Source organism: Peromyscus eremicus, chromosome 8a (genome assembly GCF_949786415.1).
Source record: "Peromyscus eremicus chromosome 8a, PerEre_H2_v1, whole genome shotgun sequence".
Taxonomy (NCBI): domain Eukaryota; kingdom Metazoa; phylum Chordata; class Mammalia; order Rodentia; family Cricetidae; genus Peromyscus; species Peromyscus eremicus.
The window spans coordinates 70,561,264-70,685,766 of NC_081423.1; the positions used below are offsets into that span (position 1 = coordinate 70,561,264).

Here is a 124,503-nt window from a genome sequence, read left to right on the forward strand (position 1 = left end):
TGAAGGACTGGGAAGGGACATGAAACGAAATCTAGTCCTTCCCCTTTCCTAGCCGGCATGCTTTCCTCCCGTTCTTGCATTACTGGAGCGAAACAGAAACACGACTGAACTAAAACGCGGGGCCACCGGGAAGTCATTTGAGAACCACCTCTAGGGCTCCGTCGTCACCGGAAGTGACTGCAAAACCTGCCCTGCTTTGTCCCGCCCTCCAGTTGCGCTACCAGTAGGCGACGGGGCCGCCGTACTTCCGGTCCCCGGAGCCGTAGTCTGCAACCCCTCTTACTCCTCTCCTATTGGCTGCCATAGGGACGCGCTGTGATTTCCTATTGGCCGCGCCTGTCCTCTGGCGCCAAGCCTCCTCCCTCCGGGTACTGTCTGGTCTCTGGGTGCCGGATAGGTTACAGGCTGAGAGGGCGTCTGCCCACCGGACCAGTGAGCGGCGTGCAGAGTGAGGGCGGCGGCTGCGTGGTAAGGCCGGGCGGAACTTCGGGTGGCCATTGGCCAGGGCGGGCAGAGGCTAGAGATACGATTGGTTGGGGAGAAGGGACCGTGGTGGGGTTCGAGCTGCGCGGCCTCAGCAGCTGCGGGAGACGGAAGTGGTGAGAGCGCGGCTTTGGAGGGTCGGGCGGACGCCGCCTGGGTGAGTCACTGTACCCCGTGCACTGCCAGCCTGGGAACCACAACGACCAAGTGCTGCCCGGCCCTCACCGGCTCTCCGGAGTCCCGCCTTCTGTCATTTGGGGCTCCGCCTCCGAGCCTCTAGCCCCGCCCCTGGAACCTGGGCACCTGGGCTCTCCTGCCAGCCTGGCCCGTCCCCCTGGTCCCCCAAGACCAGATTCCCTAACTGAGGGAACCCGGGGCCTCCTAGGCCTGGTCCTTGTCGCTCCCTTCCTCTCTCCGTCTCTCAGGCTGCGTGCCAGTGAGCCGTGAGGCAGCACCTCCGGCTGGCCGCTTGCGGGCTCCCCCGTGAGGGAGGGAAGGTTGGTAGGATCACAATGGAGGCTTTAATCGCTGTAGCCTCCTGTGGGACTCTGCTGCACACCCCCCCCCCCCCCGAGCATATCAAACATGAAGGAGTGTCAGTGAAGCTCGGGCCTGGCTCCCCAAGGGGAGCCAGGAGGCCTTAACTTGAAATACTTGTTAATTCGACCCATTTGACAGATGTTGACTCCCTGGCGGGGCTGGCCCGATTCTGCTCCCATTGTGCGGTCTCCTCCCTATAACCTTCATCTACTTGGTCTCAAGTATGCTCAGCAGGACCGGGCGAACCCTGCTGCTCTTTTATCACTGGTTGTGGTCCTCTCTTGTCCTCTGCTCTGGACTCTGTCCCCAATAACAGGTCAGGTGGGTGCTACTCCTAGACTCAGAGACTGGCCGGACAGCCCTGTGGATTCATGCCCCTACCAGGGCCAAAAGTGAGTCCCAGTTGCGCAGTCTTTGTCTCTTCGGAGTTGGCATTTCTTCTCTTTTGTAAAGAACAGGGTTTGGAGTACCCTGCTTCTGGGTGTGGAGTCAGAACGATTGAGTTCCGCTGAGTAAACGGGGATGCTTCTTATTCCTGCTCCCGAACTTTAGTGGTGGACTTCACAGCGCGGGATCAACTTGTTGCTTCTCGCTTTGCCCGATTGGTGTGGCGGCTTGTTGAGAGTCTGGGTCCTCTGTGACAGAGGAAGATGAGTGGTAGAGAAGTCCAGGGGTAAACCTGTGACATTTGGTGATTCCACGGTGATGTTAATGGTGCCCTTCACTCTTGTGTTCTGTCTCTTTAGTGACAAGCAGGCAGCCAGGACCCTCGCCAAGGTAGAATGGTGAGTACTCCTATTTCCTCATACCAATGTGTATAATCTTGAGTCTGTCCCTGGGAAGCTGCCCCACCTCTCTGGATCCTAGTGTTCCAGGGTACTCGGTTCACTTCCTGAGCAGGTTCATCTGACCTGATAAATTGTTTCTTTTTCTTTTTTTTTTTCCCTCTTTCTTTCTGTTTTCTTTTGGTGGTGGGTGTTGTTTTGAGACAGATTCTTGCTATAAAGCCTTGGCTAGCCTGGTACTAGAAATGTAGCCCGTGCTGGCTTTGTGGCAACCCTTCTGCCTCTGTCTCCCAAAGTGTTAGGATTACCAGTGAATGCAGTGTTGGGCCTTGCACATGGTAGGCAAGTACTCTAATACTGAGCTGTGTATCTAGTTTATGGTTTCCTAGGATTGAAAAAAAAAAAATCAGGCAGTATACAGCACTGGCCTAGCAGCTTACAGTTTCTCTGTATGTGTTAGGTCATGGCTTCCCTGTGCTCACAGACTACTCCATCTCGCTGTGCTTTTCCCCAGTCCTGGTTAAAACTCTCCATATTGCTGTCTAAAAACAAAACAAAACAGCCGGGCGGTGGTGGCGCACGCCTTTAATCCCAGCACTCGGGAGGCAGAGCCAGGCGGATCTCTGTGAGTTCGAGGCCAGCCTGGACTACCAAGTGAGTTCCAGGAATGGCGCAAAGCTACACAGAGAAACCCTGTCTCGAAAAACCAAAAAAAAAAAAAAAAAACAAAAAAAAAACAAAAAAAAAACAAAACAAAACAAAACAAACCCAAGTTTTTCTTATCTTAAGATTCCTGAACTTCAGGGCGTGGTGGCACAGGCTTTTAGTCTCAGCACTTGGAGGCAGAGGCGGGTGAATCCGCGTGAATTCAAGGTCAGCCAGGTCTATGTAGTGAGTTCCAGGACTATGTAGAAAGACCCCCATGTCTTTAAAAAAAAAAAAAATCAGATCCCTGGTGAGTCTCATGAATACATTGTTGGCTCTGTGCTAGAGTGTGACTCCACCCAGATTGTAGGCCTTACCCAGGTCCCAGGTGTTGCTGTCTACTAAGCTCCTACAGATGACAGCTTGCTGAATATCTCCTAGGACAGCATTCTGAAGGCATCCAGAATATCATGGGGGTGGTGCATCACAACCCTGAGAAATTCTCAAGTTGAGGAAATTCCTTAATTCCCCCCTCTCCCCAGAGCTAGGACTCCACCATTAAGAAGAGGAAGAGGTGTGGGCAGCCTTTTCCAGGAAAGACTCGCCCTTCGACTGCATCTCTTCAGTTTCTTTCAAGGGTCACAGTTAGCCCAGGTGCTTTTCAGAAGGCCTCTACCGCTGACCCTGCTCCCACCAACTGATAGCTCACCTTCTTTTCCATTTGGTGGTACACCCAAGAGTATGCGCTTCAGGGTTGGCCTCGTCGACTTAATCTAGCACCACCACTTAATACCTTGAGCGAAGTTCACTCTTTCCCTTAAGACTCACATCCCAGTGAAACGGGATGGAGGTTTATTTCTTGGATAGAGTTAGGGTAATGCTTGATACTGCTGGGCATTATTGTAAGTACTTAATAAAAATGTCAGGTTTTTGTATTCATCCCGGTCCCCCCAAACAAAGACCTGGTTTCTGAAAGTTACCAGGTACGGGAAGTTGGGAAGTTGAGGAGTTTTAGCGAGCTCCTCCTGTTCCCTTTGGAAACATTCAGCCCTTATCACTCACTCCTTATTCTTTGGCTCACTACCCAACTCCATTCATTCTCCCTACTCCTGGGTTTTGAGTTTTGTTGTCCTTCTAGTTTCAGTGGTCCATAATCCCAGTTCTTTTCTCAGATTAAGAAGTTCTTCCAGAAGGATTTTCTTTTCCGTTGCCCAGGGCATGGGAATCGAAGGAGAGAGAGAACTAAAGGGGACGGGCTGGGGAGGGCCGTGAAATAAAAAAGCGTTTCCCTTACAGAAATGTGGAATGACCACTGAGATAACACCAGACCAACATTCCTTTTAGAGGACAAGAGTTTAGTGTAAGCAGGGTAGTGGAGGAGGCCAGTGAACCGAGCATAGGTGGGTGGTGGTTTCGGAGGGAGAGAAGGCAGGCTTGGGCTGTCAAGAACATGGGGTGAGCTGCATCTTGGGATCCGCAGCAAGCCAAGAGGGAGCTGGAAGAGGGAGCTCCGGGAGAAGAGAAGAGGGTGGGAAATGTATGACAAGAAGGGTTTGGGTAGCACACCTGGAAAAATGGGAAATGAGAAGGTGTGGGCGGACTCGCTTCCCCTTTCTGAGCAGTCCCCGGGCGGTCCCTCGGCCCATTCTAGAATGTCCCTAGAAGTCCGGGAGTGGGGGGTTGTCGCCCCCGCCGCCCCCCCCCCCGGGCAGCGGGGCGGGAGGAGCCAGGGCGGCGGGCGGGGCCCCGAGAGCCGCTCCGCCTCCGCCTCCACCTCCCGGCGGCGTCCTGGGCGCTCCTGTCGCCGGGCTCCCCTCCCTTCCGCGCTCCTGCCGGAGGGCGGAGCCGGGCCCGCTCCATTGTGGAGAGGAGGGGAGAGGCGCGCGGGAGCAGAGGCTGGGTCCCGGCGCCAGGGCGCTCGCTTCTGGCCGCGGCTGCATCAGGCGGGCCCCGCAGCCGGGATGCAGCGGGCGCCCAGGGCTGGCGGGCAGCGCAGTGGCTCCGGGGACATGTGCGCTGGCCCAGACAGCCCGCGACCATGAGCCTGACCGCCCGTGTCTCCTGCTCCATGCTTAGCTGCTTCGTAAGTGCCAGGCCTGTCCTGCCAGGGCCTGGGGCGGGGGTTGGGAGGGGGGGGGTGCTCAATGCATGCTGTACCCACAGCCCCGCCCAAGGACCCCGGCACGACCTCAGACCTTAGGGGCAGGGGAGACGGCTTAGCTCTTTTCTCTCTCAGACTTGCTTCAAGAAAGCGGGTGGGTACTGGGGATTGTAGAAGGCCAGGGATGACAAGTCTGTGATTCCTTCTGGCTCTGCAGCCACTGCCCTTGACTGCAGATTTTCAGGCCCCGCCCTGCAGGGGTACATCCCATTACCTCCTCCTCTCCATCTTGGTCCCACCCGCTACATCCTTGCTTGGGGATGTAGGATGTGTCTAGTAGGCTGTGTGGGATGTTAGGGGGCTGAACGAGGAGCTTAGATGTTTGTGAGCCGTCTCTAGGTCTCCAGTCCCCTCCCCCTCACACACTCCATCGTTCACCTGACATACCAGTCTTTTCTCCTTGACTGTCCCCCAGACAGCCTCCCTCTCCATCTTCCCTGCCTCTGCAGGGTTCTGTATCTCTGAATCATTCCCAGTCATCCCCTCATCCCCTCTGGCTAATGCTCCTTCCCAGCTTCCCCCATCTGTCCTCTCAGATGTCGTGTCCCCCCCCCAACACCCCCCCTCGGAGGTGTCTGCCAGGCCTCCTCTCTCCCCTGGCTGTCCTTGGGTCTCCTGCTTCCTCTCTGAGCGTGGATTCCCTGTTTCCTCTCCCTTGGTAGTTGGGAGCAGAGTGACTTCTCCGCGCTGTGGGTATTCCTTAGGAATTCCCCTCGGATCAGCAGGGCGGGCCGGTTGCTTGGCACTTGGCGGGTAGTGGGGGCTTGTCAGGAGCGTGAGCCCAATGGGAAGATAAGCTCAGCTCCAAAACACATCTTCCCTTTTGAAGGCATTCACAAAGGCCCTCTAGAGGCATGGGACTGAATCCCCCCCAACCTCCTCCTCTTTGTCTCCACCCACCAGGTTGATGCTTGAATGGCTGGAGGGGCCTGATTTCCTTTCTCTCTCTTAGCCAGCTACGCACCTGGCTCCTGTTCCTCAGGTGTCCTTCCGGGTCCTGTTCCTGTCTTATTCTGACACGAGTCTTCTTTGATCCCCCCCTCCCTCACAGTTTTTGCAGTGTTGGTTCTAAGAAGTCTAACCAGTACAGATCCCCAGCTCCTCCTTGGCTCCCCTTCTGTTTCCCTGAGCACCCCGCTTTGTCACCCTGCCTCTAGCCAAGCCGGCTCCTTCCCTCCTCTGGGAACCAGAGCCTTTCAGTGTGCGGTGAGGAGCGTGTCTCTGGGCTGGTAGAGGAAGACAGTGAATGAGGCTCCGGAGCCACGTGGGGTCTGGCAACTCAAGGTTATGGTTTCCCTGCAGGGTGAGGAGGGCCCCCCCAGCCTGGAGTACATCCAAGCCAAGGATCTGTTCCCCCCCAAGGAACTCGTGAAGGAGGAGGAGAATCTTCAGGTAAGGAGGAACAGGAGGCTCAGGGCGGGAGGGGTCTCCTGCCCCGTTAGGGCTCTCGACTCCCCAATCTTTAGAGGATCTCCAGAGCTCCGGCCTCCTCTCCTAGGCCTCGGAGAGGAGTGGGGCTGTGTGTTTGTCAGCCTGTGCGTTAGTGGGGCCTTTGTCCTCAGGGAAGGAGAGGCAGCTTCCCTGGACAGCTGATGGCCTGACTTCTGACTCTCCTTCGTTGTCCACCTTTTTCTGAGGGCAGAGACAGGGAGAGACTGGCTTCTGGCTGAGGCTTTCTCTGACCTTTGACAGGTACCCTTCACAGTGCTCCAGGGTGAGGGAGTGGAATTCCTGGGCCGGGCGGCTGACGCCCTCATTGCCATCTCCAACTACCGGCTGCATATCAAGTTCAAAGACTCTGTCATCAACGTGAGTTCTTGTCTTGTCTTCCTAACCCCAGTGTGCTTCCAAGTGGTATTGTTCCAATTCCCTACCTGATTGTGTCTCTAAAAACAGTTGGGATTCCCTTCTCGTTGGCTTTGGTATTTCTTGCTTCATTCCTCTGTGTACAAGTTTGTGTGTCTCTCTTCCTCCCTTTCTTTCTTGTATCCTGTTGGGCCCCACCTCCTTTAAAGATTTATTTTATCTTACGTTGATTTGTGAGTGCCTGCATGCATGTATGTATACGCACCATGTGCGTGCCTAGCGCCTTAGGACACCAGATGAGGGCATCGAACTGGAGTTCCAGGAGGTTGTGAGCCACCATATGGGTGCTGGGAACTGAACCCAGGTCCTCTGCAAGAGCGGCAAGTACTGCTAACCATTGGATTACCTCTCCAGCTCCCTGTGCAGGCTTTTCCAGGAGTGTTGTAACTGGCATTATTAGAAGAGCAGAGACTTTGGAACCAGGCAGATTTGGCCTTATCTGGCATTTCCACTTCCGTGTCACCTTGGACAGTGATGATGTCCTCCTTATTGAATCAAATCACCCGCCTTCCGTGTTATTTGGTATTGACTGGTTCCATGTGTGAAGCACCTGGCATCGTTACCAGGCCCCCTCAGCAGCTGCTGACTCCCTTCTCTCCATTGGTGCGTCACCTTCCAGGCCAGGGTGTATCTGAGCCTCCTCGGTCTGCTCCCCCACTGCAGGTGCCTCTCCGGATGATTGACAGTGTGGAGAGTCGGGATATGTTCCAGTTGCACATTGCCTGCAAGGACTCCAAAGTGGTGAGGTGAGCACGATGGGGCCTCGTTCATGTTCTCTGACCCTGGTCTTGTGCAGACCTCTCTCCTGCACGTACCTTTGGAGCAAGAGAGGAAAGATACACCATTCCCTTTGCCCACTGAAGGAAAAAGTAACAATTCCGTCCCCTGTTCTTAGTTGGAAGGTCAACTTGCTAACCCATTCTGTCTTGACCTGAAATAAAATGGGGGTGTTATTTAGCCGATGGAGCCATCGTGAGGATTCCTTGAGGTAATGCGTGTGGGCGCCTGGGTCGGCGTCTGCACAGAGCTGTCGTTGAAGTAACCTAAGTTTGTTGAGCAGTCTGTGCCACACAGTTTAGGTGCTGCAGATACATCAGAGCACTCACAGATATTCTGCCCTAAAGATCTTATACTCTAGGGGGAGGCACTGACAATAAATAGTGAAATACTTTAAATAATGAGGAGTGTAAAATTAAAAAACAAAATCAAGGAGGACTTTAGCAGGTTATAGCTTTAAACAAGTGACCGAAGAAAGTTGCATAGAAAATGTGTGTTTGCGTCAGGACCTGAGGAAAGTGACCGAGCAGGTATTTGAGGGAAAGGTGTGCCAAAGGGCAAGTTGAGTGCAAAGGTTCTGAAGTGGGTGTGTACCTGTGCCTGCACATCGGAAGAATGGCGTGGTGCTAGTGTGGCTGGACGGAGTACACGTGGGGGAGGGAAGCGGGATCTAAGGCACCAGAGCAACGGGCAGGGGTTGCGGTGACTGGTGTCGGCTTTGACTTTGAGGACACTGAGAAATCCTTGGAGGCTGTTGAGCAAAGGAGCCATGAGATTTATGGGCTCGCCCTGCCTGTTACGTTGAAGCCTAGTGGAAGAAAATGGGGACAAAGCCAAGGCTGCGGCTGCGGGCCTAGTTAGGAAGCTGTTACAGCTGATGAGGTGAGAGGCGATGGTGCCCTGCCGAGGGTGGAGAGTGGTCAGGTGCTGGCTGTGCTCTGAAGGCTGAGATGACAGGACTTGCCCTAAGTTGGCTATGAGAGGAAGGGGCTGGTCCAGTATTGAGAAGGAAGCCCAGGTGAGGGCCTGCCGTGTACTGAGGCCTCTGGCAGGCTCGTGGGAATCCATCCTGTTCTTTCCCTTTATGAAAACCAGAGTTGCTTACGGCAAACTTACCATGAAGGTGTGCTGCTTGGAACCTGTACTCCATCCTCCAGGCACATGGGGAGTCAAGAGAGGAGACCGTGTGGCGGGGAGTAGGCTGGGGAGGCTTCCAGGAGGCTGTGGCTAGGCAGAGGAGGCGTTATGAAGCCAAGGGGAAGGAACAAGGAGATAAGAATGCTGACAGCGGGACTCGTGCCTCCTGGGGAGGTGACTGGCTGGTGTGGTGGCCATAAGCTTTGCTAGGAGACCTGGTGAGGCCTCATCAGAGGGAACGAGTGTGTCTAAAGAGACGCTTGTAGGTGGCCTGTGTCTACCCCAGGGTCAGGTCTCCTCCCCTCCTGCTGCCGCGCACCCTCCTTTCCTCACAGTCGTTGTGGCCGTGTTTCTGACTCTCGGCCCCATGGCGGATCTACCCCTTGCCTCATCCGAGCCTGTGGCTTCTTGCCTGGCAGGTGCCACTTCTCCACCTTCAAGCAGTGCCAAGAGTGGCTCTCAAGGCTAAGCCGGGCCACAGCAAGACCTGCCAAGCCCGAGGATCTCTTTGCCTTTGCCTACCATGCCTGGTGCCTGGGGCTGACTGAGGAGGATCAGCACACCCACCTGTGCCAGCCAGGTGAGGCCAGGCCGTTTGCTCGGGGAATCTGCTGCTCAGCCCACATCCTCATCCCTCCTCCACCCCTGGACATTGGTGCTCTGGGAAGCTGACAGGCTGGGGGATGTGTTGCAGGAGAGCACATCCGATGTCGGCAGGAGGCAGAGCTCGCCAGGATGGGTTTTGACCTGCAGAACGTCTGGAGAGTCTCACATATCAACAGCAATTACAAGTGAGGATGCAGGGCTTGGGTCTAAAACACAGTCCATACCCGAACTTTCTCTGTGTTTAGATTAAATGTGGTGGGTATAGCTTCTGGGTCCATGAGGGAGGAGGGCTTAAATTGTCCCTGTTGTCTCAAAGCCATCCCCTGGGATCGTTATCCCGTATTTAGATCAAGACACCCTCCCCCCATCTTTTCTCAGGCTGTGCCCTAGTTACCCCCAGAAGCTGCTGGTTCCTGTGTGGATCACTGATAAAGAGCTGGAGAATGTGGCTTCTTTCCGATCTTGGAAACGCATCCCTGTTGTCGTGTACAGGTGAGGCTGTGTGGAGTATGTATGTATGGAGGAAGTATGACCACTTTTTATGCAGCTAGAAATCAAAACCTGTGGTTTGCCAGGTGTGGCAGCGCACTCCTTTAATCCCAGCACTCAAGAGGGTGATCTCTGAGTTTGAGGCCAGCCTGCCTGACTGGTCTACAAATCGAGTTTCAGTACAGACAGGGCTGTTAAACAGAGAAATCCTGCCTTAAAAAGCCAAAGGGGGAAAAAAAAAGATAGGTTTGGGGCAGTGAGTGGAGAGGAATTGCCCCCTTGTAGGGAAATGACTGAAGTTATTTTAAAATAAGAGCCTTCAGGGCCAGAGAGGTGGCTCAGTGGTTAAGAGCACTTGCTTTTGCAGAGGACCTGGGTTCAGTTCTCAGCACCCACGGCAGGTTACAACCGTCAGTAGCTCCAGGGGATGTGACACCCTCTTCTGGCTTCCACAGGCACACACATGGTACATATACGTATGTTCCTGCAAAACACTGATACACATAAAAACAAACAAAAATAGCCGGGTGGTGGTGGTGCACACCTTTGATCCCAGCACTCAGGAGGCAGAGGCAGGCAGATCTCTGTGAGTTCGAGTCCAGCCTGGTCTACAGAGCAAGTTCCAGGACAGCCAGGGCTGTTACAGAGAAACCCTGTCTTGGAAAGCAAGAAAAACAAACAAACAAGCCAGAAAATCTTTTTAAAAGAAGAACCTTAGGTACAATCTCAGATTTTTTTTTCCCCACCCAAAGATGAAGCTTTAGGGAAATTGTTTTTTGTTTGTTGGTTTGGGGATTTTTCTTTTCCCTTAGTGTATATGTAAACTACTGTATTTACTAAGAGGTTGGCAAGCTGGCCTGAAGACCAAATCAAGCCTGTACCTTATTTCATGAGGGTAGGGTTTTTCTTTTTTTAAAGACCCAAGTACCCTTCTGCCAGCCATTCTCTTGCCTCTCCAGAGTGCTGGAGTTACAGGCATGTGTCAGCATATCCTGTTTTGGGGTTATTTATTAATACATGGCAGAGGTTGGTTATGACTTACAAAGTCAGAAATCTTGGCTGGTTCTTTAGTGGAAAGTTGGCCAATTTCTATGTCAGAATGTAAGTAAATAAGCTTTGTATGGTGACATAAATTTTTAATCCCAGCACTCTGGAGGCAGAGGCAGGTGGATCACTGTGAATTTGAAGCTAGCCTGGTCTACCCAGTGTGCTTTGGGCCAGCCAGGGCCACATAATGAGATCCTGTCTCAACAAATTTAAATAGACTGAGATAGGTAGTAACCATGAGGTTTAGAGGTTTATGCTCTTAACTCAGGCTTGTTCTCTTGGTGCATATTTGAACCTGGAGCAGGTGCTGTGCAGATTTGATGAGTCAAGGTCACAATGGGAATACGGGAGCCAGTTCAGAAAAATGTGCTCAAGAGATATCAAGGCTTTTGGTTGCTATTTTCATGACCTGGATATGCTGGTAGCCGGTGCTGGCTCTGGAGACCTTGGTCTGGCCCCATGAGGTCTCTGCGGTAAGCTTCTGGAGGCTTGGAATACCAAGGGCATTATGGTTTCTTCTCTTTTGTCAGACACCTGCGCAATGGGGCTGCCATTGCCCGCTGCAGCCAGCCTGAGATCAGCTGGTGGGGCTGGCGCAATGCTGATGATGAATACCTGGTCACGTCCATTGCCAAAGCCTGCGCCTTAGACCCAGGGACAAGGGCCAGTGGGGCCTCCCTCAGCACGGGGACTAATGATGCCAGTGAGGCATGTGACACTGATTTCGGTAAGGCATGGGTGGTACTAGTCCCCCCAGTAACAGCCCCCCTACTAGCCTCTGGCTCCCAGAAAGTCCCCAGTGAAACCATGGGAGAAGGATGCCAAAACAGAGTGCCTGGCTCCCTGCCTTTTGGGGGGTGGAGGTCTGAGGGGTCTGAAAAGGCTGTTCCTTTCTTCTGGACTGGAGTGCCCCAAGGCTAGGGTGACACTGAGTGGCTGGCTGAGCCTGAGTCTTCCTCCTGCTGTGTACTTAGATTCTTCTCTGACTGCATGCTCTGGGGTGGAGAGCACAGCTGCTCCTCAGAAACTTCTGATCCTGGATGCACGGTCCTACACAGCAGCCGTGGCTAACCGGGCCAAGGGTGGAGGCTGTGAATGTGAAGGTATTGTGATCACTTAGTGTCTGCAGTCACTGTTCTCGGGCAGCTTTGGTGAGGAGGGGGTTGAGGGCAACTTGCGTATTTGAAAGAATGAAATAGATCTGCTTGGATCCAGGGCCCTGCCTGCCACTTACTAGCCATGACTGTAAAGTGTAAGTTACCTCCTAAGTTTTATTTTCTCATCTGTAAAATCAGGGTGATTCACACCTTGAAATCATCACACTTTGAAAGGTTGTCAGAATGATTAGCACTTAGAGAAGATTGTTGGCTCAGAGTAGCTTCCATTTGTTGAGAATTTATATTGTTATCCCTAGTGCTGCTGCTGCTGTCAACATCACAGTTACTGTTTGAGTAGTGGCTCTTGAGTATCCAGAGGTAAAAGGGCAATTCAGAGTGGAAGAGTATGTTTACTATGTTGCCATTCTGGAGTGTTCTGTCCTGCCAGGGGAGCTCTGTGCACTGGGACTGCTCTTGTCTTGAGTAGCTGTTTCCAGGACAGATTTGTATGCTCCACTTTCCTCTCCTGTCTGCAGAGTACTACCCTAACTGTGAGGTCGTGTTTATGGGAATGGCCAACATCCATGCCATCCGGAACAGCTTCCAGTACCTTCGGGCTGTGTGTAGCCAAATGCCAGATCCCAGCAAGTAGGTGTTCCCTTTGAGATTCCATCACCCCTCCAGCCTCATGCCTTGGCCAGTACTGCACATCCTTAGGGATCTGATGGGGAGATGGGAAGTGGGAAGTTACATAGACTTCAGTGTCTGAGCAGGGCTGGGTCAGTGCACCACTTCCAAGAACACTTCTTCCACTGCTTGAGTGATGCTTTGCTTGGTCATAGGCCATTGGATTCTTTTTTCCTACATCATTGTCCTACCAAACAAAATAGAGAACTGGGAGAAACATGTCTAAGTGTACATGTGACAGTTTGCAATTCCTCTTTTGAGTCTAAGAAGCTCTTACCTCTGCGTGTCTCATTTCCTTATCTTTCTGCCAAATATCTCTTGGCAGAAAGGTCACGAGTTAGACTTCTTGGTTTCAGCCCTCGATGGGGCTTTTGTTGGGTAGAGCTGGCTGAGGTGGCAGAGACATTGTGGAGGCCCCCAACCCTTAGTGATTCCATTTTTCTCTGCTCTTGCACAGCTGGTTGTCGGCACTGGAGAGTACCAAATGGCTGCAGCACTTGTCAGTGATGCTAAAAGCAGCTGTGCTGGTAGCTAATACGGTCGATCGGGAAGGCCGGCCTGTGCTGGTGCACTGCTCTGACGGCTGGGACCGTACGCCACAGATTGTAGCCCTGGCCAAAATATTACTGGACCCATATTACAGGACCCTGGAGGTACTGAGAAGGGGTTGGGAAGAACAAAGGAAGTGAGGGAAGAGGGATGGGGTCAGGCTTTCTGGACGTGTGTTGGGAATGTTTCAGTAGAGGATGCTGGTGCCTCTGAGTCCTCTTCCAGGGTTGGACTTGTTTGTGGCTGCCAGCCCCCAGCTCCCAGCTTTGGACAGTCTCCCGGAAAGCTGGACCCTAGCCCTTCCAGAGTTGCCTTGTGCTGAGACTGGCCATTTTACAGGGCTTCCAAGTGTTAGTGGAGTCTGATTGGCTGGATTTTGGGCACAAGTTTGGAGATCGCTGTGGCCATCAGGAAAATGCAGAGGACCAAAATGAACAATGTCCTGTGTTCCTCCAGTGGCTTGATTCTGTTCATCAGCTGCTCAAGCAGTTCCCTTGCCTGTTTGAATTCAATGAAGCATTTCTGGTAAGTCCTAGAGCCTGTGGCCAGGGTTGGGAGTGGTGTCCTGAGGCCCTCAGGTTCACGTGGTCTGGGTTTCCTAGGTAAAACTGGTGCAGCACACATACTCCTGTCTCTACGGCACATTCCTGGCCAACAACCCCTGTGAGCGCGAGAAGCGCAACATCTATAAGCGGACATGCTCTGTGTGGGCACTCCTGCGAGCTGGCAACAAGAACTTTCACAACTTCCTCTACACACCTGGTTCGGACATGGTAAGGCTGAGCCCTTTTCCTGCTGAAGTCCTGGAGGGAGAGGAGAGGAGGCGGAGTCAGTGAAAAGAAATGCAGAGCCAGATGTTCAGGGAAGGAAAACACAAGGGCTCTTACGCTAACATTGGGCTGCTTCCCTAGGTCCTTCATCCTGTGTGCCATGTCCGGGCCCTGCACCTCTGGACAGCTGTTTATCTACCTGCATCATCTCCATGCACACTTGGAGAGGAAAATATGGATCTTTACCTTTCCCCAGTGTCTCAGAGCCAGGAATTTTCTGGTCGGTCTCTAGACAGGTAAGAAATTCTTCTTGGTTTCCCCTCTCTTCACAAGGAAAGCAATAATTGCTTCCTATTCCATTTCTTTTTCTTTCTTTTTTTTTTTTTTTTTTTTTTTTCCTAGACAGGGTTTCTTTGTGTAGACTTGGCTGTTCTAGAACTTAGCTCTATAGGCTAGCCTCTAACTCGAAGATCCACCTGCCTGCCTGCCTCTGCCTCCTGAGTGCTGGGATTAAAGACGTGTACCACTGCCACTTGGCCACCTCAGAGTTTCTTATTTGTTTGTTTACGTTTGTGTATTAGTGTGTGTATGCTTGCACATGTCACAGCATGCATGTGGAGGTCAGAGGACAACTTCCAGGAGTTGGTTCTCTCTTTCCACTCATTGCTTGTGAGGCTCGATGACAAACACCTTTTCCCACTGAGCCACCTCACTGGCCCATGGTCTTTTTTAAGGAGTTATCTATAAACCACTTCCTGAGTCACTTAAGGGAGAAGCTGCCCCGGACTTGAGGCTAGCCTGGAGTAGACCGTTTCCAAGGTCTTCCCTACGTTGTTTGCCTTCTTTTTTGGTGCCACTGTCACCTGGTGTGACACAGCCGAGCAAGGGAGAGGAGAATTAAAGAGAAAGGACTAGTCACAAGGGCTTGTGGGAATGCTGCTGATTTTTGCTTGCTGATACGAAGTCTAGGGAAATTGTTCTCAGAAGCAACCTTGGCTATATCCAGTATTAACTTGGAGAAGCATTTCACTCAGAGAAAGAAACTGCCCAGCAGCGGATAGACTTATCTCCCTTAGCAAAAGGCCAGATTTAAAGCAGGCCACTAAAGTTCTCTTCTTGCTGAATATTTGGGGGTAAGAGACTTGGGGACTTCTTGAATTACACTCATAATCCATGTTACTCTTTTTTTTTTTTTTTTAAATATCAAACATTTAAAGAAAATGAAGTCTCCATCCTGCTTCTTTTCCTCACAGGTGCTAACACTTGTAGGTGTATATCCAGATGTTTATTTCTTTAGAAACATCACACACACCTCAGGCCCTCAGGTGCAAGCTCTCCTGACTCTCTAGGAACAGACTGAAGCAGCCACTCCTGCCTGGGGAGCACATTTGTTTTTAAAAACAACTCCTCGGTTCTTTTGTATACTGTTTTACAAGTTGTTCTCATTTTGTGTCAGGCTGTCATTCCGTGACAGCACATATAAAGCTGCTTTGTTGTTTTTATTTCCTTCTTAATATTATTTTTTGTAATGCTGGAAATCAAGCCTTGTACACACTAGGCAGATGTTCCACACTTAGTTACATCCCTAGCCCGACTTGATTGTTTCTCGTGGCTTCACAGTGGCCCAAAGTTAGGAGTTATTTGTGTGCCCTCTCCACCTCTTTTTGATCATTTCAAGATCCTTACAGGGAATATTTTAGTGAGCATCTGCATGTGTGTAAGTTATGGTAAAACATACATACTATTTGTCATCTAAGCCAATTTGAAGTTCTAGGGGCTGTAGAGAGTGTGTTCCTGTTTCTTCCAGAAATTTTAATTTCTAGAAACAAAAGTTGAAAGGATATGTATATTTCATTTGAGATGGTCTCACTATGTCTTTATATAGTAGAGGCTGGCCTTAAACTCATGGGCCTCCTGCATCAGTCTCCTAAATGCTAGGATTACAGGTATGCTTCAAAGTTTATATAGTACAAATTTTGATATTTGACTATTAGCTGAAGCCTTTTGAAGTTAAAAATCTATTGGCTGAATATTATAAACTATAACGAAGAACTTAGCCATCTTAAATTTTTTATTTTAGAGTCTTTTGAGCTAAGTCCATTGTCATGGGATAGATTTCAGTGGTTTTCCTTTTCCTCAAACTATGAAGAATATTTTGAAGGGTCCTTTGGGGCTGTTTCACATAGGAAGTTTTTATGAAGGACCAGGCAAGCACCATGGCTGTTTCTGTTCCCTAGATGTGTTTGTTTAGATGGGGTTTTCTGTGTACTGACACTGGCCCCGGACCCTTGATGCTTTTGCTTTAGTCCCCCCAGTGCTAGGATTACAGGTGTGTGTGCGCCACTTTGCTGGGCCATAGTAAGCATTTGAACAGATTTTTAAGTGGACAAATATATGCTTGGGATAAAGGGAATTATGAGTATAGTAAATGTATTATGGTAGAAAGGACCAGAGGAACAGATATGAGAGATAGTTTTGAAGAAAACAAAAGAAACTAAACTAACTCTGGAGCTGGTGGAGGGTGAGAAGGACATTAGTTTTATTGTTTTGAGACAAGGCCTCACTGTGTAGCCCTAGCCGGCCTGGGACTCACAAATCTTCCTGCCTCTGCCTCCTGAGGGCTAGGATTGAAGTCAAAGAAATAGAAACATAAGTTATTGTAGGCTGTACAGTAGTACAATTGTAGGCATTACAGTGCAGAGTTTATTTTATACATTAAAAAATTATTTTATGTGTATGGATGGTTTGACTGCATGCATGTGTGTGTGCCGTGTGCACCCTGGTGCCTGAGGAAGTCAGAAGAGGGCATCAAATCCCCTAGAAATGAAGTTACAGGAGGCAGTGAGCTACAATGTAGGTGCTGGGAACCAAACCCAGGTCTTCCACAAGAGCAGCAAGCGCTCTAACCACTGAATCATGTCTCCAACTGCATTTTTACTCATTTGTCCGTGGTGAGATAGCATAGGCAGTGACTATGACCTACTGGCAATGGTGTATCTGGAGAATTTACCCCTGAGCTGGGCAGAGGCACGAGGACTAGCCAGCTCTGCTATAGTGTAATTCATTTATAGAAAGTCCCTGGAAAAGAGAAATACATTCAGAAAGACAATAGAGATATTTTCAGTAGACTGTGGAAATGGTTGAAAGTTGGAGAATAAACGTCTAGAGTGCAGAGGATCCAAAGTCTCTTCAGAGTCAATGACAGGTTTACAAGTCTTAAAGTATAAAGATGAGGAGATTGTTCATACCACCACTTGCAAGGAAAAGCAGAGAAGACACGCCAGTTTGCAGAGAGAGAAGAGATACAGGGAGGATGGGCTTGAAGTATCAGGTTGATAGCAGAGGAGGTGGACTACCAGGCAGCCCAAGACGGAAAGAGCTGGATTTAGAGGACTAACTGATGTAAAGAGTTTAGAGGAAATGTTTCTGTAACAGCTGTCCTGACTTCCTTTGCTTGTACCTTTTCCCAGACCAACAGTCTCTTCCCCCTGTCTTTCTTCTTCTATTAAAGTCCAACAAGTGGTTTTGTACCTAGTTCAAGTTCTGTGCTTTCTGTGTAGTCGTCCTTGGCTCTGTGGGCTGGCTTAGCCTTCTCCTTCTAAAGTCCTCAGCATTGTTGTCTGTACCAGTGGTTCTCAACCTTCCTAATGCCACGACCTTTGAATACAGTTCCTCATGTTGTGGTGACCCCCAACCATAAACTTATTTTCCTTGCTACTTCATAACTATAATTGTTGTTACTGTTGTAATGTAAATACCTGTGTCTTCCAATGATCTTAGATAACCACTTCGAAAGGGTCCTTCAATCTACACACACACACACACACACACACACACACACACACACACACACCCCGCCCCAAAGGGATTGAGACTCACAGGTTGAGAACTGCTGGTCTGTACCATCATTATTGGTTAAACCTTTGGGGCAATCAGCTATGAAGGTTGACATTGTTAATATTTGAATTTCAAAGGGTGCATGGGAGTCACACTCTTGTATATAGTTGAAAGTTTCTGTATAAAAAAGCAAGAGGGGCTGGAGAGATGGTTCAGAGGTTAAGAGCACTGACTGCTCTTCCAGAGCATCTGGGTTCAATTCCAAGCACCCACATGGCAGCTCACAAAAAATAAAGCAAGAAAAGACAAAGTCAGTTGTAACTTTTTAAAAGTACAGTATTCTGGGTTGGGCTGTAGCTCAGTGGTAGAACATATACACATAAAGCTATGGGTTTAATCCCCAGCTCCACCAATTTAAAAAAAAAGTGTGGCCGGGTAGTGGTGGCGCACGTCTTTAATCCCAGCACTCGGGAGGCAGAGGCAGGCAGATCTCTGTGAGTTCAAGGCCAGCCTGGTCTACGGAGTGAGTTCCAGGAAAGGTGCAAAGCTACACAGAGAAACCCTGTCTCGAAAAAGCAAAAAAAAAAAAAAAAGTGTGTGTGTGTATGTGGGGGGTGGCACTACAGTTATTTAGGCCTTACTCTTAGCCATTTTCAATTAGTAGGTTTTGGGTAGACCTTGGAAGCAAGATCTGATGTATGCTGTAATGTACATACAATTATTGACCCCTGCTGACCTCATCTATTCAGTTGGCATCCTGCTAGTGGAAACCTGGTGTGGACTTAAAGTTTATTTGTTCATTTATTTTTTCTTTTCTTTTTTTGAGAGGGTGGGGGTGGTTTCCAGACAGGGTTTCTTTGTGTAGCCTTGGCTGTCCTGCAACTAGCTCTGTAGACCAGGCAGGCCTTGAACTCTGCCTCCTGAGTGCCAGGATTAAAAGTGTGTGCTACCACCACCTAGCTTGTTCATTTCTTAATTTGCCTGGTACTGTGCTAGGTGTTGGGTATTCAAGTGAGACCCAGGCCTGACCTCCAGGCACTTTGGTAGAAGGACATAAACAAGAGACTAGCCAGTGAATGCTGTGCTTTAGAGAGCACCAAGCAGCATGCTTTGATAGGGATTATTTGCTCACATCTCACTATGGCTCTCAGATGTAGGCACTTTAATCTTGCTTCACAAATAGGGAACTGGGGCTCAGAGAAGTGAAGTTAAAGTTCCAAAGCTGGGAGTTGAGCCCTGGCTCCGAGCTCGTACGTATCTCCAATACGATGTAAAAATGCCAAGAGCAGAGGTTTGGGCCTTGTGCTTGCAATCCTGGCTCTGGGGACACAAAGACAGGAGGATCCTTGAGGCTTGCTGGTCAGCCAGTCTGGCCAAATTGGCAGGCTTCAGGTTCAGTGAGAGACCTTGTCTCAAAATAAGTTGGAAAATGCTTGAGGAAGACTCCCAGTGTTGACACGTGCACACATGCATACATGGGCATGCTCACCTGCCACACACAAAATTGACCACAAAAATAAAATCAAATATAAAAACAGTCTTTTATTATAATAAATATCAAAACTAAGTACTTAAAATAAGCTATATTGTGACTTGGCTTTTGGAGGTTTTTTGATGTGAGCTGATTATGGCATCTGAGAAGAGCCCAGTGAAGTGTCTGTTTCTTGGACAATTTCCCTAAATTTTTATTGCTCAAAAGATTTTGCAGTAAAAATCAGGACAACCAGCCAGGCGGTGGTGAGGCATGCCTTTAATCCCAACCTAGCACTCGGGAGGCAGAGGCAGGCGAATCTCTATGAGTTTGAGGCCAGCCTGGTCTACAGAGTGAGTTCCAGGACAGGCACCAAAGCTAAACCAAAAAACAAAACAAAACAAAACAAAAAAAAAACACACCCTCAAGACAACCACTCTTGAAAATGCCTGTCACTCATTTGGTGAATAGGAGTGTTTCTTTAGTTCTTTGAGTGCCATCTACAAGAAGTTTCTGTGGGGTTTGGAGAATTGGAGGGACACACTGCTAAGTGTCTGCAAACATTTGTGTTGAGAAGTCATGCCTTCTTGATAAGTTTGTGACTAATAATTGTGGTTGGTTGCCTAAATTCTGAAGCCTTCTGGTGTCTCTAAGGAATAACGTTAATGTCCTGTGGAGGTGATAACCAAGTGCCTGAGAGGTTGAACAATGCACTTTCTGGCAGTTAATCAGTTGTCTGACTGATGGAGACAGTGAGATGCTGCCTTGACAGTTAGGTGTGGTACTGGCTACAGTTGTGGACTTAGAGTCATCAGTAGGCTTTGGGGTGTGGCTTAGTGATAGAGCATGTGTTTTGCAAACACAAAGCCCTAAATTTAGTGTCCAGCACAGACTTTATATAGGGGAGTGGGGTGCATCAGCATCACAGGCAGTTGAAACCATCAAAGTGTTTGAGATGGCCCTGGAAGATTATGTCGGGTGAGAACTTACAAGAGCTGGGGACAGATAAGCATTCTTGAAGATGAGTGTGTCTTACGCTTTGTGCAGAGAAGACCCCCAGAGAACTTCGGTTATTTGTAATATTAAATGTTTTGTCAAATTGGTTCTGGTACTGCTCTGATGACCTGATTGGCAGTGTTTCCTATTTCTGACCTGGTGGGTCTACGTTTGTCGTTCCAGGTTACCTAAAACCAGGTCCATGGATGACCTTCTTTCTGCCTGTGACACGAGCAGCCCTCTCACTCGTACCTCCAGTGACCCTAACCTGAATAACCACTGTCAGGAGGTCAGAGGCAGCCTGGAGCCCTGGCACGGCGGTTCTGAAGGCACGGAGACAGTAGACTCGGGGGCAGGAGGCCCACAGCCGGCTGTGGGGGAAGTGGGCCTTCCTCCTCCTCTGCCCAGCAGCCAGAAAGACTACTTGAGCAGTAAACCTTTCAAGGGCCACAAAAGCTGTTCTCTCAGTTACAAATTACTTAGTACTTCTGTGCCCTGGGAAATGAAGAACACCACCTCAGAGATCAAAGTCCTGGAAGAGACTAAGGCACTGGCTGCAGTCTCTCCAGCCCAAGAGGAGCAGAGGACTTCTGATGGCTTAGGGAAGCCACCTGAACAGTGTCCAGAAAAGGAAGTTGTCAGTGCACTCTCTAATTTTTCCAGCAAGGGTGGTGGAGCCTGTGATTTTCCTGAGCCTTCCCAGGATTCCCTGACAGGTGCTCCCCAGCAGGCCCATCTAGACTCCATGCAGGCTGTGCCCACACGGTGTACTCTAGATCACAGTCCGGGTAGCCTCTGCAACCCACCAAGTGCTGCCAGCCAAACTCCTCAAGAGCCAAATACTGACCTCCTCAGCCAAGATCCCCCTGGGTCTACGGCGAGTATCTCCCGCCAGGAACAGCCTAGTTCGGTGCCAGATCTGATCTACAAGAAGGAAGACGCCGGCAAGAGGGGAAGTAAGAATGGACAGATAGTAGAAAATCCTCGCTTTGGAAAGATGCCGTTGGAGTTGGCCCGAAAGCCAATTTCTCAGAGCCAGATAAGTGAGTTCTCCTTTTTGGGGTCGAACTGGGACAGCTTCCAAGGGATGATGACGTCATTCCCGAGTGGGGAGACCACCCCCCGGCGACGGCTTGCTTACGGCTGTTGCAGCAAGAGGCCGAGCAATAAGCATATTCAAGCTGCAGGGCCCTGCTTTGGGGGCCAGTGGGCTCAGAGAGAAGGGGTGAAGTCACCCGTCTGTTCTAGTCATGCCAGTGGACATTGTACAGGCCCAGGAGGAAAGAACAACCGGATGTGGTTGTCTAGTCATCCAAAGCAAGTCTCCAGCACAAAGCCTTCTCTCCTGAGCTGCCCTTCTCCTGTGCCTCCTCTCTACCTGGATGACGATGGACTCCCCTTTCCCACGGATGTGATCCAGCATAGGCTACGGCAGATCGAAGCAGGGTACAAGCAAGAGGTAGAACAGCTACGTCGACAGGTTCGAGAGCTTCAGATGAGGCTAGACATCCGTCACTGCTGTGCCCCTCCAGCGGAGCCGCCCATGGACTATGAGGACGACTTTGTGAGTATTCACCAGCTGCCACCTGTCCATCCATTTATTCTCTCCATTCAGTGTCACTTGTTGAATACTGTCTGTGTGCCCTTCAGGATGAAAGACAAGGAAACACAGCGATGTTCCGAGTGTTAGGATTGGGCAGGCATCGGGTATTATGGAGGTAGAGTGGAGTAAAAAGGTCAAGGAAGGCTCTCCTGTAGCTAAAGTTTTCCTGCCTGGCCCACAGTCAGGACAAATCTCTCTCACCCACCAGTCCCACAGCCGCTCAGACACGACCAAGTAAACACAGAGACTTATATTGGTTACAAACTGTATGGCTGTGGCAGGCTTCTTGCTAACTGTTCTTACAGCTTAAATTAATCCATTTCTATTAATCTATACCTTGCCACGTGGCTCGTGGCTTACCGGCATCTTCACAAGCTGTTTCTCATCATGGCGGCTGGCAGTGTCTCTCTGACTCAGCCTTCCACTTCCCAGCTTTATTCTCCTCCTTGTCCCGCCTATACTTCCTGCCTGGCCACTGGCCAATCAGTGATTTATTTATTGACCAATCAGCAACATATTTAACATACAGACCATCCCACAGCACTCTCCTGAGAAGATACTGAGCTGAGTGCGAAGAATGTGTGATATTTAGCTATGTAGATGTGAAAGGGAGAGCGTATGTTCAGAAGCATGGAGGCATTAGGTGTTCCAGCTAGTATGGCTTAACAAAGGGCTGGGGTGTGGGGGGCATATCTGTGTATAGTTGCATACACTTAACAAAGGGCTGAGGTGTGGGGGGCATATCTGTGTATAGTTGCATACACTTAACAAAGGGCTGGGGTGTGGGGGGCATATCTGTGTATAGTTGCATACACTTAACAAAGGGCTGGGGTGTGGGGGGCATATCTGTGTATAGTTGCATACACTTAACAAAGGGCTGGGGTGTGGGGGGCATATCTGTGTATAGTTGCATACACTTAACAAAGGGCTGGGGTGTGGGGGGCATATCTGTGTATAGTTGCATACACTTAACAAAGGGCTGGGGTGTGGGGGGCATATCTGTGTATAGTTGCATACACTTAACAAAGGGCTGGGGTGTGGGGGGCATATCTGTGTATAGTTGCATACACTTAACAAAGGGCTGGGGTGTGGGGGGCATATCTGTGTATAGTTGCATACACTTAACAAAGGGCTGGGGTGTGGGGGGCATATCTGTGTATAGTTGTATACACTTAACAAAGGGCTGGGGTGTGGGGGGCATATCTGTGTATAGTTGTATACACTTAACAAAGGGCTGGGGTGTGGGGGGCATATCTGTGTATAGTTGCATACACTTAACAAAGGGCTGGGGTGTGGGGGGCATATCTGTGTATAGTTGTATACACTTTTGTCCTGGGACTGAGAGACAGGTAGTGTAAATGAGTTGCTAACAACGGAGAATTGAGGATCAGCTTGAGTACCTTTTGATGAGGCAAGTGCAACCCAGAGTAGGAGGCTGGTTAGAACATTTTGTTGTATTTTTATTTGTTTATTTGAGACATAGGTTCCTCTATGTAGCTCTGGCTGTCCTGAAACTCGCTTTATAGGCCAGGCTGGTCTCGATCTCACTGAGATCCGCCTGCCTCTGCCTCCCAAGTGCTGGGATTAAAGGCGTGTGCTACTATTCCTGGCATGGTTGGGACATTTTAAAACAACCCAGGTGAGGGATAAGGAGGACTACCCAGGCTTTACTGTCCTAGCTGTCTTAAATTCTGACATTGCAGTCCTCAGAGAGCTTCTAGGAACCATCTTGCCCCTTGCTGTCTCCATGGATAGTCCCCTTCCATCACTTAAAGTGTTCCCGGTTGTCTGCTGATAGAATAGACAGGACTAGCCAGGCGGTGGTGGCACATGCTTTTAATCCCAGCACTCGGGAGGCAGAGCCAGGCGGATCTCTGTGAGTTTGGGATCTCTGTGAGTTCGAGGCCAGCCTGGGCTACAGAGCGAGATCCAAGACAGGCACCAAAACTACACAGAGAAACTCTGTCTCGAAAAACCAAAAAAGAATAGACAAGACTAACAGTTTCTTACTGTTCAGGGTAATGTTTTAAATACTCAACCAACTTCTATTTGTAAAGGCCAGATGGTAAGTATTTTTAGGTTGTGTGGGCCAAATAGTCTACAAGACAACTATTGTGTGGCTGCAGTAACACAAAAGCAGCCATACAGAATATGTAATTGAGTGAATATGGCTATGTTCCAGTAAAACTTGATTTATGATAACAGGATAGATTTGGCTTCTGATGTGGTAACACTTAGCTCAGGGTATAACAAGAAATATGGTCTTTCTATGCTGTGCTCTCACACACTGGTTAACATGATGGTTCTGAGCCAGAATGCTAAGTCAAATGTCCGCTTCACCACTTACCAGCCCTAGTTCTCTGTGACTCACTGTCTTTGGACGGTGAGGACAGTACTAATAAAATTCATGACTGTTGTGAGGCACCACATCAGTTTCTGCATGGTAACACACGTAGGACAGTAGGACACTGGCGAGTGCTGGTGCTGAAGGAGTGATGCTGCTGTCTCTGCTGCAGACATGTTTGAAGGAGTCAGACAGCAGTGACACCGAAGACTTCGGCTCTGATCACAGTGAGGACTGCCTTTCAGAAGCCAGCTGGGAGCCTGTGGATAAGAAGGAAACCGAGGTACGTGTGGGCACATGTGCAGCAGGTACTTAACGCAAGCCAGTGAGTTACGTTTCCCAGAGATGAGGATGCACTGTGACCTGGGAACCCCGCTCCCCCCACCCATAAATACCATCCTTGTAGGCGAGTATGGCCAGTCGTAAAGACCGTCCTGGCTGTTTTCTCCCGGGCTACTTTCCTAATTGCAATGTTGTTCTTCTCCATTTTGGACATGGACCTGGAATTTTCCCTTGTGCCTTCTGGTAGGTGACTCGCTGGGTTCCAGACCATATGGCCTCACACTGCTATAACTGTGACTGTGAATTCTGGTTGGCCAAACGAAGACATCATTGCAGGTAAGTTGGTTTTTGTTTTGTTTTGTTTTGGTTTTGCATTTCATTGTTACTCATAATGTAGGGTACTATGTGTAGAATGAAACTAAATTAATAGAAAATGGAGATATCTTAATATTTTTGTCTACTCCCAGCCTTTTTATTTATTCATGGAAACCTTTTTAGACCATCATTCATTCTCAGGACACTGATACTTCTGATTAGTTCCTCCCTCTTTGTACCTTGGCAGAAATTGTGGGAACGTATTTTGTGCTGGATGCTGCCACCTTAAGCTGCCCATTCCTGATCAGCAGCTCTATGACCCAGTTCTCGTCTGTAACTCATGTTACGAACACATTCAAGTATCTCGTGCCAGGGAGCTCATGAGCCAACATCTGAAGAAACCCATCGCTACGGCTTCCAGCTGAATGCCAGAGGAGACGATCTGTCCATTTTTAGCAGGTTTGAAGGGAGGATCTGCTTCAGGTGTAGTCTGGAAGGTTCCTTGGTATGGCTCATGAACACAGAGCTCAAAGATACCGTCTTGAGAAATCCTCCTTGGTACCATGTGACTGGAGCAGAGGAATTTGAATTTGGCAGGAGATTTTCTACTGGAGAGACCCTCACTTTGGGGTAATGGTCCTGATCCAGACCCAGAGTCTGGAAGCTTCACACTGAGTTGGTGACTCCAGGTTCTCTCCTGGAGGTCACAAGATGATGATTTCATAAATACTGCCTGGTGCAAAGTGCCCAAACAGCAATAGAAAGGCATAATTACAACCAAACTCCAAGTGATGATGAGACCCATCTCTCCTCCACCTTGAAAAGAGCAGATCATAGTATACAAGATAGGACTTCCCATCCTATTGGAGAAGAACTCCACTCTGTACCTCTGTGCTCTGTGTCTGTGCATGAAGGCTCAGTCTTTGGAGGCACTCCCTCTAGTTGCATTAGTACTGTCTTCCTCTGTGGAGTTTGGTTCAAAGACTGGTTTGGCAAACGGAGGTTTGGATGTATTTTTCACCTGGCTCACTGGCCAGCATCAGCAAATATTCAGTTGTCAGAGGGACAGTTCTAAGGATTGAGACGTTTTTTGGAAACAGAGGCAAACTCTGGTGATGTTTAGTTATTTTGAGCTGTGAAGGCAGTTATCACTCTGTTCCGCAGTGGCTGCTCTTGAGGTGCGTGCGCACTGTGAAGAATGAGAAGGGAAAAGCAAAACTATCCTTGTGAAACTCTGCTGAGTGTGCCCTACCCTTTGCACCTGACTTTTCCTAGTTGTCCTGGTGCTAACATGGGAGCTACACCTTGATCCTCCCCTGGCATGAAAATAAAGCAAAGGATTTGTTGTTCCACTGCCCACCTCCCCCGTCGTCTTTCCCTTGGCTGCTGCCTCCTCTGGGTCACACTGCTTCTTATCCTGAACACTTGACACCTTGAGGGTAGAATATAGCATTTGGTTTTTACCTCCTAGCATATGCTATTTGGTATGTGAGGGTTTCAGTACAAATGCTGCTGTCTATTTCTGTGCACTTAACAATGGAACCCAAACAGAAAGAAGAAAGCCTTGATACCAAAATTGGGAGTGATGATGTGTCCATTTGGACCAAACATTTTGTTTTGTTTAATTTTGATTTTGTTTTTCATCTTACTATGTACCAGTGGCACTTAACCAAAAGATACAGTAATATAGCCATGTCCTGTGGTTGGGACAGATACAGTCTCCTTGGCTTACAGTGAAAGCGCTAGGACTTCTATCTCTGTTTTCCTTCATTCATTCATGTAGAAAAGATCGATTGCTTACTGTTAAAACCACAGCAGTTGTCTTTCTCACTGCTACCTACCTTCATGCTGCTTTCTAGAAAACATTGTTTTCATTCCAAACTAACCAGAAGCTACATTTAGAATGGGAATTACTGTCCTGACTTTTTCTTCAGTTCTGCAGCAAAGCATCTGTGCTCCGTGTGTACGTGCCATGGATGTATTCTAAAAAGTTTTGGCATATGTAGGTCAGCCTAGCAGATTTTTTTTTTTTTTTTTTTTTTGGTTTTTTGAGACAGGGTTTCTCTGTGTAGCTTTGCGCCTTTCCTGGAACTCACTTGGTAGCTTAGGCTGGCCTCGAACTCACAGAGATCCGCCTGGCTCTGCCTCCCAAGTGCTAGGATTAAAGGCGTGCGCCACCACCGCCCGGCTTGATTTTTTTTTTTTTTTTTTTTTTTTTCATTTAAATGGAGCCTGAATAATGGAGATTTTGTGTCTGGGAAATTCCTAAGATCAATGAAAGAGTGACAAACTATTTGTCTCTGATACATAAAAATATTTGAAGCATTTTCTCAATCATTAAAATTGACTGCCAGTCAGGAATGGCTTTTTAATTACCGATTTTCATTGCACTTCACTCTGTTTTCAGGGGGATCGGTAACATTCTGGGAGACTGTATCTGTCTACTTTGTGTGACTGTTTTGAGAGACTGTCCCATCAGTGAACAAACTGCATGGCCTTGGAGAGAGATTCTGGGCTTCTGGCTCAGATGCGTTCATCCTTTCAGAGCTGTTGTGGGTGTAAGTGACATGATGTGGCCAAAAACCCAAACTGTGCAGTTGCGTTGTGACAAACATGCAGTGTGCTGTAAAAACTCGATACAGTTTAAATAAAATCTCTATATTAGTGCTGCTGTGTTGGGTCCTTCTGTTATTTAGTTTATTGGCACTGTGATTGAACCTGTGGCCTCATGGGTAAAGCACTCCACCACTGGACTAGATTCCTAGCCCTTCATTCTAATTCCTGAGAAAATGTCGTACTCTGAGCTACGTATGACTGTTGTGTGCTGAGAACTTGGTGCTGAAGGCCCAAGGATGAAGGCAAGTTTGAGGCTAGACTGGGCTATATAGCAAAAACAAACTGCTGTACTCATCCGAGTCCCTCTTGTTTTTGTGTTTGTTGACTGCATAAGGGATTTATTCTGTAGGATTCTATCCCCTTTCAAGTGAGGTTCATTTCTCTTTCTTGTCTGGGAGATCGCAGCTGGTCAGCAAGCACATAGAATTGTTCTAGGGTCTCTTTATTCCCTTCCGCCAGGTACCATGGGTCTCCTCTAATTTGAAGTCAAGTTTTCTGGAGCAAACTTTTTTTTTGAAAACATAGAACAATGCTAGTATATGACAAAATGAATTCATGTACTCTGGTTTCTGTACCTAAACCCCTCCCCATCGTTTTTATTTGGAGAGAGCATCAGTTCGACTGTTAGGAAAGACTATGGAGAGCGCCCCTGTTCTCAGGAACCACTTGGCTGTCTATCACCCAGGCGCACTCTGCGTTCTGAATCCCCCCGGGCCGCCCTGCCCCTGCCGAAGCCCCTCCAATCTCGTTGAGGTAACCGGTCCTCTTTCTCCTCAGGAACCACAGTTCCCTGATGCGCTGCCTTCCGGGGGAGGGGAGAGCCCGACAGGCCCCCCGAGGGTGGCCCCAGTGTCCCCAGTGTCGTGCCGTCACCCTGGCAGGCGTGCGCCCCGCCGAGGGGGAGGGCGGGCTCGCGCCCCGTGGGCCACCACGCGGCGGGAACTCGAGGCCCCATTGGCCGCACCGGCGGGCGTGCGGGGACTCGTGCGCCAACGGTCCGGGCCTCGGCGGCCGGGCGCTGGCAGGAGGGGGCAGGGCGCAGCGAAGGCCCGGGGGATCGAGAACGGTGGGAGAGCCAGGCTCGGCGGGGCGCGGCCCAGGGCCCAGGCGGGCGATGGAGGAGGCGCTGCTGTCCACCCCCATCAACCCCAACAACTTCCCCGCCAAGCTGTGGCGGCTGGTGAACAGCCCCCGGTACCGCTCCATCCGCTGGGACGGCCGGGGCGAGGGGCTGCTCATCGACCAGCCGCTCTTCGAGGCCGAGCTGCTTAGCCCGCCGGGCCCGGGGGCCGGGGGCGCGGGGGGCGCCGGGAGCAGCGGCGGGGGCGGCGGCAGCGGCGTCGGGGCGGCCGGGGCCGAGCCCGAGCTCTTCAAAACCACCAACTTCACCAGCTTCATCCGCCAGCTCAACCTCTACGGCTTCCGCAAGGTGGTGCTGGGTGGGCCGGGGGCGGCGGGGCCCGGGTCAGGGCCTGGGGCTGGCGGGCCGGCGGGCGACGGGCCACTCCACCACTTCCACAGCCCGCACTTCCGTCGCGACCAGCCTCAGCTGCTCGTTCACCTCAAGAGGCTCACCAGCGCCAACAAGGCCAAGCTGGCGGCCGGACTGGAGGTGCCCTGTCGCCCGCCCAACCGCTTCCAGCGGCTCCTCATCACGTCAGCCTCCGCCTCCGCCTCCGCCTCCACCTCCCCGCTGCAGCATCAGGACCCGCCGCCCCAGCCCGCCGGGCCCCGGCCCGAGCAGCACGGTGAGTGTGTGCCACCTGGATCCTGGCTCTCCATCATTCATGCGCGTGGGCGGCGGGAGCATGCACCACTTCTGCATCACATCACCTGCGTCATCCTCACCTAGCACCTGCCTTTTCTCTGGCAAGAGTCCATAAGCATTCCCAGGTCTGTGTGTCTAGCTGCAAAAAGGACGTAGGCTTTAGGCATGCTCTCTACTCTTCTCCAAGAGACTGATCCCCAAGAGTTAACCTGCTTCCAAACCTCTTAGCCATTTACCTCTGCCTAGTCTCTCCACTGTGATCATCCAGAATAAGCAGTCCTTCATTGAAGCATCAGGTGGGAAGGGCCTCTATTGTCCGGTCGTCAGAACGGGCAATCTACAGGTTCCAGTACGAAGGAACAAAGTCACTGCCCAGAAAACTTAAGGAATTAACCCAACCCAGGGAAAGGGGAAGAGGTCCTTCGAGTGGAAATGTATTCTTGAAGGGACATGCCACTTTTCACCAATGAACACATCTAAGAAATCATTGAAATATTATCTATCTAAGGGGCAAGCTTTGCTCCTGTGTAGAATCAATTCACTAATACTTCCATCACAGCTAATTAGAGCTTAATGCCTGACTTGAGATGGTACTGGTGGGCAAACATAAAGCAAAATAGCTAAAGACTAAACAAAACAAAAACTAGAGGTCAAGACTTAGTTTAACAGAATTTTAGAAAGCACCCGTTTATACTTTATTGATATTTCCCTCTTCCTGGTCATTCAGGATGGGGGAGGCTGTGTGAATATTTAGTGAAAAATTCAGAAACCTTTGGTCACGGTTATTTCATGGACGTGATTTGAGGTGCCTCTCTGCACTCCTACACACAGGTGAGGGTGGCCATGTTCCCTTGCTCCGTTTGGAGGCCACACTAGACAGCTGTGCCAAGGAAGCATGGGCGCTAATCGGGATTTGGAATTCTTTTTTATTTATTTTTTCCACCTTCAGATAGAAGAGAAATAGAAACATCTTCAGACTGTTAGCATGGTTAAGCATAAAGAAGTCTGGGTTATTTTTGAGGCATGGAAAAAATTTAAATGTGTAAATAACACTATGGCCCCTTTAATCTAGCCCCAGTACTGAAGCAATACTGCATTTGGAATTTGGAAGATAAGAGCCTAGGTTTTCTGTCTGTGGAGTTTAGAAGATAAGGAACTAGGTTAGAGTTCTAGTGACCTGCTGAGAAAATAACAGTGGCGTAGGAATGTTCTAAAGGAGTTCTAAAGGAAAAGGGAGCTGCCCCCATGTGGTCCTTGATTTAGCTGAGGATTTGTGTGGAGAAAGAAGTGGAGACAGTCCTGTGGAATATGTTTTGAGGAAACGCTAGGTCGGGTTGTTTGGTTTTCACGGCTCACTGCTAGAGGACACAAGGAGAAAAGACAAGGAAATAGCGTTCTTAGGGCGAGCTCTTTTCATCTTTTCCCTCACCGATCTTAAACCATTGTGTTCTTTTTGTTGTGTTTAAAATGACACGTATTTACTTACTGGTGTATACTTGCACACGCATGCACTTGACGTATGGCGTGTGTGTGGGGGTCAAAGGACAACTTGTCATGAGTCTGTTCTCTTCTACTGGGGTTTAGACTCAAGCCATCAGGCTTGGTGGCAGGCACCTTTACCGAGTGAGCCCTTTTTTTGTTATTTTATTATATTTTCCCAGTTGGATTCATAAGTGTCCAACTTATTTAAGCATTTTAAAGATTACTTGTTGAAAAAAAATGATGCTTTTTCAGTGTGTGGGATGTGTGAGTGTGTTTTCAGGCGTCTCCTATTCTCTCCCTGGTGTACAGAAGGGTGGCAGCCATTGCCTGTATTTCGTGTAAGAGACAGTGGTGTGGCTGTCTTAGGTGTGATGTAGTTCTTTTGCAGTACCAGGAATACTGTTGCAGTCTGTCTCCTTCTAGGCACTTCTGTTGTTCCCCACCCTCTTTTTTCTTTGACATTTTAATTTTAGGGTACAAGGTCTTGGTGTGTAGTCCAGGTTGACTTTGCAGTCTTCTCGACTCAACCTCCCCAAAGCTGGGGTTATAGGCATGTGCCACCCTGCCGGGCTTCCCGGGCTTCCCACACCTGGTGGTTATTCCATTTGAACTTGCCTTGGTTATATGACTGCGGCTTCCTGCCTTCCGAATCCTCCTTAGTTGTAGAATGGTCTATTTTAGGACCTAGTCTTCTATTTAGATCCACTAAGTCAAGAATATACTTGATAAAAGTGTGAAGATTCTGTGTTTTTTTTTTTTTCCCTTTTTGGTTAAGCCCATTTATGTATTTTGTTTTCATTGGCAATATAATATTTGTTATGCTGGTCAAAATGAAGTTGAAAGTCTGGGGAGTTGATACTCTAGTGTGGAAACACAGCAAGTTTTCAATAAGCAAATTTTGGGATTCTTGGATGGAAATGGTTAGTTTGGTTTCATTTCCATAAAAGGAATAGAATCTTGGCTGGGCAGTGGTGGCACACGCCTTTAATCTCAGCACTCAGGAGGCAGAGCCAGGTGGATCTCTGTGAGTTCGAGACCAGCCTGGTCTACAAAGTAAGTTCCAAGAGAAACCCTGTCTCAAAAAAACCAAACCAAAAAAAAGAATCTTTTAAAAAAAAAATCCATCATGCTCCACATTTCCATAATTCTGAATTCAAATATTGCCAAATATACCTTAAAGATGTTCTGAAGAAATGAACATGACCTAATCATGTCTTCATTCTTTAAGAAACAAGTTGAAGTATGACCTTTCCCCACCCCACCCCCAACTGATTTGGGGGCTATTTTTATGAAGACTTTGAAATTTTCATCATTTTGTATTTTGATCATATTCATCCCTCGCTCCTCCCCCTCCTTCCAGATCCACTCCCGCCAACCTCATGTCCTCACCTAGATCCGAGTCTAGTTTGTACTGCCATGGACTCGTGGGTGTGGGGTCAGCCACTGGAGCATGGCTGACCCATTAGGGGCCACACCCTTCAAGAAAACTGACTCTCCTTTCCCCAGAAGCCATCAACTGTCAATAGTGAGGAATGACCTTCTAATCCTGGCAATATTTTTATATTATCAGCATCTAAAATAGGTAATGGCCCATCACTCAGAGTTTATCACCAGAGAAGCAGAATTTATTTATTTATTTATTTATTTATTTATTTATTTATTGGTTTTTTTCCAGACAGGGTTTCTCTGTGTAGCCCTGGCTGTTCTGGAACTCGCTCTGCTGGCCTCGAACTCACAGAGATCCACCTGCCTCTGTCTCTTGAGTTCTGGGATTAAAGGTGTCTGTCACCACCACCTGGCTAGAATTTATTTTTTAATTCAGATTTAAACTACATTTTTGGAACCCAATTAGAGATTTTAGCAGCCAGCCCTGAAGGTTTAGTGAGCTCAGGTAACATGCAGTTTTGGCATGTGAAACGTGTCAGGAGAAATCAAGTAAGGGGTGGGGGTAGGTGAGATGCTCAGAAACACCTGTTATGAAAAGTACCAGTTTCTTTAGGAAAACCAGAATCATTAGTGATGGGTTCAAGGCATGCGAATATAAGAAACTGGTAGGCAAGCAACATCATAAAAGCTGCTCAGAGGAAAACTTGGGGTGTTTTGTTTTGACAGTGCTGGGGATCAAACCCAGAGCTTCACTCATTCCAGGCAAGTTCTCTGTCACTGGGCCATACCCCCAGCCAAGAAAATTGTTTAAAAGGTCTGTCATTTGAATACTTTCAGTCTTCTAAAGTAGGATTTTTTTCCTTCATTAGATAGAGTGCTTGATTTCCTAGGCTCCAGAATTTGTGTTGTTAGTATTCATGCATGTATTTGTTTATTCTTGGTGTTAATCTTTATTTGCTAAGGAAATTAATTGCCATGGAAATAGAACGGGAGATGTGTAATGTGTTGAGTGGTTTATAATTTGATTATTTGAATGGGTAGATATATGAGTGACATCTTTCAACATGTAGCTTAGCACTGAAGTCACACATAAATTAAGTTTTGCCTCTGTTTAATAAAGGTTAGCTCAATAAAGTAAATTGCTTAATAAGATTAGTTTAAGAAAGCATGTTGAAAGGAAATTGTGGGCCGGGCTGTGGTGGCACATGCCTTTAATCCCAGCACTTGGGAGGCAGAGCCAGGTGGATCTCTTGTGAGTTCGAGGCCAGCCTGGTCTACAGAGCAAGATCCAGGACAGGCACCAAAATAACATGGGAAAACCCTGTCTCAAAAAAACAAAAACAAAAACAAAAAAGAAAAAAAAAAGAAAGGAAATTGTGAGCCACATATATAATCAATAGGTAATATTCTCCTTCTGAATAAATTAGTTTAGTTTTTTTATATTCAAGAATTACAATCTATAAAGTAAATCCAGGCTATAATGTTTATAGCTATCATTTGCTCATTACATACTTTTGTCCTTTTCCTCTCATTTTTTATCTGGTTAGATAAGGAAAAATAAATGCTTGTGTCAGAATCTCTGAGATTAGCCATCTGAAATTTCAATCAGTGTTCCTGTGGTGCATGTGGGAGTCCAGTGTTTGAAGGCCACTAATATCTGGGAAAGGTCTCTGTTAGAGACTAAAGAAAAGGAAAATGCAGGGCTTACACTATAGCCCAGTGGGTCAAGTGCTTTCCTAGCATATGCAAGTCATATGCAAAGGGTTTGATCCCCAGACCTGAAATGAGAGAAAAACTCAGCAAAGATGCTTGCTTGTTTGCTTGCTTGATTACTTGAGAAAATGAAGAAAACTAGATGAAAGACTTCGAGCCTGACTTTCCTGCAAGGATTTGTTGTTAGGCAGAGTGAGGTGGCACTTTGGTGCCTTTGATCTTGGCACTCAGTTGGCTGAGGCAAGAGAATGCTTCAACACTTCGGGCTGTGTAGTGAGTAATCAGGCCAGGTCAGGGCAATATAGCAAGACTGTCTCCAGAAATGAACTACATAAATAAATATAAAGTAAACAAAACAAGGGACCATTGAGGCAGCTCGGTGAGTCAAGGTGCTTGCTGGATTTGATCTCCCATAACCCACTTGGTGGAGGGGAGAACTAACTCCTGGAAATTGTCCCGACAGCCACACACATGCTGTGGCAGGCATGCTCAAACAATAAGTAAATAATTAATCATTGCAATAAAGAAATAAACATAAAAGTAATTGAAAGGGGGCAAAGGGCATAATATCTCTTTGTGTCTCATGTTATGAATTCATATTTGTTCTGAAAATTTCTTTTGTATGTGTAATAGAGTAATACTTCTTTACTTATTAAAGTTCCTGAATGTCTTGAAAGAATGCATGGAAAACTTTGGATTTAATTTAAACGTTAGAGGTCGGCCACTTTACCTTTATGACAGTCATGTTGGGAATCATCAAGAGTTGGTTATTCTTTCAGCACTGTGTTCTGAATTTGGTTTTGCTAAATTCAAAGTTCTCTCGTGTTAAAAATAGCTGATAGGTGAACGGCTGTGTATTTTTGACCTTTGGTTTACTGTTTGATGGTATATTGTAAAGTTTGTAAATGTGTTCTTCCTCTTTTATGCAGGACCAGTGGCTGTAGGACAATTTCACCGGTCATTCCGGCGAGATAATTTGTCTCCTTATTCCTACGTATCAACTTCATCCCACAACCACAGCACCTTCCCTCTGAAAGGTTTAGATCGAACCCCAGTTCCTCCTAGAACATGGCAGAACTCCCTTGGAATGCACCCTGGACAAGTGGAGACATCTCCCACTTTTTCAGATAAAGGGGTTCCATTTCCTGTACTGCAGAGATTTCCAACTGAGGTTACTTATACGCTGCAGCCCAGCGCCACATCTGTACACGTTCAACAAGGTCCTCAAACAATGGTCAGCTCCTCCCAAAAATATAGTAACTACACACCCTCGGCGCAGTACTCCCAAGCCTACTATCCAACAGGTAGGAGACATTCGAGTTCACTGGCTTCTATAAAGGTAGTTTATAAGAACATTTATATTTTTATAGCATTTTAATCCTTGTGTGCTTATCAAATAGGAATATGCATTTTAAAATGTCAGTGACTTTTTAACCAGACATATTTTTAAACACTATATAATGATTAGGGCCTGGGGAGATGGATGGCTCAGTGGTGAAGGGAGTGTACTGTTCTTGCAGAGGACCCTAGCACCCATAACTGCCTGTAACTTCAGCTCCAGGTGACCCAGTGCCCTGGCCCTCACCAGCATCTGCCCTCACATGTGCATAGATCACCCCCCCCCAGACACCTCATTAAAATACATTTTACATATATAATACATATATAAAGTTTCATCTGTTCTTAAGGATTTTGAAAATCTATTACCACATAAAAGAATGTATTTTCAGTGACGTGGAAATTCTATATCCTCAAAATGTATTCTAGATCTGAAATTAAGATTTAGTGCCCTGGGAGGCTGGAGAGACAGCTCAGAGGTTAAGAACACTGGCTGATTTTCCAGAGGACCCAGGTTCAATCCCCAGCACCCACATGGCAGCTCACACCTGTCTGTAACTGCAGTTCCAGGGGATCTGACACCCATACAGACAAAACACCAATGCACATAAAAGAGAGAGAGAGAGAGAGAGAGAGAGAGAGAGAGAGAGAGAGAGAGAGAGAGAGAGAGATTCGGTGTCCTGGAGCGTTACTTTTATCTCACCATTGTTGTAATGCTTACTTCAGTTTTTTGGGTTTTTTTTAAAGATTTATTTTATTTATTATATAAACAATGTTCTCTCTGCAAGTTTGCCTGTACTCCAGAAGAGGGCATCAGATCTCATTATAGATGGCTGTGAGCCACCATGTGGTTGCTGGGAATTGAACTCAGGACCTCTGGAAGAGCAGTCAGTGCTCTTAACCTCTGAGCCATCTCTCCAGCCCCAGCTTGTTTGTTTGTTTGTTTGTTTGTTTGTTTGTTTGTTTGTTGTTGTTTTTTTGAGACAGCATTTCTCTGTGTAGCTTTGTGCCTTTTCCTGGATCTTGCTCTATAGACCAGGCTGGCCTCGAACTCACAAAGATCCACCTGCCTCTGCCTCCCGAGTGCTGGGATTAAAGGCGTGCGCCACCAACTCCCGGCCCCAGTTTGTTTTTAAGATATAGTTTTTATTTCACAAATTAGATTACCTCATCAAATCATTTTAGTATTTAAGTAATGAAGCATAATAAGAACATATACTCTTTGAAAATTAAATCCTTAAAGTGTGATGAATAGTAGAACCCTGCACTAGTCACCTCAGCCGACTAAGAACTGAGGAGTGACCGACAGACTGACAGCTGTAGCTGTAACTTCAACCAAGGCCATTGAGGACAGGCTGGTCCATCCCAAGACACTGGGACCCTTCCCAAAGTTACCGTTGCTTTTGCTTCTTGGAAAAAATTTAGTATTTTCAAATACCCTTTTGCAAGGTAGTATTATTTCCTTCAAATTACATTCTATTTTGTGTTTCATCATGTGTAGTTCCGTGTTTTGACATCAAGACAAAACTCACCCTCAATAACCACACAGTACAGTTACATACAAAAAAATTAGGAAAATTCCCATAATGTTTTAGTAAGTTTGTAATTTTGTGTGGTGTCATTCATAAGTAGCCTTGGCTATATGTGGCCTGTGGCCATGGGTTGGACGAGCCTGCACGGAGAGGTAATAGACAGGAGACAAGGGTCAAAGCTTTCAGAGAAGACCAGAAGGAGGAGGAAGGGGACATTTCTTTCCTTTATGAATTAAGAATGTAGTAGCATTGATTTTTGTCAGTTTTGCAGATCTAGAAAGAATCTCTGAAAGGGGTTTTGCTAGGCCATTCTCCCAGGGAAGATTGAACAATTTAAGAGAAAGGAATATAAACTAGAAAAGGAATTAAATAATCGGTTGACATTTAAAATTGTAAATGTGGTAACTGTTCTGTTTGTGATATTATTGTTTTCTGACTGCTAACATCTAAATATGTGGTTTTCCTATTGACTTTTCCCTAATATAAATTTCAAAGGTATCAGTGATACTTTCAGTAAATGTCCAAGTTGAATTCAGTTGTGGATGTTTAGAGCTACTACTGCCCTGATGATGGAGCTGAGATTGAAGAGAGTGAATATGACTTAATATTTTTAATTGTTTTGCCTGTTAGTAAAAGCTGAAAGATTTATATAGTCCAAGAAGAAACTAGAGTACTATTTTTGCTCATTAGAAGTTTTTAAAACGTACTGCCTTATATAGAAAATGATTAAGCTCTAATATTTTTCCAGATTTGCAGCTACTTTTTCTTTGTTTGTTTGTCGAGACAGGGTTTCTCTGTGTAGTTTTGGTGCCTGTCCTGGATCTAGCTCTGTAGACCAGGCTGGCCTCGAACTCACAGAGATCCACCTGGCTCTGCCTCCCGAGTGCTGGGACTACCAAAATTTCATAAATGATTAATTTCTATAGTAAAGCCAAATCCAGGAACTGAAAACAAAAATGCCATCAGGCTGACTAACAAAATGACCATCAGGATCTCTTTTTATATTTGTCCCTCCTTTGAAGCACTAACTGTCCTTGCCTAGAACATTTGTGCATTCATAATTCTTCAAAGACAAAATTATGTATCTGGTGTTAGCTGCTTCTATAATCTAACCCCTCCGTTACCTTCAGTGTGATACTGTAATCTCCCTCTTTTGTAGAAAAATGTTCATTTTAGGCCTTTTCATTTTACTCATTTTTTACTACGTATTTAAATATACTTAATATTCATCCGTATTTACCTACCAAGTTCTGTGTTAAGGATTTTTTTCTTGACTAACATGCTGAATTGGCTCAAAATCAACTTTGCCTTCTTTTCAAAGTTGTTTCTTTCCTTTCTGTGTGGATGTATGTGGTATTTGTGTGTGTGTTCAAATGTGTTGTGGATGTGTGTGCACATGCATACAGAGGACAAAGGTTGATGCTGGGGGTTTTCTTTGTCACTCTCCACTTTGTTTACTGAGGCAGGGTCTCTCCATGATTGGCTAGCGTAGCTAGTCAGTGTGCCCAGGGATCGTCTGCTTCTGCCTCCTGACTGTGGCTTTTATGTGGACTAAAGCTCCACACTCTGGTCCTGGTCTTCATGCTTGTACTAAAAGTGCTTTACCCACCGAGCCCTCTCTTCAGCCCCCAAAATTATGTTTTTAAGGTCAAGGTAGTGATGATTAACAAATTATAAATGTCCTAATCTCATTTTCAAATGAGTACTTATGTAGCGGTTACTATGACCAGGCACCATTCTAAGGACTTTCTAAATATTAATTCATTTAATTCTCAGACATACCTTATAAGATAGATTTTTGTCATTTTATAGATGGAGAAACTGAGGCACAACTAGTAAGTGGCAGACTGATGGAAAAGCCCAGCAGCCTGACTCAGTCTACCTACGTTCTTAGAAAAGAAGCCCCCGCCCCAAGTGCACTCGTGTGTGTGTGTGTGTGTGTGTGTGTGTGTGTGTGTGTGTGTGTGTGTGGTTTCAGTTGCTCTTTTTTTTTTTTTTTTTTTTTTTTTAAAGATTTATTTATTTATTATGTATACAGAAGAGGGCACCAGATCTCATTACAGATGGTTGTGAGCCACCATGTGGTTGCTGGGAATTGAACTCAGGACCTCTGGAAGAGCAGTCAGTGCTCTTAACCTCTGAGCCATCTCTCCAGCCCTCAGTTGCTCTTGTTTTGCTATATTTCTCTGTTAGGGGAATTTCCTGATATTTCTCTCTGCCAGAGTTAGCTCTTGTCAGGTGCGGTAGACAGGAAGAGGTTGGAGGAGAGACCTACTCTTGTATGCTGCTGGTGGCATTGGGACTGCTCTGGGTTATTACCCGAAGAAAGGGAACATGCTCCAGATGTTAAGAGTGGGAAGGTCGGGGCTGGAGAGATGGCTCAGAGGTTAAGAGCACTGGCTGCTCTTGCAGAGGTCCTGAGTTCAATTCCCAGCCACCACATGGAGGTTCACAACCATCTATAATTTGATCTGGTGCCCTCTTCTGGCATGTAGGCAGAACATTGTGTACATAATAAATAAATTAAAAAAAAAAAAAAAAGAGTGGGAAGGTCAAATTGGGAGCTCTGGGTAGTGTGGCTGCTTTTAATGTATTTCAGTATCCTCTCCTCTCACCATAGTCCTTGATTATAATGGATCCTTGGTAAATATTCTGTTGAGTGGAGTGAATTTGGTCATCTGATTTGGCCATTAATGGGTTATCATAATTCTCAATTTCTTATCCTATGAGGAAGCCATAATAGTTTGGGCCAGAAACTGAATAATATCTGTGAATAGCTTCTGTAAAAATTAAAACACGAGTAACATGTAAAGGATAGAATACTTTAGCCAGTATGGTAGTACATACCTGTGGTCTCAGCACTTGAGATGTAGAGGCAGTTGGTTCTGGAATTCAAGGCCAGCCTGGGCTACATGAGACCCGTCTCAAAAAGCAAACATGCGCACACACACGCACGCACGCACGCACGCACGCACGCACACTTGCGCACAAGAGCTGGGGGGGATGGTTGAGTCAGGACAATGCTTGCTATGCAGTCATGAGGACCTGAGTTTGTACACCCAGCACCCACATAAAATGTCCAGGGCTGTATGCCTGTAGTCCTTGTACTGGAAGCAGAGACAGGAGGATGCCTAGGGCTTGGTGGCTAGGCAGTTTAGCTGAAGCAGTGAGCTCCAGCTTCAGGGAGACAGTCCATCAAAAGCTGAGGAAGAGACTGAGGAAGATATTTGACATCAACCTCTGACTTCTACACACACACACACACACACACACACACACACACACACACACACACACTATTTTCAAAATTCATCTTTTAAGTAAGGCTAGTAACTAATACTGTAAGTTTCTCTGCCTGGGGCAAGCCCCCAGCAGCACGGGGCTCAAAGGGAAGCTATGGAGTCGGTGCGTACTGGACTTTTTTATCTGAGGGGGTTAGGGAAAAATACTCACACACTCTCTTGGTATTTTCCTCAGACCTTTTCTTTATTCTTCTTTTGTATTCTCTGTTCTTTATTTTCCTGGTAATTTCCTTCTCATTCTTGATGTTTCCCTTCTAATTCTATCTTTATTCCTGATGTTTCCCTTCTAACTCTATCTTTATTCCTGATGTTTCCCTTCTAGTTCCTTCTAACTCTATCTTTATTCTTGATGTTTCCCTTCTAGTTCCTTCTAACTCTATCTTTATTTCTGATGTTTTCTTTCTAATTCTCTCATTCTTGGTGTTTTCCTTCTAGCCCACTTTAACTCTATCTTTATTCTTTTTCTTACAACTTATATACCCCAGCAAAATCTTTCAGGCAATATAAAGATCACAATGTGGTTACATTCTCAATGTGGTTACATTTTCAAGTGAATGATTACAATAATTACAAAACAAACAGTAAAAAACAGCATGTCTTCCATATCCCTTACCTGATTAAACATTTTATGTATTACAGGTGAAAAACAAATTATCCCAAGAACCCACATAACATTCATACCCAAGCAACTTGTTATAGATTAACTGTGTGGGCAAGCAGGGTGTTCTTCTCAGTCAGATCTTTTACTGGCAGGCTGCACTTTGCAGTTACAAAGAAAGGGTCAGTTACTTTATTACTTATCTTGAAAGGTAATCTTATAAGGAATCTTAAAGGAATCACAAATCTAAACTTTTTTTTTTTTTTTTGGTTTTTTTTGAGACAGGGTTTCTCTGTGTAGCTTTGCGCCTTTCCTGGAACTCACTTGGTAGCCCAGGCTGGCCTCGAACTCACAGAGATCCGCCTGGCTCTGCCTCCTGAGTGCTGGGATTAAAGGCGTGCGCCACCACCGCCCGGCCACAAATCTAAACTTTTATATATGAAAAAGAATGAGTCAGCTCTACTTTAAATCTTTGGGATGTATACCCACTGACGAGTAGTTTTTTTATACCAGGAGATTGAGGGCAAAAATGGGTACAAGGAATTTTTTTTTTAATTTTTTTTTCCAGAGCTGAGGACCAAACCCAGGGTCTTGTGCTTGCTAAACAAGCGCTCTACCTCTGAGCTAACTCCCCAACCCCGGGGTACAAGGAATTAATCATCACATTTGGTCATCAACCAATCCTAGCAAGAAAAGTGCATCAGTTAGTAATAATTGGGCCGCTTTGTTTTTATTGAAGAGTTCTGCATTCAACTATGTGTCTTTCTAAAACTTTAGATTATCTTCTTAGGTTTTTCACCTCAAGCTATTGACAAAAACATTTTAGTCTAACTTTTAAGTTATTTTGAAAGCTTTGTTTCAGCTGTGATGCATTCCAAAACTCATGAACACATCTCCCAACATTAAGGTTAAAAGAATTTAAACTAGCTAGGCTAACTGGACCTCAGTTGTTTTTCTTATTCATTAACCTAAGCCACAGTCTATACGGCTCCTCAATAGAAACTCATGTGTTCTAGCTGTGTGGCATCTTTGTTTATATTTTTTAATCATCAAAACTCTATTTAAACTAACATTATTATTATCATTGTCTAAATGATAAAGTGTACTGTCTAAGTACACTTAGGAAGAAATCATCTTTATAATAATCCACAGGGGGTGGCGCACGCCTTTAATCCCAGCACTCGGGAGGCAGAGGCAGGCGGATCTTTGTGAGTTTGAGGCCAGCCTGGTCTACAGAGTGAGATCCAGGAAAGGCGCAAAGCTACATGGAGAAACCCTGTCTAGAAAAAACAAAACAAAACAAAAGTGCCCAGTAGAACAGGATGTTCCTATGAGACAGATACACCACATTACAGGCAGTGGGGATCTTCCCACACCCATTCACACCATGTCAGATACCAGAGAAAGATGGCAGCAGCAAACATGGGAAGGCACAGCAGAAGCAAAAGACATCCCGGGGTCTGTGCTCTTGGAGACTCACCCATCAGGGAGTTGCCCCCTGGTGGGCTGGCACCTTGAACTTCAGTTGCCACCTGCTGCTCCTCTGACATAGCCACCAGCATGTAAGGGCTAAATAATTCGTATAAATATGTTTTGGGGCCTGGAGAGATGGCTCAGTCTATAAATGCCTGTAACTCCAGCTCCAGGGGACCCAGCGCTCTCTATTGGCCTCCATGGGCACCTGCACTCATATATAAAAACCCACATGAAGATGTATACATCATTAAAACAAAATCTTGAAATACAAGATACATAAAGTATTTGAATATTTTTAATTTAAAAATATTTTTCATTATTTAAAATTGTATTTGAATTGGTCCTTGGGCAAAAGAATTGCTTATAATCATCATTACCATCATTATTATTTGAAATAGTTTCTCATGTTGTGGCTCTCATTGGCCTGGAACTCACAAAGGTCTGCCGCCTCTGCCTCCCAAGTGCTGGGATTAAAGGCTCTCATTGGGTTTGTTTGTTTGTTTGTTTTTCCAAGACAGGGTTTCTCTATGTAACAGCCCTGGCTGTCCCATCCTGGAACTCGATTTATAGACCTGCTGGCCTTGAACTAGATCTGCCTGGCTCTGCCTCCCCCGAGTTCTGGGATTAAAGGCGTGCGCCACCACTGACCAGCCTCATCATATCTTAAACGTTCATCCACTTTGTAGTATGTGTCAAATTTTCCCTTTCTAAAGATGATGAATAATTATACATAAAGGTATCAGTATTTATTCATTTGTCTGTTGAAGGGCTCTAGGTTGCTTCCACTTTTGTAGACTATTGCTACTCTGAACATGGGCATAGAACGTGTTTTGAGACAGGATATTGCTGTGTATCCCAGGTTAGCTTCAAACTCAAAGTCCTCCCTCCTGAGATTCCTGAGTGTTGAAAGTTAAGCTTTGCATTACTATGCCCAACTTAAAAATATTTTTTCAGGGTAGGCAGTGATGATGCACGCCTTTAATCCCAGCACTCAGGAGGCAGAGGCAGGAGGATCTCTGAGTTCCAGGACAGCCAGGGCTGTTTCACGGAGAAACCCTGTCTCAGAAAACAAACAAAACAAAAGCAAAAAATTCATATTCCTAACTGTCATTTATTTTGGGTATACAGATGCAGGTCCACTTAGGATCGGGCTATGCCAATATGTTCTATAACCCATTGCAAGTTGAAGGTATACTAAAATGCATTTGATTCAGCTAACATTCAGAACTTTCAGAGTTTAGTAGTAGGGCATTCTAGGGTACCGGATGTTGGGAGCTGGGGCTCACTGTTGCTGCCCCATGATCTCAGGAGTGATGAGCTGTGGAACAGATAAGGTCAGTGTGTGGTTTATACTGAATGCATTATCACCTTTACACCATTGTAAAGTTGAAAGATTATGAAGGGCTGTATTCCCAGGGGTTTTTTTCTTGATCAGAAATGAGATATTAGAGCTTTAGTTGCTATAGTAACTTAATCTTGAAACTGAGTGTATTATTAAATCTACTGTTTCTTTTGAGCATTTATATGACTGGACATTCTCTCACTATTAACACTGTGCTGCCCTGGAGTAGATTCAAATCTGAAATAATATATGTTTAAATTATTTCCATAGAGCTGGGCGGTGGTGGTGCATGCCTTTAGGCCCAGCATTCCAGAGGCAGAGGCAGGTGGATCTCTGTGAGTTGGAGCCCAGCCTGGACTACAAAGTGAGATCTAGGACAGCCAGGGCTGTTACACGGAGAAACCCTGTCTCGAAAAAGAAAACACAACAAAAAAGATATTTCCATAGGATAAAGTGCAGATGTGTTTGCCTCACCTACAGTGAGGGCAATGGTTTTCATAATCTGAATGTTTATTACTGAGAGATTGTAAAATGCCTTCTACTCTTACATTTGCATGTGAGGTGAATTCTAGTTTGTTATTTACATTTTTTCTTTTCTTTTTTTTTTCTTTTCTTTTTTTTTTTTTTCCAAGACAGGGTTTCTCTTCGTAGTCTTGGCTGTCCTGTAACTCACTTTGTAGACCAAACTGGCCTCAAACTCACTGAGATCCCCCTGCCTCTGCCTCTTGAGTGCTAGGATTAAAAGTGTGTGCCACCATCACCCAGACTACACTTTTTCTTACACGAGGAGCTGAGTGCCTTAAGTGAGCACTGCCTTGAGGAAGACAAAGCAAGATCTTTCTACAGAAGGGTGTGTCTTAGGACACAGGGATAATTTGGTTTCATAATGATATTGTTGGGGAGAGTATTTGAAGGTGTGTTACTTTTGTTTATGTTGCATTTGTTTAACTCTGTGAAGCTGTGTTACTGTGCCTGGCTAAAACACCTGATGGTCTAATAAAGAACTGAATGGCCAATAGCTGGGCAGGAGAGGGATAGGTGGGGCTGGCAGGCAGAGAGGATAAACAGAAGGAGAAATCTGGATGGAAGGAAGAGAGAAGTAACCAGAGAAGGAGGAGGGCTCCAGCAGTCAGCCACTCAGCTACACAGCAAGCCACGGAGTAAGGAACAAAGGTGTACAGGAACAGAAAAGGACAAAAGCCCAGAGGCAAAAGATAAACTGGATAATTTAAAGTTAAGGAAAGCTAGCTAGAAATAAGCCAAGCTAAGGCCAGGTGGGGCATTTATAAGTAATAATAAGCCTCCATGTGTGATTTATTTGGGAGCTGGGTGGTGGGCCTCCAAAAGAGCAGAAAATAACAACAACATGTTACTGTTTTCATGATGCACAGTACATTAATTTTTCAAAAACTAAGCACAAACTTGGATTTTGGCACCTAGATATTTCTATTCCACATACTTGCTAATACCACATTCTATTCTGTTATTTGACTGTGCAGAGTGGGCTGCCTGGTAAGCAGGAGTCTTTGGAGAGTGTAACTTCACAGGCTCTCCTTTCTGTTCTGTTTCTCATCTCTTACTGGACACACAAATAGCACCTAATGGTTTACTGTATTCTTACACACAAAAATCAGCTATCAACTCTATATTATAATGACATTCTCTGAGCTATATTGTACTTTTATTTCTCCAACAAATTTATTTTAGAGAACATTTTAACATTCAAAATATTTAAACAGTAGAGTCATACTACTGAAATATTAGAAAAATAAATGTAATCTTTGCATTGGTTTATTTATAATGAAGCACTGCTTTTCAGTACAATTTGGAAACAGTAACCTGCAGCTCCTGACTAGGTCTGCCACTAGGGGGCTAGGTTTTCCTTAGTTATAAATGGAGGGGAAAAGTCCTTTCTTCCGTGTTGACCCTCCTGCAGGTCCTCCATAGTTAGCTATTTATGGATGCACTTTATTTCCAAGCATCTTTATTCTCTCAAGTATAGGAAAAAATGAGTCCATGCTAGAACATCTAGCCTTGCTACTGTTGGCGAATTTCTTACTATCTCTGAGTTTTAGTTACTTACTTTGTAAAGTAATGTTAGTCTGATTGGTATGATAAAAATGCATATGAAGCATCCACCATTGTGTCTGAAGCATGGTGGGCACTCAAAGCATATCATCTGCTGTTTGCCCCAAAGGTGTGATGATGTAACTGATTCTCAGTCATTCTGGAGAGACTCTCTCTAGAAAAGAGCTCAGTCTAGTAAACTGACTGGACACCTTTAAGTTACGTGTTCCAGTGTAAAGAGTTTGACCTGTTCATGGTGTCTTAACCATAAAGAAAAGGTTTGCAAAATAGAGTTTTGAGTTTGTTACCTAGTACTACACATTTTTATTAAAATATTGGCTGCTGACATTTATTGATTGCTGTCATTACTATTCTGAGTGTTCTGTGTATGCTAGTTCATTACATTGTTCCTTGAAACACCTTGTTAGCAGGTTCTGTTATGTCCGTGTTTTAATAGAACGCAAACACTGAGACCTGAAGTGATTAACCATGTTCAGATTTATAAAATACCTAATCATGGAGCCAGGCTACAAAACCAGGCAGGCTGAATCCAGGATCCACATTCCTAACCGCTTGTCTAAATGGCAAAAAAATATGTCTTGCATGTTTCTCTATTAAACACATCATTTATGGGTAGATTAGAGAATATATTTATTTATTTTACTTTGAAAGCACTTCCCTCTCCAAATAGTTGTTAAAACAATGAAGCAATTATTTAGGAACTACAAATAATAGTTTGCTGGCTTTAGTTAAATGAAATTACTTTCAGTAATAATAAACATTTGGTTAGAAAAGTAACAGCATGCGTAAGCACTAAAGAATCACTTAGTGGCTGGGGATGGAGTGTGGTTGGTAGATACCTGCCTCCTGTACATAGAGCCCTAGGCTTGATCCCCTGGGCTTACATAAACTAGGTGAGGTAGCTCACTCCTGTAATCCAGCACTTAAGAGGTGGAGGCAGGAGGGTCATGAGTTCATGGTCATCTTCAGATACAGAGTGAGTTTTTGGCCAGCCTGGGCTGCATGAGACCCTGTCTCAAAACAACAACAAAAAAGAAATTACAAAAATAGATAGAAACTTTTACAATTTTATTACAGCCAGGTATAGGTACACACATTTATAAGCCAGCTCAAGAGGAAGAGAGCTAAGAGGATCCCGGGAGGTCACGGTCAGCCAGGGAGATACATCAAGATCTTGTCTCAAAAACCAATAGATAAAACATTTCAATTTTTTATATGACCATGTTTTTAAAGCAATCAACAGCACCCTTGTGTGTGTGTGTGTGTGTGTGTGTGTGTGTGTGTGTGTGTGTGTAATGTGAAGTTCTTTGCATGCTCTGGTTTCTTTGGTTGATGGCTCGTTTGTTTGTTTTTGAATCTGTTCCAGCTGTGCTACAGTGCTGTTCTCCTTCCACTCACATGGATGCCCTGAGTGGCTGTGTCACCCCTACCGCCTCTTCCTACGCACACTGTAACTACTTCCAGGTAAGATCCTTGCACACTGCAACTACTTCCCGGTAAGATCCTTGCACACTAACTACATCCAGGTAAGATCCTTGCACACTGTGCTTGGCAATACTATTAATTTGACAGATTTTTGAAGTAGAAGCCAGAAATAATCTGGGTTTGTGGGCAGAGTGTGATGTGAATGATGCCTGAGTGTTGTTCTTGGCTAGCATGGTCCAGTGTAGGCACCATTAGCTTCATGTGGCCTTTTTGTTTCTGGGCTTTCCTTTTTTGAGACAGGGTCTTGCTATATAAGCAAAACTGGTCTTAAATTCATGATCCTTATGTCTCCACCTTAATGTTGGACCACAGATGTGTATACCACCAAGCCCAGCTCACATGTGACCTTTTAACTTTAAATTACTGGGTTAGGAGTTTAGGCTAGTAGTACAGCACTTGCTTGTCATGCACAGGGCCCTGGGTTTAGTCCTCAGTACTGGAAAAAAAAAAGAAAATTTAAAACTTGCCATAGTCACACTTCATTCCATTTATTAAGTAGTTTGTGGTTGGTGGCCATGAAACTGCAGCAGAGAAATGCAGTGCTCACATCACTGCTGACAACTATTTTGTATTGTGCTCTTCTAGGCTCTTTCAGAATAAGGAATACCAGAGAAACCCAGGGTATCCAAAATGAGAAATTTAATCACTGGCCCCTTCAGCCTTAGCATGCATGTTCGGAACACCATACTTCAAATGTCTTGTCAGTATTTCTTAGGAAATAGCTGCTTTGATATAAATGGTTTATACTGATGTTTTTAGAATAAGAACAGATTGTATGCTATGCATTTAGTGCTATAATTCTTAATGTGGAATTGTGTGTTTGCCCAGATAATAATCTGCTAAGATAGCTTTGCTTCTAAGAGAATTTTTGTGCACGTGCACACACGCACCCGTGTGTGTGTGTGTGTGTGTGTGTGTGTGTGTGTGTGTGTGTGTGTGTTGCAGTGCTGGGGATTGAACCAGGACTTCACGTGTTAGGCAAACACTACCACCAGCCCAAGAGAATATTTTGTTAGTGGCATTAGGGTACACCAAAAGACATTCCTTTTATTTTTATTTTTTATAGAAAACATGGGAAGTAGATAATCAGACTGTTTTTTGAAGAATATAGAGTCTGATAAAGGTGAATTAGCTAACTTTGTCTTCTTTCTTCCTTCCTTCCTTCCTTCCTTTCTTCCTTCCTTCCTTCCTTCCTTTCTTTTTAAGATAAGGTTTCCATCTCTATAGCCTATGCTGTCCTGGAGCTGTATGTAGCCCAGGCTAGCTTTGAATTCATGAGAATCACTCATCCTCCTGCATGCTGGGATTACAGGTGTCGGCACATTTGGCTAATTGGCTGTTTTGTTTGCTTGTGTTTCTCTGTGTTGCCCTGACTGTCCTGGATCTCACTCTGTAGAACAGGCTGGCCTCGAACTCACAGAGATCTGCCTGCCTCTGCCTCCTGAGTGCTGGGATTAAAGGTTTGCGCCACCACCACCTGGCCTTTAGTTGGCCATTTTTAAAAAAGATTTATTTATTTACTTTATGTATGAGTGCTCTATCTGCATGTACAATTTTATGCCAGAAGAGGGCATCAGATCCCATTATAAGTGGTTGTGAGCCACCTTTGTGGTTGCTGGGAAATGAACTCAGGACTTCTGGAGAAAGCAGCCAGTGCTGTTAACCACTGAGCCCTCTCTCCACCCTCCTAGTTGGCCATTTTTTAGGGCCAGTATCATCAGACATGATGCCTTAAGCCCATCTTCTTTAAAGGGGTGTACTTAATCCATAACTAGATGCTCTTGTTTGTAAATGTACTCTTTTCTCCAGAGAATGCTAGAAATATAATTGTAAATGTATTATTTGAACATTTAAAAAAAAAGATTTATTTATTTATTATGTATACAGTGTTCTGCTTGCATGTATCCCTTCAGGCCAGAAAAGGACACCAGATCTCATTACAGATGATGGTGAGCCACCATGTGGTTGCTGGGAATTGAACTCAGGACCTCTGGAAGAGCAGCCAGTGCTCTTAACCTCTGAGCCATCTCTCCAGCCCCCTATTTGAACATTTTTATAAACTTTTTTTACTGTACACAATGACAATACATGTTAATCTTAGGAAAATGGAAATAGGTGTGCATAAGATTAAAAAGTAGCAAAACACAAAGCAATTTAAGATTCCATTGATTTTTTTCAATATAGTAAGTACCAGATGTAGTGGCATATGTCTTTAATCCTAGCACTTGGGAGGCAGAGGATCTCTGTGAGTTCAAGGCCAGCCTGGTCTACAGAGCGAGGTTCCAGGACAGCCAGGACTGTTACACAGAGAAACCCTGCACAGAAAAGTGAAAACAAAACAAAACAAAAAATCTATGTGATAAATTTGGTGGCATTGTTGGCACCAGGGAGGGTATGCATGAGAAGTCAGTCTGGGACTGGCCAGCAAGATGTCTCAGCAGGTAACGGTGCTTGCTACCAAGTTAGACTACATGAGTTCTATCCCCAGGGCCCTTCTGGGGGAAGGAGATAATAACAGACTCCTACAAGTTGTCTTTCAACCTCCACATGCACACATTGGTGGCACTAGAATGCACACACGAGAGCACACACACACACACACACACACACACACACACGTAAATAAAAAATTCTGGAGGAAAAAAGATCAGTTTCTTGCCATGGTTGATAGCAGAAGTCAGGCAAACCTAAGCTTGGACCCTGACTCTGTCAGCTATTTCAACATCAGTGTTTAGCTAGGCATTGTTCCACATTCCTGTAATTTCAACACCCAGAAGGATAGAGGCAGGAGGCTTCAAGTTAAAGAACAGCCTGGGCTACATAGTGAGTTCCGGGCTAGCCTGGGCTATGTATCGAGATTCTGTCTCAAAACAAAAAAACAAGCAAGCAAGCAAGCAAACAACCAAACATGATAAGGTAGGACCAGTAGGACAGTTCAGTGCAAGCCTGGATTTGAGTCCCAGAGCCAATGTGAAGGTGGAAAGAGAGAACAGACTCACAGGCTGCCCTCTGATTTTCACATGCATGCTGTGGCACACACACCACACACCACAATAATAAATAAATATTTAAATGATTTTATCATTTTGAAATTTAAATCACTGGGCTGAGGGTGTAATTTAGTTGGCAGAGTGCTTGCCTGGGATGGGTGAATCCCTAGGTTTGATTAGGACCTTATAAACAGGGCGTGAGTCACATGACTGTAACCTTAGTACAGGTGGAAGTAGGAAGGTCAGAAGTTCAAGGCCATCCTCAGTTCTTTAGGAAGTTTGAGGCCAGCCTTAGATGTGTAAGTCCCTCTCTCAAAAATAATAAAAATGAGTGAAGAGCATCACATTTCATAGGGCTTTTGAGGATTAAATGAAGTAATGTCTGTAAAGCACTTAGCGTGTGTTTGGCACGTACTTAAGAACTCAAATGATGATATTGACTATGATAACTTGATGCTTACACTACTTGAGTTCACATTATTTACTCTAAACATCAACACAATCCTTGTAGTATGTTCAACAATATAAACTCTTATATCTTTTATTTAATTATAGCTCTTCTGCATTTCTGTTTATAATCTGAAATAATATGGCATCTATTGAATGTCAAAGCACTAATTTATTTACTATTTTTTAAAGCTTTATTTCTTTATTATGTATACACTGTTCTGTCTGCATGTATACCTGCAGGCCAGAAGAGGGCACCAGATCTTATTACAGATGGTTGTGAGCCACCATGTGGTTGCTGGGAATTGAACTCAGGACCTCTGGAGGAGCAGCCAGTGCTCTTAACCTCTGAGCCATCTCTCCAGCCCTAAAGCACTATTTATAAGAACATACCTTTAAAAAAATTTTTGAAACATGGTCTATCTGTGTAGCCCTGGATGTCCTGAAACTTACTGTGTAGATCAGGCTGGACTCAAACTTGTGGTGATCTCCTGTCTCTGTTTCCGAAATGCTGGGATTCAAAGTGTACTCCACACTCTGTTAAGAGAATATATCTTAAAGATGTAAATCTAAAAGCCACAACTCTTTTAGTCTATTGCTTTATTTTTAAAAACAATCTCAGGAACCAAAGGATATTTGATATTCCATCCATTTTTACCCAGGTTATTTGTAAGTGAGTATTAGTGCCTCCCCCTGAATGTGTACAAGGATTTATTCTGTGTTTAAAATACCTTTACTCCTTAAAATAGTGCATGAGAAATGAAAGTGACATTTTGTCAGCCTTCATGGAGGATGTAGTATATAGGCATTTTGTCAGCAGATAGGTATTTGGGTACTATAGCCTTTTTGTATTTTTTTTTTTAATCCTGAGAATTAGCAGTCCATTCCAGGACTAAACTTGCATGTTTGATATATAATATATATTAAGCAAATGTTATTCACAACACATTTGAAGTTATTACTGCTGAAAAGCAAATTAACCTTCAGGTTTTCTTTGTTTCTTCTCTGATGCTAGTAACTGAACCTAGGTCTGAGTATGCTAGGCATTGCTCTACCATTGAGCCACATTGCTGGCCCTACTTTCAGGGTTTGGTAGTGAGCTCAAGTTTACTGTATCAAGCATTCACAAACTTAAATGTCACTACTTTCCTCCTTAACTGTGTACTTGATTTTCTATCCAAACAGTTCTATTTTCTCTCTTCCCAGAATCCTCCAATGCAATCTTCCTATCCGGTTGAATTTCTGCCTTCCAATTGGCCCTGCAGTACCACTGATGAGAACAAAAAGGCAGAAGTAAACCTGGAGGCTGTCTTTCAAATAGTCGATGAGCTGCATTCTTCCCCTAAACTGGAGATGGTAAAGGTGGAGCCTGTGGAGCACCAGTGTCCGTCATCTCAGTCTAACAGAGGCCAGCACATCTTACCTAACGCCAACAGCAGCAACCCGTCTTCCACAAGTCAGGCCAGCCGGCTGGAGCCGCTTACTCCCGTGGGCGCAGATATCACGTCTTTTGTGGTTGGAACAGAACAAGCAATCACCTGCTCTCTACCACAGTCCCCTGAGTACATCTATACCATCCACACAGCTCAGCCTTTGGAAAACAGCACAGCACAGGAGTCCGCAACCATCCAGCAAACGCATGTCAAACTGAAGGAGCAGCTAAATCACAATCCATCCCCGTCCTCAGTAGTGTTTGTGCAGGAAGGGCTACCGTTCAGCACACAGCAGGTAAGGATACAAATAAGACCATTAACTAGGCTCACAGTACACAGTGCTTCTTGCTAAAGATGTTAGTCAAGAGTTTGTCTAGATGTTATTTGCATCATTTAATTTCAATTCACTGGTTTCCAAAGGGATTGTGTCATAATGGTTAAGAAAAAAAAAAAAATTAAGAGGAAGTTACTTTAACCCTAGCCATCCTCCCACTGTGGTATAGTCTGAAATGAACCTCTAGATAGGCAATCAGATTGATTGATTAGGGTCTAAATACTATTTGTAGCCTGGTGGCCCTTGCCTATATCCCAGCACTTAAGAGGTAGAAGTAGGAGGATTGCTGGGAGTTTGAGGACATGCTGAGCTATATAGTGAGTTCAAGGCCAGCCTGGACTATATAGATAGACCTCATCTCAAAAACAACTAAAATTAAAAAAGAAAATATATTTCCATGTTGGGTGTTCCTTGAGTTTTGTTCCGTCCCTTAATTTGGGTACACTAAAAGATATGTCCCACCGGTATAACTTCACCACCTAGACGACTGTTCTGCTTGACATAGACGATGACTTCCTTAGCTATCTGTAGGTGGAAGGGAGGATAAAATTGCGGGTCATTTCTTTCTTTTTAATATTATTTATTCATTTTATGTTATGTAAGAGTGTTTTGCCTGCATATGTGTTTCCTTGATATCCTTGGAAGTCAGGGGAACGTATCAGATCCCCTGGATCTGGAATTACAGATGGTTGTGAACCACCATGTGGGTGCTGGGAATTGAACTGGGTTCTCTGCAGCAGCAGCCAGTGCTCTTAACTGCAAAGCCATCTCCTCATCCCCAATTTCTTACTTTTTTATAACATCACAAAACTCTATTGATTTCACTGGGTTCAGATTTCTTATTAATCTTGCATTCCTAATCAATTAAACAAAAACTAGTTAATCAAAAGTACATCCAAAGTAACCCAGCCCTTGGGATGCTGAGGTTGGAGGAGAGCCACAAGTCCCAGGCCAGCCTGGGTGACAGTGTGATACTCACTCTTAAGAAGATAAGAAAAACCTGTAATTACTGTATACAATCAAGAAGTCATGTCGTCTGTAGCCCGTGCTGGCCAGGAATTCACATTTTAGCCAAGAATGACTTGGAACTCTGGATCTTCTACCCTCAGGTGTTAGGACAACAGGCGTGTGTCATCATCATACATGATTCATTTTGTTTGTTTGTTTAGATGGGTCTTACTATATGTAGTTCTTTTTAAAATACTTAAATGTATATAATATTCAAGTGTAAAGATTTTCATTTCTTTTCTCCCCTGCCTTTTTTTTTTTTTTTTTTTTTTGGTGGTGGTGGTAGTGGCAGTGTTAACTGGGATGGAATATAGGGCCTTGCCCATCTGGTCAAGCTATTGTATTTGGATATACTGAAAGATATACCCTGCTGATACAATTTTATACCTAAGCAAGGTAGCACTGGGTTATACCCCCATCCTTAATGTCTTTAGATTTCTATCAATTCATTGTCCTTATTGAGACTATTAAAATATGTACTAACGGGCTGGAGAGATGGCTCAGGGGTGTTTAAGAGCACTGGCTGCTCTTCCAGAGGTCCTGAGTTCAATTCCCAGCAATCACATGGTGGCTCACAACCATCTGTAATGCAATCTGGTGCCCTCTTCTGGCCTGCAGGGATATATGCAGGCAGAATACTGTATACATAATAAATAAAAATATACATAATAATTAAAAATATGTACTAAGATGATATAATTTAAGTAAAGATAGTCTCATATTTTAAATAAATGCCTGTAGAAATAAAAATTTTTAGTATCTTCATAGTTATGTGTACTACTGGGTTACATGTCTTACATTGAATATACACAGTGTTTTCTTTAATATGTTTGACTCTCATAGTTCTTTTTGAAAACTAAATTTTAACTTTTAGCTTTTTTTAATAATATAGTTATATTCTAAATAAAATTATAAAGAGCAGCATGGCAGAAGCTGGTTATTTTGACAAAGGGTTTTAACATTCCAAAGAACATTTTGGAATCAAAGAAATTCATTTATAAACAGGATGGATAGAGATTTTATAGAGAATGAAGCATATATAGTTTGAAACATATACAGAATATAAAATTAGTAAAATAGTGTCCATTCCCCAATGACACTATCCAGTAGGATCATGCCTATTTGTGACTATCCCAGGGTCATGAATTAGGAAGGGACATCAACTCAAACACACACTAAAGCAAAAAGACAGAGGTTTTCACCAAGTATGTTTAAAATGTCTTACTAGTGTAAGTCATAAAAAGCATCCAGACATGGTAAATCTTCCTTTACTCATCAGTAAGTATTTTAGTTTCATGTGCATTTCAGTGGCTTGAGTATGTGGAAAATGTACGTCTTACTGTTGAATATTTAGATAAGTCACCACAATCAAGGGTAATATTCTTTTTTTTTTTTTCCGTTTTTCGAGACAGGGTTTCTCTGTGTAGTTTTGCGCCTTTCCTGGAACTCACTTTGTAGACCAGGCTGGCCTCGAACTCACAGAGATCCGCCTGCCTCTGCCTCCCAAGTGCTGGGATTAAAGGCGTGCGCCACCACCGCCCAGCTTTTTTTTTTTTTTAAGATTTTATTTATTTATTATGTATACAATGTTCTGCCTGCATGTATGTCTGCAAACCAGAAGAGGGTGCCAGATCTCATTACAGATGATTGTGAACCACCATGTGGTTGCTGGGAATTGAACTCAGAACCTCTGGAAGAACAGCAAGTGCTCTTAACCACTGAGCCATGTCTCCAGCCCAGTAATATTCTTCATAAGCAGGAAAACATGTTTGCAGGATCCTGTTCCTATAATAGAACTTCATTGATAATGTATATTAACTTTTAGTAGATATTTGGGGTAAATATCAGAATAATAAGTGTGTTTCATGTTTTAGGTGGATAGCAATATAAAATGCCAGGCCAATCCACAGGAGAATGTCTTGCCTTCAGAACAAATGGGATTCCTTATTTCAGAGATGGGGCCTTCTAACAAGCCTACTAAAGACACAGGCTTATCCACTCCAGTCAGATACAGAGAGCGGAGAAGCAACTCACGAGGAAAGTCCCCTGGTAAGGATGAAGTAGTGTAAGCTCTAGAGTGTGTAGCTCTAAAATGCTAACACAGAACCTTGGTATGTAAGTCATAAATGAATGGTAATTAGTATGGATCTTTATTATTATAATTATGTCTCTCATGTTGCTGTTTTATATCATTGTAGTTTAAACTAGTTTTCTTAGTTACCTTTGTATGTATGTAATAGTTGTTTTCCTAATGGGCATATAAGAATTTGAGGTTTCGGGGTACTGGGGAGATGGCTTGACCAGTAAAAGCACTTACTGCTCAAGTGTGAGGATGTGAGTTCAACTCTCCATTACTCACATTTTAAAAAGCCAAGCATGTCTGCATGGTCCTGTAACCCTAGTGCTGACTGCTGGGGCTTACTGGCCACCAGCTGAGTTCCAGGTTCACAGAGAGACCCTGTCTGAAGAGAATGAGGTGGAGACTGATAGAGAAGGACACCTGAAGTCTTCTGGCCTCTGTGTGAATGCACACACATTCACCCCCACACCTCCACATATTCAAAATAAATGAAAGAATAGGAGCTTTCAAAATACTGTATATAGTAAAGAAAAGCAAAGAATTTTAGATTAACTTAGAACAGATGTGATGAGATGAAGGGTAATTTAATAATCATCTTCAGGTGCTAAAGATTTTATTTATTTTATTAACAAACACAGGGGATGTATTTAAATTGTGAAACAAGAATATTTGATAACATTAAAGATGCTACCTTGAGTACATTATAAATATACTTTAAAGAATGAGTCTGTATGCCGGACGGTGGTGGCGCACGCCTTTAATCCCAGCACTCGGGAGGCAGAGGCAGGCGGATCTCTGTGAGTTCGAGGCCAGCCTGGGCTACCAAGTGAGTTCCAGGAAAGGCGCAAAGCTACACAGAGAAACCCTGTCTCGAAAAACCAAAAAAAAAAAAAAAAAAAAAAAGAATGAGTCTGTATAAGTGCTATTGTTTTGGGACGTGTGGTTTAGAGGAGTCTAGTCATATATTGGACACTGGGACACTTGCAGGTGGTTCTTTGTTTGGAGATGGGGTCATCCCAGGCTGCCCTCAAACTGGAGCAGTGATTCTTTTGTATCCATCCTATTAATATGCAGACACATACCACCATACCCAGCTTTAATTTGCTTCTGGGTAATGAATTGAAAAACAATTGTATTTTTTAATTTAAAAATGTTTTTTTGATATCCAAATCAAGTCATTGTACTCTGAAGTGAACATTTTTTTCTCTTCTTTCTTTTTAGATAGGATCTTGCTAAGTAGTCCCAGCTGACATAGAACTCACTGTGTAGCCCAGGGTGGCTTTGAATTCATCCTCCTCCTGCCTCCTGAGTGTTGATTGTGGATATGCGCTGCTACATCTTGCTCACAGTAGCTAATGTAATATTCTCGAATTAGCCAGATACGGTGGCTCCCTCCTGTAGTAGCAGCACTTGGGAGGTTGACACAGGAGGACGGATGCTATTCTAGATGAAGGCCAGCCTGTGCTGCCGAGTGAAACCCAGCCGCCACACACAAAACGCAAGGCTAGGGGTGTAACTTGGTAGAACACTTGTCTAGATTAAACCACACCACTAAAAAACAAACAACAACAACAAAAACCCTCAAGTTAAATGCATGTCAGATGCCTGCAATACAGGCAAAAGTAATTAACCAAATTAGTCACTAACCTCTATCTTTAAATATTAAGAACTTCTCTGAGAATTTCTCTAAAAACTAGGATGAAGATAGTAGTGTCCAGGGTCTGTCGTGGTGGTACACACCACAATCCCTGCACTTGGGAGGCAGAAGCATTGTGAGTTCGAAGCCAGTCTGGATCAGACGAGACTCTCTCTCGAAACTCTGAAAGCCAACCAAGATGGTGCTCAGACTGACTAAGGCTGTCTTGTGAGTGAGCTTGCAGGATCATGTTTGGTTGAGGATATTTCCCCATCAAGATTGAGATTTCAATACTTGCAGAGAGGTAAAGCAATGGGATTAGCTGAGAAGGTCATCTCAAAGCAGAAGGACAAGAGCTAATTTTGATGTGCCTATTTTTATTGCCATAAAGCAAATTTGATGGAAGTACTGCCTTTTTTTTAGGGTTAGGAAACTACCATGTGCAAGGTCCTGACTTGCTTATTTTCCTCCATAGCCTCATCTGAAGTGGTTCTCAGGAAGGATTAAAGATTTTGTTTTTCTAAACAAACAAAACTTTAGTTTTGCTTCAACAATTAAACATCTGTCAATAGATTAGAGATTATATGGGCATTGTCCTTCCACACACATATCTTTTTCCAAAATCAGTATGTATTTTGTTATTGTCGTTTTGAGACAGCACCTTGCTATACATCCCGGGTTGGCCTGGAACTTCCTGTGTAGACCAGGCTGACTTGAGTCTGCTGCCTCTGGCTCCCAAGTCCTAGAAACATAGGTTCAACCTTGTCAGATTTTAATTACATAGTGGGTTACATAAGGCCATTTTCACGAAAGTATTTAATGTGCTTTGAACATATCCCCTCATACCCTGCTATCTTACCCTTTCTTTTCTTTTTTTTTTAAATTAAGGCAAGTTTATTGAGAAAAATAATAACATGAACACAAACTCCTTTCCATTTTAAAAATTCAGTGAAATAAGTATTAAGCTTTACATAACTTTTCTTGACGGAACAAAATTTTACTTTAAATCTTAATACTATACCTAATCTGCAAAGGCTTAATCCTTAAATGTGTCATATTATTTTTATTAAAATGTAATTGCATCATTTCTTTTTTCCAACTCCTCCTATGGCCTTTTCCTTCCATCTTTTCCCTTTGAAATTTCTGGCCTCCTTTTTAAAAATTGTTATTATTACAAACACACGCACACATGTGTAAATATATAAATACAACCTGCTGAGTCTTTTCAGTGCATGAACGTAATTTCAGGACTAGCCACTTGGTATTGGATAAGGGGCTCGTCTCTGAGGGAAGATTACTTCTGCTCTCAGCATCTCTTAGTTGTCTGTAGTTCTTTGTCTAAGCTGGGGTTCAGCCCTGGGAGATTCCCATCCATGCCTGTTGTTGCTCTTGTTTAGGGAGCCATATTATTGGGGTGTACTAGGTGAAGTTGCCCTATTAGTTCTAGGAAGACACAGTCTTGCAGAGGGTTTCCTAGTCCTCTGGCCCCTCCCCCACCTTTAGTTTTTCGAAACAGAGATTCTGTGTGTAGCTCTGGCTGTCCTGGAATTCACTCTGTAGACCAGACTGACCTCAAACTCAGAGGTCCATCTGCCTCTGCCCCAAGTGATGGATTAAAGGCGTGTGTCACCACCGCCTGGCCCTCTGGTTCTTAAAAATCTTTCTTCCTCTTCTTCGGAGGTATTCCTGAGCTTTAGGTACAGGAATTGTCTGTAGATGTATCCACTGGGGCTCGGCACCCCACAACCACTTGTTCTCTGCATTTTGACCAGTTGTGGTCTTTAATGGTCTCTATTCAGAGAGAAGCTTCTTTGCTAAGGGTTGGGAGCTACACTTCTTTGTGGATAAGGAGATAAGTATTTAGGAGGCAGTTAGGAATTATGCTGGTTTAGTAAACTAGCAGTAGTAGGTTCTCCTCCAAGATCCATGACCTCACCAGCCCTAGTTAGTTGGCAAGGTTCCCAGTACCAGACATGATTTCCTTGCTGTTGGTTATACAATTATACAGCTGTTGGTTACTGCCCAGATATGAGTGCTACTACTGCTGCTTTAGGGATGTCTTGCCTTGCTGGTCGTTGTTCATAGGCTCCACAGCTGGGTTCAACTATTGGTCGCTTCCCTCCCTTGGCAGCTGACATTAGCACCTTCTGGGACTATGAAGGTTAGTCCTCAGGTTCAGGTCAGATCCAGCTCAGATCCTCCAAGTCCTGTGTCCATAGTGTCTGATGTCTTCAGTGTAGGGCCTTACGGTTAACCTCTGGGAGGCCACCAAGGGCAACAGTAAGAGCTTGTATTGTTTGGGGAGTCTCTTGAACTCCCTGACAAGAACTTTAAAGGATTATTCTGCCTGTCACTGACTTCCTTCTGAACTCTTTGCAATCAGTCCCCATTTCCCTAGGCAGCTCTGTTCTCCTTTGGTGTCATATACGTATATGATTTATGTGTCCACATAAAATCTGGGACCCACAAATGAGAGAAAACATGGTATTTGTCTTTCTGAGACTGACTTAATTTGCTTAGTGTGGTTATCTCCCATTGCATCCATTTTCCTGGGAACAACATAACTTCATTCTATTTGGGGGCAGTATCGGGAATTGAACCTAGAGCATTATGCATGACAAGTTTGCACACTGCCACAGCTGTCCACCCATGCCCGAACTTTGTTCTTTTTCATGACTGAAAAAATTCTAACTATAAACCACATTTTCTTTACCCATTTTCAGTTGATAGACACCCAATCTAGTTTGTGTTCCTACCTCCTACTAAAATAGTTCTAAAAAGCTTGCAGATTATGCAGGGTCTGAACAGTCACATACTTTGGAGAAAGGCTTACTAATCCCTGGCATTTTCATCTTTTTAAAAACTGGCACATGTGCATTTGTACATAGTAGTTGGTTTCATAGTCTTAAAAAAGAAAAGATACTGCTTTCTTACCTTTGGTCATTCCAGTTGGGAGTTAAAGCAACCAGAGATCTCATTCAGATCATTTGAATCCTGAACAGTGTTTGCTGTCTGTCTGTCTTCTTCATTTTCTCCCTTTAGCCTAATGGCAACCTGTATTGAGATTGTTGTGAACGAGTGTGCTAGATTGGACTTAATGGGACTTGATTGGATCATTTCTCTAAATAAATTTTTTACTTTTTAAAACTTTGTGGTAAATATGTTCCTTATGGAGATTTGTTTGTGCATAAAGGGATTATTAAAGTAAGTGCTTGGTCAAAAAGAGATACTTGACAAAATTTGGATGCCCTTTCAAAGACCTTATTTTTAATTTTTTAAATTTTATCTTATGTGTTTGGGTGCTTTGCCTGCATGCATGTCTGTGTACCACTTTCATGCCTGATGCTTACGGAGGCCGAAAGAGGGTGTCCAATCTCCCTGGAACTGGAGTTACAGACGACTGTGAGCCACTATGTGGATGTCTGTGTGTGTTTGTCCATGAGTGCAGCGCCTGTGGAGGCCAGAAGAGGGCACTGGATCCCCTCAAACTAGAGTTATAGATGGGGGTTAGCCACCTGATGTGGGTGCTGACTCAGGTCCTGCGCAAGAGCTGTTGAACCATCTCTCTAGCCTCTGGCCCTTTGGGAAGTCACCTTCTGCTACCACTTCAAATTGGGATGCTGAGCAGTTGGATACATGACCCAAATAACAACCCTAGACAATAGTGTGCCAACGACAAGCAAAGAAATATTTCCATCCAGGCAGTAGCTGGTTGGTAGAATGCTTGCCTAACATGTATGAAGTCCTATAGATTTGTATAAACCAGGAATGGTGGTACGAATTTACAATTCCAGTACTCCAGAAGTGGGTGGAGGTAGGAGGATCAAGAGTTCAGCTATACAAAGCCCAGCTTGGATTAAATGAGACCCTGTCATAGTAGGAAAAAGAAGAAAAGAGTATTCCCTGTCTCTACTTGCATAGTGAGTGTCATTGCCCTGTCTCATCTCTTCTTTTAGGGATATGCTAAATGCAAGAAATAAGTCAACACAATGTGAATTTTGTTGGCCCGTTCCTCTGTGGGTGTGTGCTCATTTGTTCTGTGGTTTGCTTTCTAGGGCATCACAGGGAGTGATTTTTATACGATGTTTTTGTGTGGTTACATTTTCCGTTGCTGTGATGAACACCATCCCAAAAGCAACTTGGGGAGGAAAGGGTGTCTTTCTGCTGACAGTTGTAGTTCATCATGAAAGGAAGTAGGAACTCAGGCCGTAGAGGAGCACTGCTCACTGGCTTGCCCTCCTGGCTTGCCCGGTGCCACCACCCACAATGATGTGACCCTCTCACCTCAATCATTGATTTAAAAACTTCCCTACAGACTTGCCTTTAGGCAGTCTGATGGAGGCATTTTCTCAACTGATGTTCCTCTTCCCAGATCACTCTAGCATCAAGTTGATAAACACTAACCAGGACACATGAGTAGCAAAGTTCACAACATTCCAGCCTGCTGTATCCTAACCACCTGCTAGTGCTGTTGTTTTGTTTTGGATATTGGGTATTTAATTCAAGTATGCACATCCTATGCATAGGTTCTATCAGTGAATTATGCTGCCAGTCCACATATTTCAATTTGGATTGTATCAATACCCCACTTATAGATTCCAAATCCCATATTGGTATATAAATTAGACTACAGTAATCACATAAACAATCAGAATCATAACACCCCAAACAGAACCAAAGGCTCGAGTCCTAGCTCAGTGGTAGAGTCATTGGCTAGCATGCATTCTGGTTTGAATCCTCAACACCCCAAAACAGACAATCAAAAGTAGGAGTTGAACAATTTTTCCCTCCTGATAACCTGAGTCAAAGCTTCCCGGGGCTGATGTGACCGTGATGTCTTTCTACTAGCCCTCATGTGTAGCATGACCAAAGGGCTGGGGAGATGGTGGTCAGTGATGGGTTTGCTACTGAAGCTTGGGGACCTGGGTTCAGAGGCCTAGTACCCATGTAAAAACCTTGGTACAGCAGAATACACTTGTCATCAGTGCTGGAGAGACAAATCCAGGAAGATGACTGGAACTCCAGGTTCAGTGAGAGACCCTGCTCCAAAAATGAAATGGGAAATAATTAAGTAAAACATAAGGTGATGATCTGACCTCTGCACATATGCATACACATGTGTATACACACACACACACACACACACACACACACACACACACACACACACACACCCCAGAGATAGTTTCTCTCTTTCTACGTCAGCAAGCTGCTATAAATATTCCTTCATCATATGAACATAATTATCACATATGGTCACAGTTTTTTTTTTTAATTAGGACTTACTCATGGAGGACCAAGGTCTATAGCTTCAGCAGAGCTTGAAAACACAGCTATGAAGACTAGAGAGATGGCTTAGTGGTTAAGAGCACTGCCTGCTCTTCCAGAGGTCCTGAGTTCAATTCCCAGCACCCACATGGTGACTCACAACTGTCTATGGGATCTGATATGCAGATGTACATGCAGACAAATATTAGTATACGTTAAATGAATCTTTTTTTTTTTTTTTTTTTGGTTTTTCGAGATAGGGTTTCTCTGTGTAGCTTTGCGCCTTTCCTGGAACTCACTTGGTAGCCCAGGCTGGCCTCGAACTCACAGAGATCCACCTGGCTCTGCAGTGCTGGGATTAAAGGCGTGTGCCACCACCACCCGGCAAAATAAATAAATCTTAAATACAGCTGTGAGTAGCTTGCCTATTTAAAACATGGAAGCCAGACATGTTGGTTCATGCCTATAATCCTAGAACATAGGCGGTAGAAGTAGAAGGATCAAGAGTTCAAGGCCAGCCTTGCCTACATAGTGAGTTCAAGTCCAGCCTAGACTACATAGCCAAAAATAAATAAATTGAATAAATAAATAAAAATGACAACATGGGATAAAGGGGAAAAAATCAAAATTAGGAGGCAAATAGAAGTCTCTGCCATGCTGCCTAAGAGAAAATATTTAGAGTATAAAACTATAAATCTATATTCACAATACATGAAAACCCCTAAAACTAATCAAGAAAATACAACACAATAAAAAAATAAGTTTAATTTAGTGGGTCTGTCAAATGTAGCTCAGTTGGAAGAGTGCTTGTCCAGCACGCACAAAGCCCTGGGGTCAGTCCCCAGCACCACATGAACTAGGCATTAAGACACATACCTGTAACCCTAGCACTCAGGAGACAGAAGAATCAGAAGTTCAAGGTCATCCTCAGTACATAATGAGTCAAGGCCAGCCTGGGCTATGTGAGACTCTGCCTCAAAAAAAACTGTATGTGCTTCACAAGAAGAAAAATAACTTATTCAAAGTCTAGAAAAATGTTCAGAGCTGGGGATATATTTCAGTGGTAGATGGGTGACAAGGCCCTGGGTTCAGTCCATATCCCTGGTGCAGGGAGGGGAAGATGTTTAACCTCTCTGTTCATCAGAGAAATGCAAATTAAATCAAACCAATTTTCTTGTGCTAATCCAATCAGCAAAACTATAATTGGTAATAACCTCAAACTTCACAAAGACACGGGGGCAAAGGAACCTTGTATATACTGTAACTGGAATATAAATCTGTATATAAATTTCTATAATTTTTTTTTTTTTTGGTTTTTCGAGATGGGGTTTCTCTGTAGCTTTGGAGCCTGTCCTGGACTAGCTCTGTAGACCAGGCTGGCCTCGAACTCACAGAGATCCACCTGCCTCTGCCTTCCGAGTGCTGGGATTACAGGCTTGTGCCACCACCGCCTGGCTTTAATTTTTTTTTTTTAAGATAGGGTCTCACTGTGTAGCCTAGACTGCCCTAGGACTATGTAGCTCAGGCTGGCCTCAAACTTGTGACATTTCTTCTTTCTTGGCCTCCCAAGTGCTGAGATTACAGATATGAGCCACTACACCTGGCTCTATAGGTTTTGTTTTTTTAAGTTTTATTTGTGTGTGCCTGTGTGGATGTCTGTACACTGTGTATGTGCAGTGCCCACATAGGCCAGAAGAGGGCATCAGGTTCCCCGGGAACTGGAGTAACAGTGGGTTATGAGCCACCATGTGGGTTCTGGGAATCAAACCCTGGGTCCTCTGGAAGAGCAGTCAGTGCTCTTTACCACAGAGCCATCTCTCCAGCCCCTTTATAGCTATTTAACAGACAATTTACGATTATTCAGTTGTAAACAACTAAAACGTTGATGCCCTTGGACTCAAGAATGGTACTCCTGATGGAAATGTGCTATTTTAGAAGGTACTCAAAAGAAGCCGCTGTAGTTGTCAATAATAACAACACCGCAGACAAACAGTAACACCCAACCAAAAAGCTAGGTAACACATTGATGTAATGAAATACTGCATAGTCATTCAAGAAATGGTTCCTGCTGGGAGTGGAAAGATGGCTCAGTGGTTAGGAGCACTGGCTGCTCTTCCAGAGGTCCCAAGTTCGGTTCCCAGCAACGGCATAGTGGCTCACAACCATCTGTAATGAGATCTGGTGTCCTCTTCTGGCCTGCAGGTGTACATACAGACAAAGCACTCATACATAAATAAATAAATCTTTAAAAAAAGAAAGGAAAGAAGAATGAAACAATGCCTGCGATGCTGTGACTGGAAAGATAATTAAGCATTAAGTGTTCCTAGTGTGCTAAGTGAATGGGCAAGTTGCTGTACAATGCTCCCTTTCTAGAGGCGAAGAAAGATAAATGTATGTCATATAATTATAGAAAAGGCAGCTGGGCAGTGGTGGTGCCTTCAATCCCGGTTAGGGAGGCAGAGGCAGGCAGATCTCTGTGAGTTTGAGGCCAGCCTGGTCTACTGAGAGAGTTCCAGGACAGCCAAGGTTACACAGAGAAACGCTGTCTGGAAAAACCAAAATAATAATAATAGCTATTATTATTATTATTGAAAAGTCTGGCAGTATATGATGAAACTGATATATGTGCTGATACCTCTGAGAAAATAGAATTGAAGGATATGAGGATATTTTTATCTTCTCAGCTTTAGTGTATATGTGTGCATGCACACGAATGCATGTATGTGATTATGGGAAACTTTTACCATTTCTTTTTTCTATAGTTTTATTATATACTTGAATTTTTCCACTTATATGTGTGTAGGTGTGCATGCCAAGAGAACAACTTGTGGAAGACAGGTTTCTCCTTTCACACCTGAGTCATCTTGCTGGCCTACATTTTTCTATAGAACTTTGAAACTGGACAGAAAAGTATTTTAAATACAGAAAGAGGGACTGAAAGATGTCTGGGGGTTAAGAGCACTTCCTAGCCGGGCAGCCAGGCGGTGGTGGCGCACACCTTTAATCCCAGCACTCGGGAGGCAGAGGCAGGCGGATCTCTGTGAGTTCGAGGCCAGCCTGGTCTACAAAGCGAGTTCCAGGAAAGGCGCAAAGCTGCACAGAGAAACCCTGTCTCGAAAAACCAAAAACTCTAAGGCAGAGCACTTCCTGCTCTTCTAGAGAACCTGAATTCAGTTCCCAGCACCTACACAGGTCAGGTCACAGCCACCAGGAACTCCAGCTCTAGGGAGCCCTGATGTCCTCTGCCCTCCAGACACACACATACATACATACATACAACCAAAATATCTTTTTTTAAAAAGATTTATTTATTTATTACATATACAATGTTCTGCCTTCATGTATTCCTGCAGGCCAGAAGAGGGCATCAGATTTCACTATAGATAGTTGTGAGCCACCATGTGGTTGCTGGGAATTGAACTCAGGACCTCTGAAGGGCCAGCCAGTGCTCTTAACCTCTGAGCCATCTCTCCAGCCTGTGAACTTATTGTTTTTTTTTTTTTTTTCTTTTTGAGACAGGGTTTCTCTGTGTAGCTTTGTGCCTTTCCTGGATTTCGCTCTGTAGATCAAGCTGGCCTCGAACTCACAAAGATCCTCCTGCCTCTGCCTCCCAAGTGCTGGGATTAAAGGTGTGCGCCACACTGCCTGGCCCAAAATATCTTTTTAAAGACCCAAGAGTTAAAAGCTTGGTGGCACAGTCCTGCAATCCCAGCCATTTAGGAGGCTAGGACAGAAGGAACCAAAATTCTAGTTCTGCCTATTGCAACAACAAATTGAAGAGCAGCTTAGACAACCTGTGAGGCTTTGTCTCAGAATAACAAACTAATAATAACAAGGGCTGGAGATACTGTGGAAAGCCCTAGGTTCAATCCCTAGTACTTAAAAAAAAAATCCCCCAAATAAAACCAATAGTTTAAATTTCAGATATTAAACTGAGTTTTATGGCTTAGATATTATTGGCTCAAGTTTGTCCTTTACCACAAGTGTCTTTTCAAGATTTTTGAGAATTTCTAGATCTCATAGTGGCTTCTTCACTGGTGTTTGCTTAATTTCAGACTCGTGCCTGCTCTGCCTTCCAGAACTATATCTAGTCCATGCTGCATCAGTCACAGAACTGGGGTCCCTTCCTTTGATGCCTCTCCTCCAGGCTTTTTCATTCTAGGAATCTGAATGCAGAGCTTGCTTTCTGCAAATTGGGAGAGATAGAAAGGGATATATTTGAAATACTGCAAAGAATTTGGAGTGGGATGATAACCCTCTCTCCTATTCATTTTTGTTGTTTTTGTTTTATTTTTGAAAGAGTCTCTTTATGTAGCCCTGGCTGTGCTAGAACTCACTATGTAGACCACAGAGAGCCTTCTGCCTCTGTCTCCTCAGTAGTGGGATTAAACCCATGTACCACTACACCTGGCTTTCTTATTCGTGTGAGTGTATTTATTTATTTCAGTCTTGAGGAGGCAGGGTCTCATGCAGCACAAACTGGCCCCTACCTCTCTCTGTAGCTAAAGATTATCTTTAAACTCTTTCTCAATTAAAATGTTTTAAAAACCTATCTATGGATGTGTCTGTGTGTGTGCCGAAGGGTCTGCACACTGACGCAGATGCCTGGGAGACCAGAGACAAGGGTGCCCTGGGAACCGTAGTTACTGGCAGTTGTGAGCTGCCCAATGTGGGTGCTGAAAATCGAATTCAGGTCCTCAGGAAAAGCAATCCACAGTCTGACTATCTTGTCACCAGTCCCTGCCTTAAACTTTTCTTTTCTTTTCTTTTCTTTTTTTTTTTTTTTTCCGAGACAAGATTTCTCTGTGTAGCCCTGGCTGTCCTGGAACTCACTTTGTAGACAAGGCTGGCTTCAAACTCACAGAGATCCGCCTGCCTCTGCTTCCTGAGTGCTGGGATTAAAGGCATGCACCATCACACCTGGCCCTACTCTTTTTTTTTTTAATGATTTTTTATTTATTCTATGTGCTTGGTGTTTTGTCTGCGTGTATGTCTGTGTGAGGGTATTGGGTCCCCTGGAACTGGAGTTACAGACAGTTGTAAGCTGCCACGTGGGTGCTGGGAATTGAACCCAGGTCCTCTGGAAGAGCAGCCCGTGCTCTTAACCACTGAGCCATCTCTTCAGCTTAAACTCTTATCCTCCTACTTCCACTGCCTGCTCACTTGATTGCTAGGCTTTATTGCTATGCCCAGCTTCCATCTCTCATTTGAAAAGGACTTAGACCACTTCACCAGTTGTCACTTAGGTATCACTGGTCTTTATGTCCCTTCACTGTGTTACACTCTCCTTGCAGAATCATCAGACCCTCTCTGGTCTTTCTCTCCTCTCCCCTCAGGCCCAAATCCTATCACCCTTGGACAGAAGTGCTGAGGTAGGGCATCTTTTTCTGATACGCTGAAGCCTCGTCCTCCCTAACCTAAACAGCCATCAAGCTGCTTCCTCACAAAGACAGTCACTCCCTAATAGGACCTCTGGTACCTGCTGTTAAAATATTTTCCTCCCTTCCAGTCCATATTTCCTCCCTTCCAATCCTATAAGTGTAAATGATAAATAATTAGCGTTATCTTTATTAACTCTTGCCCTTGGCTTTTTCTAAGTAAAGCCTTATCCCTTGGCTAACGGTGGTAAGAGATGTCTTAATTAGCCCTGATTTCCTGCAGTGGAAAGTATGAGCTGTGAAATGGTAGCATCATTGTGACACCTAATCATACTTTTATTTTATCAGGAGAGGGGAGTGAATGATTTATAATAATAAAAAATAATAAACTAGGACCTCCCTGCTGAAGAGTTAGACTTTATAATTAAGACATAAGCAGAAGTATAATTTATGATGTTGCAAATTTTTCTTCTCTGAGGGAATTAGCCAATCAGTTTATCCATTTAAATATGAATATAGAGTTGGGTTGTGATTACACATGCTTGTAAGAACTTGAGGGGTAGAAGCAGCAGGATGAAGAGTTCAAGGACATTGTCAGCTAAGCAGTGAGTTCAAGGCCAGCCTATTTAAAATGAACAAAAACATAAATAAACCAAGTAACTGGCTTAGCATGGTGACTAGTTAGTAGTGGATACCCAGTACACGATGGCTCCAGGATTTTAATAAGAATTACTGCTCTTTTTACAGTAGTTGTCTTCACTGCTTTTCTACTGCTCTGGGGAAACATGATGACCAAAAGCAGCTTGGGGAGGAAAGGGTTATTTATCTTTCTTATCCTGAATCACAGTCCATTGAAGGAAGCCAAGGCAGAACCTCAAGCGGACAGGAGCTGATGCTAAGGCCGTGGAGGAGTGCTGCTTGCTCACTTGCTCATCATGGCTTGCTCAACCTCCTTCCCTTCCTCATTCCTCCCCTCCCCTCCCTCCCTCCCCCTCTCTCTCCCTCCCTTTCTTATTATTAATTAATTTATTTTTGTGAGACCAGTTTTCCCTGTGTAGCCTTAGCTGTCCTAAAACTCACTGTGCAGACCAGGCTATCCTCAAACTCACAGGGATCCCCCTGCCTCTGCCTCCTAAGTGCTGGGATTAAAGGTGTTCACCACCACCACTCTCAACCTGCTTTTTTACAGAATCCAGGACCACCAGCCCAGGGGTGGCACTACCCACAGTGGACTGGATCCTCCTCCATCAATCACTAATTCAGAAAATGCTCTAGAGGCTTGCCTGTCTGCAGTCTGATTTTATGGAGGCATTTTCTCAGTTGAGGTTCCCTCCTCTAGATGACTTTAGCTTGTGTCAAGTTGACATAGAACTAGCCAGGACAGTAGTTAGTAATCTGTTAATCACCACCAATTAGTTTTAATTTATTTTTAACTATACTCTATTTTATATATAACAATATTTTATTTTTAGAAATATGGTCTCATGTATCCTAGTGTAGTCTTAGCCTTGGAAGACACTGTGTAGTGAAGGTTGACCTTGAACTTGGATCCTACTGGATGACAAGTGTGCACCACCATGTGCCATTTATTCAGTGCTGGGATAGAATCCCAGGCTTTGCGCATGCTAGGCAAACACTTGACCACTGTGCTGCCACAGGCAGTAGAGGAAAACGTTAATCTCTCCACCAGTGTATCCGTCAGCTTCCCTCTCGTGTGCTCCTCCACGCTCCTTCCAGCTGCGCTCACACGCCCTGCCATGTGTGTTACAGTAAAAGGCCGGTCCTTGCATCTGTGGGTGGAATCCCATCCCTTATGTATGCTCACAGACACTCTCGTGCGCTTCAGTAATCACATCTAATCGATGTGCCATTGCAGGTCGTAGGTCAGAAAACCTCCCTTCAGCCAGATGTGGCACAAGCTTGTAGTCCCAGCTCCCCAAGAGGCAGAGGGAGAAGTTGGGATAGTTTTTGTACTTCTGCTTGATTGAAACTGGAACTTTCCAGATTTATGATGACTGTCACATCGCCAAATACAGTAGGTAGTCCCCAACCCCTACTTTCCTCAACATGGACATTTGGACAGATTGCTTCAACCTTAATGAGACACTTATCTAGCTTCTAACATCATCCTTTCCTGGTTTTCTTTCAAAACCACTAGCCACTTTCTATACTTAATTCAGAGGAGATGTCAACCATTTTTATTGTTTTATCATCTTTATAGTAGTGGTTCGTAAATTTGTATCTGAAGTTTGAATCTTCTCTGAACTTCAGACTTACATATCCTATTGTCTGGTCTATACCTTTAGATTTATTTGTTTATTATTTGTGTGTGTGTGTGTGTGTGTGTGTGTGTGTGTGTGTGTGTGTGTGTGTGCCTGCATGTGTTTTTTACACTGCATGTGTTTTTTACACTGTGTGAGTGCAGGTGCCCACGGAGGCAAGAAAAGGGCATTAGATCCCCTAGAACTGGAGTTACAGGCAGTTGGTAGCTGCCCAACATTGGCACAGGGACCCAAACCCAGGCTCTCATCAAAAGCAGTATGGCTTAACCGCTGAGCCATTTCTCCAGTTCCCTATTCTATATCTTTGGATATGTGCAATTTGTGTTCAAACTTAACATATTTTGTCCTCTCTCCAGTTTGACGTATCTATAAGTGTAGTTTTCTAGTCATATAGAAATCTTGACGTCTCTGCTGACTGCTTTCTCTCTCACACATCCAGACCATTAGCAATTCCTGTCCACTCACTGTGGGTTAGGATACAGAACTGACCATTTCTACCACCCTCTGAGTGGTTACTACAGCCCGAGTACTCCATCCTCTTGTCTAGGTGACTTTAATGGCTTCTTCATTCATCTTCCCGCTTCACTGTTACAACAGCAATCAACGATCCTCAGAAAACATTGTTCAGGGCAAGGGGTATAGCTCAGTGTAGAGTACTTGCTTAGGATGTACAAGGCCCTGCTCTCAATTCCCAGTACTAGAAAAAGATTTTAAGTACATTTTTTGTTCAAATTTCTCTAGTAGTCTTCCATCACATTTTTAATAAAGTCTAAAAAAAAATCCTTAATGTGGGCTACAAGATTTTGAATGATTTAGCCTCTGGCAACTGTTGTGAGTTCATCTCCTACGACCTTCCTCATCTGGTCCAGACTCAGCAGCCATGTGTCTCGTCTTTGGGCACATGAAGCATCTCCCTGTCTCTGTACTTGTTCTCTCGGAATGGAATGCTCTTTGTATGGCTGTCACGTGCTCTATTCCTTCATTTCATTCCCTTCGCTGCTCAGAAAAACCTCCTGACTATATCTTGCCTTTCTTTACTCATTCTTATTATTATTTGGTTTTCTTTTATGGTTCTTGTCTCTACTTAACATTTTCTATTATTTCCTCCACTTCTAAAAGCTAATTCATTAAAGAAAGATCTATTTTTATTTTTGCAGTATCCGTAGGACCTAGAACATTACTATGGCATCCCATGTTTGTTGAGTGAATAAGAGAAAACTATTTTTCTCCATCTTTTAGAGTGTATATATTATATCTTATAATATATGTGTATATATATGCTAACTGTATTTACACTGTTTTGCCAGCATTACCAGCATCCATCTCTAAAACTCTTCCTCTTGTAAAACTAAAACTCTATGCACCAGCCCTGTCAACCTCTATTCCACTTTTGTTTTGTAAAATGATTTTTATGTTTCTTTTTTTATTTTGTGCAGGATGGGGTGTGGGTACAGCATGACAGTGTTTGTGTGGAAGAGTTGGTTCTCTTTCCACCACGTGGGTTCAAGGATGGGGCTGGGATTGTCAAGCTTGCAGACAAAACCCTTAACCCTGTACTGCCTTACTAGCCTGCTGGCTACCCTCTGTCTGGGTCTGCTCTTAACTAGTTCTGGCTTATTTTTGTCTTTGTTTTTAATGAATATTTTAAAAATTACATTTTAATTTTGTGTGCATGTATGTGCAGTGGTGGGGTGGGGTGCCGCAGTTCATGTGTTATCTCCTTTTACCCTAGGGGGGCCGGGGATTGAACTCAGGTTCAGTCCTGATGGCAGATGCGTTTTATGGCTGAGCCATCTGGCAGGCCTTGTGTCCAGGGTTAAACCCAGGGCCTTGCACATGCCAGGAAGTGATTACTATATCACTGAGTCATAGCCCAGTGACTTTCTCTCTTTAGGGGCAATATTTAGTCATGAAGAGGTAAGGGATAATAGTTGAGGAGTCAGATCACTTCTGAGGACTCTTTTACTAAGTGCCTGGCACTGTTAGGTGCAGTGGGGACACACAAGGACCAGCCCCCACAGTCCATTCTGTTGAAATAAGAACCGTATGTGTCGTGTGTTAGGGGTGGAGCCCAAAGGTTTTGGCTCCTCTACTATTAAGGAAACAGTGAGCACAGAAAGAAGAGGAAAGAAAAGGCAGGTATGGTGATGTCCACCCAGCTGCATTACCAGCAGAGGCTCCGGAATGCAAGGTCGCCTCAAAACAAGGGGTCTGGAGAGATGGCTCAGCACTTAAGAGCAAGACTGCCGGGCCGGGCAGTGGTGGCACACGCCTTTAATCCCAGCACTCGGGAGGCAGAGGCAGGTGGATCTCTGTGAGTTCGAGGCCAGCCTGGTCTACAGAGTGAGTTCCAGGACAGGCACCAAAACTACACGGAGAAACCCTGTCTCTAAAAAAAACCCCCAATAGATAGATAGATAGATAGATAGATAGATAGATAGATAGATAGATAGACAGACAGAGAGCATGGCTGCCTTTGCAGAGGACCTAAGTTTGGCCCCAGCATCCATGTGTCATAGCTCACAGCCATCTCTACCGCCAGCTCCAGGGATCTAAACCCTTCTGGACTTCTGGACTCCACAGGCCCCTCCACCTATGTGCACATGTCCGCACCGAGACACATAGTTCAAACAGTAAAGCTCTGACACAGCAACACCACACACAGAATATTGTATATCTTCCTGAGGCGAGGCACACCTATAGGAACACATTTTATTTCTGTGTCACTGAAAACTGAGATAGGTGTAGATGGGAATTTTGTACTTTTGAGTTATTTCCTATTTCCCTCTTTGTTTGTGTTTTGGTCTGGAGTCATTTCTACTTAATAGGAACAGATGTCTTTTAAAGGTAAAAATGACAACTGAGCCCCTTTAAAGCATATAGTGTTCTCACGATGATGGACAGGCTCTACTCCGGTCCAGTCCCAGAGCATCTTCAGCACTCTCAGAGAAAGCCCAGTGTTTACTAAGAAGGGTTTTGTTTTGTGTTGGACAGTTCTGCTTTTCTCTTGCTCGGCTCATCTATCTTTGGCCCCTATGAATTTACCTAAGAGGATATTTCACGTAAATGCAGTCACACAACGCGGGGCCTTTGTGTCTGCTTTGTCACAGGTCTAGCGGAAGCTCACGAAAGTTCACCCAGCTGCACTCACCTTTATGCGCTGAGCTATCTCACCACTGCCCACCTCCTTTTTCCTTTTATTTTTGAGACAGGGTTTCTCTGTGTAGCCCTGGCTGTCCTGGAGCTCACTCTGTAGACCAGGCTGGCCTTGAACTCAGAGATCCTCCTGCCTTTGCCTCCTAGGTGCTGGGATTTTTAGTAACTAGGCATGTACAACTGTGCCTGGCTCCTAGTTTAATCTTATTTTGAAGCCTAGTTACTAAAAATAGGTTTGTTGCTGTTGTTCAGTCTGTTTGCCCACGAGAGATCTATAGTTCCTTTAATGGTTTCTACCTTTATCATTAGCAAGATTTCCTAGTCAGTTTTCAAAGTAGGTTCCAAATGGATCTGTTCATATCTCAAAATCAATTGGTTTCTCTGTCTCTTTATCGTGTGTGTGTGTGTGTGTGTGTGTGTGTGTGTGTGTGTGTGTGTGTGTGTGTTTGAGTTAGGATTGTGCAGTAGCCCTGGCTGGCCTAGAATACATTATATAGACTAAGCTTGCTTCAAACTTGTGGCAGTCTCTTGCCTCTGCCTCCTAGGTGGTAAGATTACAGGCCTGTGGGAAGGGGGGGCACCATATCTCAAAATCTCATTTTAATATTTTCCATTAGCATATGCCTTGTTTTTGTCCTGATGTGGAGCTGAAGTGTTTAGAAAATGATCATAATTGTTACTCCTACATCTTTTGGTCAGCTTTCAGAAATCCTGAAGCCTAGGTTGCATTCCATGCCAATTAAATGAAAATATCTGGAGGAGGGAGCCCCAGGCATTGGTTTTTTTGAAGACTGCCAAATGATTCCAGTGTGTAACAAGATGGAAACCACTGGCCTTCCTTACTAGCCATGAAATAGCTTAGTTATCACCTCCAGTTATCAACTTACTTGTTAGGGTTAAGTGGATGACTTATAATAGTGAATAATGTATTAATCAACTTTAAAAATATCTGCATGTTATATAAGGGTATCATAGTCATCACTGTAAAAAAAAAAAAAAGTCCTGAACTCGTATTTGAACTGACAGCTTTTACCACTTTCAACTCCTGATGAATCACGTTGTCTCTTGATCCGTCAGGGTATGCCTTTTCCCTTACCTTACAGTTCAGGGGCGTTGTGTGTGTGCGCACGTGTGCATGCGTGTGTGTGTGTGTGTGTGTGTGTGTGTGTGCAAGAGTTCAGTTGTGTTAGTCTACAACTCACCGTCCTGTCCTTGCGACATAAATGAAGCGAAGTTTTGTTTGTATGTGGATATTTCATCTGAATTCCTTTTTAAACTTTTAGGTTTTATTGTTTGTTTGTTTTGAGACGGGATCTATCTCAGTGTAGCCTATGGTACATGAGCCTCTCTAAGTAGCTAAGGCTGGCTTTGAACTCCCAACCCTCCTGCTTCCACCTCCCAAGTGCTGAGGTTACAGGCATGTGCCACCATATCTGGCTGTCCCTTTTAAATATGTAATAAAAGGCAATATTTTAAACTTGGTGGATCTGACTCGATGAGTGTGCTCTAAAGAGTGATAAAATGTCCTAAAATCGGGACTTCAGTGAAGAAGTGTAATTTATCTACGTGCACAGATTATCTATAGACAACTTGTCCTCTTTGTGTGAAGACTTGTCTGTAGAAGTCTGTCCCTGAGAGGCTGAGAGTGAGTAAACAATCCTTTCTTTCTAGATCTTCATCTGCTGGTGGACGTGGCCTGCAAGCAGGAGCACTTTCCAAAGGAGGAAGAGTTAAAAGAGTGAGACGGCGTGGACGGCAAGTGTGGCATTGTGCACTAGCCGGGCTGGAGGCACACTAGTCTTGCACATGACACACTGTTGGGATTTTTTCAGTTCTGTTAAGGAAAAAAAAAAGTATTTTTTGTTTTGTTAATTGAGATTTTGTTAAATTGAAAATTGGGAGTTTGGTATTTACTACAGCTGTTCAGTTCAGATTGCGTACCTTGACAAACTGTTTAAACATCCAGTGCCCCCCCCCTTTTTTTTTTTTTTGCTGCCCAGATTCCTTTCAAATGAAAAGAGTCCTGGCCTTCAAGAAGCGTCTCAGCTGTGCCGTGTTGGTGGCCCTGGAGCCACGGTGTGTGTGCTGAGCTGGGAAGCCCTTTTGAACTGTTGTCAGCAATTTCAAGTCTGTCTCAAGTCACAGTGTGGTCCTTCAGGGAAGATGGTGTGATAAACAAAGACATGTGAGGTCACCAGTATCGCAAGTCCAAGCGGGTCAGGAATCCAGGGAGGACGTTCTGGAAAAAGCTCATTTTCTAAGTGATTAACAAGAACTTCTCTTGTTTCTGAACCCCACGTCCTGTCTCAGGAGCAAGGCATCTGGACTTGGCCCGTCCATCACACTAACAGCCTCTGGTTCTTTAATAATAATGGGAGCGTTTTTCCATTTTCTTGTCTTTCCTTAATTTGAATGATAAATTATCATAAATAGTAAGAAAGTTTTGTTAATATCACTTACATAAATGTCTTCTAAAGAAAATATTTAATTTGTTTAATTATATTTATAAATGCTGATAGATTTTAAAGTTTTAAAACTTTGTATTTTTATTAACATTGCAGAATAGAAGGATTAAAGGGTACATGTGTAATTTTATTTTTGAAGGGTAAATACAATATGTGAACAGAAACACTGAGGTATAACACTGTTTAGATTTTTACATTCAGCAAGTATAAATTCTTACCTGCAGAAGGTATTGTGTGCAAATTTTAGGGGGGATCGCTTCATTGTCATTTACCAGAAGCTATGCTTTAATTTTTAAGAAGCAATTTATATTTGATACATTAAATGGCTTAAGCTTCTGGGAGACCTTTGGATAGTTGAGTAGACTATTATCATTTTTTTCTTTCCCCTGTAGGACTGTACATTTGATTACTAGGATTGTGTGACTTTTGAAGGGGAAGAGGGACATTTTGGATGTCCAATTTCTGTAGTTCATCCATGTCTACCAAATGACAGCAAGAACTTTTCTGATTTGAGGTATTTTAAGGTGACTAGAATGTTCTTGTTGAATCTACCTCAATTTTCCTAATAAGGGCTGCAGAAACAAAAGGAAAGCCTGAATTTAAAGCTAGTGAAAAAGAAACAGCACTTAATAATGGCGTAAGCACTGTATTAGCCGTTCCTTGCGTGGCACTGTGCCTTCCCAGTGATATCAGACCTAGACATGTTACAGAGCTCTAGCTGTTTTGGAAAGGGTAAGCTCTGTATTGCTCTACAGCGACTCAGTTTCTATTTGAAAGTAGGTTTTGATCCATCTAATTAGACTAGTTGGTGCTCATGTCTTGGGCACTTAGTCATCTTTACTAGTAAGTCTTGAAAGATGAACTGATTATCAAGACATCCACATCTTGTATCTGTGCCACATACATTGGCAAAGTATGTGAAAAGGAGACCCGATGTCCAAATGAAGGAACTTTGCCTTTCCTCTGTCACACTGAAGAGCTGGTAAGCTGTGTGGGTGATATTTCTTCTCCTCAAAATGCCTTTCTTAGCCTTATATGTATCGAAAGAGATGATACCTTTTGAGGAACACGTGTCAAGCAGGAACCTTGGCACAGACATGGCTTCAGTGGTTTTAAGGTTTGATCAATGAAATGCCTTGATCAGCTTTCCAACATTTTGTATGTATGAATACACCAGGAAGGAGCTGGATCTCCTGCTCTACTCACATGCCTGGAACCCGTCTCCTAGAGCTCTCATCAGTGACCTGTGCAAATGGCAGCAGCAAAGTGGAATCTGCACGTGAATTAGCCGCAGGGCCTGACACATACTAAGAAAGTTCCCGTCTAGCACCTCAAGCACCGATCAGTTTCAATCAGTCAACAATAAAATGAATGTTCCAACCAGACCTCTTGTCTTGCCTGTTTTACTTTTGTTTTTCTTTTTTCTTTTTTTTGGTAACCAGTAGAAAATTCAGTCATTATAAGCATTCATGCTGGTGAACTTCAGACAATACATTCTGCTTTTCAAAAAAAAAAAAAAATCTAATTTCTTTTCTCTCTCTTTTTCCCCCAGCAGAGTTCTGGAGACGAACCCAGAGCCTGGCATACGTGCGAAGCAAGCATAGCACCTTGTCTCCCTTTTCTTGGTTGTTTTGAGACAAGGTCTTGCTATATAGACCTGACTAGCCTTAAACTTGGAGGGATCCTCCTGCCTCTCTGTATCTGGAGTTCTGCATTTCAGATGTGTGCCACTATACACAGTCTCGTTCCTTCTTCTTACTTTTTTTAAACGTTGCCCTGAAGCTGTAACTCAATTGGTGGTGTGCAGGAAGCCCCGGTCTTATCCTTAGCACCACGTAAAGCAGATGTGCAGGTGCATACCTGAAGTGCTGGTGGAGGTGGATGCAGGAGAGTCAGAACTTCACGGTTATTTTTGGCTGGGTAATGAGTTTGAGGTCAGCCTGGGATACATGAGACCAAGACACTATCACAGCAAAGACAAACAAACAAAACAAAAGCTGTCCAGACCTTTAAAAACTATTTTGGCCGGGCGGTGGTGGCGCACGCCTTTAATCCCAGCACTCGGGAGGCAGAGCCAGGCGGATCTCTGTGAGTTCGAGGCCAGCCTGGACTACCAAGTGAGTCCCAGGAAAGGCGCAAAGCTACACAGAGAAACCCTGTCTCGAAAAACCAAAAAAAAAAAAAATAATAATAATAATAAAATAAAATAAAAACTATTTTGAATAATGATTTAAAATGTAAATGTTTCCACCGGCCAGTGGTGGCGCAAGCATTTAATTCCAGCACTTGGGGGGGTGGGCGGCGTAGGCAGGCAGATCTCTGTGAGTTCAAGGCCAGCCTGGTCTACAGAGTGAGTTCCAGGACAGGCTCCAAAGCTACACAGAGAAACCCTGTCTTGAAAAAAAAAAAAAAAAGGTAAATGTTTCTAAGAATAAAGACAGTTCTTATTATACATATTTTGCAGAATCCTGGGTTTTAGGAGAGGATGAATAGTCTTCAATAACTAGTCAATCCAGATAGGAAAGGCAGTCATTAAGGATGATCTGTCTCCTATGTTAAGACTGACTGAGGCTGAGGATGTTCTTGGTGGTAGAGCACTTGCCTAGCATGCACAAGGCCCTGGATTTAAACCTCAGCACACAAAAGAGAAGTAAATGTCAGTAAGACGGGCTTTTCACTACCACAGCAGTACCATCTTGATGACATTTCCAGGGACGTTCTATGGCGTTCCAAACCTAATTTGAATAACATTTTTTCTTGCTTGTCATTTTGGTGATCCAAATGAACTAGATTATCAGTGCATCAGAATACATAGAACTGTTTGGCTTGACCCTAAGTCTTTCATGGTCCCAAGCTCATGATAATTTTGTCATCATTCCCAGATTTCAGAAGTTCCTCAAGAGAAAGCAACCAGGTTTATAATTTTATATTTTATTTTTCAACTAAATATATATGTTAACTCTTAGTTAATTACTTGTGAGTTTCCAAAGGGGAAAGGCGAATCTGCTTAGAGGTTGCTATTTAGTTTCCCTTAAGCTTAAATATATTTTACCTGTATCAGTGACCTGTAATAATGTGTAATTTTCATTATTTTGATATGCAATTATACAACATGCAAAAGTAGATAAACAATAGATTTTTTAAAGAATTATCTCCTGCTGAGATGCTGAATTGGCTCTTATCCTTTGGGATAGGAGTTGCGAAAGGTCTATATAGTTATGCCCTTAACGTCTGACAAGAGAGGAAAAGGTGCGAAATCGATAATTCACTTTAAGGGCTACAGAGATGGCTCAGCCGTTAAGAGCATGCACTCCTCTTGCAGAGGACCTGAGTTCAGGTCTCAGCAGCCACCCTGGGTAGCTTACAGTTGCCTATAACTCCATCTTTAAGGAAATCCTATACTTTCTAACTTCCTCGGACACTTGGACACACATGCACAGATGTACACATAAATAAAAATGTTTGTTTTTTTAAAAAAATGCATTTGCTTTTTTAAGTTTAGTTCGGTCACAGGCACTGGTGAATGTGTGCATGAAATGTCAGTCTGTTGCCATGGTTAGAAGCCAAACATCTGGGCTAGTGAGATGGTTCAGCAGGAGGAGCAGAATGCAGTCTTGATGACCTCCAAACTGGACCCCCAGGTAAAGACTCAGGTAAAGACAGGAAAGAACTGCTTCACGAAGCTGTCTTCTGACCTTCACACACGCTCCCCCACATACATTATACACACATGCTCCCCCACATACATTATACACACATCCTCCCCCACATACATTATACACACATGCTCCCCCACATACATTATACACACATCCTCCCCCACATACATTATACACACATGCTCTCCCACGTACATTATACACACATGCTCCCCCACATACATTATACACACATGCTCTCCTACATACATTATACACACATGCTCCCCCACATACACTATACACACATGCTCCCCCACATACATTATACAGACATAATTACATTTAAAAATTTTAAACAAATTTACTTCAGAGCTAGACTTAGTGGACTATGTAATCCCAGCACTCAGAGGTCTAAGCAGGAGTATCAGGAGTTATAGGCTAGCCTGGGCTAAAAGCAAGAGCTCCTTTTCAGAGAAAAAAAAAAGTTTAGAATCTTCTCCAGGTTAGTTATTAACTATAAAATTCTGAGACTGTCTTAAACCTATATAGAAACATCAGTGGGTAACTTCATGCTTTCGGGACACACCACCTTAACCTTCACAACAGGCCCATTAGTACAGTCATCCGCAGGGCTTATTTTTGACACAGGGTCCTGCTGGATGTCTCTGATTGACCCCGAACTCACTCCACAGCCCAGGCTGGCCTCCAGTCCATAACAGGCCTGCTGATCAGTTTTGTGAGTACTAACATTACAGGTATGAGCCACCATGCTTGGCTAATCTGCATTTTACACAAGACCAAACAGAAAGTTAAAACACAGAAATGTATCACAATCGTTTAAAATGTATACATTTCAATAGAGTTAACTTGTTCACACTGTTGGTTGTGAGCTCAAGAATGAAATATCTAACCATAGGGCTGGAGAGATGGCTCAGAAGGTAAGAGCACCAACTGCTCTTCCAGAGGACCAGAGTTCGAATCCAAGCATTCACATAGTGGCTTACAAACATCTGTAACTCTAGTTCTTCAGGATTTTTCTTTCTTTTTTTGGTTTTTTGAGACAAGATTTCTCTGTGTAGCTTTGGAGCCTTTCCTGGAACTCACTCTGTAGCCCAGGCTGACCTCCAACTCAAAGAGATCTGCCTGCCTCTGCCTCCCGAGTCCTGGGACTAAAGGCGTGCACCACTGCTGCCCAGCCAGTTCTTCAGGATTTTACACCCTTTTCTGGTCTCTCACACACACGGTTTGCAAACATACATGCAGATAAAGCCTCCATACATGTAAAATAAAATTTAAAAAATGTCTGACCACAGTCAAATATAATTTTGTAAATTTAAATATTATAATAAACATCCCATATCAGATTACTATAAAGAACTATATTGTGTGAATGTAGGAATTAGCTGAAACTAGTTTTCTTTTTGCCTATACTGTTTTCATTAAGCATATTTAACTTTTTAAAAAAGATTTATGTGTATGGATGCTTTGCCTGCAGTGCCTGTGACGGTCAGAGGAGCGTCGGGTCCCTGGAACTGGAGGTGTAGATGGTTGTGAGCCACCACGTGCGTGCTGGGAACTGAAAGAGCAAGCAGCAAGTGCTCTTAACCACTGAGCCATTGCTCCAGCTCCAAGCGTAAGTCTAATTCTTGGCTGGTATTGTGACAGACTAACTCACAGTCTTACACTGGAAGAATAAGTCTGAGCCAAAGAGTGAGAAGGAAGTAACAGATGCCAGACTTCTGAAAGATTCATACAGGTACAGTTTGGACAGAAGTACTGGACTTAGGTTAGTAAGACCTGAAGAAAAGCCCTGTGGAAAGTGCACAGAAGCTTTCCACGGTAGTGCCTGCCGTGTAAGATCTCTCAATTCAGTCTTTGCGCCATTTACGGACACTAAACCATGGAAAGAACGGAAATATATTTGAACTTGTGTTTGCAAGACATTGCGCCATTCTGTTGTTTTTGTGGATTCTTTTATGATTTCTGTTTGTTTCTTCATACCGCCGTCTGTGCTCTATTGCTTACAGAATCCGCTTAGACCTGTTTGAGTGGCCCTGATTCATATGCCATGGGAAAGGTAAGGGCTGATTGAATGGAGTGCAGTTGGGCTGTGGCTCGCTAGAGGGAGTAAAGGAGAGAGGGACAGGAAGAGAGCGGGAGAAGACTTGGTTAAGTTTGTGAGTGCGTGCCCCGAGAGGAGGAGGGGCGGGCTTGCGTGGGGCTGCTCCACCCTCACGTTGTCAGCAGGTAGAGAGCGTGATTGCTGTCCCAGGGGAGGGAGTCGGAGCTAGAACACCAATTACCAACCACAGGCTTCCTGCTGTAGGGAGCTGATCCAGAATTGTCGTTCTGGAAAGGAAGCACTGAATCCTTCCTTCTTCTGAACTTCCCAAGTCCATCCATGATTCAGAGATACCGCCTTCTCCCTCTGGGATTTTCTGTGTTTCTGGTAGTGAATTGTTGTATTTACTACTTTGTTGTCTTTCAAGAGCTGATCATTTAATATTCTTTACCGAGTCGGGGGGGACTTTTGTTAGATTTCAGAGATGATTTTGGATCTTCTTGAAGCATTTCCAGAGTTCTTGAGGACAGTAGCTCTCGTCCTGGAATAAGTTTCTACCTTTGATCTGCGTGGATTGCTTTTCCGGGCTTCGGAGTTTCTCCGCACCTACCTGTAGTGCGGGCGGGCACTTGGTCTGACTGCAGAGCGGAGGTGAAGAGAGCCGCTCTGGGTTAAGCAGCTCAGATCTTTTCAAAGCAGGATTTATAAAAGCATAATTGAATTTGTTTCACCCCCGTGGATTCCAGTGGGCCCGACAGCGCAACAGGTTTGCAGATTTCTTTTGAAATTCTTTTTTTGTTTTCTCCCTCCCTCTGTCTCAGCAAAAGTAAGGAATCTGTATAGCAGGTTCACGCTCAGTTGCTTGGCTTTTTGGCACTTCTGAAGACTTTGTAGGATTTTTAAACTTGGCCTCAGAATGCAGCAGGCTTTGTGGGTGAAGTGCATGTATAGTTACTTAAGCGTGCGCATTTTAAAATCTGATGTTTATACAAGAATCTGAAGTTTCATAGGAGCCTAGAAATACCCCATCTCCTCTACTCTTCTTTATTTCCCCCTCTCCCCCGCCCCCCAGGGTGCTTAACTTAGAGCCTGTGACTAGCCACCCCCCACTCCTCCTATCTTTTATTCCCCACCCCCTCAAGGAATTTGAAAACGTGTTAGGAATAGTCCTTTGTTTTTCTTCTGAATCCTGAAGATTACAGATTCTAAGGTCTGGATATTAGTCTCCACAGCATGTTGAGGAAAGTCAGAGTGCTTGATATTCTCAAACTGGAGAATAAAATCTGGAATCCCTAAGCAGGAAAGGAAAGTGGAAACAGAAATATGAATTTTAACTGGGAACATACCTGGAAAGTTAACCTCATCAAGTATCTCAATATGGAAGTTGGGAGAGATTTTGGTATTCAGATTTATTCTGTCCTATGTCAAAGATATATGAATTTGTGCCAAATTTTACAGGCACTTTTGGCGGAACACAAAAAAATATATTGAAGTTCTTAAAAAGTATATAAATTCAGTAGGCCTAGAACTCTGGGCTAGGCTGAAATCCAATCTAGCATGGACATTTTAATGAATTCATGCTGTAGCAGCCTTAGACATCCCTCCAGGTGTGGCCTGATTAATTTCCACTCTTCTCCTATTAAGAAGAAAACCCTCTCGTGGTCTTTCGTCATTTAAAATTGACACTTTTTCTGGCTTAAAAGGGGCCATCTCTTCATGTTCTGAGCCGGAGCTCTTCACTGGCACCTGTGATGCCCTGCCTTGGCTGTCCCCTGGGTTTCTGTTCACCAACATTGGGTTTAGTGCCTCAGAAAGCCGATACATATGGAAGACCATCAGCAAGTGATCTGACAACCAATTCATGCTGGATCTAAAGCACCTTTGGAAAGTTCAGCGGGCAGTGGTGGTGTTTCTGTATCCGGAGACAATGGGAGAAAGTGACATACCGGCCCCAGAAGTGGGCTGAAGAATACCCTCTTTTCCTCTCCCAGTCAGGAATGCTACCTGTGCTTGGGACTACACTGTAGAAAAAGGAAGGACCAGGATTCTGACTTGGCTTTCTGAAACTGAAGCACATCTTTCCCCCTCCGTTTTCCGGATCTGAGAACCTGCCTTTGGGATTAGCTGGTGGCAGCAGTATGCATGGCCGAAGAGCATTGATGCAGCTGGTAGCATGAGTGGTGGCCAGCAGCTGCAGCTGGCTGCCCTCTGGCCCTGGCTGCTGATGGCTACCCTGCATGCAGGCTTTGGACGCCCAGGACTGGTGTTGGCGGCAGCAGTGGAGTCTGAAAGATCAGCAGAACAGAGAGCTATTATCAGAGTGATCCCCTTAAAAATGGACCCCACAGGAAAACTGAATCTCACTTTGGAAGGTGTGTTTGCTGGTGTTGCAGAAATAACTCCAGCAGAGGGGAAATTAATGCAGGCAAGTATAACTTTATTCTATTTTACTTTCCATCTGTTTGAAATAATGACTGTTTTTTCTTTTGTCTGACAAACCAAAACCCAAGCAAGGGTTAGCTCTGCTTCCTTCTACCCCTTAGCTTTGTATTTCTCCATTCTTGTGAGGAGACTGCTTTATTGGCAGTCTAAAGCAAATTCTTATTTTATACTTGAAGAAATATATAAATTCCGTATTTTAGAAGATAATTTGCTCATTTTAGCTGGTTTTGCATAATCCTTCGGGGTATACATAATAAAATTTTTCTTTACAAATATGTATTTGGGGCACTATTTTGATAGTTCAGAAATACAAATGTATATTTAATAGACTTGAGGAATATAGCGTACATCCTGTTAAAATGTAAATGTTAGTTTTAATGATCAGGAGCACCCTGAAATTCTAGACTGCCCTTGGAGCATATTTGATTACAGTGTCACTTTTAAAATTCAGTCAAGCTTGGACACTATGGCTGGCTTCCACCACGTGTGGCACCCCATTGCTAATCCCCACATGGAGAGGTCTAGGTCACAAAATGGACCCAAAGTGGGAACCTGCCCCTGCTCCTTCTGGACCAGTTTTAAGGTGTACAGTTCACAACTTTAAAAGTTTATTTGATATATATTTTTTGAACTCACAGAGCTTTTCCTGACACAATTTTTTAGGCTTCCGGGATGTAACTCATTCACAGACTGTTCTTTACGTGTTGAACTTCTTAACTTACTGGGGCCATCGGCTTCCTTAGACCAATTGCTCATTCCTATGGTAAAGACAGAGCTTGGTGAGCTGTGCCTTTTTCGTGGGCAAGCTACTGTCTTACTTCATAAAAAGATGTTGCTTATTTATTAAAACCCATTTTGTAAAATGACACTCCTTGCTGTGGCCATTGGAGGCAGGCTTAGGCGAGGGGGTCTCAGCATACAAAGTCAGATATTCATTTTGTGAGATGTGTGGACTATGAATTTGAGTTCATAGTCATACGAATTAAAACAGAAAGAAGGTAAGAACATGAAATAAATTACAGAATTATTTTTCAAACATGAAAACTTTAACTAGGCATGATGACCCCCATGTCTTTAATCCCAGTGCTCAGGAGACAGAGGCAGATGGATCTCTTTGAGCCTGAGGCCAACTTGGCCTACATAACAAGTTCCAGGACAGCCAGGAGACAGAAAGAGACCATGCTTTAAAAAAAAAAAGAAAAAGAAAAAAGCATGTTTATATATGGTTTAGTGGTTCTGCGTTGCACTTCTTTGGCTGTATTTTGAAACTGGAATAAAGGAAGAGGATAAAGAGTTGAAGTAGAAATTTCTCCTGGTTGGAAAGACAGACTGACAGATGCCCTAAGATCTGACGTGTGTGAGGGGCTAGCATCTACATTAGGCTCTGGGATGGGATTGGGCGTATTTAAAAGCTGGGATAGTAACTCACTGTGGACAGAGTGGTGTGACCTTGTCTCCCTGGGGTGCCTGCTGCGTTGTGGAGTTTAGCACAGACAGTTTTACCATTAAGCCATCTGTTTGTATCTCTGCAGTCTCAGGGAGCCGCACTCAGATCCTGTGACAGATGTTCAGTAACTTAGTGATCTGCTCCGAGAGACGGCGGCCCCGGTCAGGTCACATTGCTTGTTTTCTGGCCCAAAGCGTCTGTATTTTCCTAAAGGGAATGGTACCTGAGGAGGCCGGTGATGCCTGTGCCGCCATTACTTGGTCAGCTTTTCTTGTATCTTCTCTTATTCTGCTTTAAAAAGCACTAACCTCCAGGGTTCCCTAAACGTTGCCTGGAGAACTCTGTGAACAAGACTGTCGTTCGATCCTTGGAAGAACTTTCAGCTTTCTCAGTGGACAGCTGTACATCACTGACGGGTTTCAGGCTTTTCTTTTTTGGTCCATGTGTGCTTCTTTTAGGTTTTTCAATACTTTTTATGATGGCTTAGTATTAGTCACTGAGTATGTCATTTGGGTCCTGTTACACTCTCTGTGAATCAATTTTTGCAGTCCACAGCAGTTAACTAAATTTTCTTAATCACTCTTGAAGACAAACTATTTTTTTTAATAAACCTTGTAAGATATATATCCTTATACATTATTTGATTAACTCTTTCAAAGAGCTCTGGTGTTAGGGACACTTGGTTTGTGCATCTAGAATCCATGCTGTTTGCTCCTTATCAGATTACACTGCAACCCAGTTTACTCATGGGACTGGTTCACCCAGCCTTCCCTCGGAAGTCCTGTCTCTGGCCCTCCGTGTGCACTGTGGCTGTCTTGGTAGATGCTGTATCCCTATAACACAGATGGATCAGTCCTTGTGGCCTTCTGCCTATGAGTTGGTCCTATTAATCTCTAAAGATTCAATTGGGTCTTTGTAAAAGTGAAGTACTACATACAGGAAAATTGATTAAAATAACAAAACAAAAAAACAGTAGTTAGAAAAAAGAATAATCTTTTCCATTTTCCCAAATTAATTCAGGATGCATACACCTTCATGAAAACCAAATTAATTGGATTTCATTGTTTTGCTTTTTGTTGTATTTATTGTATTTCATTGTATTGCCTTTTAAATTTCCTTAGACAAATGGAGCCATCCCATGACAATGTACCCCCTTTTGTTTAATAATAATATAGACCATGCAACTGCCTTTAAGATAATTTTCTTTTTCTCAGCTTTTTCTGATGGTTGTAATTCTCAGACATAAGCATTTAAAAGCCAAGCAGTGATGAATTTTTGCCTAGATTCTTGCTCCTCACTCTCTCTGTTTAGATTTCTCCTTGGTAGCAGTAATGGCTGGGTCTGTTTCTCCCTCTGTGTTTCTTTTTCCCCCGTGTGTGTGCACGTGTGTGTGTGCACACGTGTGTGTATGTGTGTGTGTGTGTGTGTGTGTGTGCGCGTGTGTGTGGAACCCAGGGCCTTTCACATGCTGGGTAGATGTTCTGCCATTGACAAATGTCTTCTCCGAGTCCTGAAGGGAAGTTGAAGGAGGCGTTGTCTTTGCTGCTGCTGCCACCGTCTATTTCTCATCTTCTCAAAATTTCTCATCTTAGTCCTGGACGATTATATTCCTGCTTTGCCCTGAAGTCTTTTCTTGGAGTTGCTGTACCATGAAGACCTTCCTGATGTTAGCCATCGTCTTTGAAGTGTTCAGCTTTGGGTTCCCTCTGCATTTGCCGAATCTTTCCTCCTTCCTCTTCCTTTCCTTCCACCTTCCCCCCTTGTCTCCCATTCCATTTGTATACTTAGGTTCACTGACCACTGCCGCTCAGAACAGCTGTTGTTGTTAACTAGCCGTCAAAACCAAAACAAAGCAATGGGCGGAGGAGACTTTCTTTCGAGCCCTCCTAATACTTGGTGGTGATTTATAAAGAGTATTATTACATGATGGTGATTACAACCTCTATATTCTTTGTTTCCTGGTTCCCCCACTGCTGATGGAAAATACCCTAGAACTGAGCACTGTCTGATTTCCTGTTTTCCATCTTGCTTATAATTAATTAACGTTTGTGTCTCTTGTTATTACCTAGCCATATTCTCAGTGCCACATCTATACACGGTTTTCGTCACATTTTCTATTAAGTATTAGAAGAACAACTCCAGGTGGTCTCTAAGCAAAAGAATACGAGGATCTTAGTGTAGCACTTGGGAGGTCACCAACTCTGGCTGTCGCAGTTATCCTGCTCAGCTGGTTGTCCTGGATTTTCTTAGACTCCAGGATAAAGTTATGATCAAGATTAGAATGTGTTGCCTGGAGGCAGCAGCCCGGCAGTGGGAGCCAAGCCTGGGGTAGTTTCACATTTGGCCCCAAACAGGGAGCGCCTCCTGGACAGATTCCCTTTGCCAGTGTCTGGACTTGCCTGCTCGTCTTACCTGTCGCCACGTGCTTACCCCCTTTTGAATTTTCACTTTATTTGTATTGAGCACCTGAAACTTTCAGATTGGAGTTTTTGGCCCGTGTCAGAGAGACAATCCTCTGTTGCAAGCTGTAAACCTAAGGAGCTAACTGACCCCACATAGTTATGGGATTGGAACCAAGTAGCTTTTACCTCGGTGAGGGGCAGATCCCTTGTCTGTGACGGGGAGGGATTTGAATACAATAGCTACCAAACAGATACTGCACCTTTTATATTTGGTAGCTCATTGAATTATCATGATAACTTTATGAGAGAAAGTGTCCTAAACCTGTTTTCTCACATTTTTACAGAAAAGGAAACTGAGGTCTTAGTATCTCTAAGGTAATAATTAGTGAGTAATTGGCATACTGGAGCTTGAACTGTAGAGCCCCGTGGTTCTTCAACTCTGTTAGAACACCAGAGTGCCACTGTTGGAGGCTGAGGCTGGATACACAGTATTCTACCACCTTCTAATGATTTCTGTATTTCTATTTTTCCTCATTTTGAGTTTGATTTGCAGAAAAGGAGTTAACCAGAGTGTTTATCCAGTGTCTCCATTACATTACCTTTCTGTTCATTTTAAAATGTGATGACTACTAACACAGGAACGCAAATAATAAATTTTGAAATAGCATGCATTTAATTGACATTGCTTAAGTGAGTTCCTTGGATGCAGATTTCAGAGTAGATTTTATGATTTTTTTTTTGGCTTTGCTGCCAGCCTTTAAAAGAACTACAGAGTAAATATTCAAGGTACAGTCAACTCTCAGTTATTCATGTTAATGGAGGTGTAGAAAAGATAATTAATAATTGACTTTGGAATGTAGTTAGAAATGCCCTACCAGATACAAAGTGAGCCCAGATATGAGCTCTGCTCAGGCCTTCTAGATTTGGCTTTTTGTTACAAAACCTGGCGTCCAGAGGAGAGAAGAAGTTGCAGAGTATTTTTAAAAATTTTCTTTTGGGTGTATGAGTGTTCTGCGTGCATGTCTGTCTGTGTAGGAAGCTCTTGTGTACCTGGAGCTGCAGAGGCCAGAAGAGGGCGTTGGATCCCCTGAATCTGGGGTTGCAGACCATTGTGAGGTGTCACGTGGATGCTGAGAATCAAATCCTGGAGCTCTCAAGAGCAGCCAGTGCTCTTAACCAACCACTGAGTTGTCTCTCCAGCCCCTGCAGAATATTTTTAATGCTACTTTTCAGATTAAGAGGGATTCTCTCGCTGAGTGTGGTGGCACAGGCCTGTAATCCCAGAACTCAAGAGACTAAAGCCAGGAGCATTATGAATTAGAAACCAACCTAGACTACATAATGAATTCAAGGCTAGCCTGGGCTATTTAGTGAGAGTCTGTCTCAAACAAATAAAAAGACAAAAATAACAAAACCAAAAAGGTATGTCTTTTATAATTACCTATAGAGTAGATGTGTGTGCATGTGTATTCTGTACTTCATGTAGAAATGAAAAAATTTAAGTTCAAATTCATAAATATCTTTCACTGATAGGAATTAATAAATGAATTGTGCTTCAGCTATTTATCCCATGTCTGTGTAGTGCTCGTTTAGCAGATTCTGTGCTCAGGCGTTTGCCTGGCTTGTACTCAAGTGTGTGGAGGTCATTTGCTTTAACAATTACTCAGTTTACTTTTTTATACAGGATTGAAAATATTCCTAAAGAGCCAGGTGGTGGTAGAGGTAGGCAGATCTCTGAGTTCAAGGCCAGCCTGGTCTACAGAGTGAGTTCCAGGACAGCCAGAGCTACATACACAGAGAAACCCTGTTTCCAAAAAAAAAAAAAAAAAAAAAAGCAGAGAAGGAAAAAGTATTCCTAGATTCCTAGAGTTCATGGTTTGTTTTGTTTTTTTGTTTTTTTGGTTTTTTTTTTTTGCCAGTTGTGGGTTTCTTTTTTCTTCCCTTCAGTTTGAGGCCAGCCTGGGCTACAGAATGAGTTCCAGGACAGCCAAGGCTACACAGAGAGACCCTGTCTCAAAAAAGCAAACAAACAAACAAAACAAAACAAAAACACCCTCTAAAAAAATCTTTAAAAAACAAAAGGAAAAAATGTATTTTTATTTGATTGTTTGTTTGTTTGAGGCAGGGTAGACATGTGTAGACCAGGCTAGTCTGAATTCACTATGTAGACTAGACTGGCTCTGAACTCACAGAGATCTGTCTGCCTCTGCCTCCCAGGTGTTGTGATAAGGGTGTGAGAAATCTATTTCTAAATCCATCTGAGGAAGTGGATTTCCATGGGTCAGTTGTAGTATGTGAAGAGCTAAAATGTTGTTAATGGCGGAGGCAGTTCCCTCTTGGATATATGTTGCTCAGTGTGATAATGAGTCAAGAAAAATGTTGATGAGGTAGCTTCCCAACTTGATCTCAGAAAGCCCTTTGACCTGTGTCCTGGCCTGCACTTACTGTTGTCCTGGGAATTGTTAAAGCCCAAATCTGTACAGCGCCCCTGCTCCCTTGCCCCGCCCCCCCCCATCCTTTGTCTCTAGGCACTCAGCCCTTCCGTAGACCCTGCATATTCCCACCCCGGTGGGTCTTCTTATTAGGCCCTCAGCCATAACCACTTAGAGCCCAGACACTTTCTTCTAGTCCCCCAAAGGCCATCCCTAAGTGTCAAGAGGCCTCCCTCCACCATTCTGCTAAAGCAGCCTCTTTGTTCCCTCACGGCCCATATGATTTAGTTCTATGATTTAGTTTTCTTTTCCAAGTTATTGTCTGTAATAAGATTTTATTTTGCTAGCTGCCTGCTTCCTCTTAGTAAACTATGAACACTGTGAAAACAGATTTTCTTCCACTTTTGTTGAAAGCTATATCCCTGGAAATCGGGCCTGTTATATTAGGTAGAGCCTTAGTTTAGCACTTGCTATATGCTGAGTGAACAGAAGAAACTCGGAGCTGAGAGGTAACTCTAGGACAAAACAGGTTTACTTATCACATTTCAATTATTTTGACTTATTAACAGCCAACTATTTCCTTGATTCTTTCTAAATCAAACATGGCTATCATGAATAAATTTGATATGCTCCTTTATACAGCATTTTACTGTATTTGTTTATCTATTCATTAATTGATTGATTGACTCGAGATGGATCCCAAGCGTGCTAAGCAAACTGTCTCCCTAGTCTACATATCTAGCCCCTACTTAGCACTTACTTGTTTGTGTGTTTGTTTTGTTTATGTTTGTGGATTGCTTTGTTTTTGAGGCGGGGGTCTCACTGTGTAGCCATGGCTCGCCTGGAGTTTGCTGGGTATAGCAGGCTGGCCTTGAACTCGCTCTCCTCCTACCTCTGCCTCCTAAATGCTAGTATTACAAAACCCGTCTCCTGACTCAGCATTTATTTCATAGATAGTTGAACCTTTGCTTCTTAGGAAATTCTGGTTCTCCAAGAATGAGTAGTGGGTACTGATTTAAACCTTTGATGACAGGATATTATTAGCATGTATCTAAAGGACTGTACCTTCTTAGCTCTTAAACTTGTGATTCCTAATTCTGGTTTTGAAATACCCCAAAATAGTGGGAGTTTTTTCCTGCTCCCCCCACCCCCTGACTCCCTCTCTCCCCTCTCCTCTCTCTCTCTATGTCTGTCTGTCTGTCTCTGTGTGTTGCTAGAGATTGAAGCCAAGACCTTGTGCATGTTAAGCAAGTGTTCTAATTAAGCTATATACTCGCCTCTAGCCTTAGTATTTTTTTAATACAAGACTTAGCAGCTTCTTTTGCTTTTAAATAGCAGATAAGCTATTGTACATATTCTAAGCATTATAGTTAGGAAAAATTTGTCCCATGATTTTTAGTATCTTAGAATTTGTGTTGAATTTGCAATTTTAGAAACACCAAAATCATTTAAAAGTTAGTTTTTTAAAAAATGTAAACCTAAAAGCACATATTATTTCTCAAGATAGCAAATTAGATAATGTAGAAATCCTGATCCTTGAATTAAAAACACTGGTAGTTCTTCAAGCATTGTTTATTTTTAAATCCAGACTATTTGTGTTATGAGGGGAATGGCCACAATGCAAGTACAATTTTAAGTTGAATTATCAGGTATCTATCAACTCTACACCACTGTGAACCCAACCCAGGGTCTTGTGCAGATGAGGCAAGCTACCTATCAATTTTGTGCATGCTGTTATCTAGAAAGGCTGCTTTTGATACTTATAACTACATGACAGTTGAGAAATGTTGTTGTTGTTGTTACTTTTGTAGAATAATTTGGCTGAAACCAGAGGCCCTGTGTTTGACATCTACTACTTTAGCTATTTCCCAAAACGTGCGTGAGGATGCTCGATCTTTGTTGTTCTTGTTTTTCCAAAAACATTTTCTGAGATCTGGTCAATTAGCCACTCTGAAGGAAAATCTTTGATGGTCTGGGTTTATGCACTCTTAGCTTACATGTTCACGTAGCGCTGTCTAATATTCTCGTGACCGCTTCCTTACCCTTGTGAGGGGCTTCGTAGCCCAGTGTCGGAGTCAAGGTCTTCTGCTGCAGTCTTCAGCTGCTACAGTAAAGTGGTTTTGGTGTGGGGGTGGGGAAGGGATGAGGAAGCACCAGGCAGGCCACGTGGAAAGTCATCAAAGGTCAAGGTAGGAAAAATACCTAGTCCATTCTTTTCATTTTACAGATAAAGAATTGAATCCAAGAAGATTACTGTTTATCAGCCAAAGATCTGGGGTATTTTATTGGCTGATATTTTTAGCCAAGTTTATTCATTTTTAAACAATGTGTTGTCGTCGCTAGAAATTAAAAACCCGACAGTCTGTTAAGAAGATACTGTACTTGGACATGGTGGCATATACCTTATAATCCCAGAATCTAGAAAACTTAAGCAGGAGAACTCCTGCGAGCTCAGGGCCAGTCTAGGCTACATAACAAGTGTGAGGCAAGCCTGGGCCACACAGTAAGACCCTCTGTTTAAACACCAAACATTTAAAAGTAAAAATAAAAAAAAGCTTGTATGGTGGCTCCCATCTGTGATCCTAGCACAAAGCAAGGCTGAAGCAGAATTGCCAGCCTGGATCAGGGTAGCCAGGGTAACAGAGTAAGAGCCTGTCTCAGAAACAGCAGCAACAGTAACATAAAAACACAAACACAAACAAAAAACCAGGGCTGGAGAGATGGCTCAGCAATTAAGAGCACTGGCTGCTCTTCCAGAGAGAGGACCTAGGTTCAGTTCCCCACACCCGAATGGTGGCTCACCACTGTCTGTAGCTCCAGTTCCAAGGGAAGTGATGCCCTCTTCTGACTTCTGAGGGCGCCGGGCATGCTTGTGGTGCATGGACATACATACTGGCAAACAGCTATATACATAAAAATCATATTTTAAAAAGCAAGGATTGGTTAATTGGTTGATTTTTAAAAGACAGAGCATTGGGGATGTATGTAGCTCAGTGGTAGTGTTTGTCTTTTATACATATGTCCCTAGGCCTGAGCCTAAGTACCACAAGGAAAAAAGTTCTACCTATATCAGACTGTCTGCCATCTATCTACCTATGGTAGTGTAGACGGATAGTCCTGGGACTCAGGAGGCTGAAGCAGGGGTATTGTAAGTTCGAGACTAACTTGGGCTACAGCATTAAGACCCTGTCTCAAAAGAAAGAAAAGAAAATATTACAGACTGCATTGGATGACTTTTATCTTTGATCCCTAGTCAACTCAAAGGCATGCGTACTTTAAAACAAATAAATCAGAAAAAAAATACTTTGTCACAATTTTGCATTACTTTCTGTGGTTCATGTCATTTATTCTACATAAAAATCACTGCAGACCACACGTTCTGTAACCTGGATTGTCTGAAAGCAGGATGCTCTTGGAAGTCTTGGCTGAGAAAACTCATCCTAAGTGGAGGCTATGCGGGCTATGCGGGCTTCCCTGGATGTTGACGCTGTAATTCCCTTCCTGTGCCTGTCTGCTGGGGCAGTTACTACAGGAAATGAGGGCATAGCACCTTACTTGGGTCCTGCTGAGGAGATGCATCTTAAACATCAGAAGGGCAGTGTGTGGTGAATGGCAGAGCAAAGTTCCAGGCCTAAAAGCACCAGAGCTCCAGTGTTTAGTTTCTCCAGAGTTGGTCACATGGTTCAAGTAGGAAGGCACTACCCCTAGTGCCATGAGGCCCTGGGTTCAGTCCCTAGCACCACTGGTAGGTAAATAAAAGTGAATACAAAATTAAACAAAATGAAAGGAAATGACTGCGATAATTCAGCCTTGAGTTCCCTGTGGTTGAAGCAAAACAAAGTAATATTAAGTTTCAAATCGAGCAATTTCAAGTAGCTTAAAGATGGAGAAGAGCTGCAACCCAGTTGCGCCTCATAAATGTGGGTTCTAATGTTCCCTGTAGAATCCTGCATCATTGTGCTCCTCACTGACATTCTCGACATTCTCTTTAGAAGTCCAGATAACTAAACGTGCTGACTTCCATTCAGATCACAAACTGACTTTCTAAAATGTGCAACAAGTTCCTGCTGATACAGTTAGCTTTAAATGGCATTTTATAGAGTGGGAACTCGGAGTTGATAATCTCAAGTGTTTTGGTTTTGATTCTTCTCAACCTGAATCCCATGAAGGAAAAAATAATATTTATTATATAGAAAGTGAAGTATTTGGATATGTCTCCATTTAACAACAACAACAAAAGTCTTCTTTTTTTTTTTTAATTTTATTTATTTATTATGTATACAATGTTCTGCTTGCGTATATCCCTGCAGGCCAGAAGAGGGCACCAGCTCTCATTACAGATGGTTGTGAGCCACCATGTGGGTGCTGGGAATTGAACTCAGGACCTCTGGAAGAGCAGCCAGTGCTCTTAACCTCTGAGCCATTTCTCCAGCCCCCAAAAGTCTTCTTAATATAACAGCTCTTTGAGATATAGTCCCATGTCTCCCAGGCAGGCTTGAACTCATCTAGCCAAAAATGATCTTGATCTGCTGGTCCTCCCGTTTCCATCTCCCAAGGGCTGGGGTTATAGAAACAGAGTATTACACCTGTTCCTACGAAGTGCTGGGGGTAGAACCCAGGACCTTGTACATACTAGGCAAGCATTCCACCGATTGAGGGGTACACCCTGCAGAGTTGGTTTTTTTTTAATAGTTGGTTTTAGCCATGGTTTTATGTTAGTCCTGTTCTCTAAAATCTGTTGGTTTTAATATAATATGAGGGACTATATCAACATTATAACCTACTATAAAGTTAGTAAAGTGTAATGGCATGTACATCCTTTGATTACTATTAGATTTCATCATTATATCATTTGGAACCACCTAGTTGATTTCTTGGGGTATATACAAAGTCCATAGGTGCCTTATGATCTTTTCAAAAGTAGAAGTAGGCTGGATGTGATGAGCTGTCATCTCGGCAACTGGGATGTGGAGGCAAAGAATTTCCTCACTGTGCGTTCCAGGCCAGGCTGTGTAAGGCTGCGAGGTCCTGTCTCGAACAAACATACGTAAAACAACAACGAAAGAGCCTTCCTGCCTTTAAACTTTCAGAATTATTATTAATATTATTCTAGAACTAGGTATAACCTAGGCCAGACATGGAGGCTCACGCCTGCAACCCCAGTACTTGGGAGGCAGAAGCAGGAGGATCAGGAGTTCAAGACAGTCTTGACCAGCCTGTCTCAAAACACCTAAAAAAATAAAAAAAATTAAAAAAGTAGAAATTAATTTAGTACGTTAAAGGACCATATATGTATATTCACACATGTGAGTGCTGTGCCTACATGCGTTTGTGCTCTACCTAGATCCCTGGTGCCACAGAGGGCACTGGATCCCTGGAACTAGGATTATAGACAGTGGTGATACACTGTGTGGGTGCTGGGAACAGAGCCCGGGCCTGGAAAAACAGCCAGTGCTCTTAACCACTCCGACATTTTTCCAGCCACTTCAAGGGATGTATGTCTCATGTACCTATCTATCTGTTCATCCATCATTTTTTTTCTTGAACTTGCAACTGCCTCCCAAGTGTTGCAATTAAAGGTGGCTTCACCATGCAGGAGTGTTTCATTCTTTTATCTGAGGTAAAATCTGTGGTAGATGCTACAGCCCCCTGCCCAGTCTGATTAAATTAAAGTCACACAGTTCTATAGCAGAGCCTCAGCATCAGCTCCACTGTCTCTGTCTTGCTCTGTCCTTAACATTCGTTAACATTAGAGAAATGAGTCTTTCTTTCTTTTCTTTAAATTTATTTCTCTATTATCAGCTTGATACAGTATAAGTTCTTATCCTAATTGTGAAATATTTCATTGAGTAATTGAGTAATTGAGTAAAACCAAAACTTATTATAAACCACAGTTGTCCTAGGGTCCCCCCTGCTATATAGCCTCCCTGGTTCTGTGGGTTGCAGTCTGATTGTTCTTTGCTTTATATCTAGTACCACTTATGAGTGAGTACATACCATGTTTGTCCTTCTGGGTTTGGGTTACCTCACTCAGGATGATTTTTTTTTTCTAGTTCCATCCATTTGCCTGCAAATTTCATGCTGTCATTGTTTTTCTCTGCTGAGTAGTACTCCACTGTGCATATGTACCACATTTTCTTAATCCATTCTTCAGTTGACGGGCATCTAGGTTGTGAGAAATGAGTCTTTCTCTGGCGTTTTTGATTTAAAGGTTCCTTTGGTTGAAAGGTTGAGGACCTTTACACTAAAAATCATCAAAGCTGTTCCCAGCCCTGTGGTGGAATCGTGTTATCGTCAATCAATAGGCAATGCCTGAGGGAATCTAATCGACCCTTTAGAAAGATCTGGAAGAGCCAGAGATAACCTAGAACCAGAGGGGGAACCATGGGAGTCCAAGGAGAGGTGTGATTCTGAGCTTTCAAAACCTTGTGATCCGGAATCACTAGAGACAAGCTAAATAACCAATAGCTAAGGTTTTCAAGCATTTGGTAGGTGCTCATGCTGAGAGGGTGGAGATGGAGCCATCCGGTTAGTTACTATGGCTTCTTACTAAACCGTGACTATCTGCATTGTGTGTCCCCAGAAGACTTCCATCTGCAAAACAAGAGAAAGGGCTGCCGCCAAGTTTGTGAGACCCACAGTAGACACAAAAGCGCCTTCTTAGAGGCCAGTCAGCAGAGGCAGCTTGTACAGGCAGGCCTGCTCCGCTCAAAGGCTGGGAGTCGGATTCTTTCCCCAGGGGGTTCCCAACTAGTTTGCACTTCAGAAAAATCTTTTCTTTCTCCTGCTGTTCACGCCCTGCAAAGAATTTTCTTCTAACCAAAAAAAAAAAAAAAAAAAAAAAAAAAAAAAAGTTTTATAATCAAAGATCCTTGTCCTTAGTTGTTGGACATCAAAGGAAGTTTGGAGGAGACTGGGATTATGTGAGTGCCCAGGATTCATTCTGAATGCAAGCTTGCAACATTAGCGAGTCCCCCAAAGAACATTCCTAGAGCCGAAGGAGATCCTGTCCAACTACATCTTTACCCTTCCTTGCTGTAGATATGCTGGGGTAAGGGACAAATGAGTTGAGTTCCTGTCTTTGAGCTTGGACTCATCCCAGGAATGTTGGGTTTGGAGCTGCAGACTTACTAGCAGAGGCCACCCACCCTGTGGATCTGCTGTTTTAGAACCTTCTATTTGGAAACACCAGGCGCTGTGGAGAAACATCAACAACAAACCCATCTGTTATCCCTCAGTGTTCCCGCTCTCGGGAACTGGGTCGTTCTTTCTGGGCAGTTGATGACATCACCGAATTTTGGGAGCCACATTCTCTGCATTCCCTACTGTCTCTGGGGTGTTGATGATGTCACTTTCTCCCACAGAGGAAAACCTCAGCACCCCGAGGGCCTGACCTCGGTTCTTGGCAGGTAAATGAGGGAGGAACTGACTTTTAGATGTAAACTGATTTTGTCAGGCCAAAAGAGCCATAGCCGCCTTCAGCACGGGCACCACGGCCCCATCTCATTGTCACCTAGCGAGAATTAAGACAATAAATTACAGAACGGTTTTTCTGGGTGAGAACAAAGATTCATTTGACATTTTGACTTTCACGCTTGTGGCAGCTGTAGGACATTGTTCTCTGAGCTTTCGGCTCCCTCTTAACTGCTCATCTCTTAACCCAGGAAATTTCTAAGCTTTTGAGAACCTATTCTAGATTATCCAGTTTTCTTTCATAGAACAAGTTAAGAACATCTTTAAGAAATGATGAGTAAGGCAAATTTGGCGAATTAAGTCCAGAGCAAAGTACAGTACCACCTTCACCTTAGCTTTGTGGGTGTGAACTGAAGAGACTGCCCTCGGAGACAGAGCGGGGGTTGGGAATCAAATTCCAGGAGCACCCCAAAAATGCTCAGTTTCCAATAGTGACAGTCCCTGGTGCCCACCACAGGGATTCTGTGAGCACCCTCAGAGCCTTTTTGTGGTGTCTTTGTGGTTAAAAAAACATCATCAGTTACAGAGGTTTGCCTCTACAGACAAACCTCAGAGAAACATCACTTGTCTATCTTTGCCACTAAAAATAATCTTTTATGCTTTTATTCTTTTCTGAACTAACATGTTACAGTTTTAGGGTTTTTTTTTTAAAGTCTTTTTCATAGGCTCATCAACAGACTATTCTCAAAAGTTTTTAAAAATTTTTATTGTGTGTGGGCACACTAGAATTTTGTGCCAGTGTGTGTAACATGTGTGGAGGACAGAAAAGGGAGAATATACCCCAGAGCTGTAGTTCCAGGCAGTTGTGAACCACCCGATGTGGGTTCTGGCAACCAAACTTGGGTCCTCCTTAACTACTGAGCTGTTTCACCAGCCCTCTACAGTTTTAAACACACTAGTTTGCTCCAGGATAGTAATGCAGACTCTGAAATAAGGGAGATTTACTCGTTGATTCTTACCTGTTCAAGATCAGTCTATGGCCACACTACCCTGACCATGACTGATGGAGGAAGCTAAGCTTGTAGGGGTCCAGTTAGTAATGGGATGGGAGAAAACAAACCAGTTTGGGGGTGGGGTGTAGGGGAGAAATGTCAAGACATGAAATTCCAGGTGACAGGAAGACCTCCACCTCGGAATATTGGCATTAGCATTTGGAGGCTGTAATGGCTCACACTGTCAGTCCCTGCACTCTGGAGGCTGAGACAGATCTCAGTGAGTTCAAGACCAGCCTGATCTACAAAGGGAGTTCCAGGCCAGCCAGGACTACATGGAGAGACCCTGTCTCAAAAGAGTAACAACAAAACACAAAGCCAACAGACCAGCCAAAGGAACAACAACCTTGCCTATTCCATGTTCGATTATAGAGTTTTAAAAAACTCTATCGGGACCATACGAGTAAAGTTTACTGAAAACAGGAGTCCTGCTAGTCTGGGTAAAGGCATGGGAGGTAAGCTGTGGGAGGAGGCCAACCTGCCGCTGCCTTCCTGTGCAGTCTTCCCTCTCCGAGCTGTACACTTGAACCAAACTTAAGTTGCTATGTAAAATGCTTGTGCTTTCCAAGTAATGTCATTCCTTAAGGTATGGGACAGGATTTCCCGGGTTGGAGACTGTCTGGCATGTTTCCACACCCCTGCCATACCACCTGCCCTGGCAGAGACAATGGAAGCAAAAGTCAGTTCTTTACAGCTGCACCTGCCTGGTGAATGCTGCCAGAAGATCTGGTTTTCTCCTGTAGCTAAACTACCCAGAAACTGTACTAGTTCCTGGCGCCCGGATAGTGGGTGCATGGCTGAAAGCATGGAGGACCTCATGTCAAGAGGACAGAGCAGAACCCGTTCTCCCAGGGACCTCTTGTGTAGGTTTGGCCATGGCATCCAGTGATGATTGTATTGTTTGTCAGACGGGGAGATGGAACTTTCTGGCTCACCTGGTTTTCAAGAATTCTATAAGGATCATGTGGCAACTTGATATTTGAAACTTATCTAGTGAAATTCTGCATCTAACGAGCTCAAACGAGGATGATCTATCCAGAATGGAGGAGGCGCCTATGGCAGAGGGGGGCCACCGTGTGGCCTTCTCAGGGCTGAGAAGCTGCTGTTTCCCCTTGCTGGGTTCTCCAGCAGGGCAGGTTATCTACTTGGCCACCAGATGAAAGCTCTTCAATTAGACACTTGTTTGGAAGGCGGCAAAGCACACCCCTGACTACTTTTTTTCCCCTTTTCAATTATCAGAGTGTTTCTTGGGTTCCTTCAGGGCAGAATTACCTCCTTAGCTTTTAATTTTTGTGTATAACTGGAAGCATTCTAGCCTAAGAACATAATTTCTATAACCGATCAAATAATTGAAGATAATATGCCCCGAAGTGGTGCTATTTGCATAGTACCCCATCTAATGATACACTGTTGGAAGAAGGCCTGAAGGGTGCTCTGAGTGAGTGTGGACATCCTGCAGTCAGCAGCACTGTCGGTGGGCCCGGCCTTTAATCTCAGCTCTGATCCTGCTTGGCTAGCTTCATGACTTCAAGGAAAATTGCTTAACCTCTGTGAGCTTGTGTCCTCATGAGTGAAATAGGGATAATAGGAATAAATGGCCTGATCACCTGGAATGAAATCCTGTGTGAGAACCATCTTTGAAGATTGCACGTGTAAAGTATTATTATTAATAGCAGTTAGACTTGGGCTCCTTCTCGTTCATCCGTTAACTGTCATAAGAATTAAAAAGTGTGGGGGTTATTTAGAGACAGTTAACTTGTTTGCTATTACCCCTAAATAGCCATCTAGGCTATCCGAGTTTTAACGTGGCTGCAAAGATAAAGCTTTAGCTTTAAATTTCTGTAGGTCAAAGGATTGATTAATGTTCCAGTAATGTAGTGCAGGCAGTGGCTTGGAGAATGACTAACCGTGAGTTCTGGGGTGGGGACTTAAGTTCTGCGTCTGTCTTGGTTGCGCTGTGGTGAATCACTTCTCTGCCCCGGACCTCGGTACATGTGGCCATTCTACATCGCTAAGCCTTTAGCCTCTGTCCATGGTCAATAATCTGATCACTGGTGCAAAGCAATGTGCTCTGCCTTCCCCCGTGGACTGAGGGGTCCCAGAGCTGCACTAAGCACGCGCTTCCACCTTCCCTCGGCTCTTAGAGCACTGCATTCCGTTGCTTTGAAGCAACTGCTTAGAACACTGAAGCTTCTTGAGTTTCCTGTGCAGCCTGCAGCAGCTGCCTCCTAAGAGCTGCAAGGCATTCGGGATTGTGACGGGGACTAATTTACCCAGTTCATTATGCCGTACTGGTCCCAACATGTTCTCCGAGGCTCAGCAGATCAAATTCTATATTCTGCTTGGAAAGTATCTCCATAGTCCCTGAGCCTCATCTGAGAAGAATTAGATCAAAATAAGAACAAAGCCGAGTTCTAGCTACAGCACCTATCAAGTATTTGGGGCCCTGACACTTTTTTTCAGGTAAAGACCGTTCATCCCTGAGATGGCCCTTCTGTGGGATGAAAAGTCAACGTTCTGTAGCCTGTTCCCCAAATAGATAGATAATGGGATAAAGGTAATTACAGGTTTCCTGGTCTTTTCTACTTACTCGTTCTCTGTCATGGTTAAACACACACAGCCTATAACTCAATTACCGTTATTAACCTTTCAGCACTTGTATGGTATTATAACTCATTTCAATCACCGGCACAAAACAGCGGGGGCTAGGAGAGGAGGTGGCTGGGGTGGGGTGGAGAGGAGCAAATGCTTTCCGCCTAACTGCTGGTTTTTAGTAGCATCCTCCCTCTCTGAACACACTTCTGGGAGAACACGTTTTCTTCCCAAGGCCTGGTAAAGATTCGTGAGTGAAGTTGGCAAAGCAATTGAAGCTCTTTGAAATAAAGGCCGGGATAAACACTGAACCTCGCTGTCACTCTCGTGAAAAAGGAAAGCCAGCGCGTGATGCTTTGGGGTGGTTCCAGCGGTCTTGTTTGATGTCTCTTTGTGACCTTTACCTCTTGATATCTTTATGCATTTATTGAGGCTGTTGGACAAAGTCTTGAGGTCCTAAGCCACCGGGTGGTAAGAATGTAAGAATGAATGACGGTTGGCCTCTGCTTCTCGTTATTTTTGTTTGCTTTTATTTTAGGGGCAGGGTTTTGCTGTGTAGCCCAAGGCAAAGAAATGGGCTCAAATCCACGAACGTAGCACCTGCCAGCCTCCAACCTCTTGCCTTTGCCTCCTGAGTGCTGGGATTATGGGTATGTGCCACCAAGCCTGGCTAGCCTCCAGGTCTATGGGTGGAATTTTTTAAAACATTTTTTTCTGTCTTTAGACACCTTATTGTTCCAGTTTGATAATCCTAGTGCAAGGTTCATTTAATCTGTTCATTTGAGACTTTGTGTCCCATTGTTAATAATCTGTGAGCTGATGTTCTACAGGATATTTTTCATTAAGTAAAATAAATATGCATACAGAAGTAGAACAAATCGTATACTAACTAGAACATTTCTATATTGTGTTTCTGTCCTGCAGATAGAGACCTAAGACTCTCCTGGGTAGCTTCTAAGTCTAGTCCATTATTTCATGCTAATAATGCCCATGATAATATGCTTTCAGTGTCATAAAATATATAGACTAAATTATGTGTAATATAATTTATTTAGGTAAGAAAATGCACCAGTATATTTCAGAAAGGGGTTCAAAACTACAAATTGAATTTTAAAGTACTTCCTGGTTCTTAGACAGGTAAATAAATCACAATAGTATCATTAGTCAGGGACCTGTGCTAATTAGAATATCCTATTCCTAATTAGCAAGTATATTTGAGAATCCGAATCCTTTCTCCGTGTGTGTCTCTGTTTCTGTCTCTTGTTTTTCTTTTGCAGTGCTGAGGATGGAATACTGTACAAGCACTCTCCTGCTGAGGCCTGTCTCAATCAGATGCCTCACCCTTTTCTTCTCTTCTTCATACTCTTCTTTTTAAATGTCGTCCATTGATGTTAAGTTTATGGTTTTGCTGTGTTTTTTACAAAGGGGCATGTTCTTAGTAGTCCCAACTGATGAATTGTTTGTTTTACATTTTTAAATAGTTAGCCTACAATAACATTTGTTTGTATGCATGTACACATATTTTAACCTTGTCATTTTTCAGTTGAGTTTATTTGTTTGATTTGTTTGTTTGTTTGAGACCAGGTCTTACTATGGGGCCTTGGCTGACCTGGAACTCACTATGTAGACCAGACTGGCCTCAATCTCATAGAAACGCTCCTGTCTCTGCCTCCCTGGTGCTTGGATTGAAGGTGTGCACCACCACACCTGGCATGGTTTGATTTTTTTGAGGCAGGGGCTTGTGTATCCCAGGCTGGCCTGTAGCTTGTTATGTAGCTGGCCTTGAACTCCCAATTCTCCTGCACCTGCCTCTTGAGTGCAAGGGTCACAGGCAACACAGGTGTGTGACATATCTACTCATTTTCCCTCTAAGCTTTCATCAAATCAGTGCAAGCTGGGGCCAAAAAACAAAGCAACAACACCTGGACCTTTCCACTGGCACCAAAAGAATTCAAGTTCCAGAAGAACCTGGAGTCAGGCTGGGGGTGTCGTGGCAGTGACCTAGAGGAAAGTTTTTGAAGCTGTCACCATATCTCACTTTATACTATAGCAACACTAACTCTACCATGGTAATATGTATTTAAAAACAATAAAAAAGATTTTAAGAAAAGAGAACCATTTAGGTTATCTTGAACATAAACATATAAACACCTATGTATTTACATATATTTGTAGAGAGAATACTCGCCCCCTTTGGGTGTTTTGAGACAGGGTTTCACTCTTAGCCCAGGCTGTCCTGGAACTTATGTAGCCCAGGCTGACCTCTTGCCTTAGCTTTCCAAGTGCTGGGATTATGCTGAGATTACAGCAGGAATGCACCACATGCCCAGTTTAGAGAAAATCTATACACATATGTTCATATATGTCATATACATACACATACATATGGAGAGAGAGAGTTTTGTTTGAGATAGGGTCTTGTGTATCCCAGGCTGGCCTTGAATTTGCTAGGATGACCTTGAACTTCTGATCCTCTTGCCTGCCCTCCTAAGTGTTAGGATTAAAGGCTTGTACCACCATACCTGGTTTTATGCTGTGCTGGGGGAATCAAACCCAGGACTTCGTGCATGCTAGACAAGCACTCTACCAACTGAGCTACACCCCAGCCAGAAGATGAATTCTAAAAGCTTAATCTTCAGCCCTTTTAAGGGGGATCTACTTCTCTTAAACTATGGACCAGTATCGTAAAACAGCTGCTTTTGGAGATCCTGCAGGAAAATTAGCTGTCTGTCCTCTGAAAGTTTGCCTGCTGAGACAGAGGTTGGTCATCTGCAAAATAGGTGACCATTGGACCCTCTCTGGCTGGTGTCCTCCAGTCCCTTCCCCTGCTCATAATCTTAGCTAATTTCACAAAATGAAGTCCTTTTGCCAATGTCTCTTCCTCGTTCAGTGTGAGCATCCCTTCCCAGGTGTGTTGGTTTGAACCTACATCGTGATCCCTCTCGTTTCTCCTCTGTCATTTTCCTTCAGGCTTTTTAAGAATCCGTACCCACTGGTAAATCAATTGTTTTTTCACTATTAAAAAGGAAAGAGTGTCACCTCTGCATGCTGCCCGTTATGTTTATCGTTTAGGTGGGGTTTTGATGAGCAGGCCTGTCCCCTGCTGTGCCGATACTGCAGCAGGGTGACCGTCCTGGTTTCAGTAAATGTTTTTAAATGCTGTTGCTGTTGAGTAAGTTAGTTGGTCTGCTGCTGCTGTTGCTCACTCGGAGATGTTTCTCTGCAGGCTACAGTAGCACGCAGCTGCACGGCATGCTGGGGTACATGCTGACCAGCATCTTCCCATTAGAAAGAGTGCTTTCCCATCTCTATCAGATGAAAGTTTAGATTTCAGAGGAAATTAGAAAATACAGAACATGACAGAAGATCGGAGGTGGCAGCATCCGGGTTTTCTCCGTCTCGGTGGTAAGGCTGCTTCCTCGGGAACTTGACAGTGAAATGATAGTGTTGTAAACAGGCCTCCCGCTGCAGCTGCTTCTGATAGCTGTTTCTGAGCAGCAGTGCCTGCAATCATTTAGAAAAGTTTTAGTTAGACAAACCACATTTCTCTGTCTTCATCGGTAGAACCAGCACCTTTTTTTTTTTTTTAAGTTTAACATTAGATCTTTAAAATGAGAGATGTTGCAATCTCTCTTCCAGAAAAACGTCTCCGACTTGTGTTTTATAGCTTGCTGATTTTATTGCCATGATGGATTGATTTACTTAGCAGGGAATTCTGACCATCTACAGGAGCTCAAGTGTATGCAATAATAAACTATCCTTCACAAAAGAGGGGTAGCTCCAGGGTTGTAGCTATGCTGGTAGGTTTAAATGCATCTCAGGAGGGAATTGGATCTGTCGTCTGGCACACTGAGATGGGTGTATGTTTAACAGAACACTTACCATTACCCCAGACTGCCTCGTATGGACTGTATTCTTTCCACAGTCTCTGGATAGACAGGGATGGTCGTCACAGACTTCTCAACTTTTGCTAGGCCATTGTCTTAGATTGTTTTTCCCAACATAACTGAAGATCCTGCTTAATATTTTCTGGTTTGCTAGTTCCCAGAGGCCAAACCAGGTTGCAGTAGCAGTCTCGTGAAGAAGGAAATCAGAGTTTCTTATCTATTTTCATATATTGCCAATCTGTCCAAGCAAACCCATTCTATGGAGAACTGATAAGGAGCCCTGTTTTTCTCCTGCTACACTTGCCCATGCAGCACCATGCCCCACTTTGGAGAATCCGTGATAGAGTTTCAGCTTGCTAGGTAAGGTGGACTATCTAAGTATAGGTGAGCCGCGGTACCTCCGTGGATTTCCCCAACTCCAGAGGAGAAAAGAGAAGAGCATGGAAAGGGCTGTTTTCCCCCCAATAGTCCTAAAGTTCAAGCACAGCTGGCCTCTGGGCGGTGCCAGTGCATCCGGGGCAGCCCTGTTGGTGGAGAAGTGGCTGCTGTACTGTGCCCTTCTGTTGATAGTCTCTGAAGTCCTTTGCCCGTCCCCAGTGGTGGCCCGAGTCCTGTCTTTTGTTAGGCCTCTTTGAACTCTTGTGTACTAATCTGTCTTACAAGTGGGGGCTCTGAGCAGTGGGGTGGTAAGTACACACCATGCGAGGAAGATTATTGAATATCTTGTTTCTGCATATTTCACAATTACAATGGTGTCGCATTCTAGCTCACTTGACTGCTTCTGTTTCTCAAGTAACTTTCTAAATGATGCCCCACCATCTGCATAAAATCAACAGCCCAACTTTGCTTCATTCACTATGATATTGTCTCAGACTTGAGGGGTGCTCGCATCCTTCTTTGAGGCTACTTTCTAGACTGACATGGGGCCAGATTCTAAGGTATTCTCTGGGATTTCTTCTAGAACTCACCATCTCCTTACAGGGCTTCGTTTTAATCTGTCAAGCTCACCATCAACTCAGAGTGTTTCCACAAGTCCAGTGCACCCAAGACTTCTCATGTTCTGAAAATCAAACTGAGACCTTCGTCTGGGAAAGAAGGTACCCCAGCAGATAGGGGTCCAGAGACTGTCGGGGGTGCTTCAGAGCACCAGTGCGCAATGGTTTCCATTGGTGTGTTGTTCACGGGCTGCAGTCCAAGTCATACACAGAGTTCTGGAGTGGCTAAGGGATAGAGCATGTGCTTGGCATGCACGAAGCCCTGGATTCAGTTCCCAGTACCAAGAGAAAAAAAAAAAAAAGAAAGGAAAACAAAGGAGTGTGCTACATTGAGTGTAGTGTGGTGCAGAATGCACAAAGCATTGTGGTGAACCTCAAAAGTCCCATCAGTTAATGAAAATAATGATGCCAAACAGGGCATGGTGCCTCGGGCCTGAAGTTTCAGCACTTGGGAGGTAGAGGCAGAAGAAGCAGGAAATCAAGGTCATCCTCAACTACGTAAGGAGCTCAGAGACAACTTGGTCTTGGTGAGACTCCCATCTGGAAAAAAAAAATAATAATCCAAATTTATCTCTTCCAGGTAGATAACTTGAGTAGTCTTGACATGAGGGCCTATCTCCTGCTGCACAGGGTAGGTTACCAGCTGCTCCCAAAATAGGTACATTTACCAACAAGTTAGTACAGGAGAATAAAACAGTCATATCCCATTGAAACTACAAAGGATGCTCACGTAAACATAATGTAGTAGTGATGGTTGTGTTCTCATGTAGATAAAAGAGTGGGCGTTGTGTTTCATTTCTTTTCTCTTTCTCTGGTGCTAAAAATGGAACCCAGGGCCTGTTCTGCGCTGAGTGTGAACTCTACCATTGAGCTATAACCCCCTTGGTGCAAAGCTGTTTTCGACGTGAGTTTGTGTATGAAAATTTTTTTTAAAGCATATAATTTCTCCTTAAATTTTGAAAGCAGGCACTCGCCTTTGAGAGAGTTGTGGTAGGAAGTTTTGCATTGAGTATGTAACTAGCTGCCTCTCACATTGACCTTAAATATCTGTATCTTCGATGCAGTGGCTATCATCCATTCCCCTTTCAAATGTGTTCAGGGACCAATAGGTACCTAGTAGATCCTAGAATCCTCCATCTCCCTTTAGCTGGCCTAGAGTGAGCAGACTCGCTGCTCCCTAGTTTGAGTGTTCTTTGGTGGCCATATACCCAGAAAGCTTCTCCACAGCATGTGGGTGCTAGATCTCTTTTTCTGTCATAGGCTGGCTGGTATCTGTGATCCCGCTTGGTTAAATGGTTTTTACTCAGTGTGTGCTTCCAAAAAGCATTCCGATAATCCTCCCAGGTGCGTGCCATCCAGTCTCTCAGGATTCATCCCAGTAAAGAGGCATCTTAGTTCTCCCTGTTATTTACTTTTGTTTTGTTTTTGAGACAAGGTCTCATGTTGTCTGGCCTCTACCTACCTGCACTTCCCAAGTGCTGACACTGTAGATATGTACCCCCGCCTCAGGCTCCTTTTGTTTGAGCTGGGATCTTGCTGTGTAGTCCTGGCTGGCAATGAACTTGCAACAATCACACTGCCTGAGCCTCCGAAGTGCTAGGGTTATAGGTGAGCATCGCCCATGCTAGGCTGTGCTGCTGTCATCGTTTTTTTTTTTTTTTTTTTTCTTGTTTTGAAGTTCCCTATTTTATTCTTCTGGCATCAAGGTTTCTCTCTCTCTCTCTCTCTCTCTCTCTCTCTCTCTCTCTCTCTCTCTCTCTCTCTGTCTCTTTCTCTCTCTCTCTTTGTTGGTTTTTCAAGACAGGGTTTCTCTTTGTAGTTTTTTTGGGGCCTGTCCTGGATCTTGCTCTATAGACCAGGCTGGCCTGGAACTCAAAGAGATCCACCTGGCTCTGCCTCCCGAGTGCTGGGATTAAAGGCGTGCACCACCACCACCCAGCTACTTTTCTTTTTTACAACTTATATATTGTGCTTTCCACTCTCTGTCCACTGTCCTATATGTGGTCAATTCTTCTAGTTCTTTTCTCTTAGGGACTGTTTGCCTTAGCCCATGGTAGAGATTTTTGTCTCATGTCAAGGATCTTATTTCTCTACCCTATCATCCTCTGGCTGCCAGTTACAAAGACTCTTACCTATCCGTCCTAAAGTGCTTTAAAGGTGATCTGAGTCTCCTGGCTCCAGGACTGGCCTTCACCCCTTGCTCCGTCCAAGCAGTCCTGAATAGCCAACCAAGCAGTCCTGAATAGCCAATGTCTTCAGCATCTAATTCATGCCCAGATTCTGACAATTTTGGTCTGATCCAGGAGAGAGGGAAGGAAGGAAAGGGAGGGGAATAGAAGGGAAGAAGGAGGGAGGTAGAAAGGGCCAAGGGAGGGAGGGGGAGGGGAGAGAGAGAGAGAGAGAGAGAGAGAGAGAGAGAGAGAGAGAGAGAGAGAGAGAGAATGATTCTGAACACTCCTTTTGTGTCGGCATCTCTGTGAGGTGCTTTGGAAGGACTCCAGCCAGGCATGGAAGGGCTCTTTGATAATATCTGACGGGTGGGTAAGAATTTCAGGCACCTGGCCAAGATACACACTGCCTGTAATCGTTAACTCAGTCTGTAAACAGTTCAAACGGCACCGAGAGGCCGTCCTTTATTACATTAGAAAAAGCCTTTCATCTCTCCTGCTCAGGAGCCAGGCGTCCAGGATTGGCCTCCACGATGGCATTGCAGCCATGGTATTCTGTGCACAGCACCAAGACCCAGGACATGCAGGAACATATAATGGAGGCCTCTCCAAGTGACTGACTTCCAAGCCGTATGCACTGGAGCAAGAACCAAGCCTTTCATTTCCTTTTGTCTTGCACCTGGCTGATTGTGGAAAGGAGAAGTGTGGGGAGCGAGACCAGGAACAAACAGTGGGGAAGGAATTAGAAACTTCATGGCTCGCTCAGATTTTCCACCCACACTCCTGTCTGCAAACCTTGGCACCTCATCCCTCCCCGGTTCACTCTCCCCTTTGGTCCACATTGATTCTGAGTTTGATCTCCGGAGTAGTCCGTGTGTCCTGCTAGTTACACAATTGCTCAATATTCCCAGACCCTAGTTCAGGGCATAACGCTGCACGAGAGAGCCCCCACCCCACCAGGAGCAGAAGATAACCAACATTCCTGCCCTGAAGGTGCTTGCTGACTGAGACCTTAAGATAGTGCTAGATCTCTAGGAGAGATAAGCCATGCTGGTTTGTGGTAAGTGGCCTAGTGAGCTGTACAGTGGGTTTCTACAAGCGCTCACAGTGAGGGCAGCAGTTCACACAGGGGCAGCGGGGAAACCCCTTTGCAGTCTCGTGAAAAGTAAAATATTTTTCAGTGTGTTTAAAATATGGTTTCTCTTTCACTTCCTTCCTTTTTCTAGTGAAAATCACTGAGCAGTTGAGTGTTTTCGGCACTTAACTGGAATCATTAAACTTGTGAGGTGTGTGTTTGTTTTTTAAGACCAGGTCTCACCTAGTCCAGCCTGAAAATGACCTTGAGCTCCTGATTCTCGGACCTCTATCTCCCCAGCGCTGGGAGCACAGGCATGGCCAACCGCTCACAGCATGTGCGTGTGTGCGTGCGTGCGTGCGTGCGTGCGTGCGTGCGTGCGTGCGTGCGTGTGTATGTTGCTGGTGAGCAGTCCAGGGTTTTGTTCACGCTCACCGAGTACTCTGTAGGTTGAGCTGCCTCAAGCAGCCCCTGGCCTTGTCTCAGCCTTCCGAGAATGCGCTAGAGTTTTGTAGAGGTACAGTTCTGAGGCCTGTTTTCCCACGGAGTGTTCTGAACCCTAAAAATGGCACAGGAAGACCAAACACTTTATCAAAGTGTTTTGCCCCTGCCTCATCTCTTCATTTTTAGTCTCACACTGTAGCCTAGGCCGGCTTGGAAGTCACTGTGTTGCCCAAGGTAGCCTTAAACTCAAGGCAGTCCTACCTATGCCCCAAAGGCTGGTACTATTGGTATGAGCCACCATGCCCAGTGCAGAAAACCCTCTCCTGGTTAATGTTTTTGAAGATGTTTAAATATAAAAGCTAATGTTGGCAGAAACAGTTTATTTGATAAAGCCAAGTACTAGAATTTAGATTAGACCATAGTTTTTGTTCGTTTGTTTTGTTTTTGAGAGTCTCCAGCCTACAGCCTTTCTGTGAAGCCAAGCATGATCTTGAACTTCTGATCTTCCTGCCTCCACATCCCAGTTCTGGGACTGTAGGATGAACCACCATGTCTGGTTTATTTGGTCTGGGGAATCAAGCCCAGGCCCTCCTCCATGCTATGTAAGCACTCACCAACCCAGCTACATGCCTAGTCCAGCCATAGGTTTTAAGTAAACATGGAGTAAAATTCTACCTCCGTATCATTCAAGCTGAACGTCACGTCCAGGTTTTGCCCCTTCTACAAAGACCTCAAGTGTAAGCAGCTGAACTCTTCCTCTGTGAAACAGTGTTTTAGCATGTGCCTCACTCTCCTCAACTAGAGGAAATTAGTGAGAGAGTCAGCAGACATTCTTCCAGGATAAGGCACAGGCTGCCTTTAGACCTGCAGCTACTGATCCGACGCCTTCCATTTCAGTTGTTTACTTTGCATTTTGCTCACATTTCTGGGTCATCTTCTTATTGACTTTGGATTTGAGGTTTGTCTGTTTCTCTCCATCTGGATTTTCTGTGCTGATTCTGAAGATAGCTTTGAGGAACTGGGATAAAAAAGAAGTTAGAGCTGCTGACAGTGTTATTGTTAATGCCCAGCCCACAGCCTTTGGTGTACTCAGTAAACCTGTGTGTGTGTGTGTGTGTGTGTGTGTGTGTGTGTGACCACTGCCCTGTTGTATACTCAGTAAATGAGTGTGTGTGTGTGTGTGTATGTGTGACCACTGCCCTGTTGTATACTCAGTAAATGAGTGTATGTGTGTGTATGTGTGACCACTGCCCTGTTGTATACTCAGTAAATGAGTGTGTGTGTGTGTATGTGAGACCTCTGCCCTGTTGTATACTCAGTAAATAAGTGTGTGTGTGTGTGTGTGTGTGTGTGTGTGTATGTGAGACCTCTGCCCAGTGGTGTACTCTGTAAACCTGTGTGTGAGACCACTGCCCTGTTATATACTCAGTAAACAAGTGTGTGTTTGAGACCACTGCCCTGTGGTGTACTCTGTAAACCTGTGTGTGTGTGTGTGTGTGTGTGTGTGTGTGTGTGTGTGAGAGAGAGAGAGAGAGAGAGAGACCACTGCCCTGTGGTGTACTCAGTAAATGTGTGTGTGTGTGTGTGTGTGTGTGTGTGTGTGTGTGACCACTGCCCTGTGGTTTTGGTGTACTCAGTAAACGAGTGTGTGTGTGTGTGTGTGACCACTGCCCTGTTGTATACTCAGTAAATGAGTGTGTGTGTGTGTGTGTATGTGTGACCACTGCCCTGTTGTATACTCAGTAAATAAGTGTGTGTGTGTGTGTGTGTGTGTGTGTGTGTATGTGAGACCTCTGCCCAGTGGTGTACTCTGTAAACCTGTGTGTGAGACCACTGCCCTGTTATATACTCAGTAAACAAGTGTGTGTTTGAGACCACTGCCCTGTGGTGTACTCTGTAAACCTGTGTGTGTGTGTGTGTGTGTGTGTGTGTGTGAGAGAGAGAGAGAGAGAGAGGAGAGAGAGAGAGAGAGAGAGACCACTGCCCTGTGGTGTACTCAGTAAATGTGTGTGTGTGTGTGTGTGTGTGTGTGTGTGTGTGTGTGTGACCACTGCCCTGTGGTTTTGGTGTACTCAGTAAACGAGTGTGTGTGTGTGTGTGTGACCACTGCCCTGTTGTATACTCAGTAAATGAGTGTGTGTGTGTGTGTGTGTGTGTGTGTGTATGTGTGACCACTGCCCTGTTGTATACTCAGTAAATGAGTGTATGTGTGTGTATGTGTGACCACTGCCCTGTTGTATACTCAGTAAATGAGTGTGTGTGTGTGTATGTGAGACCTCTGCCCTGTTGTATACTCAGTAAATAAGTGTGTGTGTGTGTGTGTGTGTGTGTGTGTGTGTGAGACCTCTGCCCAGTGGTGTACTCTGTAAACCTGTGTGTGAGACCACTGCCCTGTTATATACTCAGTAAACAAGTGTGTGTTTGAGACCACTGCCCTGTGGTGTACTCTGTAAACCTGTGTGTGTGTGTGTGTGTGTGTGTGTGTGAGAGAGAGAGAGAGAGAGAGAGAGAGAGAGAGAGACCACTGCCCTGTGGTGTACTCAGTAAATGTGTGTGTGTGTGTGTGTGTGTGTGTGTGTGTGTGTGTGTGTGTGTGTGAGTGAGTGATTGAGAGACAGAGACAGAGAGAGACAGAGACAAAGACAGGATGTTCAGCATCAGTGTCCATCATGGGCTGAGCCTCCAGCTCACTGACTTGCTGAGGATGAGCTGGAGCATCCTTCCTTTCATCTGAGACAACTAGAATTTCCCCCACTTGATGGAAAAAGTGGTCATTGGGTCTTTGAAGAAATCCGTCCCTTTAGATTTAGGCACTAAAGCAAACAAATCAGGTTTGCTCAGCATTGCTGTTTGTTCGTGGTGGACGGAGGGTGGTCACTTGAAAGCACGTGCTAGATCCTATTTGTGCAACAGAATCACAGCATACAGACTCCATACGGTCCGCATATAAGGAAGCGCTGAGGCATGCTATCTGACTGGCTCCGTGCTCTGGTTAATTCTGAGGTCACGTACTGAATGCGATGGGGAGGGAACAGAGGAAGCCTCCAATTTTCTTCATGAATGTACTCTGCCTTTTGAGACATGATCAATCTTGAATTTTGGCTTCCCGCCCTGGTTGCTTTTCTTCTGGGTAGAGTGGAGAAAATACCTGGGATGGTTTTGTCCCTCCAGCCACAGTCATCCAAGTTTACCGTCCAGCAGAATCAGTTTTAGAAGGTTTACTAAAATGCAGCCAGTGAGCCTTCCCTCAAGGATGTCTGACATGGTGTGTCTGATGTAAGGCCTAAAACTTGCTCTTCTGAAAACTTCCCAGGTGATATTGGTGCTCCTGGTCTACATCTTAAGAAACACCGCTCTGGGCTACTTCCTGCCTTATAGTCATTGTGACATTAACCGTTTCAGCTGTCATCACATGGCCAGAACAGCCAAACAAAGTTTAAGTAAAGACTGGCTTTAATATTTCATAAGTGACCACTCGGTTATGGGAGATTTCGTCTTGCTTGCAGAGACAAGATGCAGCCGAAAGGTCGTGTGCCTGAGGCTAGGTCAGCTGCCTGCCTACCACCACCAGGCATTAAATGTTTTTACTGACTTGGAAACAGCAGGTAGCAGGTGGGAACTTGCTTGAGGAAAAAATGTTCGCTAGTCTACAGAACTGGTGATGTGGCAGAGAGAAGACCAGTCCTTGCTCAGTTTCTTGGTCATCTTCAGAGAGGAGGTTTCCAGTTTGCCCTGCCTTCAGGACTTTTCACTTTTCTGTTTCACTTTCCTGAGCTAGTGAACTCCTTAGCCTGTGCATTAGGTTATATTAAAACCAACCGGATGGCAGGGCATGGTGGCATGTACCTGTAATCTTAGCACTTGGCAGTTCCTGGTCAGCTTGGTCCACATGGAGTTCCAGAATAGCCAGAGCTACTGGGTGAGACCCCAACTCAAAAAACTAGTTGGGGCCAGTGAGAAGGCTCAGTGGGTAAAGGCACTTGGTGTTCAATATTACAAGCCTGGCCCCCTGGGTCCTGTCCCCAGAACCCTCATGAAGGAAGAGGGAGAAGACTGATTCTTCAGAGTTGTTCTCTGACCTCCACATGAGCACCATGATATGTGAGCGCCCTCTCTCTCTCTCTCTCTCTCTCTCTCTCTCTCTCTCTCTCTCTCTCACACACACACACACACACACACACACACACACACACACCACACACACACACACACACACATCATCATCATCATCAATTACATTAAAATTTTAAAATAAGAAAGAAAAACCGAGCCTGTCTGAGTCACACTGTGGTACAGCAGGCAACAATGTCATCCCTCCGCACTTCCTGTGGTGAAACCAGCTCAGGTGAACCAAGAACCAGCCACAAACTCCTCCTCTGACATTTTTTTCTCCTGAGCATGTTCATATATTCATTTTAGTGTTTACAATGCTCCATCCCGCTGCCAGTCTAAAGATATAAACAGTGTTTTTGCAAATTTATGCCTTCAATTCTCTCTCAAACTCTTAATTCTTTGTTGTTGTTGAGACACCACTGTGCAGTCCAGGTTGGCCTAGAACTCACCATGTAGCCCAGATAGCCCGGGCTGACCTCGAACTCACAACCCTCCTGCTTCACCCTCCTGAGTCCTGGCGTTGTGTGAATCACCATGCCTGGCTCAGACTCCCCTTCTCATTTCCAGCCATCCACCGGGTTAAAGTGGTCATCTCCTGTTCAGTGTCTTCAAGACTGACGAAGCGTTTCCCTGTTCAAAGCTGGCTTCCACTTTCAGTTTTCCCCCTTCGTTAACGAATGTCTTTTGTTTTGCTTTGGAAACATGGAACGCTTCACGAATGTGCGTGTCATCCTTGCGCAGGGGCCACGCTCACCTTCTCTGCATTGGTCCAGTTTTAGTATATGAGCTACTGGAGTGAGCGCGAACACCCTCCCCACCCCAAGTTCTCAGGTTTAGAACATCAGCTCCTCCCTCTCCTTCATCCCTAGAGTCCAGTCTGTCAGCAAATACTTTCAGCACTTCCTCCATAACGTCTGATTCACCCTTAGAACTGCCACTGCCAGAGGTCAAGCCCTCAGGGAGCCAGGCCGGGTTCTTGGAATGGCCGTTTTGTCGTCGTCCCCCCCCCCACCTTTTCTTCATTCCACTATTTTTTTTAATCTTCAGGGTAACAATAGTGAGAGGTTTTGGGTTTTTTGGGGGGGGGTGGGTTTTTTTGGTTTTTTGGAGGGGGGTGTTTGTTTGGGACAGAATTTTGCTGAATGTCCCCAGGCTAGCCTTGAACCCATTATGTTGCTTAGGCTGGCCTCCAACTCATGATCACTCTTGCTCCCTCAGCCTGTAGAGTGCTGGGATCGCAGGCATGAGCCACAGCATCCCACACAATACTGTTTTGATAATAAGCACCTCTTGTTCAGCAGCTTAGGCTTAGTCTTTTCCTCACGTCAGAGGACAAACTCGTGACCTTTTTTCTTCTCCCCAACTCTTCCCAGGTCCTCCCCACCTCCCCAATTTCTTGCTCTCTCTCTTTCTCTTTCTTTAAAAAACCCAAGAAACACCCAAAACACCCACAAAAATGGAAACCAAAATGTACAAGCAAAAGACCATTAAGGACAAAAAAAAAATGCCCAAATAAAGCAAAATGAGACAAAAAGTCTACAAAAAATACCATTTAATTCATTGTGTGTTGGCCAATTACTGAGCGTGGGGCCTGCTTTGAAGTGTGGTTGATATACCCGGTGAGATTCCCTTGGAGAAAACGAACTTTTCCCTGGCAAGCAGTTGTTCATTACACATAGCTTCTCAGTTAGGGGTGGGAGCCCTTGTCTTCTACTTCCTCTCAGAGCTGGGCCCCATTTGGCTTGAACCGAGCAGGTCGTGGGCATGCTACCACGGTCTGTGTGCAGCAGCCCTGCTGTATCCAGAAGACACTGTTTCCTTGGAGTCCTCCATCACCTCTGGTTCTTACAACCTTTCTGCCTCCTCTTCCACACAGATCTTGGAGCCCTGAGGGGAGGGCTTTGATGAAGACATCCCATATAAGATGGCGTGCTCGAGAGTCTCTGACTCTGCACAGCAAGCTCTCACTGTTCACGGTCACATAGCCTTCATAGCGGTGGCCCTCTCTCAGCTCTCCAAACTCTAGAAATTACTTATTATTCATTCTTATTATTACTACTGTGTGTGTGTGTGTGTGTGAGTGTGATTGTATGTGTGAGAGTGTGAGAGTGAATAATTGTGAGAGTATGTGAGTGTGTGTGCTTGTGCGTGTGAGTGTGTGTGTTCGTGCTTGTGCGTGCGTGCGTGCGTGCGTGCGTGTGTGTGTGTGTGTGTGTGTGTGCAGATGTACACATACCATAACAAGTGTGTGGAGGTCAGAGGACAGCTTTGGGAGTCAGTTCTCTCTTTCCACTTGAGGATTCTGGGAATCAGGCTCAGGTAGTCAGGCCTGCATGGCAAATGGCTTTACCTACTAAGCCGTCTCAGTGGTCTAGCTAAGACGCTGTCAGATCTGGCTTTCAGTCAGACAAGTCTCCCTGTTCTTTGAAGACCTGAGAGAAACAGACCACGAAGCCGCTTCCCTCGCCTAGTTCTTCATTTCATCTCAAGGCTGAAACTAAGAAGTTCCAAAACACGCATTTGAAAGGTGTCCATAGACCAGATCCTGCTTTTTTTTTTTTTTTTTCCCAACGTGGCTATTTTTCTCCTATCCAAACCCTGCCCTCTTTAAGAGCTATTTGAAGGCCCTCACAGTCCACAGGGCCTATTGCTGCACCACAGGGTGTAGTACTGGATAACATACCCTTGTGCATCAGCATTGCCCTTTAATGTCGTCTGTGTTCTCCTCAAGGACATTGTGGTTCCTGAGTGCAACCCAGCATAATTTGAGGAAGAAAGTAGTTGCTCATCAAATGCTTGCCAACTTTATAAAAGGCCATAGTTCAGTACCATTCTGATGCATTCACAAGGAACATATCTACGCATGTCTGCCCGCTCTAGTGCTCAGGGGTCACATGAAGGGATTCCCCGTATCTTGACAAAGAACTCTGGGCACCATTGATCCTCCTAGGGTTTGGAGGAAAATGTGGCTGCTATTATTTTGGGGAGAAAGGCAGCTCCAGACCCAGGTCTGATAATGCCCAGGCTTAGTAGTGGCTTAGTGACAGACAGTAGTTAGTTATTTGGCTAGGAAGGGGGATTCAGCCTCTGAAGTGTTCCAGCTAGGTGTTGGCTTAGCAATTAGATCCGCTGCTGCTCTCTGAGGCCAGCCTACCTGAGGACATTGGCACAGTCTGGTGACTGGGAGTCAGCCTTCCACCCTGAGAGCTCATTCACAGGCATCCACACAGGAGTACCCACCCCAGCGGAGAACAAACACCGAGAAGAGCAAGGAGAGTGCCCTCGGTGTAGTCACGGTGTCAACAGACATAGCAGATAAGGCGGCGTTTATGAAGCAGGGATGTCGTGGGGGAGGGGAGTCGATGCACCTGTGGTTGATGAGTCAGAAACTTGGTGCCACATTATATGGCACTGTGAGGCCACCTTATGTTCCAGCCACTCCGTGATGGCTGAAGTCATCTAATTACCCACTTGTTAACTGGGCCAAGAGGAAAGTACTGGAAGAAGGCCAGAGGAAGGTAAGCTCATGTCTTCACTGAGCCACCATCAGAACCATGAACTACATGGCTGTTAGAGGCGTCTCTCCTTATGGGTGGAGTCCCTCCTTGTCAGCCTAATAGAGGTTGATTCCCAGCACAGGTGTCGTGGGATTTGTCTTGCTCATTTCTATGACAAATATGTTCAAATTTAAATGCATTCAAATGGGGGATTGTAACTGGAGAGATGGCTCAGTAGTTACAGGCACCTGTTGCTCTTCTGGAGGACTGGGTTCAGTACCCAAAACCCACATGGTTGTTCACAACCATCCAAACTCCAGCTCCAGGGGACCCGATGTCCTCTTCTGACTTTCATGGGCACCAGACACACACATAGTACATATACGGATATGCAAGCAAAGCACTCGTACACATAAGTAAATCTAAAAAAATAATTGTGGATGTATTCAGATGGAGCTGGGGAGATGGCTCAGTTGGGAAAAAGAATTCCCCACCATTGTAGGAACCTGAATGTGGGTCCCAGCACCCAGGTGAAAAGCTGGATGCAGCAGCATTGCATCTGGAAGTCAGCACCGGAAGGTGAGGTGTAGGGGCGGAGAGAGGTCAATTCTCAGAACTCACTGAAAGCCAGTCTAGCTCCAGATTCAGTGAGAAATGTTGTTTCAAAAAACAAGGTGGTGAGTAACCAAGGAAGACACCCAACATTGACCTCTGACCTTGACACACAAAGTAAAAGAAAGTATAAGTATGCAAATGGATTTCTGTGGCTCACCCAGTAGCCAGCTTACTGTGTCTTGAGTAGGAACAAGATCTGGACAGTTCCTGTGGGCTGCAGTCGGAACGGATTCAATCCCAGACTCACTGAGCTGCTCTCTCAGTTGTCCTGCTATTTTAAAAAGTGCTCAGTGTGTACTTCAGACAAACACACTCTCGGGAGACTGAAATCTCAAACTTTTAATGTCAATAAAGCGTACATTTATGGATCGTTCTGTTAGGACATTGTGCTTTGTGAGGTATGAAGACAAGCCTTCCCTGAAATTATACTCTCATGTAATTCAGAAAACAAAAATTATTATATACTAGACGGACACAACCAGACATTTGGGACATTTCTTTAAAGAAGAGATTTTCCAGGAAAGAAGCAGTGCACGCACGTATCCGTGAAGGCTGAGTGGGATGGATTTGCATGCGTTGTAGAATGGTAATGACGTCTCTTCCAAGAGACTGTGAGACGTGGAATGCCACGTGTTTTGGACAGTCAGTGCATTTAGGAGAGAAATGGGCTTGCCACTGGCAAGATGAGTAGAAATACTTTGTGTTGATACTCTGTGTAGGAATGGCTAGGATTTTAAATGTGTGATTTCATCTCTACACCGATCTTTTTAGACATTGTCCTCTTTTAAAATATATTACCGGCCGGGCGGTGGTGGCGCACGCCTTTAATCCCAGCACTCGGGAGGCAGAGGCAGGCGGATCTCTGTGAGTTCGAGGCCAGCTTGGGCTACCAAGTGAGTTCCAGGAAAGGCGCAAAGCTACACAGAGAAACCCTGTCTCGAAAAAAACCAAAAAAAAAAAAAAATAATAATAATAACAATAATAATAAAATTAAATTATATTACTACTATCCTTTTGTTTTGTTTTGGTTGTTGTTGTTGTTGTTGTTGTTGTTGTTGTTTGAGACAGGGTTTCTCTGTGTAACAGTCCTGGCTGTCCTGGCACTAATTCTATAGACCAGGCTGGCCTCGAACTCACTGAGATCCACCTGCTTCTGCCTCTCAAGTGCTGGGATTAAAGGTGTGTGCCACCACTGCCCGACCATTTATTATTATTATTACAGGCCAGGAACTCACTATGTAGACCAGGCTGGCCTTGAACTCACAGAGCTCTACCTGCTTCTTTCTCTTCCGTGCTGGGATTAAAGGCTCGCACCAGCACATCTAACCGATTAACTGTATTTTTAATTGTATGTATGTGTTTGGGTACGTGGATGTGAGTGTGGATGCCCTCTGAGAGCAGAGGCACTGGATCTCCCTTGAGCTGTGTGAGCTGGCCAACACCAGCACTTAGGTCAGACTCTGCAGGAGCAATCCACACTCCTTAACTGTTAGAACATCTCTCTAGCCCTGTTTTCCCATTTTCTGCTAAAGATTCAGATAAGATAGATTACTCACATCTTAGAAGTGTCAACGTTGAAATGCAAAACCAAGTTGCTGCTTCCAAAGGCTGTATAACATATCTCGATTTGATAGGCCAAGGAGTCTGGATTTAATTCAGAAGATTGTTGGTATCTGAACAGAACAATGATATGATTAGCATTTTGTTTAGGAATATTGTTCTACCAGGATTCACAGAGAGAGTCAGAATGATGAGAGGCTAGTTAGAAGTCTGCTTTAATGCCTCTAACGCCAGGGACAGAGAAGGTAGTTTTCTAAGACTAGTTATTAGATACAGCAAGGATTCATAGTGACTCTGGGGTGTGGTGACCCTAACAAAGTCAGATAAGAAGGGCTGTTGGCGCCAGGTGGTGGTGGCAGCGGTGGTGCACACCTTTAATCCCAGGACTCAGGAGGCAGAGGCAAATAAGTCTCTGAGTTCGAGACCAGCCTGGTCTACAGAGTGAGTTCCAGGACACCCAGGGCTATGCAGAGAAACCTTGTCTCAAAAAACAAAACAACAACAATGCCGGGCAGTGGTGGCCCACGCCTTTAATCCTAGCACTCAGGAGCAGAGGCAGCTGGATCTCTGTGAGTTCAAGACCAGCCTAGTCTACAGAGCAAGTGCTAGGACAGGCTCCAAAGCTGCACAGAGAAACCCTGTCTCAGGAAAAACAAAACAAAACAACAACAACAAAAATGGTTATTAGCTTAGGGTTGCATGCTGCAGAAGGTGATATTTGGTTCCATATATTTGAGTTTGGGGGTACCATTAAGGCAACAAAGAAATGATGTCTAATGGGCCTATGAAAGACCAGGCCAATTTGACTTCAGAGACCTGATTTAGGAATTATCTGGAAATACTGGAGTGTGCAGAACTCCAGAAGAGAGGGTATAGAGATGAGAGGCTCTGTTCTTAGGAAATGTGTACGTATTAGACAAGCGCAAAGGAAGGGAAGAAAGGAAACCAGAGCAAATGGGGGGCAGTCAGAAGAGAAAGAAGTGCTAGCTAGCGGAGCCGCAGGTCCCAGTGAGTGGGAGAATCGCCACAGTGGTCAGGGCAGAGCCACTGAGGGGCGCGTCTCTGCTTTATTCCTGTTGGTCCTTTTCTTGAGAAGCAACAGACACCATTAAGTGCAGACACTTTCTTTTTTCTCCGTTCTCAGCCCTGTTTATGGAGGCAGGTTAGTCAATCAAGAGGACTGGTTTCCTGTTAAAGACATATTTAGTCGCCACACTTTTAATTTGAGCTAGTGAGAACTCTCGATTTTATTGCCAACAAATGAACATGACAATGCCCTGACGTTTATCAAGTCGTTGGAGACTAGTTGGTCTTTGGGTCTCTCTCCCTCTCCAAGAAAACCCTTGTAAAGATTTTGGCTCTTTTACCACACACTTCCTCCTGTGGTCCACCAAGTCTCCAGTAGCCTGAGTCTGTGGAGTCTGTGGCCAGAGTTCAGGCCACAGGCTCAGCATCCCTCATGTTGTCTCTTGAGTCTTGAGTTACCTGCTTTGTGAAGTGGGTAATGCTAATGAGAAGAGAATAAAATAGCTAATGAAGGATTATAAAACACTTTGCAAGTATAAAAGCAACATCAAAGTGAAATAATCATCTTAATTTAGGGTAAAGAGTTCCATTAGCCAGTGAGAAGTAAGAGGGACGCGGGGGAGTGATGCTTTGGACCTTGATAACTGTGCAGATCAAAAGTGCTGTATTGATCCGAGCTGCCCTGTGAACTCTCCAACCTAGGAATTTGGCTCCCCTCCCTGGCTCTCCAATACTTCTCTTACCCACTCAGTGTGCCCACGGCGGTTCTCTGAGTCTCCTGACCAATGGCAACAGGAACTTGTATGCAGTGCCAACTTGGTAACCGAGAGGAGTCTTCTTCCATTTATCAGCACTTACTATCTTTTCAGTGTCCCTTAACTGTCTGTGCCCAGGGCTAGGAAATAACAAAGAGCTCATAGTCTACAAAGGCCGAGCCAAGGGATGTTTGGAATAGTTGAACATACGTGTGCCTTTGGTGTGAGGTAGCCTGCAGACACCCTCAGGGACGGAGTAGGCTGGAAGCTGATCAGGAGCCTCCCAGGAAGCTGAAACAAAGAACAATAGTGGTCATCATGGGCTTCATATGTATCGACTTTTCCGAGTATAAAGCATAGAGAAAAGAAATTAATGCATCTCTCAAAAGGAAGCAAAAAGACCTACTCAGAAAACAATACAGAATAGTACTGGGACTGAATTGGCTCTTATTCCCAGAACTTCTCTGTGCAGGTCATCATAAAATCTAGGTAAGGATTGAAGTTCACTGGGAACATTCAGCCAACTAAAGCTAACCAGTCCCCATGAGAACAAGCGCTTCTTCGGGGCACGTGAAAGGGATGTTTTCTTCCCTTTTTTCTTTTTTGGTTTTTCTAGACAGGAATTCTCTGTGTAGCTTTGGCTGTCCTGGAACTCACTCTGTAGACCAGACTAGCCTCAAATTCACAGAGATCCACCTGCCTCTGCCTCCCAAGTGCTGGGATTAAAGGCATTCACCACCACCACCACCACCACCACCACCACCACCACCACCACCACCACCACTGGCTGATGTTTTCTTAAATTGATTCAATAGTCTTTAAATGACTTCTTCCCCAAAATAGCTTTCTTTCAGATCTGAAGATTCACATCAGGGCCCCAAATGACAAGAGAGCATATTCCCAAAGCCATGGAGAGAACAAATTAGTCTATGCATACGTTCCACAATCCTCAATGTGCAGCTCTGTGAATGTGCATTTCCCATGCTATTGACACGTGGCTTTAAGAACTTGCTTGTATGCTTGCATATACTGGGCTGTAGTAAACTTATAACTGAATTTGTCCTCGGTGCACAGAGCTGTTCCTTTGGCGGGGGAGGGGATTGGGTAATGGGGGGGTTGGAATGTTTCTTGGTTCCCCGAACTGATTCTAAGGAGGAAGATTTTTCTGGAAAAGGTGAGTCTTCTTTAGCGTCATAGAGGAGGCTTAGGCATGATGGGTAAAAGGAAGGGTGAGAACTTCCCCTTTTTATAAGGTCAAACATTCGTGACTTGGAGTTTATAGGGCATATGTAGAGCTAGACATCATGCACGTGCTTGTATCCCAGCACTGGGGAGGAGGCAGGGCCAGACGCCACTGTGGAGTGTTGGGGAGATTTGTACAAGGTTTCTGAAGAGAAAGCAGGAATCTGAAAATAGTTATTCCCTGATCAAATGAAAATGCAGTCACCAAACATATCCCCTGTTTGCTTGTTAAAATGTGACTTAGCGTTCATTTCCCCTAACTCCTGCATGCGCTTGGCATTATGCAGGCCGTGAGGAGACCATAACTCTGACACTACGGAGCTCAGGATATACTTTGCAGGAAGGAGAACATGACTAACATTTTATTGAGCACCTACTATAATCAGGCACTCTCCTAGAGGAAGTGACTAAAGGGAGGGGCCGTGATGGAATGCTGATTAATACTAATAGTCACTTCAGGATTTTGAATAGGGCTGGGGAGGCTGAGTGGTTAAGAGCATGTACTGTTCTTTTAGAGGACCCAAGTTCTATTTTTCAGCATCCATCCAGGTGGTTTGTAATCGCCTACAACCCCAGCTCCAGGAGATCGAATGCCTCTGTCCTCCAAGAATTTTAAATAGATGGATCTAGGGAAATAAATGGGAAAGTGCTTACATCCAGGGACTAAGAGCCGGTTAGAGAAGGACCTTGTTTTGAGGAGTTGGGGCAAAAAGCGTTGTAAGATTAAATTTGTCCCCTGGTCTGTAGAGTAAGGAGATCGGGAAAGGTCTGTGGGAAGACAAACAAAAAGGAATTTGCCGGGCATGGTGGCGCACGCCTTTAACCCCAGCACTCGGGAGGCAGAGGCAGGCGGATCTCTGTGAGTTTGAGGCCAGCCTGATCTACAGAGGGAGTTCCAGAACAGCCAGGATTACACAGAGAATCTCTGTCTCAAAAGACAAGAAAGAAAAAGAAAAGAAAAGAAAGAAAGAAAGAAAGAAAGAAAGAAAGAAAGAAAGAAAGAAAGAAAGGAAGAAAGAAAGAAAGAAAGAAAGAAAGAAAGAAAGAAAGAAAGAAAGAAAGAAAGAAAGAGAGAAAGAAAGAAAGAAAAGCAGGGGGCTGATGAGATGGCTCAGTGGTTCAGAGCACTGGCTGCTCTTGCAGAGGTCCCGGGTTCAGCTCCCAGCCCCTGCATGTCTCCTCACAACTGTCTGTAACTCCAGTTTTGGGGGATCTGACTCCCTCACACAGACAAACATGTAGGCAACACACCAATGCACATGTAATAAAAATAAAAATAAATAAATTATTTTTAAAAAGAAAGAAAGAAAAGAAAAAGGAATTTAGTATACAACAAAACTCTCCCATTATACAAAAAAAAGGAAGAAGAAGAAGAAGAAGAAAAAAAAGAAGATATATGGGTAAGCATCTCTGGTTCACATGCATGCAGGTTCTGAGAGGCCAGAAAAAGGGCACCAGCTCCTCTGGAACTGACACTGGCATGACAGGTGCTTACTTAGCCACCGTGTGGTGCTGGGAACTGAACCCGGGTCCTCTGCAAGAGCAGCAAGTGCCCTAACTCCTAAGCCAGCTCTCCAGTCCCCACATGTACTTCTGTACACACGAGTTAAGGACATATTTTTTGGGGGGTCGGAGAGATGGCTCAGAGGTTAAGAGCACTGGCTGTTCTTCCAGAGGACCTGAGTTCAATTCCCAGCATCCACATGGCAGCTCACATCTGTCTGTAACTCAAATTCCAGGGGATCTGACACCCTCTCACCAATGCACATAAGATAAACTTAAATAAATTATTAAAAAAACAAAGAGACAAAACCTACAGGGCTGGAGAGATGGCTCAAAGATTAAGGGCCAGATTCAATTCCCAGTACCAAGCAGCCCACAGGACACCCGTAGATCTAGCTCCAAAGGGGGTTTAACACCCTGGCCTCACACACACACACACACACACACACACACACACACACACACACACACACAAATAAATAAATAAATAAATAAATAAATAAATAAATAAATAAATAAAATTAAAAAAAAATTTTTTAAAACAAGAGCTATCTTAGGGATTGATAAGTAAGTAAAAACATCTTATATATGTTACTTTTGAGTTCCTGGGAGCTGCAGAGATGTTATTCGATGTTATTGAAATATTCAGGAGATGGAAACACTAGCTGGTATGAATGCTGTGGTACATGCCAGGCATCATGCACAGAGACCTCATGAAATGCTGAGCCCCAGTGGCATCCACACCCCAGGCTCTCCCAACACCATCTCACTTTCTTCTTTATTCCCTGCCTGGAAGGTTATTCTGTGAGTGGGAATAAAACGGCTACTCTCCTGTTGTATCCACGCAGCTGCCAGCAGTCTGTTTGCCTTGTTCTTTGCTGGCAAATCATTAAACAGTCCCCCCAAAGCAGGCCTCTTCCCCAGGGCCACCCCATGGACGAGGAATCAGAGCTGTGGTCAAAGGCTGTCAGGAGTCCTGCTGGAGCTTTTGGGCTGTTTCCAACACGAGCCTTTCTTGGCTGTTGCCTCTTTGGCCTGGTGTTAGCCCCC

General features: G+C 44.4%; 2 protein-coding genes, 1 long non-coding RNA gene and 1 other non-coding gene across 9 annotated transcripts; 2 read left to right on the forward strand and 2 right to left on the reverse strand.

The window, feature by feature from the left end:
• Positions 1–245: 245 nt before the first annotated feature.
• On the forward strand, positions 246–34,491 carry Mtmr4 (myotubularin related protein 4). 6 transcript variants are annotated; one of them, XM_059271474.1, is made up of 20 exons: positions 1,062–1,415; positions 1,770–1,808; positions 5,917–6,006; positions 6,307–6,423; positions 7,144–7,226; positions 8,814–8,974; positions 9,089–9,185; positions 9,379–9,492; positions 11,067–11,263; positions 11,511–11,639; positions 12,170–12,281; positions 12,778–12,973; positions 13,209–13,394; positions 13,472–13,642; positions 13,781–13,935; positions 20,127–21,507; positions 24,063–24,173; positions 24,420–24,508; positions 24,735–24,946; positions 34,382–34,491. In XM_059271474.1, the coding sequence occupies exons 2-19, from the start codon at positions 1,806–1,808 to the stop codon at positions 24,910–24,912; spliced, it is 3,570 nt and encodes a 1,189-aa protein (XP_059127457.1). In that variant the 5' UTR covers positions 1,062–1,415; positions 1,770–1,805; the 3' UTR covers positions 24,913–24,946; positions 34,382–34,491. The 6 variants fall into 6 exon arrangements, with proteins under 6 accessions (XP_059127454.1, XP_059127452.1, XP_059127457.1 ...); XM_059271473.1 differs by lacking the exon at positions 34,382–34,491 and adding an exon at positions 26,895–27,157; XM_059271471.1 differs by lacking the exons at positions 1,062–1,415; positions 34,382–34,491 and adding an exon at positions 246–468 and having other exon boundaries at positions 24,735–25,844.
• LOC131917564 (uncharacterized) lies at positions 18,999–24,174 on the reverse strand. The gene is made up of 2 exons (XR_009380694.1): positions 23,894–24,174; positions 18,999–21,587 (listed from the first exon to the last, which is right to left on the reverse strand). It is a non-coding gene; the product is annotated as an uncharacterized LOC131917564 (long non-coding RNA).
• Positions 28,107–74,610, forward strand: Hsf5 (heat shock transcription factor 5). The gene is made up of 6 exons (XM_059271476.1): positions 28,107–28,851; positions 34,382–34,756; positions 46,495–46,592; positions 51,257–51,778; positions 54,700–54,874; positions 74,297–74,610. The coding sequence occupies exons 1-6, from the start codon at positions 28,218–28,220 to the stop codon at positions 74,365–74,367; spliced, it is 1,875 nt and encodes a 624-aa protein (XP_059127459.1). The 5' UTR covers positions 28,107–28,217; the 3' UTR covers positions 74,368–74,610.
• Positions 74,611–113,951: 39,341 nt separating this feature from the next.
• LOC131918091 (U6 spliceosomal RNA) lies at positions 113,952–114,058 on the reverse strand. The gene has a single exon (XR_009380840.1). It is a non-coding gene; the product is annotated as a U6 spliceosomal RNA (small nuclear RNA).
• Between the last annotated feature and the right edge of the window lie 10,445 nt (positions 114,059–124,503).

Coding starts and splice junctions, on each gene's coding strand:
- Mtmr4 (XM_059271471.1), top strand. Junction 13,643..13,780: donor ACACACCTGGTTCGGACATG/GTAAGGCTGAGC, acceptor CTGCTTCCCTAG/GTCCTTCATCCTGTGTGCCA. Junction 13,936..20,126: donor TCTGGTCGGTCTCTAGACAG/GTAAGAAATTCT, acceptor TTGTCGTTCCAG/GTTACCTAAAACCAGGTCCA.
- Hsf5 (XM_059271476.1), top strand. CDS start 28,218: ATGGAGGAGGCGCTGCTGTCCACCCCCATCAACCCCAACAACTTCCCC. Junction 51,779..54,699: donor TACCGTTCAGCACACAGCAG/GTAAGGATACAA, acceptor TTCATGTTTTAG/GTGGATAGCAATATAAAATG. Junction 54,875..74,296: donor CTCACGAGGAAAGTCCCCTG/GTAAGGATGAAG, acceptor CTTTCTTTCTAG/ATCTTCATCTGCTGGTGGAC.